This window comes from Carica papaya, chromosome 5 (assembly GCF_054855325.1).
Source record: "Carica papaya isolate Zhongbai chromosome 5, ASM5485532v1, whole genome shotgun sequence".
NCBI classification, from domain to species: Eukaryota; Viridiplantae; Streptophyta; class Magnoliopsida; order Brassicales; family Caricaceae; genus Carica; species Carica papaya.
In genome coordinates this window covers 40813145-40955248 of record NC_142313.1, presented here as the reverse complement: position 1 = coordinate 40955248, position 142104 = coordinate 40813145, and the positions used below count along the sequence as shown (strand labels likewise).

Genomic DNA, 142104 nt, shown 5'->3' with positions numbered 1-142104 from the left:
AGCGATCAAATGTTCCTTAAAGTCATCTCCTTTAAAAGTATCACCAGATTTGAGAAAAGAGAAAAGTTGAACCCGTAGTTCATCGGACCATTTGAGATTTTGGACAGGATTGGGGTATCCACCTACAAACTAGCATTACTTAAAGAGCTATTCAAAGTCCATAACGTCCTTCATGTGTTAATGTTACGCAAGTATAACCATGAACCCTCACATATCATATCTTACAATCCGCTTCTACTTCTGAAGGATTTATCTTATGAGAAGTTACTGGTTAGTATTTTGAACCAGAAGAATAGAGTGCTACGCAATAGATAAATTCCCTTTATCAAGGCCACCTAGGAGTTGGAATCAAATTTCAGGATTCGATATCCTCAATTGTTTGACTAGTGGAAGGGCAGCAATTTGAGAGACCAATTTTTTTTAAGGGGATGAGAGTTGTAACACCCCGAGCCCAAAATGTAAGCTCGGGATGACAAAATTTATTATAATAATAATTATGAAAATTGTTAGTTTTAATTTGTTTTATAGAAATTTTAAGTTATATGCATTTTGGATGCATTTGAAATAATTATTAAAAGTCAGGGCCAAACTGTATTTAAATAGAGGGTATATTTGAAAGGAAAATTAAAAAATATTGGCTAAATCATAAAAAAAGAAAAAGTGGTCATGTGGGACGGCCACATCAACAACACAACGAATCGTTGTGTGCCACATGATGGACACGCTAGCATGGTTACACGCAGTAAGCCACATAGACGATTCGTGTGCCAGGCCGATCGAACAGCTCAAGGCTTCTCTTGCGCGTATGAACAGTTGAGATCAATTTCCTGAATAGGTTTGATCAAATGATCCGCATTTCTCCAATCAGACTGTCTAGATCAGTTTTCCGTTTAGGTGCGATCAGACGACCTTCGCTGCTCCATGCCTCCCTACATGAACGACCCATATAAAAAATGATGAGGTATTTAAACCTCTCTACCTAGACTCTACAAAACGTTAGCCGTAAAAGATCACTGGAAAAGAAGAAGAAGGGCAGTCAGAAAGCGAACCACTCACCAGAGAAGAAGCTGGCCACCGTTGTCACCACACTAAAAACCCAAATCAACACCGGTAAGTGAAAATTTTCTCCTGTTCGTTATGTTTTTCTATTCTAAATTACCCAAATCACTTTTTGATGTAAGAAAAACCAAGGGGAAGCCAAAAACGAGGGGGGAAGCTCGGCTAAGCCACCGCACCTGAAACCAAAAAACCACTCTGGTGAGCTTGAACCCTTTTCTAGTTTCCTTTCGTTTTTCAACCCTAGACCACCCAACGTATTTTCGATGTAGGGTAACCGAAGGAAAGTCGCAATTACAAGGAAGAAGTGGTAGAACCGCGGTATCAAAAAACCAGAACCTCCGATAAGTTTTAATTTTTTTCCTTTTTCTACCAACGAAAGCCACCTAACCACGAATTACGCAAGTTTTCACCCAAAACTGACCTGATCGATAGGAGGAGCCGCCGTAAAAGGCATAACTAGCAGCGAAGCACGACAACACTACTGTGCTGGAACCCTAAACCGGCCCCCGGTGAGAATTTTGACCCTTTTTTATCGTTTTTTGCATACTTTCACGTTATTTGACATAAATTTTGATTTTAGCAAAAAAATCTAAAATATTCAGGAACTGAAAACCGCTGGGAAGCGTTGTAGAAAAGGCGGTATTTCAGACACCGACGCAGGATACGAATCTCTCACCCTTTCTCCCTATTACGATTAAATTAAAGTCAAATTAATAATAAATGAAAAATTATAAATGGTTGGCGATCACCTTGATTAAATAAAAAAAAAGTTGCTGATGGAGCCAGTGATCGGTCAGTTTATGATGTCCCTAGCTTTTTCGTGTTGTCTTATTGTTGTTATGTTACCTTATTTATTTATCATTACTTCGTTTTCATTTTAGTGTACTTTAATTTATCCTTATTTTTCTTGTTTATTCAGTTTACCTAAACTGTTTCCATTTTTATCTGTTATGTCAGTTCAAAGCTAATGCCTTAATTACATTTCTTGAATCATTGGGTTTTAATTCATTTTGCTTCATTAATTGATCGCTTCATTTCACTTATAATGTTGTTAGAACACATGGTATCCCTATTCTCTTATAATATCATATCTCATCCTTACTTACGACCTTACCTCTTAACAAGTATTAATGCATGAATTCCGTTTTCTTGTAATTACAAAATGTGAGTTTTACACGTTATTGGTGGTTAGATAGTAATAGAAAATTGTATGTGTAAAACAACTTTGTTAAATTAAAGGGGCTTACCGGGTGTCATATGAGAGGATGTACGGACTTGGTACATAGGGTAAATGCTAACATAGACATTATCCTCAATCGAACGGGGCTGAGAAGTCCCACATCGGAATGATTTGGGAATTATTTTGATTACGTTCATACTGGACGGAATATTGAAGTAGTTGTATATTTGGCACCCATTACTAGACGGGGTATGAGGATGGTTGTCTGATTAATTGAATAAGTGTTTGATCCACGTGTAGTGGGGACCCCTATGGACCCCCAGCGGCACTGGTATGTAAGTAAAAGTGATAAAGTTTAATTACTGTTGGTCTGTTAAAATGCGTAGTACTATTCTGATTCTTCTCTTCATAAATAACATTCAGAAACTTACAGATGAGTTAAAAAAATAATGTTTTTAGTTAAATAAATTTATTTTAAAAATGAGCTCCACTGGTTGTCTTATGATTTTTACAAACTTTTGATTTTCTGTATCAGTAGTAAGATGTTGATATTGTTACTGAGATAGTATAACTCACCCCTTTATTACTAATTATTTAAAATCATGACGACCAAGACCCATATCCTGAACATAAAGAAAAATAGGTAGAATGTTGCCTCTCTACTTTTTTAGTATCGAGTAGAGGTTGATTATATTAATTTTTCTTATTACGCATTTTCATTTATGTTCTTTAAGGGTATTCCCATAGTTTTATTGCGCGTCTTAATCAAAATGTGCAAGGAATGTAACCATAAACTCTGAACTGCTTTCATAAATTAATAAATTTCAGTATTATTTTATGTCTCGTATTTTAGGCCTTTACATTCTCAACCACATAGATTTTTCTTTTGTTAATCTCGAATGTATAGGTTTAATTCTATTTGTACTACTTCTGTGTTATTTTAGTTTATGCAAAATACATGTTAGAATGAGTATAAGAGTATAGAATTTTAGACTATCTAGTGTTTTTGAAGGTAAAAGAGGCTATGGGAGATGAAGAGATGCAAAAATAAAGATAAAAAGTTTAGTAATTGTTTGTTACTTAATTTTTCTTAATTTATTTAAATAAGTTAATAAAAAATTAAAACTATATACATAAGATAATGCATGCCACTTCAAACACCAAGCATGAGAAATCATAACAGTGTGCCTATGTCAACAAATATGTATGTATATATATATATATATATATATTCTTTGTGAGATATCATTTTTCCAAACTCATATATAATTTTTTGGCTGTTAAGCATTTCATTTTTTTTTTTTTTAAGTGAAAGCCTTTAAGGCCAACAAAAAGTTGGATGGTAGGCAAGAAGAAAAAAGCCAGGTATCTGCTATGATAATACAAATTTTTAATGGCAAAATTATCTTTTTTTATTATTTATACAATCTTTTTTTTTAGTTTATGTTTAAATTAATTTTTATATTTTTTAAAAAATATTTTAATTTATTTATTTTTTTCAGTTGGTCCCTAATATCAATAACATTTAATGTTGGTGACGGAAGAGAATGATCAGGGTATGTGTGTGTGGCCTGGTATAGGTCAAGAGGTGGCGAATGGTCGTCGATGTTGTTGACGGGAGAGAATGATTAGAGTGTGTGTGTGTGGCCGATAAGGGTCGGTGGGTGGATGATGGTCGCCGATGTTGGTGACGAAAACGAAGGAAAATAGTGTGCGTGCGTGGCCCAGTAGGGGTCGATAGGTGGTTAATGGTTGCCGATCTTGGTGGTGGGTGGTATCACTGGCATGCCTGGGGTGTCGTCGGGAGACGAAAACCCCGGGTAGGTGGGATTGTGGGATACAGGGGGGGACTGGGGTTCGGTAGTGAACTGTTGGTAGGAACTTGGGGTTTATATTGTTGCATCTCACACCTATATTTTGATTTGTACCGTACTGAGTTAAATGAACTCACTCTTTTTTCTTTACAAATGATGTAGGGACGGAGTCCGGATCGAAGTTGTTGGCGTCCGAACCTAATGTGTAGAGTAACAGGATAAAGATTTTCGTTTCCTTTGACCGAATAGAATGTGTATTGATGGTAGCATAGTCATTGAGTACGGTTGTATTGTGTGCGATGCCTTGTGTATGATTGTAAATTTACCTTGATCATTGAATAAGGGATTGTGATAGTGTTTTCTTGTGCTTAACCGATTGACTATGGAATTGACTGCTTTGTTAATTACGCTCAACATGAAAAGAAAAAAAAAACGGGACGTTACATTAACTAATTTAAATATTTTTTAAAATATAGAAAAAATTAATACAAAATTAAAATAGGGGTCAAATTTAATTTAATAAGTGAATGGATTTACTAATCTCTTTTTTTTTGTGTTAATCATGTTACCTTTCACGCAAATATAAACTTGGAAGGATATATATATATATATATATTAATTTAACAAAGTTGTTTATGATTATTAGAGTGGAGTTTTATATATCCTAATTATCACAAATTTATAATGAAAATTTATGTAAAAAGAGGTTAGAAATATAATTACGTATTAGAAGGGAGAAATTCATAAGAAAATTAGTTAATTTGGGTTTAAGGTGCATGAGCTTGTGTTAATTAGGCTTTGAGATCATCGATTCAGTGCCCCAAACAATTTAAGGAGGTAGTGTTAGATCTGTAACGTCAACCTCACTCCCTCTCTCTCTCTAACTCTTAATTAATTAATTAATTAATTATCCATTAATTTTATGAATTTGAATTAAAATTGAAATTATAAAAATAGAAATTCCGTTAACGTCATAACGTTTAAATGAATAAAAAATTACAAACAGAGCTCCTTTGAATTGAATCTGAGTGTCTGTCTGATCGTCGTCATCTTCCCTGTTCAACTCATTCTATAAAACGACAGCCATTGTTTCTAGAAGCACTTTACACTTTTACCGTTTTAGCCCACTTGCTTAGAACTTCCAAAATACTTTACAAAATATTCTTTTAGAAAAAAAAAATAAATAAATAAAAAACCAATCATACAAACCCTTAAAGCCTATAAAGCTAAATCACTCATATCTTGCGAAATCCATAAAGCAGACCTCTCTCAGTGCTCCTTCAAATCATTAGTCTCGTCTTCTTCGTCTTTACCTTTTTGCTTTTTCTTCATTCTCTTCTGAAACAGTATGGATCTAATCCCGGATCTCCCAAACGATATAGTTCGTGACTGCTTGATTCGCCTTCCTTACAAACAGTTCCCGGCGATCTCATCCGTTTGCAAAGGCTGGAGACTTGAGCTTCAGCTCCCAGAATTTTTCCGACGCAGAAAAGCTACTTCTCATAGCCAAAACCTCTTCGTTATGTCCCAAGCCCGAGTCGACCCGAACAGGAAACCGGGTGCCGCTAAACGGTACACTACGCCGGTTTATCGGGTCACGGTTCTGGAGCCCGAGACGGGAGAGTGGTGCGAGTTGCCTCCGGCTCCCGGGTTGTCTAACGGGTTTCCTTTGTTTTGCCAGTTTGCGGCTGTCGGGTTGGATGTCGTGGTGATGGGCGGGTTGGACCCGGAGACTTGGGAGACTAGTAACTCCGTTTTTATTTTCAACTTCGCGTCAGCCAAATGGCGACGTGGGGCCGACATGCCAGGTGTACGGCGGTTGTTGTTCGGTTGCGCGTCGGATCTGGATGGGACGGTGTACGTAGCGGGCGGACACGACGGTGATAAAAACGCGTTGAGATCGGCGATGAAGTATGACGTGGCGGAGGATCGGTGGAGTTTTTTGCCTGACATGGCAAGGGAGCGGGACGAGTGCAAAGCGATTTTCCAGCGTGGCAAGTTACAAGTGATCGGCGGGTACCGTACGGATCGGCAAGGGCAGTTCGAAGGAGATGCTGAAGCATTTGATGTGTCCACGTGGCAGTGGGATGCAGTGCATGACACGTTCTTAAAAGCCGGAACGTGTCCGAGGAGTTGCGTGGGAAGTGGTGAGGAGTTGTACATGTGTTGTGGGGATGACGTGGTGAGTCAGAAAGGTTCCACGTGGCAGAGTGTTGGCAAGGTGCCTGCTGAGGTGTGCAATGTTGCTTACGTGGAGAGTTGGAAAGAAGATAAGGTTGTGGTAATTGGGTGTGCAAGATTTGGGGAAGGGCACAAGACGTTTGTGTTTGATTTGAAGAGTTTGAGGTGGACAGAAGTGAAGGAAGATGATGAGTTTAGCGGACATGTTCAAGCGGGATGTCACATGGAGATTTAAATTTAAAACTTTGAGTGAAAATTGTATTACAAGTTTTGATGGGTTCTTTTTGCTTGTTAAATAAACTTTGTTTTTGGCATAATTAGAACAAAGTTTCATGAGTTTTTAAGTCTTAATTATGTCAAAACACATTTTACATAAATCCACATGTATAAATATATTCTTCAAGGTTAAAAATTAAAAGATGTTGTATATATGGTGTCCTCTCTTTCATGAAGCTAAAGAAACTCTATTAGGGTTTCTTACCATTTACTATTGTGTTCTTCGATTTTCTCATTTTGATTCTTCAAATTTTCATTTCTTTTGTGAGATTATTGCAAGATCTTGCGAATTAAATAATTGAAGCAATGATTTATTTTTTTTATTAATTTAAACTCGTATAACCAGCAATTTTTTTAAAATGAATCATCTTGTTTGGTACATTTTATTATATATTTTGAGTGAAATTAATTAAATATCTAAGTTTTCTTAATTGATCGATCGTTTAGCTTTTTATGGATTAAAGATAACTATATTAAAAATTACGTCGTATCATCATTGAGAAAAAAATTTTACTTTCATTTAATTTTTTTTTACATTAAAATAATTATTTAATAAATTTATAATCTTATTAATCAAATCACACATAAATACTAATCATAATATAATATTTTAACGAATATACATGAAAATATATAATATCGTATAGAAGAAATAAAGTGTTAATTATTCCGTTATATATTATTTTCGGTTACTCATATATTTTTTTTTCTTTTCTCACTTAGTTTTTTAAAATTTATAGTGTTGTAACATATATTTTAGTTAATAAACTCTATATATACTTGTACTTCTCCAATAACTTTCTAGTTAAAGATAGACAAAATGATTTTTACCATATTTAAGTCATGAAATTAATCCATTTATCTTAAGAAAAAATTAAGGTATGCTCAAGAATGAGTAGAGTAGTGACAAACTTTTTCAACAGCCTCTCATATGAAATTAACAAACTATATATATATATATACAAACATATTATTAATAATGAATTTTTATTAATTGAATTGTCATATAATGTAATTATATTAGCCGATTTATTTTATTTTTTCAAAAGTTAAACCCACATATTTCATGGTCTCAAAAATTGGAAAATTTAAAAAGTCAAAGCACACCATCCTTCCTCTTGCTATATATATATGTTTCTTAAACCCTTTGAAGAACTTCATCTGTTCAAAGTCTTTGTTCTTTTGCACACCGTTTTGACTGTCTTATAAAACATACATATACGTATATATATATATATAATATTTTTTGACTTATTCCTTGGGATAAATCAATTATTTATCAATTACCCATCTCAATTTTATAATTGTTTGATTTTATTCTTGGCCTTTTAAAGCATATATACTTAAAGGAACACAGTTATTGACCATATAACATAACAACATTAGTCTAAAAAGTTTAAGAACATTCTTTCAAAGAAAAATAAAAATATAAAAGAACATTCTAATTATTAAATTACCCACTTTTGAAATTCCAGCATTTTCATGTGTAGATTCTCTTCCAATAATTTGTTGAGATACTCTTCTTTTAATTTCAGTTTTATAATATATATATATATATAATCAATTATTTTTTAAGGATAAAAAATTATTATTATATAACATAAATGTACAACATTTTCCATGTTCTCAAGGTCGTTTATTAATTCATCATATAAATTAAAACTAATATTTTTTATACATTTTTTCATATCATAATATATGTATAATTATATGTTAAAAGATAGTACATAATAAATTTCAATTTTTTAAAAAAAAAGATAATTAAATTACAAAAATAATAATAATTATCGCGGAGAAAAATTAATTGGTTAAACAGCCAACTAAGTTCATTAAAAATACAGATACAAGTTTTTTGAAATTAATTAATTAGATTACTACATACAATTAAGTGGCGGCTGTATTAATAATAATCTTTACAAATTAATATTTAAAGGTCTAAAGACTTTATTTAGTTCATACAGTATATTTATAATAATAAAGATATACGTACGTATGTGTATGTATATGTGTATGCATATATATATACATATATATATTACCTTCTTTGGTGTACGTATTTATAATTATTCAAACTCGAATTGTTATAAAAAGAAATGATGACGCGTGAGAAGTTATTTATTCTTATGAAATTGAATTTTGAAAAGTCTTTTGTGTTTGATGTTTTTCTTCTCAACCTCCCAACATAATTAATACTTGGTAATATTCAACCTTTCTCTTTTGACGATAAACACTTAATTAATTATTACAAGACAAGAAATTAGAGAATCTAATAAGGAATAATAATTAAAATTTATAATTATTAATACATTTTTTGAGTAAATTATTAAATTAAAATTTGAAATTTAACACTGTTAGAATTTTTCAAGGATTAAAAAAAAATTAAATTTCCATTCGTTTCACTTTAAAATTAATAACTTAAAAGTGCATTTAAATAAATTTATATCAAATTCAATTTTTTTAAAAAATAATCTACTACTATATAAGAGATAAATATAAATCGAATCTCCTAAAAGATAAATTTTCACTAGTAACATGATATTTAAAAATAAACATGTTCTGAATCTAAATAAAGATGAATCTTATTTGAATTCAAATTAACAAATAAAATAAGTCATAATTTCTATGTTAATTGTGAAGGCTCAAAACCTTAAGAGAAACAATTTATTTTGTAAGGGCGGAATCAAATAATAATATCAGGATTTACATTTCTCACACAGTAAATTAGAGTGCCCAATAAGACTACGAAAATATCTATTTTACAACAGTTTATAAAACAAAAATGAAATAAATAGTTGAAAACAAATAAATAAACGTCCTATGATATTAACCTCCACTAGCAACTTTGATGTGGTATAAGATGTAGCGCCCAGGGAAAATTGAAGAAGAAAAAAAAAAAAACGTTTGTGCCACGTCAGCAGACCCAGTCAGCAGGCCTGGCCAACCAGGACCTGCCACGTGGCAAAACCACGTCGACCGGGGACAGGCCACGTTGGCGATCCGCGTGCGCGCGATCGGACGGCCTAGATCAATCGCGCGCACGGACGGTCCAGATTTAATCAAAAACGGACGGCCCAGATTAAAACAAAATGGACGGCTGAGATCAAAAGGCAAAAGGGTATAAATAAGACCCCCACACCAGACCCCAAACCCTAGCCGCCTGCCTTCGCCGGAGAAGACGAACCAGAAGCCGGTCGCCGCCACCCGCCGCCGCACCGGAGGGATTTCCGACCGCCGATCGAGGTAAATTTCATACCCCCGACTCGTTTTTCCACGTTGATTTCTCCAGTGGCCAAATCGGAGCCAAAATTCCGGCCAAACGGCCGGAAAACACGGCCGAAAGCCAGCGGCGCCGCCGCGCCCCTTCTCGGTTTTTGCCTCCGATGAGGCTCTTTCCGGCCTCCGTTTAATGCAATTTTTATATCACCGTGATCACCATTCTTTTCTCTATAGGTTGATCGGAGCCGAATCACCAAAACACGAACTTTACCGGAGAGCCGCCGCACCCGAGAGCACCGCCGCCGGTAAGCTTCGGGTTTTCGTAAATTTTTGGCCTCCCGAGGGCCGTAGGGTTGTTTTATCGCAAGAACCAATGCGAGTGTGGCCGAAAACGGCCAACCCGAGGCAAACCGCCGTCGCATGGTCAATCTCATCCGTCCGATCCCGTTTAAAGAAAGAATGCATCTGGATCGTTCGTGCACGCAAGATGCGATCTGGCCGTCGGATCACCCAGGCACGCGGATCACCCACGTGGAGCTAATGTCAGCGTGTCCATGTGACGCATTTTTACTCGTCGTGGTTGCTGACAGGGCCGTCCCACATGGTCAAACTTTCTAATTTTGTGATTTTACCATATATTTTCAAATTTTCTTTTAAAACACACTCCTTATTCACACTTTCTTCAATTTTTTACAAAATTGTTTTTAATTTCATAAATAATTTATTTTTTTTCAAAAATTTAATAAAAATTAAATTATTTAAATATATATTTTATAAATAGAAAAAATTTATTCCGGACTAAGTTCTCGAGTTTAAGTGTTACATTCATATTAAACAAACACTTATTATAATTTAGTATCTAATTTTTTATATCCGTTTTTAATTCATCGATAAAAATTAAAATATTTAAAATATGTTTAAAAGTTTAGATAATAATTAATTTTAAAATTTAAAATAATTAAAAAATTTAAAATTCTTGTAAATATTAGTTTTTTTTTATAGTTTGTTTAAATTTTCAAACATAATCTAAATATTTTAATTTTTATATTAAATAAATAAATAAATATTGAAAATTTGTCCCATACTTTTTTTATTTTTATTTTTATTTTTATGTAATTATATATATCATTTAGTACCTTTCATTAAACCAAATAACTTTACGTTGTGGGCTTCTTTTGTTTGTTATTATTTCTTTAAGCTACTATTATATTGTGGATAGAATATAACATGAAATCTTTCTTTGGTCCACCTTTTATAGAAAATCAATTCATGCCATTAATTAAATCAATATAATACCAACTTAACATAATCAACAAATACTATTATTTTTTCTAATAATTTTTTGATTAAGATTTTTTGGGAGAGTCAAGAACATACTAATTATAATCGCCCCTATGTTCCCCATTATCTTTAATATATAAATAATATTTGATTTATTGATAATGAAGTTCGCTAACGGGATTTATTAAATAAATAAAAATATCACACAAAATAAAATATTTGAAAAATAAAATGAAAATCGACAGGCATCTTGTTCTTGATCGGTGCTTTAACCATGGCCCCTCTATTGTTTCTAGAAGAAAGCCATGTGGTTACCCTACCCACTTGCTTACAACTCACAGAAACAAACGACTTTATCTCTTTTCAAATTCTATCAACTTCACAATAATTTTAAATAAACTTTAATTTTAAAAAAAAAAAAATCTTACGCCTATAAAGCCATCAATCCTTTGTTACTCTTCTCAAATCGTTCCTTCTCTTCTTCATTTCTTAATTTCCTGGATTTTCCTCTTTCTTCCATGGATATAATCCCGGATCTCCCTAACGATATTGCCCGAGACTGCTTGATTCGTCTTCCCTACAAGCAGTTCCCCACCATTGCATCCATTTGCAAAGCTTGGAGACTTGAGCTTCAACTCCCAGAATTTTCTCGCCGAAGAAAATCTACTGCTCATACCCAAAACCTTCTTATTTTCTCCCAAGCACGACTCGACCCGAATCGGAATTCGGGTCTGGCGAAAAGCTTCACCACGCCGGTTTATCGGGTCACGGTTCTGGAACCTGATACGGGTGACTGGTCCGAGTTGCCTCCGATACCCGACTTGCCTAACGGGTTGCCCATGTTTTGCCAGCTCGCTGCTGTCGGTTTGGAACTCGTGGTGATGGGCGGGTTAGACCCGGAGACTTGGGAGACTAGCGATTCCGTTTTTGTTTTCAACTTCGCGTCGGCCAAATGGCGGCGTGGGGCCGACATGCCAGGTGTACGGCGGTTACTGTTCGGTTGCGCGTCGGATCTGGATCGGACGGTGTACGTTGCGGGCGGACACGACGGGGACAAAAACGCGTTGAGATCGGCGATGAAGTATGACGTGGCGGAGGATCGGTGGAGTTTTTTGCCTGACATGGCGAGGGAGCGCGACGAGTGCAAAGCGGTTTTCCAGCGTGGCAAGTTGCGGGTAATCGGCGGGTATTGTACGGATCGGCAAGGGCAGTTCGAAGGAGATGCGGAAGCATTCGATGTGTCCACGTGGCGGTGGGACGAGGTGCAGGAGACATTCTTAAAAGGGAAGACGTGTCCGAGAGCTTGCGTGGGTAGTGGTGGGGGAGAGTTGTACGTGTGTTGTGGGGATGACGTGGTGATTCAGAAAGGTGCCGCGTGGCACAGTGTTGGAAAGGTGCCTGGTGAGGTGTCCAATGTTGCGTGTGTAGAAAGTTTGAAAGAAGATAGGATTTTGGTAATTGGGTCGGCGGAATTTGGGGGAAGCCATAAAATCTGTGTGTTGGATTTGAAGAGCTCGAAATGGACAAAAGTGAAGGAAGGCGATGGGTTTAGTGGACATGTTCAAGCGGGATGTCAGTTGGAGATTTAATGTTTTGAAATCAGTAAATGGGAAATTGAAATTTGGTGTAGGGTTTTTTGTGCTATGAAATATTAAAACGAGTATGCGATAAGTACTCTCTGACTTGTGTATATTACATAAAAAATTTCAACTTAATGGGTGAATAGGACGACGTTTATCTATCACCTTTACCTTTAAATTCTGATCACACAACTCATATATACGTACCCATATATATATATATATATTTATATATATTTATATATATCTGTGTGTGCATGGTGAGTCAAGCTTTGTCCTTTGCGTGGCCTTTACGTTTCAATTTGTCCTTTTTCTGGGATTGGCTTGTATGAATTATTTCATATATAACTTTCGAGATAAAATTTATCAGAGAATAAAGCTTAACATTATCCCCAATTATTTATTTTTATTCTAATGAGTTTTTTTTTTCTTTTTTTTTTTTAAAAAAGTTTTGCTATCGATAAAAATGTTTAAGAAATATTATAATTTATCATGTAAATTTATATACGTAAATTATTGTGTATTAAAAATTATTAAATTAATTTAGTCTGATAAAAAATAAATAATAAATAAATAATATAAATTTTATTTTTAAAATAACATATATGTGTACTTATAGATAAGTGATTATCGTATTCAAATTATATGTATATTTTTTTTTTTATTACAAAAAAAAAGAGTAAAAATTTCAAAACATCGAATATTAATTTAGAAGATTTATCGCATGACATGCGAATTTCTTTTGCTATAAATTCATGTACGTTTTAATTTTATATTTATTTATTTTTTATAAATTATGCTCTATTGGTCGTTTTTATTTTCTATCAACCTTTACTTCTGTGACAGTGAGATAGTGTGACATTTTTACTGAGATAGTATAACTCATTTCTTACTTAACCATTTCAGATCCCGAGTCTGTTTCGCAGGAAGACGGCGAATAGATGCCTAAAGATTTTATAATTTTCCTTATAGTATTCATTTTTACTATTTACTTTAGTTAACTTATTCTTTCATACGTTAATACGTTTTAGTTATTGTATAAAGAATGGTAATCATAATATTTTATTTCGCTTCCGCACTTAAAATTTTTATATACACGTTTTCTTTTAATTTTCGGAGCCATTACATTATAAATATACGATTACGGTATTCAAATTATATGTATGTTTTTTTTTTATTGTATCGTCTTATCATAAAAAAGAGAGTGTAAATACTCAAAAGCATCGAATATTGATTTAGAAGATTTATCGCATGACATACGAATTTTTTTCACTATAAATTCATAAACGTTTTAGTTTTATAGTTATTTATTTTTTATTTAATATGAATATGTTTTGATTATGTTATTCAACTTTTATATCTAATTTATTTTTAATTCCTACCCTTGCAACTTGATTTGATCCTCATCCATAATCATCCCTTTATTAGAAAAGAAAAAAAAAAGTGATAAATTTTTTCAATCTTTATCTTTTTAAAAACATATTGTGATAACATTAATAAATAAGTCTTGCTATTTGTCAAGCTAATAAATGATGAACACAAAGTCAACTTAAACTATTGAACATTTTTACCATTATTATTTCTTTATTTGTCAATTATTGTTCGTCTTATTGTTATTAGTAATTAATATTTTATCAAGTATCATGTATGATTCTTTTGTAATTATATGTGACCATCTTAATTTTTTATTACGATTATTGTCACAAGAATCAATAAATTAAAAGACCTAATTTAATATTTGATTGGATTTGCAAAAATATGTGATAGATACTTAGAGATATTGTAGAATAATCCAACTTTAATTTAATTATAAGAAAAACCCTTTTAAAGTTTTCAATTTCTGTATTTATTTGAGTTTATTCATAATTAAATATTTAATCTTTTAAAAATAATATGACGAATTAAAAAATATATATTCTACACATAATAGAATAACCATTCAATTGGCAAAATTTTCAGCAAGGAGTTTTGTTTCTATTAATATTGACAAACTTTATATCTTTAATTTTAAGTAATGAGTTTTTTATGTCGTTATTTCTATGTCCTTTTTGAAAAAAATACGGGATCCAATCTTAATTTTGTATCTAATATTTTCTCTTTAAAAAATTATATTATAATTAATGTGTAAGTATCGTATACTTATTGAAATGAACGAATTTTTATTAAAGAAGTTCACTAAAAATAACTTAAAATTCTAAATTCTAAATTCTAAATCAATTTTTATCTAAATCAGAATTTTTTTTCTCTATACGTTTGAGTTGAAATAATAACTAAGAAAATAGTGTTTATTCCAATCAGACTTAAATTCAAATTATTCGAAAACTTTTCTTTATTGGGTTTTGATTTGATTTATTAAACGAGTGCAAATAATAATACTTAATTGAATTGAAAATTCAATTGTAATACTATATAACTGAAAACTTGAAGTGAAGAGAGATTTTGTAATATTCAAGTCTGAAATTTGGTGTGAAATTAATTTTAAATTTTTTAAAATATATATATAATTTTTAAATTTATAAATTTTTATTTAATGTAAAATTATGAAAAAATAGTTGGATGATGAAATTGAAAACAATTTTGAAAAAAATGGGTGAAAATTTGAGTTCGGAGAGTGTTTTTGAAAGAAAAATCAGAAACTATGGGTCAAAACATAATTAAGAAAAAATATACTACGTAGGATCGCCCAATTAGCAATCCCGACGAACTGGAGTGCACCGCGTGGTAAGGCACACTGATTCGGTGCCATGAATGAGGCCACGTTGGCAATCCGCATGCTCGCGATCAGATGGTTTGGATCTGTTTCCTCATCAGTCACGATCGAACGGTTGCGATTAAACACGATGAACGGTTTAGATTCGTTCATTCTTTAAACGCGATTGTACGATCAAGATCAAATCACGATGAATGGTATAAATTTATTTTCTCTTTAAACGTGATCGGACGGTCGAGATCAAATACGATGAACAGTTCAAATTTAAGAGAGATAGATATAAATATCTCGCATCACATCGAACTCAAATCCTAGCCGTTAGCTCCCTACCGGAGAAGAAGAACCAGTCACAAGAGAAGGGAGCCGACCGCCACCCGCCGCTGCGCCGAAGCCACATTCGACTGCTAAAAAAAGTAAAAATTCTCTTATCCGCTTGAAATTTGATTTCAAACACTCCCAAATCGGAGCAAAAGAAACGGCGGATGAACCGGAAACCACGGGTAAAGCTCCGCAGTGCCGCCGCGGGCAAAATAAAAAATCGCCTTCGATAAGCTCCTTCTCGTTTCCCGTTTCGTGCGATTTTTCCACCATTGGGTTCATCATTCTATTTTCTACAGGTTGACCGAAGAAAAACACCAAGCTGCAAATGTGAGCTGGCGGAGCCGCCGCACCAAAAAATTCTGCCACCAATAAGTTTTTGTTTTTTAATTTTTTTCGGTCAATTGAGACCCCCTAACATGTTTTCTCGCAGAGATGGATATAAAACTGGTCAAAAACGGTCAGTTCGAGACAAATCGCCGCTGCGAGCAGTAGTGTCGTCACTTGAGCACGGTGGTGCCACCATGCCAGAATTTTGAAATTGGCCGGAAAAGGTTTTTAACATTAATTTTGGATTTTTTGAGGTATTTTTAAGTATGTGAAGTGTGTTTCAATCTCCGCAGAAAAATTTAGGAAACCCAGGGACCGTTAGTAGGCGCAGCTGAAAGTTTAGTATTTCGGACACCGATTCGGATAAAAATCCTTCACTTTATTCTCTGTTATGGAATTAAAGTTTAATTATCAATAACATGGTATTTTGCGTAATTTAAAAAATTTTGAGAATTAATTACATGTTACTAATGGAAACAGAACCGATTATTTATTATTGTTGTCCTGTTTAATCGATTGTTTGATTTTACAGCTTTAAATGCATGATAATATACTGAAATTGGTAAAATAATTGAGTTGTGTTTCCTTGATACATGTATTATTTGTCTTGTGTTGATTTACAGTTAAATTATGAAACTGAAAATTAAATATAAACGAAAAATTGATTAGTTAAGTGAATGAATAGATGGTAGCCTTACTGTATATCCTGAGGGATGATGGACGGATCAGGTACATAGGGAACCCTACCGTGAACGTCGCCTCATATCGGACGGGGTATGAGGACGACCTGCTTTACCCTCATATCGGATGGGGTATTGAGAGATGATATTTTTGGCGTTCATATTGGACGGGGTATGGGAACGACCCGTTTCACCCTCATACCGGACGGGGTATTGAGGGATGGTATTTTTGACGCTCATAACGGACAGGGTATGGAGACGACCGGTTAGTTAACAAGTTTGGATGTTGGTTCACGCGTAGTGGGACATCTCCATGGACTTCCATGGATACCAGTAGGCAAATAAAAAGGAAAAGTTGTTATTTTTACTTACTTGAATATGAAATTATGATGTTATTGAGCTATTATTTCTATAGGTCGGTTTTAAAAATCTCGCAATAATAAGTATGTAATAAATAATTTTACTTATGATAAATGAATTTACTTAAATTAAGAGGTTCATTTGTTATTTTTATGATTTTTACCAACATTCAGTTTCTGTATCAGTGAGTAGTGTGATATTCTTATTGGGTTAGTGTTGCTCACCCATTCATTAACTATTTCAGATCAAGAGGATTAGGATCCAAATTCCGATCAATAAGGGGGTTGTGAATAGTTTACCATCCGGACTCCTTCAAAAGCAAGTGAAGGTCGTCTTAGAATGCTTAGTTGTTTACTTTTCGTTTATTTCTTTAATTTTCGTTTGTTCCTTTAGAATGAATATTCTCGTAACCCTATTGGGTATTTTAAACTATTGCGTAAGAAATGTAAATCTTAACTGTATTATTTCGCTTCCGCATTCAATTTATGATTTTATTTTCTTTTAACTTTTGGGTTGTTACAGACTTGATATAGCATATTTGGGAATTATCATGAGTAGTTCTGTTCGATCTAGCTGTAGAATCTTAAGCTTCTTTAGATTTTTCATCTCAAATGGTAACTATTGTATATAAGTGAATGATAGATTAAGGTATTGCAGGTTTATCAATTCATAAATCTATGTGGATAGATTAGTAAAACCATCATTTTCTAGTAAGTTTAGGACTTGAAACAAGCCTTGTGGGAAAGTTTGAAGTATCTCTAAGTATCAAAGTTTGCAAATAAGAAGATTGGGTTTTTCAGTTTGAGAAAATTGAAATTAGGATCCTATGTTGCCATCTTGTTGACTCCGGTTTCGCGAATTCGTTGCCTTAATTCTCATCCTTCTCTCAATTTCCAGAAGCAGATAACTATAAGGCCATGTCATGGATCAAAATTTCCCACAAATCATCCAAGAAAATCACAAACTTTTTACTTCTCAAACCTTTCATGATCTGTGCAGCTCAATCTTCTTCATCACTGTTTCTCCAGATGTGATCAGGGATCTCCAATTTGCTGCAGATAACTTGTTGGATCTTTTCCAATTTCGCTGAATCCTCAGACACGTGAATACAGATTATCGGTGCATAATTGGCGATGGAGGTCCATTTGGCTTTGACTATTTCCTATATTGGGTGACAACATGGTTTCCATCCATCCAAACAACTAAGATCAGATTTCAGAGAGCTAAAATACAACAGGGTTTTTGTAGTGTTTATTTTTTTTCACTGTTGGATTAATTTACCAATCACAAGATACTTAATTTTCCATAACATTATTGTACTGCACTAATTAAGTAATTGTTTTGGGGGGAGTAAATTCTTGAACAAAATTAATTTATTATTATTTTTAGTAAAAATTTATATATTTTAAGCGATATATATACAACAATTATAACATATAACCTATCAATAATAATGCGATGAAATATAGTCTAACTGGAATACATAACCTCTTTGAAAAAAAAAAATTTTGAAGTTTATTACTATACTTACAATGAAGGTATATATATGAATGCAAGTGAATGTATGCCATATAGTATTTTGTTATATCTATATAACCAGATTAAAATTAGTTATATTGTTGTATGACAAATATAGAAAAAAAATAAAATAAAAAGATAAAGATTGTGATTTGGAGGTTAATTTATGGGAAGTAAAAGATGGTAGTAGATGAGAATGAGAATGAAAGATAGTTAAGTTGGGTGAATAACAAAAACCAGAGGGAGAAGCGGCTATTACCATGCTTAACCTTAAATCTCTCTCCCTCTCTCCTTTCTCTTCCTCTGCAATTTCCACTTTCCTTCCTCCATAGATTCATGCCTTTCTCCTTCTTGTTTTTCCAATGTAAGTCTATTGATTTTCCCTTTTGTTTGTTTTCCTCTTCTCTTTTATGTGCTTCATTGTATTTGTATATAGACTTTCATGTCATTTGCTCGCTTTTTCTCTGCAAAATTTTGGGATTGTTTCATATTTATGAAGTATAGAATTTATACGGATTGGATGAGGAGAATTGTATGATGATTAATGCATATAAACCCTATAATGCCCTTTTTGCATTTGGTTTTAAACTAGGAAATCCTATGATGCCATTGATGATTTTCACTCATTTAAAGTTTTTGCTCATTTGAATTATGAAAACCAGGGGTTTCTGTTTGCCGAAAACTCCCTACTCCTTATTATATGAGGAAGCATTGCATTTTAGATTGCAATGTATGTATGTTGCTGGTGAATTTATATGAATGAATATATATATATATATAACACGCACAAATTACTTGTTTTAACATGTCGAAAATATAGCCAGTAGCAACGTTTGATTGGCATGTTTGTTTGTTGATCCTTCATAATTTGTTATTGGGTTTCTGATTGGATGATTAGAAAACTTTCTTAAGATTGTTGTTTCTTTTTCAGCTATGTGTTTGCCTAAAGAGAAAATTATAAGGTGAAGTTCCAATTCTTAATATGAGCTTTGATGTTAGATGTCCTGATATTCTTGTTTGTCTCCATCAAAAACTTTAGATATCTTTTCTAGTAATCACTTCAAGCATTATTTTTATGCTTCATCATTGCTACTTGCCTTGTTTTTATGTTGCAGTGTTAACTTTTGTGTTATGAGATAATAAATGTAGGATCTTACAAGCTTAAATCAAGCTAGGCTGGAGATTTGGTGATGGAATCTGCACAAGAAAACAGAAATAGTAAGGGTTTGAGCACACAAAAAGTTGCCAGTTTGGGTGAAAATGATCAATCAAACCCAGAAAAGTTAAGCTCATCCTCATCATCTTCTTCCTTTAAAGATCCATTTGAATTCGACGTAGAAACGAGTAAGTCTATAGCAGGCACAACAAACCATGACAAAGATAACAGTGAAGATGACATTCCCGTCAGCTCTATGCCGAGGAATGGACAGTCTTCTGATGGAGAATCAGGGGCCCCATCATCAGCACCATCAGCACAAGTAATGGAGCGAACCAATGACTGTGCTACACCTGATGCATACCGGATACCGGACTATGTTTTTGCTAGAACTAAATCTACAGCACCAATGGAATGGAGTACTGCTTCCAATGAATCCTTGTTCAGCATTCATATGGGGAATATGAGTTTCACCAGAGATCATACTTTGTGGATGAAGTCTGGAGAGCTTGGAATGCCTGGTGATATTCAGTTCCCTGAACCACCTACTGAATTATCAAATAATCCACCCCCTCCGGAGAATAAACCAGTTGCCATTGATGCGGGTGAAAGAAGTCCAACATTGAATAATGGAGGGTTTGGCATAACCGAAGCAGAAGCCGCTGAAACAATGAGGGAGGTTATAAGGGAAAATGAAGAAGATTGTAGTAACGAAGGAAAAGTAATTGCTGCTAAGGAATCACACAATTCTCCAAGACTCTCACACCGTTCCGATGGGAGTGTTAGTGTTAGATCTTTTGCATTTCCAGTGTAAGCTCTTTCTCCGAATTCTGGATTTACATTGCTCATTGTATTTGTGTTTATGCTTATACATTCTTACTGTACTATTTCTTTTCTTCCTAAAATGCTTATCCAGTTTTAAACAGAATACTCAAGTGTTCTTCTTTCCTTGTTTATTTGCACAGATTGACATCGGATAATTTGGATAAAAGTGGCACACTTAGGGGAGGGGGAGGTGGAGATAAGCAAAAGAAGGCTGCACAACAGGCTACACAGCCTCAACTGGACTCCGAATCCCACAAATTACAGACGCAGAGTACTAAACAAAATGCTAATACACAGCAGAATAAGTGGCTATCCTGCTTCCCTTGTTGTCCATCTCGCTCTTGACTAGATATGATGCAGCTAACCATTGCATTTGCAGTTTTCCATGTGTAGTTTCTTCACTTACTGCCTCTGCAATAGCTAATTGTCTCCCATGTTAGTGGACTGTATCAACATTCTCAAATTTGTGATTTGAATTGTCTGTGAGGTTGGTCAGTCAGTCAGTCAGTCAGTCAGTCAGCTAGTTTTTTTAGCATTGATAGGGAAAGTGATTGGCTGGGAAATATTTTCTGCCATCCATTACACTGAAAATGTAGTTAGGGAAATACATAAATTACCAGTGGTTTATTTTATGTTGAAACTTCCCTTTTTCAGGAACTACACCATGGTTTTCCTTTCCGCAGTTCATTTGCTCTCATAATCTATTACCATACGTCATATTTGTTGGTTAGAAACCATTGCTGAAATTTTCATCAAGCTTGAAGGGAGTTTCTGGGAAGCAGAGAAGGGACTCTGGGTTTGGAGGAAGAAGCTTCAGGAATTTTGGGGAGATAGAACAGGGAGACTTGGAAGAGGGAGCTGCAGAAGTTGGTAGAAAGCCTTGTTTGGGTTGAAAGGTTGAAGAAAGGAAAGAAAAAGGACAGAGCTGTGAGAAAATAAAAGAAGGAAAAACAGAAAGGGAGGGAGAAGAAGAGACAGCGACGGATCTGGGCCTTGATCCAGATCTTTGGGGCCATCCCCATCTCCTTGAACGACTTTTGGTTTTCCCAGATGGAGGAATGGATTGAATTAAAAAGAAGGATTTCCTATGTTATCTGAGAAGCGTACTGGAAAACTTGGTGTGCTGGATTTGTAGCAGTGACTTCAATAATGTCACCAGTTGGTATTTAATTACGTAAGGACGAATCGTGTCCGTTGGTTTGTCAGAAAAAGGCGCCGCTTACTTCCTGTCAACCTCTGCTGCAATTCTTATTTAAATCCAACGGCTACCAGCTTTATCATCTCATTAATGCTTACCATATCACAGCAGAGAATCCTCTTAGCTACCTGCTACAGAATTCTCCTTTCTTTTTTTTTGGCATTTTACCACTAAATTATCAAAATAAAATATCTATAAAATACAGTAAAATAATCATTTAATTTTATAAATATAAGCAACTGTCTAATAAATCTTGGGTTGGCATGTTTTGTAAGACAAGATATATAATAGTATTTTAAAAAATAATATAATTTGAAAATGTTGCTTTAATTAATTGTTTAAGTTAATAAGATTAAATTAAAAAATTGTTTAAAAATAATATTTCTAACACTCCCAATAATTTTCTGAATTTACAATTTCATTTAATAAAATATTATCTAATATAAACGCCTCAGTTATATCATAAGATATTGGATGAATTATTTATTATTCAAGATATAAATTATTTGATATATTATAATAAAAATAAACCGATATAGTTTAAAAGTTGTACCAACTAAAATAAAATTTCACTTTAATAATGTTAATTATTTTTTAATCTACATTATAATAACAGAGATTTATTAAGAAAGAAAAATAAGTCAATAATAATTATTTCGAGCGTATATATATATATTTTTTAATTTTCGTCTTAAATACAAATTTTTAACATATATATTTTTTTTATCATTTCTCATATAATTCAAATAAAAAATTTACTTTTTTAACAATTTAATTTGTTAATTTAAATTGTGAAACTACATTGCAACATAACCTACATTTACATATTTGGCATTATAATTCATTGCAATATTTTTAAATTCAATTTTTTTAAAAAGAATTAGAGCATAAATTAATTAATTTTCATCCTTTAACTAGAGAAAAATTTCGTACCAAATTTTTATAAACAAGCCAAAAATACATACTAAGAAAATCGCCAAAAAAAGGAACAAATTAGTAGATATTAATCAATAATTATATAATAATTATTATATATAGCTAAATCCATATATTAGTTAAAGGGCATAATTATATTAAATTAACAAGCTAATTAGAAGAATAATTAAGAGGATAATATATCGTTACTAATCTCATTATCCCTATAAGCAGAATGCAGAGGAAAAAGAGGTAGTAGCTCGGGCTGAGCTCCTCTGGGTGTACTCGGCCGATTCGGATGCAAATAAAATCCTTTCTCCGCAATCGTCTTCATAATCTCCTCCTCTTCCATCTCCTCCTCCTGGGTCGGAGACCGTGGGCTGACGCGTCCCCAGAAGTCTAAATGCGAGACCGGAGAAGCCAGGAAGCCCGCGAGTTGGCCGCCGGCGAAGGCAAACGGATCGGCGGCGGGAGCAGGTGGGTGGTGATTAAAATTAGTGGTAGTGATGTGAAGTTTGTTGGCGCAGAGTCTGCGGTTGTGGAGATTGACTGGGTGGGAGGAAGCGCCGGTGAGTTTTTGGACGATGGTGCGGAAGTTGGAAGGGTCGGCTTGGACAAAGGTGGTGTTGGGTCCGGCAAAGTCAGGGTGGTGGTGGTCGTGGCGGTTCATGACGGCGTTTGTGGAAGACTGGTTGGTGTTGGAAGTGGAAGCCACGGAAGAGATGATGATGATGATGATGATGATGAGCTCTGAGCACGCATCAAATGGAGGCTTTTAATACAGACTCCACCAGAGAGAGGGAGAGAGAGGTTGAGTGGTTTGGTTAAGACGAGAATTTGGGACTTTATGTTATTTGCTATTTAAAGAGTAATTTATGGTCTTAAAAAAAAAAAGAAAAAGAAAGAAAGTAAGAAAGAAAGTGAAGTGTTTGGGAAAGGCTGGTTTCAGGATTCTGTTAATTCATTGGTGTAGACTAATGATAAGAGTCAAAGTGTTAATTACTTTTAGACTCTTCGTTTGACTTTTGTTATCACCTTATTTATTATTTTCATTGTTTTATTAAATTTTCTTTTTTTCTTCAACTTTAGTCAAATTGTTTAGTGTTATGCATCAAGTTATAATTTTCTATTCTTAATATACAGTTATTTATATATATATATATCATTAATTTTTGAAGAATAAAGTTATATAGAGGTCAAGCATTAGAGAATTGAATGAATAATACCAAAAAAAAATTATACACGTATGGAAATGATAAAATAAAAACATAACGAACCATATTGACATAAAGATATGTGAATTGTTAAATAAACTAAAAGATTTAGGGTATAGGGTCACAAAAATGCAAAAAAATTATAGTTATAACTTCTCGATACTAATAAAAGAGAAAGATGATATGAATGTTAGAAATAAAGTAAAAGTGTTTGACTAAAATATGAGGAGATTATAATAAAGTTCAGTTAATATTATATAAAAATAAAAGATTTACTATAAATATTATATTGCATTTGGTTAGAGGGAGAAAAGGATTTGTGAAGGAATACTAGTAAAATGTCATGTTATGTAACAAGCCGCATGAAAATAAGAATGAGGAGATAAGACATTAAGAAACAATAGAACCATAAGAAGTAGACTAAGAAAGAGGATAAGGATGTCATATGGGAATGTTAAAGATACTGAACTCGAGAATCAATAAATAGTATTGAAAGTGGAGCGACAACCCTAAAAATTTAGAAAGAAAAAATTTAATAAAATAAACAAATAACAATTAGTATGCAACTTGAGTTATACACAAATAACAATTAGGATTGTGTTTATCCAAAAATTGAAGTGCAAAGCTTTGGACCTGTAAAACTTTGTTAAGAGGTAATTTTTTTTTTTTAATTATAATCATAATTTGTTCAGCATAAAAATAAAAGAATATATAAGATTAAATTATACAAAACTGTGTAAAGATTTGTCTAGATTGCATATAGTTTATCTCATGTAAACAAGATTAAATAGTCAAAATTTGTTAAGGTTATCGTAAAAATTCTTTCACGTCATAAAATTAAACAAAAAAATTATAATTTATAAGTTATTATATATTTTACTTAGAGTATTAAATTTGAATATTAAATCTAAGTTAATGAATAAAATTGTTAATATTCTATTTAAATTAACAATAAAATTTATAGGTGAGTACTTAATCTAGAGATATATAAGTAAAAATCAAGATAATAAATTTTATATTCTCGGCAATTTAATTATTTTGTTTAATATAAATACGAAGACAAAACTAAAATTTTAGATTTAATCAAATTTAATTTAGAAATTTATTCAAAACACATCAAATTTTTTTTTTCAAAAAAAAAAAAAGAAAATTAGTAATTGTTAAAACATAAAATTATTTAACTTCATAATTAGAAATTTAACAATTAATTAATTAATTAATTTAATTATTTGTTTTAGTGGAATCCAGGAATGAATAGTGATGTAGATGGGGCCCAGGAATCATGATGAGTCGTTTTAAGTCAGCGGGAACAAGAAACGAGGAGAGCAGACGCGGAGACCCTTTTTTGTTTTTCTTTTAAGGAAAGCAAAAAGTCAGAACCTCATCCGTTGACTTCCGATTCTTCTCTCTATGTTTAAATTAAAAAATTAAAATTAAAATTTGAATTATTATTTTATATATATTTTAATTTATTTAAAAATAATAATATTTTTTTTCAAGAGAAAAAAAAAAAAAGAAAAAAAGAAAAAATTGGGTGGGGTTTTGTTTGTTTGCGTGAAGGATTGCAGTTTGACAAATTTGGTTTTGCTTGGCTGGGACGGTTTGCTTTTCCCTCTGACGCGTTTTATACATCTTTATCATCCTCCAGATTTCTATATTATAATATACATATATATATATATATGTGTATATATTGGAAAAACTATAAACATATATAAATATAATAACACATTAATTAATATAATATATATATTTTTTATGAAGACAGACAGTTTAAATTGAACCTACTGTATCTTATACAGAGATGTATAAATCTAATGATTCAACTATAAAATAATTGATATGTTTTATGCTTTAGTCATGATATTATATCTGAAATTAATTGTTAAAATTTTTATATTCTATTAAAAAATTATAAATTTAAATTTTATTTTATAAGTATATTATTTATAATATTTAATTTAATAAAATTTAAAATTTAACGTATTAGCGTGTTGGTTAAATTATAGCGATCAAATTAGATTTTGTTCAACGAGACACGGACGTAACCCGGATGAAAAGAACATTCTGTGACGACTAAATTTTTTTAGTAAGTCGAAAGGGTTTTCTTTTACGGGTTGGGCTTTTTGCTGTTTGAAAGAGGGGGGCCTGGTCCAAAAGGTTAAGGGTTTGGGTTTTGGGCCTCCTCTATTTTTTCTTTTGGAAAATAATAAGATATGTTTTAAATTTCATGTTTATTGAATTCTTAAATTTATTTATTTATTTAATTTTTATTTTTAAAATTGGAAATATTAAAATAGGAGAAAGAAAATCAGACTTACATTTTAGTTCATAAAAAAAAGGAAAAAAAAAATGCAAAAATTAAGTCTTAGATTTGTCCTTTCATTAATTAGTGTAATCATTTACGATCATTAAACCACGTTTTAACGAAGATAACATGAACGCGTAATCTAACTTTTTATTCACATACTTATAATCGGGATTGATATTTTTGACCTAAATCTGTCTGTGTGTCCGAATCCGATCTTTTTTTTTTTTTTGAAATAGTAAGTTAGTGTTGATGGATGGAGTTGAATATGTTTAAATATATACAAATACTTGTATATAGAGATGGTGAAACTCAACCCAAATCCGTGCAATTGGCATTTCAATTTATGGTAAGAAAGAGAAGTAACAAGTAATACCATTTCACCTATAAATAATGAATACGTACATCACCATATCTTATGTTGTCAATGCCGTACAAATACATTGATTTCACAAACCCTATCTTTAAATCCCACCACATCTTCACTGTAGCAATCTTGAATATCCTTCAACTTCACCATCTCCACCGACAGCTTTAGAACCAAAATATCTGCAATCATCTATTTCTGAATTTCAATATAATTATAATTAAATTTATCACTGTCAAAAAATATAATAGACCCAGTTAAAACTATCCACAAATTCACAAAACACTTGATGTAATTTACCCTGCTAGTTGAATATCAAGCAATCATCGCCCACTCAAAAATCAAAAACTCATCTGGTTCTTTGACAACCCAAGCTCATGCAAAGAGCTGTGACCTAAGGGCTTCCAAAAAAGAAAAGAAAAGAAAAAGAAACCCATATTAGCTTTTCTTCTGGATTAGTCTCCTATCGTTGTCAATCAATTGAATTGTCACAATAAGGAGTGAAAGAATCCAAATAATCTCACATCATCCACTTGCCTTTATTCACCTTATAATCAGAAAATTATGCCATCGTCAAGTTGTTAGCAACTCTGGGAGCTTCAATCACTGGTAAGACTGTTGAAAAAAAATGGCAGGAGCTGCTGAGATTCTGCTCTCAAAACGTGTTCAGGAAATGGTACTCAACGGCGAACAACCACCCGAGTTGTATATCAGCAGAGATGGCAGTGAAGGTGTGGATGTGTGCTCTGCGTCGACTCCCGTTCCTATTGTTGATATCAGTTTTTTCTCATCATCAGTGCCAAGCGACGTGCAAGGAGAAGAGCTGCAGAAGCTAAGATCGATACTTTCCACTTGGGGCTGTTTTCAGGTTCGAATTCTACAGGAAGATAGGGAGAACAAAATAAGATAATTTATTTGTGAGATCTATCGTTGTTTACTGTCCTGAGAGAGAAAATAACATACTGACAACATATTATTAATTAAGTAGAATCAATAGGACAGATAGAGACCAGAAAAGCAACGCTGTGATGAGTATTGAGAAAAATTTTAACAGACATCATAATTTTAAGTAATACTTTGTTGGAAATGAGAGGAAGAAGAATGAGATACTAATAAAAAGATTCAATTTTTAAATTTGTAGTCTTGTATCTATAAAATTTTAATATATGTATTTATATAAATACTAACACAACTCTTAAAATTTTAAATTCATGAACCATAATTAAGTTTAGTACAAGAACCACTTCAGAAAACTCAAAATACACGTATTGATTATCATATTCATAACTTAAAGTTAAGTTAATTCTCTTATAAATCAAAGAATTTAAATATGTTGAAATTTACAAATTATTATTTTCAACAATGAGAACCAGAGACTAGAGATTATAATTTGCTCTACAACACTTAAAGCAGAATGCTAAAAGTGCTTGTTGTGGGTTTATCAGGCAATAGGTCATGGGATTCCAACTTCATTCCTTGACGAGGTTCGCCAAGTCGGAAGGGAATTCTTCGAACAGCCAATGGGAGAGAAAAAAAAGTATGCCAAAGGAGTTAACGAGTTTGCAGGGTATGGCGCCGATCCTGTCCCTGAAGAAGGTCAGTTCCTTGACTGGTCAGATCGTCTGTTTCTTGATGTATACCCGGAGGATCTAAAACAAGCCATATACTGGCCCGAGAATCCTAAATCATTCAGGTGATCTCGTGTATTTTTTGCATTTTATCAACCCTAATATCTCCAGCTATCAATCATGACTTTCTGATTCCAATGATACAGAAAAATCTTAGAAGAGTACACAGTTAAGATAAGAAAGGTGACAGAAGTTATTTCCAGAGGCATGGCAAAATCATTGCAGCTACAAGAAAATTGCTTCCTGGATCATTTTGGTGAAAGAGCAACATTACAAGCAAGGTTTAACTACTACTCTTGTTGCCAGAGGCCCGAAGTTGTTCTTGGTTTAAAACCCCATTCTGATAGCTCAGGATACACCCTTATCCTACAAGATGATGTCCAAGGCCTTCAAATCCTGAAACACCAGCAATGGGTCACTGTTCCTACAATCTCTAATGCTATACTAGTCCTCATGGGTGATCAAATGCAGGTATGTAAATGCGTGATGGAATCTGAATTGGTTTTGTAAGATTTGTCTTTTATTGAGTCAAAAGAACTTGATGCTAGCAGATTATGACCAATGGAATATTCAAGAGTCCGGTGCATAGAGTTTTGAGTAATTCAACTAGGGAAAGGCTATCTGTTGCCATGTTTTACACGCCCGAACCAGACAAAGACATTGGACCCGAGGACAGCTTGATCAGGGAGGACAAACCAAGACTATTCAAGAAGGTGAGAAACTATGCTAGCACACACTTGGAGTACTATCAACGAGGCATGAGAGCAATTCATGTTGCTGAAATTTGAATATATACCATCTTAGTCTCTTGAGGTTTGTATAAAGATAACCAAGTGGAGTCTAATGGTAGACCAGTGCTTTTTGAGTGCTATTAGCATTTTATGCACCCATGAGGGGTTTCCTTCCTGTAATTCAGCATATGTTCCTAGTGCCGTTTAATACACTACTGTGAAGTTACATGTCAAAACAAACTGCCTTGCGATGATCCAGTTCCACTCCTTTTTTCTTCCTCCAACAAATTTTAAATTCAAACATGTGAAAACAGATCAAAACCCAACTCTTCATTGATGAACAGACAAGACTCCAACCAGGATAACAGAGACTCCTAACCTAGGGGAAATAAATCTTAATGTGCACCCACAAGGTGACACTTCATTGACTGTACAATTTTAAATCTACACGGCAGATTAAATGTTGTAAGAAAAAGCTGCAGTGGGTCTCCTTAATTCTGAAAAGGTCTTATCAGCTTTTATTGAGCACAAAGAAAGTAGTAAATTTAATTCAGATAAGGTATGTTTTGATTTAAGGGCAAAGTATATAACCCCTAGAATTTGGTACAATAAACAAAAATTACCCAAATTTTAAGCCTGAATATACAAATCATTATACAATTAATATATTTCCCTTTATTTAACATAAATTTATTAAATTAATAAAATCAATATAATAACCCCAATAATTTATTTAAATCATAAAAATGTATTAAATTAATTAATAATTTGATATTAATACATTATTTAGAACTAATTTTTTTTTTTTTTTTTTTTATCAAATTTCCTCCATGGCTTTAGCCTCTTCTTAGTACTAGTCACATTCATCACTAACATACAATAAATTTCTTTTTCTCCATTTTCAACAACCCACCATCCTCACCACCTCTTTAAATTATTTAATTTCTGCACACGGGAAGAAAGTGACTACCTTGGGAAGCACATACATAATACCAAAAAGAGTAAGCATCATCTGATTTCTCCAATCTTGTAAATCTACAAAATATGCAGATTTGATGAAATTGATCGGCAATTGAAGGAATGGAACTGAAATTCCATTGCAAGATTATGCAGGAAAACAGGATTCTAATTCCCTTACAAGAGATAAACAATTCATAAACAGTCCAAATCTGAATTTGCAGAAAAAATATGTATATATGATGTGAAAAGAGCCTATAAATGTCAAAGCCCGGCTAAGATAAACTGTATAGGTAATAATAATAAAAAATTTATCTATTGAAAATTTTTGCAAGAAATAAGAACAAGGAATGATTTGGAAGAGGTTGAGCGAATGGTAATGGCTGAAAACAAAGCAGAAGAGTTCTCTTATAAGCTGTAAATGTGATTTGCAGAGGTGAAGTTTATGATTTTACAAATGGTAATTTTACAAATGAGGTTTTCTATAGTAATTTTAAAGGTGAGATACTCATTTATGATTGTAATCACTAATATATTTTATTACATTATGATTACTGTATATGTGTAATCTATAACTAAAGAAACATATAAATTTTTAGTAAAAATAATATTTTAAATATGAGAATAAAATATTTGCAAAAATTTGTTTAAAGTAAGAATTTTTTTTTTTTTTAAAAAAAATTAGTGAATTTTGTATATTATAACAAAAAAACTCAAAGGAGTTTCTGTATTTTACAATTGATTTAATCCTGCTTAATTTTTTAAGCAGGAATTAACTCATTAAATATAAGATAACATTATAATATGAGCAGTATAATAATGACATTTAGTAAAACAAGTAATTGAGAATCGAAACAACTATACCTTTGTGTCTTCACATTCTACTTAAAACCCTTTTATTCTTCTAATCAATCTGCTGCACCATTTGAATGACTGAAAGTTATTAATAATAGTTTAAAAGATTTACACTTTTTGATTATAAAATTTTTTCATGAATAACCAATCGATTCAGCAACATCCTCAAATAATCTCCTGAATGGAATAAAAGAGATACCTCTGAAAAATTCTATGGCTACGACACCCACCATAAGAGCAGCCTCATGCCAGAATATCACCTCTCTTCTCTGGAAATCTCCATGGAAGGAGCTTCAACTGGAGTAGTACCATCTGTAAGAAGCTTCTGCTCCAGATACAACACAGGTTTCTCAACCGATCCCCCAAACAACTGATTCCTACAAACATTATGCAGATGCCCAAATAAATCCTTCTTAAGAGACTCAAAAGCCATATCCAACTTTTGCAGCTGCTCCAAAGCATTCTTATTATACATGAACAACCCATAGTACAAATCAAAGCTATCCCCTGCAGTATTCTCCACCAGATTCAACAATGTCTCGTACCCTTTAGTGTTAATCGGCGACGACTCTAATCCAAACTTCTCCAGCACCCGCCCCATGGTATGGGTCACGAATTGTGACCCAGCAGCGCACTTATCGTGTTCTGCGCAACTCATCTCCACCATTCTACAACCTTCTTTCTCGAAAATAGTCAGAAATTTATTGCATCTTCCTAGTCTATACGGGTCATTCCCTATACGAACTTTATCAAACACGAAAGGAAGACCAGCCCAGGAACCCTTACCACTCTCGGGCCCGAACATTGGATGGGTACAGAGAATGTCGAATTCTTCCGGCAGATATTTGACCATGACACTACGAGGGAACTCTTTGACGGAAAGTACATCCACGAAGAGAGTGTTTCGTCGGAGTCGTTGGAAGGGAAATTTACCGAGAACTTCCTCGATGGAGAGAATGGAAGTGGAGAGGAGAACGACTTCCGGGTGCTGCTCGCAGAGGTCGTTGAGGTCGTGGAAGAAGGTGAGACCGAGGTCGGCGGCGGCGAGAGAGTAGTCGGAGCGGGAGTGAGGGAGGATTGTGTGGCCATGACGTAGGATGGTTTTAGAGAGAAACTGGCCGAAGTTGCCGAAGCCGACGACGGCGATCTTGAGTGCATTGGATTTCAGGTACTGGGATTTGAATTGGGTCTCGTAATCAAAGGGCTGAGCAGCGTCGAGAGAGAGGATTCGAAGGCGTGGAGGAGGGTTTCGGATGGAAGGAATTGGCGGGGAATGGAGAGAAACAAAGGGAGAGAGAGATTGCAGAAATGGAGGGAAAGAAGATGGGAACTTCAGAGGCTTGGCGGAAGAAAAGGGTATCATGTTGGTTTGCTTACAGTGAGCGAGCAACAAGGAGCATGTAGAGGTTAATGGGTAGGATTATGGAGGGAGATACACACACACACACACATATATATATATACACACATATGAACTTTGGAGGCTGTAAATTAATAATTTTATTGAATAAATTGAATAAATAACAAGTATAAAGTAAAATACTTTCTTGACATATACAATCAATTTCCCTAATCTTTAATTTAAATTATTTGGAACTTCAAATACGATTCATTAGAAGGGAGAAAATAAATGATGTTACAAGACACTCTCTTATCATAATTGCATGGCTCCCTATATCTCATTCCTTAGTTTTATTTTTTATTTTTTATTTTTGATGGAAATGTACATTAAAAATATTAATATAAATACTTATAAAGAAATATATAGCTCATTTTATTTACCACCATGAAAATTGAGTTTTTTTTTTAAAAAAATTTAGCCTTAAATTATAATAAAAAGAAATTTAAAAGTAATTTTAGAATTTCAAAGTTTTATAATAAAGTGAAAATTATGAACTTATCATTTTTCTAAACATTTTTTTTATTTTTTGTTGGATAAGAAAGAAAAATTAAATGAAGAAAAATTTCGGTAAAAGAATAAAGACAAAGAAAATGTTGACTTATTTAATCAAAAAAAAATTTCATAATTAAAGATAGTGAAACTACATATACTTCTATAAGAACAAACTTAACCACCAACTTCCCTGATGTGTTTCTTCTTGCTACGTTTAGAAGATCTTGAAAAACAGACCACCATGGGTGGCAAAAGAGGGAGCAAATACCAGAGATTCCACTACCATGAGCTTGATGAGGATGTTGAGGGATGGGCCAGAGGTATCCTTGAGCGGGTGCCCAATGGTGTCACCAATAACAGCTGCTTTGTGCGACCTAGATCCCTTTAGACCAAGACTTCTCGCATGCTCCGAGGCACCAGCCTGATTAATAAAATCCAAATTGAAGTTATTTTAATAATCCATCTTTATATAATACTGTAAAGATATACAAGCATATGTACGGGCAAGAAATAATAAAAGGCAATGTAAGTTTGTTCTATACATTACTTACCTCAATATACTTTTTCGCATTATCCCATGCACCACCAGTATTTGATGCAGATATTGCAATCTGTTAAAACCTAGAGAGTAGTTAAAAAAACATGCATACTCAATCATCGTTTATACAGAGACTATTGTAACTAATAAATATATCGTCCTTTAATTGCCATTTTGATGCTAAAAAATTACCTACATATAAAAAACGAGAGAACTAGTAAGGATGCTAGACAAAGTCTCAACATCAAAGAAGATTCCAACTATAAGGGGAGTAAGCATGACAAGGACACTGGGTGGAATCATCTCCTTGATAGATGCATCGGTGGAAATTTTGACACAGGTAGCATAATCAAGCTTGACATGACCCTCCATGAGACCAGGAGTGCTGTTGAATTGGCCACGAACTGTTGGACTTTTTCTTATATGTGAGCTTAATGTGGGTATTGGTATACGTATCAGACTATCAATTTAATGAGTTTGTTTAAAAGTAATTAAATACGGCTAAACAATATTGAGTCTTAATGTATCGAGATTAAGTATGAGTTTATAATGTACAAATATTATTTTTATAATATTTTCGTTTTATGATGAGTGAAATTTTATCATTGGACTGCGTACTGTTGATAGCATATAAAGATCATTAAAGATATTTTATGACAATAAGTCTGCAATTATGTATTTCAACAATAACATGAGTTCAACGAAGTTAAAGCATATAAATATAAAGTTCTTCGTTGTTCAAAAAAGAGTTCAGAATAAACAGATATCAATAGAGCACATTGGAACAAATTCCATAATTATGGCTCCGCTTGCTAAGAGATTACCACCTAATGTCTTTCATGAGCACACTACTCATATGAGTATTGTATCTTTAGATGATGTATAGGTTTAGTGGGAGTCTTGTACCATAGGTGCATTTATTTTATAAGACATGTCATAAACTTTATACTTTGATTTTGATTTATGATTATATGGTTTCCTTTCAGTTATTATATTTTTTTCGTTTTTGTTTATATATATTATCTCTGATTTTTTTTACAGTTGATTTCACTAAAGTTAAGACAAGACCAGTTGGAAATATATATGATTAGATCACATAGCATGTAGTTTTCATATTGTACATCTATATTTGATCCATGTCGTTCGATTATATTGATATACGTGACCATTGATGAATTTAGCTATGTTAGCTGCAACGAAGATTACTTTAATCATATATTGTTATGATCGATAAACGAGATTGTTTGATAATACATTCAGGTATTGAGAGCACAGTTCTGAATACTATTACGATTATTTAACGCATAATTAATGTGTCATATAAAGCCCAAATAAGAGATTGCTGAATTTTTTTCTGACATGTGGACTTAATGTGAACTTGGCATGCGTATCAAACTATCAATTTAATGAACTCGATTAAAAATAATCAAATACGGTTAAACAGTATTGGAGCTTAATGCATTAGATTTAAGTATGAGTTTGTGATGTGCAAATACTATTTTTGTAATATTCTCGTTTTATGATAAGCGAAATGAGAATTACAAAAGTTTGTCAATATAAAAAGCAGTTATGTTCTTCAAATTACTAGATCATCATTTTATTTTTTTGAAATCATATCACTAGAAAAAACTAGTTTTTGAAATATTATGTTGATTTGGAAGTATTTACCGCAAGACACGAATAATTCTTCTGCGATGGATCTAGATACACTTTCGCTTACATTTCTTATTGGTTCAGCACGAGATTAAATGTTTAGATTTACAGATCTCTTGATTTAAAAAATATTTTTTATTCTAACACAAACCTCTTCAACCATCTAAAGCTGCACTTTTCCCACTCTTCACTATCATAACAGAAAATTAGTAAGGACGCACAACCCCAACAATTAAACCAACGAAGACCTTCGAGATTAATACATCAACAGTCGAATTAGCTCCATGGCTCACAAAAGCACCAAAGAAGCTAGTGCAGCAAATCCGATGGCAAATCCCTGATCACAAAAAAATTGGGGGATGCCTTATATGTGGCAGAGGATGAAGATAAAATAAATAAGCAAAAGATTGAAAATTATGGGCACAGGAAATAACAGTTCTTAGACAACCCTTTGCAAGTTTAAAAGACAAGCGTAAAAGTTATAAGAAATAATTAGAATAGCCTCCAACTAACTCAGAAGCAGTAAATATTGGGATTTACAGTGCATTTGGTACTCATTAAGTTCCTACTTATAACTTCCATATTACTCTCATGGCGCCTAACTAAAACATAACTTGTTATACTTGAGTTAGTACCACCACTCTTTAAATACCTTTAACAATGGGAATTGAATTCCTAATGCAAGCTGGGAGTTGAAATCCCACCATTAAAAAGAAAGATACTAGAAGTGGCGATGGGCTACTTAAACCACCACAAAATGTTCCAATAATGCACAAGTAGGAATCAAATTTCTATTGTCAAAGAATTCAAAATAATGATATAGTATAGCAAACACCATAAATGAAGTTCACCTTATGCATTTTGAAGTTGATATGAGAATTAGAACTAGAAACTGAATAACCAACCAAAACCTTAATGCTTCGACATTACATGATTAATGTTGAAATCCCTGGTTCATTACACGAGAAAGAAGCCAAACCAACTCAGACCTCTAAGCAACTAAAGGCATCTAAAGATTAAGTAAACCGATAAACATTCTAGGCGGATATTAAAAGGTACCTTTCAAATGGCTGCAGTGGTGTTCCCCGCAGCATCAAGGGCATCAGATCTTTCACGGATTCAGTGGTTCATGCCAGTCATCTCAGCAATGCTCCCAGCATTATCATTACTAGGACCATAGGCATCAATAGTCAAACTAGTGGCAAGTTGTGCTGAGCATTCCCAGGGCAGCCACAGCAATATCATACATTGAAGCAAAGGTAAAACTAATAAAAATCCTGACAGCATTGGCAAAAATTGGAATAATGACAAACTTGTAACCCAAAGCAAAATCAAATATAACATTGGTGGCAGCTCCTATTCTGCAGGAATCGGCAACATCTTGGACAGGGCTGCAAATTAAGAAAAAAAAACATGGTCAAGATGGAAATATTAGCCAATATGCTGTTGTGCAAAATAATTATTTTTCATACCTGTAGGCATTGCTAGTAGAATACTCCGTGACAAACCCAATGATTAGCCCAGCCCAAAGACCAACAGCAACACACAAAACCAGCTGCCTGCAAAACCATATCAAGCTCGCAGTTAGAGCAACACATTCCTTTTGTTCAAGAGAGTGATTAAAGCAGTACTTGGCAAAAGAAATGTGCATCTAACACAGCATGCCCAGCCAATGAAATGGGGTAATTGTCAATACACGGGTCACAACAAGAAACCAAAAACATAAACTACAAAATACTAATATAAAATAAAGCCTTATTTTTCTACTTTAGAAGCTCGATGTGTTTCCTAAGTTATTCTCCTATTAAGGTTTACGGAATTTCATAAACTACTTCTGCATATTTTTTTGTATAAGAAACTTACACAGGATGTATGTAGGAAGACACTCGACTCGAGAAAAAGTCAAATGAAGAAAATTAAGCTCGGACCAGAACACTAGTTTGTTAAACTTTCAAGGCCAAATACATTTAGCAGTTAACCATGTTTGAAATGCATTAATACTTCTGTTTAAAGCATGCATAGATCATTCTGCAGTTTTGGAACACTCCGGCAACTCTATTGTAGAAATACACCCCGATAGAGAAAAAGTTTGTCAAATTATAACATCATTAACATTTAATATCATTTTTGCCAATTTCTACAGAACCTTCACAGTGAGGAACATTTACCAAGACAGACAACATAATCAAGTTACCAGAAAATTATAACACTCTCATCTAATTAATTGGAGTACTTACGAGTAAACAATCAGCATACTTGATCACTAGCAATAGAGAACATAAATCTTACCAGGTCTTTACAACTTTCTGTGTCCCAAAATTGAAGATAGTGAAAGATAATGGCAAAGCAAGCCAACTAATGATAGCAATCCCCACAGTCATCAGGGCAATGGATATGGTTCAATTTCCTTTACAGCCTTTATCTCAAAGAAATCAATGGCAAAAAGTGTTGTAATCAAACAAACAAGTATTCCAACAGAACTGATGAGTAAAGGATAGCACATTGCAGTGAAATCATGGTTGATTCCAAAACAGGAGATGGAAGCAACAACAAGGGCAGCGCAGAATGATTCAGCATAAGACCCAAAAAGGTCAGAACCCATACCAACAATGTCCCCAACAGTATCACCATCATTATCAGCAATGACCTAAAAGCAATAGTTAAGCCAATTATTAGATGCCACAGGCGAAAGAAAAGGAGATCTACTGAATGTTCTCAGCTTAAGTTATATATAACATATTCAAATAACGTCATTGGCTTACAGCTGGGTTTCTTGGGTCATCTTCTGGAATGTTTCTCTCAACTTTCCTACAAGATCGGCACCAACATCAGCAGCTTTTGTATAAATTCCACCACCAACCCTACCAAACAGAGCCATCAAAGATCCCCCAAGACCATAGCCGGTAATAGCCTCAAAGAGGCCTTCCCAGTCATTGCCATAGTACAACTTAAAGAGATTGATGGCAATGTAAAGCACTAAAAGACCATTTGCAGCAAGGAGGAAACCCATGACGGCACCAGACCTAAATGCGGTAATGAAGGCTTTCCCCACACCCTTTCTTGCTTCCAATGTAGTCCTTGCATTGGCATATGTAGTAATTTTCATCCCAAGAAAACCAGAGACCACAGGGGTGAAAGCACCAAGCAAGAAGGACAAAGTGCTAAAGACTGCAGTACCAAGTGCAGGTTTGCACATCTTGGGGGCATCATAAGTGCAAGGCTGACTCTTTGTACTGAAGCTCTCCACAGAGCCCAGAAAAACAAAGATCAGAATAGCAAAAGCAATCATGAAGACCCCAACATATTGGTATTCCGTGAAAAGAAAGATGTTACTCCTGTAGAAAACCATAATTTATTTAGTATATAGATATTTTTCTCCCTTCTCAATAAAAGTTGTCAAAACAGCATACATCAATAATTTAATATAATTATATCTGAACCAGAATTAACACATAAAACATACTGCAGATCAATATACTTTACAATCTCTAATACTTGCAGCTATAAGAAGCCCCATAAAAATGTTTAAGCAATAAGAGCCAGAAAAGAAAGGGTATTGACATACTGCTTGTATAAGAAATGGGAAGTGCAGAAATAACTGATTTCTATCAAGTTTGTATAAAGAGAACCAAATAGAGTCTAATGGTACACTAGCATTTTATGCATCCATGAGGTTTCCTTTCTGTAATTCAGCATATATCCCTATTGCCATTTAATACACCAATATGAAATCATATGCCAAACCAAATCGCCTTGCAGTGATCCAGTCCCACTCCTTTTTCCTTCCTTCAAACATGTGAAAAAATATCAAAATTCAAGTCATTCCTAATTCCAGCATTTGATGAACAGACATGAATCTAATCAGGATAACAGAGACATCTAACCTAGGGAAAATAAATCTTTATGCACCCACAAAGTCAGACTTCATTGATTGTGCAATTTTAAATCTACACGGCAGATTAATGTTGTAAGAAAAAGCTGCCGTGGATCTCCTTAATTCTTAAAGGTCTTATCAGCTTTTATTGAACATAGAATGCAATAAATTTTACATTCTTAGTTCAGGTCAGGTATGCATGATTCAAGGGCAAAATATATAACCCCTAGAATTTGGTATAGTAAACAAAAATTACCTACTTTTTAAGACTGAATATACAAACCATTATACAACTAATATATTTCCCTTTTTTTAACAGAAATCTATTAAATTAATAAAACGGATATAATAACACTAACAATTTATTTAAATAATAAAAATATATTAAATTAAATAATAATTTGATATTAATACATTAAATAGAAATAATTTTTTTTTCTCAATTTTCCTCCATGGCTTTATCCTCTTAGTACTAGTCACATTCATCACTAACATACAAGAAATTTCTTTTTCTCCATTTTCAACAACCACTATTCTCACCACCTCTTTCAATTATTTAATTTCTGCACACAGAAAGAAAGTAACTATCTTGGGAAACACATACATAATACCAGAAAGAGTAAGCATGATTTGATTTTTCCAATTTTGCAAAATCTACAGATATGCAGATTTGATGAAATTGAGCTAACCCTAAAGAGAATTTGCAATTGAAGGAATGGGACTGAAATTCCATTACAAGATTCTGCAGGAAAACAAGATTCTAATTCCCTTACAGGAGACAAACAAGCCATTGCGTCAAAATTTTGAATTGCAGAAATATAAAACTTTTTCATGAGTGACAAATCGATTGAGCAACATCCTCAAATAATCTCCTGAATGGAATAAAAGAGATACCTCTGAAAAATTCTATGGCTACAACACCCACCATAAGAGCAGCCGCATGGCAGAATATCACCTCTCTTCTCTGCAAATCTCAATGGAAGGAGCTTCAACTGGAATAGTACCGTTTGTAAGAAGTTTCTGCTCCAGATACAACACTGGTTTCTCAACCGATGCCCCAAACAACTGATTCCTGTAAACATGATGCAGATGCCCAAATAAATCCTTCTTAAGAGACTCAAAAGCCATATCCAACTTCTGCAACTGCTCCAAAGCATTCTTATTATACATGAACAACCCATAGTACAAATCAAAGCTATCCCCTGCAGTATTCTTCACCAAATTCATCAATGTCTCGTACCCTTTGGTGTTAATGGGCGATGACTGCAATCCAAACTTCTCTAGCACCCGCCCCATGGTATGGGTCACGAATTGTGACCCAGCAGCGTACCTATCGTGCTCGGCGCAGCTCATCTCCACCATTCTACAACCTTCTTTCTCGAAAATACTCAGAAATTTGTTGCATCGGCTGACTCTATACGGATCATTCCCGACACGAACTTTATCGAAAACGAAAGGAAGACCAGCCCAGGAACCCTTACCACTCTCGGGGCCGAACATTGGGTGCGTACAGAGAATGTCGAATTCTTCCGGCAGATATTTGACCATGAGACTTCGAGGGAACTCTTTGACGGAAAGTACATCCACGAAGAGAGTGTTTCGTCGAAGTCGTTGGAAGGGAAACTTGGCGAGAACTTTCTCGGTGGAGAGAATGGAAGTGGAGAGGAGAACGACTTCTGGGTGCTGCTCGCAGAGGTCGTTGAGGTCGTGGAAGAAGGTGAGACCGAGGTCGGCAGCGGCGAGAGAGTAGTCTGAGCGGGAGTGAGGGAGGACTGTGTGGCCATGGCGAAGGATGGTTTTAGAGAGAAACTGGCCGAAGTTGCCGAAGCCGACGACGGCGATCTTGAGTGCATTTGATTTCAGGTACTGGGATTTGAATTGGGTTTCGTAATCAAAGGTCTGAGCAGCGTCGAGAGAGAGAATCCGGAGGCGTGAAGGAGGATTTCGGATGGAAGGAATTGGAGGGAAGCGGAAGGAAGCTGAGGGGGGTACAGAGTGTAGAAATGGAGGGAAAGAGGATGGGGGTTTCAGAGGCTTGGTGGAAGAGAAGGTTATCATATTGATTTGCTTAAGAGTCAGTGAGCAACAATGAGGACGTAGAGCTTAATGGGTAGGATTTATGGAGGGAGATACATACACATATATATACATATGCACTTTAAGACATTATAATTAACCTGCTAATTTGTACTAAAAACTTTTGAAAATGAAATAGTTGTCGTACCTTACCATAAATATATCGATTTAATAATTTAGTTATCTGCACTCGCTCAGCCCAACTCCTTCCTACCTTATTTATATATATATAATTAATTTTAATTTTAATTCTAATTAAATTTTGATTAATAAATGTTTAATGTCGTCACGTACCCATTCAACCCTACTGATACATAAAAACAGGAAAAAGAGTATATAATCAATTTCATTAATCTTTAATTTAAATTAATTAAAACTTGAAATACGAATTCATTAGGGTGGTGGGGGAAAAGTGATGTAATTGCATGGGATCCTTTGTTTCTATAAGGTTTATTAAGACATGATTTTTATTGCTTTGTTTCAAGAAATGTAGGTTAAAAATATTAATATAAATACTTAAAACGTTTCTATAGAGAAATATATAAGTACTTTAAAACATTTCTATCATTTTATTAACCACCATGAAAATTGAGTTTTTTCTTAACTTTTTACCTTATATTATAATAAAAAGAAATTTAAAAGTAACTTTAGATTTTCGAAGATTTATAATAAAGTAAAAAGTGAGAAGTGATCACCGGTAAACGATAACTGTAACTATAATAGTTATAAGGTAACAAAACTCCTTATCAATTAAGTTTTGACCCGTACGAAAGGCGTAACAATCTGGGCATTGTTTCAGAGAGAGACTTTGTGAAATAGACATGTATGTGAAGATGCAAATTACTCGCACCTAGACATAAAGACCCTATGAAGCTTCACTGTTCCCTACAATTGACTTTGGGCTTTTCCTGCACAGCTTAGGTGGAAGGCGAATAATGCCTCATTTCAGGAAGGTTCGAGCCATTAATGAGATATCACTCTAAAAGAGTTAGAGTTCTAACCTTGTATCACGACCTACGGGTCAAGGAACAGTCTTAGGTAGACAATTTCTATGGGGCATAGGCCTCCCAAAAAGTAACAGAGGCATGCAAAGGTTTCCTCGAGCCAAACGAGAATTGGGTTCTCGAGTGTAAAGGCATAAAGGAGCTTGACTGCAAGACCCACCCGTCGAGTAAGGACATATATCGGTCTAAATGATCTGATGGTGCTGAGTACATGGGTCGTCGCTCAATGGATAAAACTTACTTTAGGGATAACAGACTGATTTTTCCCAAGAATTCACATTGACGGAAAGGTTTGGCACCTCAATGTCAGCTCTTCGTCACATGTAGCTGTAATATGTTCTAAAGATTGGGTTGTTCGCCCATGATATGTGAGTTGGGTTTATAACATCATGAGACGATTCAATCCATATCCGGTATGGGCGTTAGAGTATTGAGATGACCTTTCCCTAAAGCAAGAGGATTGCAAATGACACATTTCTAGTGTACTAAATATCGTGCCCATGGTACACACTGGGTAGCCAATTGCGGAGCAGGTAACTGCTGGAAGCATCTAAATAATAAGCCCACTCTGATATGAATGTTCTTTTATTTTTATTTCCCTATAGCCTCTGGTAGCATAATTGAGCTATAAAAGTCTGAAACTTAAATGGAAATAAATTTATAAATTAAATATAGAAGTGAAATAATAAAGTTAGAGTTTACATTCCTTACACAATAATTTAAAATACCCAATAGGGATATGAGAATGTCGTTTCTAAAAGAACAAACGAAAATTAAATAAATAAACAAAAAATAAATAATCGAGCATCCTATGACGACCTTCACTAGCTTTTGAAGGGAGTCCGAATAATGAACTATTCACAACCCTCTTGTTGATCGAGATTTAGATCTTGGTCCTCTTGATCTAAAATAGTTAATGAAAGGGTGAGCTACAGTAACTCAGTAAGAATATCACAACAATCACAGATACGAAAAATTGAAGATTGGTAAAAATCAAAAAAACGATCAATGAAACCCTTAATTTAATGTAAATTCATTTACTATAAAGTAATCCATTTATTCCATAATTACGTAACAAGTTTTTTCTAAAAATAACCTATGGCGACTCATATCCATACGCCTTTTATTTTCACATATAAAATAACGAGAGATGATCACTTTTCATTTTTTTCCCTCTTACCGGTACCTCTGGGGGTTCATAGGGATGTCCTCCTCCTTGTGAACCCAATATCTAATTAAACAATTAACCGGTCATCCTCATACCCCATTTGGTTATAGGTGTCAAATATTCTACCACCTCAATACCTCGTCCGGTATGAGGGTAACCATATCTCCCAAACCTTACTGGTAAGGAACTTTCCAACCTCGTCCAATTGAGGTAACGTTCACAATAGGGCTCCCTATGTATCGGACCCGTTCACCTTTTCCTGGGTATCTAGTAAGTTTTTTCCATATAGATTTCTATTAGTATAACAATCAACCACACAATACCAATAGCTCATTTTATATTTACAGTTCATTTAAACAAGTAATATAATTTAACATAGCTAAATAACCAATAAACGAAGTACCAACAAACAATATAGGAGAACCAAATAACTAAATTACCAAAAACTAGTTACGTATAGTTTAATAGTAAATAAATATAGGCAATATAGGAAAATAAACAGAAAATTGAAACGATCATGAACTAACTGGTTCCAGTTTCACTAATGACCTGTAATTATTTTTAGGGTTCTCTAATTTTTCATAAAAATACATAATTATCGATTATTAAATCTCAATTTACTATAACAAAGAAAATGGTGAGGGATCCTTACCCGGATCGATGTTTCGGGACGCTGCACTATTTACTACACTTCCTAACGGGTACCAGATTTCTTGAATTATCCCTACAAAATACAAAACACTTATCACGTACCTAAAAATACCCTATAAATCCAGAATTGGTGTCTAAAACTCATTTCGGCAAATTTTGGAGTTCCAGCACTGCAGCGCTGCCATGCTCCAACGCCGGCTCTGCCGCCGACTGTAGCAATTCACCTCGGTCTAGCCGGTTTTGGCCGTATTCCTGCAAAAAAATATATTAAGGGCCTTGATTGGCCGAAAAATCACAAAAAACTGAACTTCCCAACGAGGGATAGGGAGGAGGGGGAGGCCTCCGGGTGCGGTGGCTCTGCCAACTCTCCTTTGCAGTTGAGGTTCTTTCTTCGGTTAACCTATATAAAAGAGGACGATGAACACAATGATCAAAAAATTACGTGAAACGGGAATCGAAAAAGGGCTCATCGGAGGGGTTTTGGGACTTTGGCTGCCGCGACTCTGTCGGGCTTCGCCCGCAGTTTCTGGGTCACCCGCCATTCCTTTTGTTCCTATTTGCCATGGGGGTACTTGGAATCAAATTTCAAGTTGGTAGAAAAAATTTTACCTCCTTTAGCGGTCGGCGGTCGCCTGGCACAGCGGCGGTTAGCGACTCATTCTTCGGCGTCTGATTTTTCTTCTTTGGCAAGCTGACAGTTAGGGTTTGAATTTTCGTGTGATGCGAGGTATTTATACTTATCCCATTTTGATCTGGACCGTCCATCGCGATCGATTTTGACCATCCGATCACACTTAAAGGGAGAACAAATTCGGGTTGTCTACGTGCGATGATCGATCTCAGGCCCTCCGATCGCGGGGTATACAGATTGCTCGCGTGGTACCGACATCAGCGTGCCTCGTCATGCAGCATACTCTGTTTCATCGAGGTTACTGACTAGGCAGTCCTACGTTGTACAACTTTTTCTGTTTGTACTCTGACCCCCTATTTCTAATTTTTCTTTAAAAAACGTCATCCGAACTCAAATTCTCATCCTTTTTTTCTAAAATTATGTTCGATTTCATCCCTAACCTATTTTTTTCATAAATTCAAGAAAAATTAAAATAACTTAGTTTAATAAATAAATTTTTTATATATTTGAAATGTTAAAATTGATTTCAGCCCAAATTCTGGGTCTGGGTATTATAACTCTCCTCCTCTTAAAAGAAATTTGATCCCTCAAATTTGTCTCCCTCTCACTTAATCAAATAATTTAGGATACATGGCTTTGAAGTGTGATTCTAGCTCCCATGTGGCCTCTTTCTATGTGTAATTCTGCTATAGGACCTTAATGAAGAGAATTTTTCTGTTACGGAGTACTCTGCTCTTTCGATCTACAATGCTCACTTATACCTCCTCATAGGATAAATTCTCCTGGAGTGAAAGAGGTTCGTGGGCCAAGATGTGTGAGAGGTCCGAGTTGTATTTGCGTAGCATGGACACATGAAACACATTATAGATATTTGATAACTTTGGAGGTAGTGTCAGTCTGTAGGCAGCGACACCAATTCTATCTAAGATCTCAAATGACCCAATGAACTGGGGATTTAGTTTTCTTTTCTTATCAAACTTACTGATTCCCTTAAAAGATGTGACATTAAGGAACATTCGATCACTTTTCTCAAATTTTAAATCCCTCCTTCCGGTGTCCACATAGCTCTTTTGCCTGCTCTGAGCCGTCTGGATATTCTTTCTGATCTTAACTATTTTGACTATAGTCTCCTCTATAAGATCTGGGTCGAACAATTTTCTATCACCCACCTCTTCCCAACAGATCAGCGATCTGCATGGGTGGCCATACAACACCTCGTACGGAGTCATGTCGATACTTGTCTGGTAGCTGTTATTATATGTGAACTCTATTAAGGATAAATGATCATCCTAATAGCTCCCGAAATCAAGAACATAAGCTCAGAGCATATCCTCCAGTGTGTGAATCGTCCTTTCTGATTGTCCATCGGTCTGAGGGTAGAATGTGGTACTAAGAGATAATTTTATTCCCATGACTTGCTGAAAACTAAACCAAAACCAGGAAGTGAACCTTGGGTCTCTGTCAGATACTACTGTCATTGATACTCCATGTAATCTAACTATCTCCCAGACATACATTCTTGTTAACTTGTCCAATGGGTCATTCATCTTGATGATCAAGAAGTGAGAAGACTTGGTAAGCTGATCAACAATTATCAAAATGGCATCATGTCCCGAATGTGTCCTAGGAAATCCTATCACAAAATCTATTGTGATGTGTTTCCACTTCCACTCCGAGATCGGTAATAGTTGAATTTTGATATATTTTAGTGTTTTCGGGATGCATGATAAATTTTGAGCTACGAGCCTCTGTCATGATGTTCTTTTTTAGTTCACTGTCTCCTGGAACACATATAATGTCTTGAAATCTAAGTAATCCATTGGCAAAGACTTGAAATTCTGAATTTACTTTATGTTCTGCGTCCTTCCTAAGAGCTATTAGGGTGGAATCGGTGGATTGGGTTTCCTTTATTCTCTAGATCAACTCAAGTTAAACAATCAGGTGAGCTAAGCATGTAACTCTCTTCAAGTCCTGAAATCGTATCTGTTGTGCGGCCCCTATTACCTTATATTCTAAAACCATTATGTGAGCTAACATACCTGCACTTTTTTTACAGAGTGCGTCAGCTTCCACATTACCCTTACTTTATAAAATATTGCAATCGTAGTCCTTGTGAAGTTCTATCCAACATCTTTGACGCACGTTGAGATCTTTCTGAGTGAATATGTGTTTTAAACTCATATGGTCGGTAGTCTCTCCATATAAGTAGTGGCGCTAAGTCCTCAAGGCATAGATAATAGCGACAAGTTCTAAGTTGTGGGTTGGATAGTTTTTCTCATGACTCTTCAACTGTTTGTACTTATAAGTTATGACTTTTTTATATTGTATCAGAACACAACCCAACCCCAAATAAGAGGCATCAATATAAACTGTATATCCACTTGTCCCACTTGGCAAGGCCAACACAAGTGCAATAGTCAATCACTTCTTTAATTCTAAAAAACTCATTTCACAGTTCTTGTTTCACTCAAACTTGACACTCTTTTTTATGAGTCGGGTCAAAGGAGCAGTTTAGCTAAAAAATCCTTCTACAAACTTACGGTAATAACCTGTCATTCCCAGAAAGTTACGAATCTCCTTGATCGATGTCAATTTCTTTTAACCAAACACTGCCTTAACTTTTTTGGAGTTCACTGACACTCCATCCCTTAATATGATGTGCACTAAGAAGGTAGTATGTTTGAGTCAGAACCCACACTTACTCAACTTTGCATATAACTTCTTTTCTCTAAAAGCCTGCAAAATCTGAGTCAGATGGTGAGTGTATTCCTCTATACTTTTTGAATATATTATGATATCATCGATAAATACAATAACGAACTGATTCAGGAATTGTCTAAAAATCATTTTTATCAAATGCATAAAGATGACTGGCGCGTTAGTTAGTCCAAATGGCATGATAAAGAACTCATAGTATCCGTATTTAATTCGGAAAACTATTTTAGGAATGTCCTCTACCTTGATCTTTACCTGATGGTAACCTGAACGCATGTCTGTTTTTGAGAAGACTTCGGCACGCTGCAACTGGTCAAAAAGGTCATCGATCTTGGGGAAGGGGTATTTATTCTTTATCATGACCATGTTCAATCTCCTGTAATCAATACATAACCTTAACGTTTCATCCTTCTTCCTTATAAATGTGACTCCAACACCCCAATGGGACACACTATGTCAGATGAACCCACTATCCTATAATTCACTAATATGTTTCCTCAGCTCTTCCATCTCAACATGACTCATGCGGTAAGGGGCAATTGAGATAGGCTGGGTGCCTGACTGGAGATCTATGGTGATTTCAAATTCTCTTTCCATTGACAATCTAGGTAGTTCATAAGGAAATACATCTGGAAAGTTTCAAACTACCAGAACCTCTTGAATGCAAATTTCTTTCTTAGGTTTACCTATTTGTAGAAAATAACCGAGTTAAAATACTTTGTAATAGGAAAATTTTCATGAGGGAATAATATTTAAAATTTTTATTAATTTGTAAATGACTCTTCATTAGGATGGTTGAATACAAATTTTTTGTAAAAATAACCTACAGTGGCGTGATACACTGCTAGCCAGTTCATTCCTAGGATTACATCAAAGTCCTCCGTGTCAATCTCTATTAGGTCCACACTCAATTTTCTATCTGTTATATCTATGATACGAGCTCTATATATAACCTCCCATATTAGTGTCACACTCTTAGGAATAAACACAAATAATACAGAATCAAGTCTTTTAGGTAATACACTCAAGTTTGATATAAAAGTATATGAGACAAATGAATGTGAGGCACCAATATCAATCAAAATATGTACAAGGTGATTATAAATAGTGTACGTACCCTGTATCACGTATGAGTTGGTTTTAGCATCCTATTAAGTGAGGTTGTAAACTTTGCCCTGGATAGGAGGTCTGACCTGGTTCTGATTTCGCGGGCACTCTCTCACGTAGTGTTGGGAACTCCCACATATGCGGTAAGTATTATTGAGATGATAACAGTGTCGGTCCCCATGATCCTTGCCACAATGCTGGCAAGTCATACCGTGTCTTATTACCAAAGTTTGAGGAGGAACCTAAGTCATTGGTCTACGTCTCTTATTTTGCTGAATCAGTGGAGTGGGTGCTGGTTTGCAGTGTGAAACCAGGGGTCTGGGGTTCGCCACTACTAGAGGAAAAATACGAAAGTTCCTCTTCACTAGTTGTGCATTGGCCAGAACGGCTGAATAAGTACTGAACTCGAACACGTACAGTTGCAGTTTAATTTCTGAACAGAGGCCCCACTCGAACTTCTTTACCTTTATGCCTTCATCCATCATGATCTTAGGGGAATACTAGCTCAACTCTAGTAACCTTTGGGCATACTCTGACATAGTCGTATCACTTTGGACTAAGTATGCAAACTCTATTTCGTTCAGATTTCGGAGGTATTCTAGGAGGTACTCTATATTGAAGGCCATCAATAATTGTTCCCAAGTGATTGGAACGAGCAGGGTGGCCTGTTTGAGCTGCCACAAGCAATCTGCCTCTCCCACAAACATGTAGGTAGCAAGTACAACTTTATACTCAGGAACCACCCTAAGAGTAGTGAAAACCTTCTTTGTCTCAACTAACCAGTACTCGGCCTCTTCGAAAGAGGATGTCCCTACAAAAGTAGATGAGTTTAGTCTTTTATATATTTTAGTATAGTATGTGTCCATCATTGGTGGAATTGAGTCCCGTGGAAGAGGGACTGGATTGTGCTGGGGAGGAACCGGATGGTCCTGTGGTGGTACTGGATGATACAGTGGAGGCACTGGATTGCATTGTGGTGGTACCGAGTGATGCAGTAGGGGTACCAGATTATACTGTGGTGGTGTCGGATGGTACTGTGGAGGAATAGGGTTGTACCGAGGTAGCTTTGGATCCTCCCACTGCAAGGGTGGCTCAAACTGTGGTAGTGAGGGAGGGTCAGGTAGCTCCCTCATTTCCTCCCGAGCCTGCTGGGCAGCGATGAGTCTCTCTAACATCTCAAAGAGTCGGTCAACATCCTCTCAAAGTGAACTCTCCCAAGTTACTCAGTTTAGTAGGGGTCTTGCTCTCCTCATCTATATGTACTTACATTTCACAAGGAATAGGTGAGTGATAATTCATTTTTGGTGTTTCCTTAGGTCTTTGTGTAAGGAATAGTTATGAGAAATATGGTTCTGATACTAACCGTAAAAGTTTAGAACTTAAATGAAAATAAATTCATAAATAAAATGTGAAAGCGAAATAATAGAGTTAGAGTTTACATTCCTTACACAATAATTTAGAATGCCCAATAGGATTATGAGAATGTCACTTCTAAAAGAATAAACAGAAATTAAAGAAATAAACGAAAAATAAATAACTGAGCATCCTATGACGACCTTCACTAGCTTTTGAATGGAGTCTGGGTAGTGAACTATTCACAACCCTCTTGTTAATTGGGATCTGGATCTTGATACTCTTGATCTAAAATAGTTAATGAAAGGGTGAGCTATACTAACCTAATAAGAATATCATACCAATCACATATATAAAAAACTGAAGAGTGGTAAAAATAAAAAAAAAAATGACCAATAGAGCCCTTAATTTAATGTAAATTCACTTATTATAAAGAAAGTCATTTATTCCATATTTACGTAACAAATTTTTTCCAAAGATAACCTACGAAGACCCGTATCCATATACATTTTATTTTCACATAAAAGATAACGATCACTTTTTATTTTTTTTCCTGTTTACCAGTACATCTGGGGGTCTATAGGGATGTCCTCTTACTTGTGAACCCAAACCAATATTTAATTAAACAATTAACTAGTCATCCCCATACCATGTCCAATAATGGACACCAAATATTCCAGCACCTCGATACTCCATTCGGTATAAAGGTGAACCATATCTCTTAAACCTTACTAGTAAGGGACTTCCTAACCTTGTCCGACTGAGGTAATGTTCATGATAGGGCTCCCTATGTACCGAACCCGTCTGTCCTTTCCTGGGTACCCTGTAAGTCTTTCTTTTCTTTATAGATTTTCATTAGCATAATAATCAACTACGCGACACTAATAGTTCATTTTATACTCATAGTTTATTTAAACAAGTAATATAGTTTAACATAGCCAAATAACCAATAACTAGAGTACCAACAAACAATATAGGGGAATTAAATAACCAAATTACCAAAAAGACCCTAAAAATAATCAATTCAGTTACGCACAGTATAACAGTAAACAAATATAGGCAATACAAGAAAATAAATAGGAAATCAAAACGATCGTGAACTAATATGTTCTGTCTCCACTAGTGACTTGTAATTATTTTTAGAGTTCTCTAATTTTTTATAAAAATACACAATTATCAATTATTAAATCTCAATTTACCGTAATGGAGAAAAGTGTAAGGGATCCTTACCTGAATCAATATTTTGAGATGTCACACTGTCTACTACACTTCCTAACGGGTACCGGGTTTCTTGAATTATCTATGCGGAATGCAAAACACTTGTTATGTATCTAAAAATACCTTAAAAATTTAAAATTGGTCTCCAAATCTCTTTCCAACAAAAGTTCGTCTGGGCCTAGCTAGTTTTGGCCGTATCAATGCAAAAAAACATGTTAAGTGCTTCGGTTGGCCCAAAAATTACAGAAAATCGAACTTACCAGGGGAAGGGGGGTCTTCAGGTGCGGCAACTCCATCGGTTCTCCTTCGCGGCTGAGGTACTTTATTCAGCTAACATGCACAAAAGAGGACGGTGAACATAATGATCGAAAAATTATGCGAAACAGCAATCGGGAAGGGCTTATTGGAGGGGTTTTAGGACTTTGGCCACGGCGGCTCCGCCGGGCTTCGCTTACGGTTTTTGGCTCATTCGTCATCCATTTTCCTCTGATTTGGCCATGGGGGTGCTTGGAATCAAATTCTGAGCAAGTAGAAAATTTTTTTACCTTTTTTTGGCGTTCGATGGTCGCTCCGGCGTGACAGCAATCGACAGTCAATCTCTTTCTCCAGTGTCTAATTTTTCTTCTTCGGCAGGGGCTGACGGCTAGGGTTTGGGTTTCCGTGTGATACAAGGTATTTATATCCATCCCGCTTTGATTTGGGCAATCCATAACGATCGATATTGACCATCTGATCGCGTTTAAAGGAAAAATAAATCTGGTCCGTCCATCGTGATTTAATCTCGACCGTCCGATCGTACTTAAAGGAAAAATAAATCTGGACCATCCATCATAATTTGATCTCGACCGTTCAATTGTGCTTAAAGGAGGAATAAATTCAGTTGTCCATGCACGCGAGATCGATCTTGGGTTGTCCAATCGTGGGACACGCGGATCGCCCGCGTGGCATCCTGCGAGGCACCAATGTCAACGTGCCTTGCCATGCAGTGTACTCTGGTTCGTTGAGGTTGCTGACTGGGCGGTCTTACGTGACACAACTTTTTCTATTTGCACTATGACTCCCTATTTCTAATTTTTTTTGAAAACATCATCCGAACTCAAATTTTCATCTCTTTTTTCTAAAATTATTTTCGATTTCATCCCTATCCTATTTTTTTCATAAATTCAACAAAAATTAAAATAAATTAGTTTAATAAATAAATTTTTTTATATATTTGAAATGTTAAAATTGATCTCAGACCAAATTCTGAACCTAGGTATTACAGAGGTCGTCGCTCAACAGATAAAACTTACTATAGGGATAACATACTGATTTTTTCCAAGAACTCACATCAACGAAAAAGTTTGGCACCTCGATGTCGGCTCTTCATCACATGTGGCTGTAATATATTTTAAGGATTGGGTTGTTCGCCCCATGATATGTGAGTTGGGTTTATAACGTCATAAGACAATGCAATCCATATCCGGTATGGACGTTAGAGTATTGAGAGGACCTTTCCCTAGAGCAAGAGGATTGCAAATGACACATTTCTGGTGTACCAAATATCGTGCCCATGGTACATGCTGGGTGGCCAAGTGCGGAGTATATAACTTCTGGAAGCATTTAAGTAGTAAGCCCACTCCAAGGTGAATGTTCTTTTATTTTGATTTCCTTATAACCTCTGGTAGCACAACTGAGCTACTAATGGGTTCTCTACCCCCGCGGGGATGAAGTAATAGAAGTTTTGAAAATTTAAGAGAAGGCCACAGCGAAACAAGCTATTTATAATTATGATAGGTGTCAAGTAAAAGTGCAGTGATGTATGTATGCAGTTAAGGCATCCTAAGACCGATAGACTTGAATCCTGTTCCTACATGACACAATCAATTCAATCAGGCACTCATCATCTATTTTCATTGTTAAACTCTTTGACAACACAAAAAAATTATTGTTCAACTCTTTAACAATATGAAAAAACCAAAAGCTCTAGCCTCTTTCTCTATATATCCAAGAGATAAAAGGGTGGAGGCTTTTGGTATCCCTTCAAGTCAAGAATTGGGGGCTAACAATCACTAGCCAATATGTTTTTCTAGCATACATTTCTTCGTTTATGGTTCGATATTATGGTCTCTTAGGCATAGAGGAACAACACCAATACATCCCGAACTTGGTGGTTAAACTCTACTGTGGTGATGATATTGTAGGTGAGGTCCTACGAAAAAATAGCTCGACATTAAGATGATAAAAAGTTTTAACACCTCTCATTTTTATTACTTTTTCAATATGAAAAAACAAAGAAAAAAATAAAAAATGAAAAGGTCATTCTATTCAAAACCCCAATTATGAAATCCCTTCTCTCCCACTTCACACCTTGAAACGCACCGTTCTTAAAAAAAAAAAAAGATGCTTCACATCTTCTTAACCCGAAATAACTGGGGAGATGAAATGTTCCTTTTTTAGGGTACTCATGGGAATAGATCTAATAGAGATGAGGTGTGGCTTGCAATTCAAAGGACTAGGGCACGTTGCTACAAACCATGGTATTGAGGGTTTGAATCCCTCCTAGCCCACAACTAGCCTAAAAGGGAAGGACCTTTCTCTCTGGGGGTAGGAAAATCGTGATCGAGATAGGGGATTCAAAGTTATTGAATTTGGGGGTGAGTCTTTTGTTGAAATTGAGTGACCTTATTTTTTATTTTATTTCAATTTTAAATTTATTAAAAATGGTTCTTTGTCCTATAGTATTAATATTACCGACCTGAATCAACATATTATTTTTTATGCCCCGTATCATTTCCTCAACCAAGCTTGGGCATAATAACAAAGCAAGTACAAGTATTAGTAGCGTAGCAAAAGTGCATTTATCAAATTAATTTGTTTGCTCGCAGTAATTGTGACCTCTTAGGAGAATTGATGATTGCATCTTTGATGCACTTGTCAGTACTAAACATCTCTCGGCTCTTTTGTTGGATAAGAAAAAACTTTTATGAAGAAAAATTCTAGTAATAGAATAAAGACAAAGAAGATGTTGACTTATTTGCACTTGGCTAAGCAAACACGAATGCTTCATTTATTTCGTTTCCTACTTATGTTCTTTTTATAATAATATTTTGCTCTTCTATCATGTATTTTCTTTATATGAATTATAAAATAAAAAGCTCAAAGCTCTCACTATATTCAAACCTGATATGTTCTTATAAATTATAAACACGAATCTCTCCTAAACGTAAAGCAATTTATAATTTTTTTTAATTTTTTAAATCTTAATAGGTTTATCAATTATCCACCCCGATAATTATATTACAATAACATAAAAAATGATTATATTTATATATTTATATTTATGTTTTTAATATATACATATATACCAGTTCAAATTTGGACTAAATTTGATTAGAACTTGCAGCCGAAACCTAAACCTATTATTTAACAAAGAATTCTGCATTAGATCGAGTTCATGCAAATCGATTTAAGCAGGTTTAAATAAAAAATATCATACCTTCTTATGAAGCTAGCCCTAAAAATACGAATTCACACACAACTCATATTTGAAGAGGATAGAAATTTATTAATACGCGGCCTGCCCCACGAAAAAAATTTCCTACTTACCACTTTATTTTCAAAGTCTTTATAAACTTATTTAAGAGGTAGAAACATTAAACCAAATAAAATGCCAATTGGAACAATTACCATATAAATCTAACTTTTACCTCCGTGTAAATAACCTCATAATTTATGAGATTACTCTTCCACGGACAAAATTCCGTATATATATATACATATATCATGTACTTTTTATTATTCATTTTATAACCGTGTGCAAAGGCGTAGTAAAGTTAATTATAACAAAACCTAATAGACTAAAGCTATAATTAATAATCCATGCGAATTTTATTTACACAAAAAAGTCTGAATAAAAATATCATATCCTTAAAACATCAGAGTTTACAAAATCGTCTTCTTGCCACTTTCAAAGAGTGTCTAGCAAAGAAATTGAATGACATCAAACAATAAAAGCAATCAAAATCCTCTCTCGCTCAAATGGGAAAAGATAAAGAGTTACAAGATTCAAAATTCAGGCTGTTCTTAAAAGGAAATACAATACACAACATCTTAGTCCTCGTTCTGACCAATTTTATAATCATCCATCCAGCCCATCAAAAATAGTATTCTCTAAACTAAGAAAACTAATTTGACCCAAAAAAAAACCCCCCAAAAAATGGGGAATGGAAGATGTAGAGATTAAGCTTGTGATGAAACTACAGATACTTCTACAAGGACAAACTTAACCACCAGCTTCCCTGATGTGCTTCTTCTCGCTACGCTTGGAAGATCTTGAAAAGCAGACCACCATGGGTGGCAAAAAAGGGAGCAAATACCAGAGATTCCACTGCCATAAGCTTGATGAGGATGTTGAGGGATGGGCCAGAGGTATCCTTGAGCGGGTCCCCAATGGTGTCACCAATAACAGCCGCTTTGTGCGGCTCAGACCCCTTTGGACCAAGACTTCTCGCATGCTCCGAGGCACCAGCCTGATTAATAAAATCCAAACCAAAGTTATTTTAATAATCCATCTTTATATGATACTGTAAAGATATACAAGCTCATGTCCGGGCAAGAGATAATGGAAGGCAATGTAAGTTTGTTCTACACATTACTTACCTCAATATACTTTTTTGCATTATCCCATGCACCACCAGTATTTGATGCAGATATTGCAATCTGTTAAAAACCCAGAGAGTAGTCAAAAAACATGCACACTCAATCAACATCCGTACAGAGACTATAGTAACTAGTGAATAAATCGTCCTTTAATTGCCATTTTGATGCTCAAAAATTACCTGCACACCGGAAACGAGAGAACCAGCAAGGACGCCAGACAGAGTCTCAACACCAAAGAAGGTTCCAACTATAAGGGGAGTAAGCATGACAAGGGCACCAGGTGGAATCATCTCCTTGATAGATGCATCGGTGGAAATTTTGACACAGGTAGCATAATCAGGCTTGGCATGACCCTCCATGAGACCAGGAATGCTGTTGAACTGCCTACGAACCTCTTCAACCATCTTCAGAGCTGCACTTCCCACACTCTTCATTGTCATAGCAGAGAACCAGTAAGGAAGCATGGCACCAACAATCAAACCAATGAAGACCTTCGGGGTTAAGACATCAACAGTCGAAATAGCAGCACGGCTCACAAAAGCACCAAAGAGAGCCAAAGAAACTAGTGCGGCAGATCCAATGGCAAATCCCTGATCACAAAAAAAGTGGAGGGTTCAATAATGCCTTATATTTGGTAGAGGATGAAGATAAAAAATAAATAAGCAAAAGATTGAAAACTATGAGCACAGGAAATAGCAGTTTTCAGACAGTCCTTTGCAAGCTTAAAAGACAAGCGTAAGAGTAAGAAGAAATAATCAGAATAGCCTCCAACTAAATCAGAAACAATAAAAATTGGGATTTACAGTGCATTTGGTAGGAATTCTCATTAAGTTCCTATCTATAACTGCCATATTATTCTTACTGTGCATAACTAAAACGTAACTTACTATACTTAAGTCATTACCACCAGTCCTTAAATATCTTAACAATGGGAATTGAATTCCTAATTCAAGCTGGGAGTTGAATTCCCACCATTAAAAAGAAATACTAGAAATGGCAGTGGGATAACTAAACCACCACAAATGATGTTCCCATTATACATAAGTAGGGATTGATTTTCATTGTCAAAGAATTCAAGGTAATAATATAGTATAGCAACCACTACAAATGAAGTTCATATTATGCAAATTAAAACTAATATGAGAACTAGAATTAAAAAATTGAATGACCAACCAAAACCTTAATGCTTCTGATGTTACATGATTAATGTTGAAATCCCTGGTTCATTTCACGAGGAAAAAGCCACACCAATTCTAGACCTCTAGAGCAAACAAAGGCATCTAAAGAATTAAGTGAAGCCACATACATTCTTGGGAGGATATTAAAAGGTACCTTTCCAATGGCTGCAGTGGTGTTCCCAGCAGCATCAAGAGCATCAGTTCTTTCACGGATTCGGTGGCTCATGCCAGCCATCTCAGCAATGCCCCCAGCATTATCACTAATAGGACCATAGGCGTCAATGGCCAAACCAGTGGCAATTGTGCTGAGCATTCCCAGGGCAGCCACAGCAATACCATACATTGAAGCAAAGGTAAAACTAACAAAAATGCTGACAGCAATGGCAAAAATTGGAATAATGACAGACTTGTAACCCAAAGCAAGACCAAATATAACATTGGTGGCAGCTCCTGTTCTGCAGGAATCGGCAACATCTTGGACAGGGCTGCAAATTAAGAAAAAGAACATGATCAAGATGGAAACATCAGCCGAAATGCTGCTGTGCAAAATAATTATTTTTCATACCTGTAGGCATTGCTAGTATAATACTCTGTGACAAACCCAATGATTAGCCCAGCCCAAAGACCAACAGCAACACACAAAAACAGCTGCCTGCAAAACCATATCAAGCTCGCAGTTAGAGCAACACTTTTCCTGTTGTTCAAGAGAGTGACTAAAGCAGTACTTGGTGAAAGAACGGTGCATCTAATACAGCATGCCCAAACAATGAAATGAGATAATTGTCGATGCACGAGTCACAACAAGAAACCAAAAACATAAACTACAAAATATTAAATAAAGCCTTGTTTTTCTACTTTAGAAGCTCAATGTGTTTCCTAAGTTATTCTCCTATTAAAGTTTATGGTATTTCATAAGCAAGTTCTGTGGATTTTGTTGTATAAGAAACTTACACAGGATGTATGTGGGAAGAAACTGGACTCGAGAAAAAAGACAAATGAAGAAAATTAAACTGGGACCAGAACACTAGTTTGTTAATTTTCAAGGCCAATTACATTTAGCAGTTAACCATGTTTTGAAATGCGTTTCTGTTTAAAGCATGCATAGATCGTCTTGCAGTTTCGAACAATTGGCAACTCTATTGTAGAAATACACCCAGATAGAGAAAAAAAATCGTCAATTATAACATCATTAACATTTAAGATAATTTTTTGCCAATTTCTACAGAACCTTCATAGCGAGGAACATTTACAAAGACAGACAACAAAGTACATCAAGTTACCAGAAAATATAACATGCTCATCTAATTAATTGGAGTACTTAAGAGTAAACAATCAACACACTTGATTACTAGCAATAGAGAACATAAATCTTACCAGTTCTTTACAAGCTTCTGTGTCCCAAAATTGAAGATTGTGAAAGATGATGGCAAAGCAAGCCAACTAATGATAGCAACCCCCACTGTCATCAGGACCGTGGATATGATAAGTTGCTTTTTCAGTGCTGGTTCAATTTCCTTTACAGCCTTGATCTCGAAGAAATCAGTGGCAAAAAGTGTTGTAATCAAACAAACAAGAATTCCAACAGAACTGATGAGTAAAGGATAACACATTGCAGTGAAATCATGGTTGATTCCGAAGGAGGAGATGGAAGCAACAACAAGGGCAGCACAGGATGATTCAGCATAGGAGCCAAAAAGGTCAGAACCCATACCAGCAATGTCCCCAACATTATCACCAACATTATCAGCAATGACCTAAAAGGTAACAGTTAAGCCAATTATTAGATGCAATAGGAAAAAAAGGAGATCTACTGAATGTTCTCAGCCTAAGTTATATATAATATATTCAGATAATGTCATTGGCTTACAGCTGGGTTTCTTGGGTCATCTTCTGGAATGTTTCTCTCAACCTTTCCTACAAGATCGGCACCAACATCAGCAGCTTTTGTATAAATTCCACCACCAACCCTACCAAACAGAGCCATTGAAGATCCCCCAAGACCATAGCCGGTAATAGCCTCAAAGAGGCCTTCCCAGTCATCGCCATAGTACAACTTAAAGAGATTAATGGCGATGTAAAGCACTAAAAGACCATTTGCAGCAAGGAGGAAACCCATCACAGCACCAGACCTAAATGCGGTAATGAAGGCTTTCCCCACACCCTTTCTTGCCTCCAATGTAGTTCTTGCATTGGCATATGTAGCAATTTTCATCCCAAGAAAACCAGAGAGCACAGAGGTGAAAGCACCAAGCAAGAAGGACAAAGTGCTAAAGACTGCAGTACCAAGTGCAGGTTTGCACATCTTGTGGGCATCATAAGTGCAAGGCTGACTCTTTGTACTGAAACCCTCAACAGAACCCAGAAAAACAAAGATCAGAATTGCAAAAGCAACCATGAAGACCCCAACATATTGGTATTCCGTGAAAAGAAAGGATGTTGCTCCTGTAGACAACCATAATTTATTTAGTATATAGGTATTTTTCTCCCTTCTCAATAAAAGTTAATGAATTAACCATGTAAAGAAAAAAGACTCAAATAGAGAAATCAATAATTATGTGGTTGAAAAGGCATCCTGGTGCCAAAACAGCATACATCAATAATTCAATATAATTATATTTGAACTAGAATTAACACATAAAACATACTGCAGATCAATATATTTTACAATCTGTTATACTTGCTAGCTATAAAAAGCCCCATAAAAATGTTTAAGGAATAAGAGCCAGAAAAGAAAGGGTACTTCATATACTGCCCATGTACGAAATGGGAGCTCATAACAAACTATGTTATTGTTATGGAAGCATGTACAATTATAAGAGGGATGTTTCTATACCAATTCATTTTCTTAACCTTTGAAATGGAAATATGAAAAAGCCACATTGCAAACAATATGCTTTAATTCAAGTTTCTAAGTTTGAATTTCTCTTTTTGGTATCAATCGCTAGGCCATAAAATGAGGCCTACATAATTCTGATCCCAATGCCAGTCTTAGCAAAGCACAATATTTGATATCAATCGCTAGCCCGAGTGTATGCAGATAAGCCATTTGTTATCAATACCCAAATAACATAGTTAGACTTTATTTTTATAGAAATAATAAAATTGAACTGATAATATCAGCACAGCTAGCATATCTTACTTGAATAAAGACCACATCAAACGTAAAGTTTCAACTCTTTGTAATTGTCATAACATAAACAGTTGACAAGACAACATAAAGGTCCAAAAGCATAAAATATCTTAATCAGAAAATAAATATAAAAATTATAAATAAAAACAGAATGCCCAGAAAGCGTTAATCTACGTTCCAAAACGATGCTTCGCAATGTGGTCTTTGGTAAACCTAGAAGATTACATCATCCATGTGCAACACACGTGACCATTGCACTATTAACAATAAGACATGTAAAGCCAAATAATCTTTAATTAGATAAGACAAGGAAACACTGTAACTGCCTTTAGTATTCAAAGTCCAAACCTACACCACCCAGATAATAATTATCGTTTCCCCCACAATTATTACTCTAAACATCCAAAACAAAATTAGTAAAAATAAGAACAGTAACTTTGAAAAAAAAAAAAGAAAAGAAAAAAAACCAGATCTAGCAGCAGAAGAAGCTCATTTCTGCTACGAGAAAATCCAACATTAACATTAAACCTCCATTAAGGAGGCTAAGTAGGGCTGCTCAACCGAGCATCTTAAACTAGGTGATCCAAACTTTTACCTAATTCTTAATAGAGTGTAGTAAAAAATGTAAAAGTTAATTCGAACGTCAATTTTTTACCTCGAAGATTTGAATAGGTACTTTTAAATACGTGACTAGGCAAAAGCTCGATTAGACATGAATAAATTAAAACAAGAGAAAAAAAATACAGATTCAAATTTCTCTTCTTCTAATATTGTTTAGGTTCAAAGTAAAAAGGCTGCGAAAGCTCAAATGATCCAAATCTCTCACATACGAATTCTACAGAGGCTAAAAATAAATTTAAGTTGCAATTAGTTCAAAATATCATCCAATCTGGCCAACTCAAAATTCCATACAAGCACAACTAAAACGCTACGGACACACAAAAAGCTATTTGCAGTAAAAAAAAAGTAAAAGAAGAAGTCTCCAGATCTAAATTAAAAGCTGAAAGATCTGGATTGAAATTTTTGAACCTCACCTTCAGAAATGGCATTCTGTATCTCAGCGCACTTAGTCACAACACTGTGGTCATTAACTCCTTCCTCCTCTTCGATGAGGTAGTCGTTGTAGCCGTTCTTGCTGTTGTTGGACGATGTGCTGCGGTCAGGAGTGAGCTTCACTCGCGAGACCAAGAACCACTGCACCAGCGAGAAGGCGATCCCTACCACGGCGCATATTGGGATCAAGATCTCCGTAGCAAGCTCCGACAGCAGCGCCATCCTCTTCCGTCGCCGGAACCCTAGAAAACTCCGGGTGTCGGCACCCCAGAAAACGCCTGGCCTACAGAGAGAGAGAAAGAGAGAGAGAGAGTTGAGGAAGGAATGAAGTCGTGAAGTGAGGGTGGCAGATGATTTTATATTATCAAGGCGCAAAATGTTTGGGAGTGCACAGTCTGAAAAACACAATTTTACACTCGTTACATATTTACTATTTTGCCCTTACTATAATCAAATAAAAAATCTGGTTGGTTGGATATAGAGGGAATTTCAAGTTGAGCGCGTATTTTAAACGCATTAATATCCAAGTTAAGTTCTTAACATTATACACTAAAAAAACTTCCAATTTATAAATCATTAGAATATAATATATACGTGAATGCCAGTTTTACCTGTACGTATTTTTTGGAGTTCTGTTAAGATTCAAATATTATCATGAGGAGCTTTACTCCAATTTATTTATTTACTTTATTATTAAATTTTAACTTTATACTAAAATAATTATAATGTTTTTTTAATTTAATAATACAATTACAACCATATTCTTTCTAATTTACTTAAATTATAAAACATTAGATCTAACAAATTTAATAACATTAATTTAAAATAAAATATTATTTAAAAAAAGTAAATAATTAAAATATTAAAAGCAAAGATGACGTATATAACGTAAATTTTTATGAACGATAAACACGTGTTTGTTATTTTATAAACCGTCATAATCAAACAGTAATTAGAAGGTACTTAAGTTTAAACACGTAAGGGAGTTAGGTTTAACATTATTTAAAATAAAAAATTATGGGCGCCTAATGGAATTTACAAGTGTATGATGTGGTAGTTATGCCCATAATTATGTGACAAGTAGATTTTTAGTTTAATTTGTATTAATATTTAACTTTTTAATTATCAATCCGTTTCATTTTTTTACCTTTTTTTTTTTGGTAAAAATTATTAATATAATATATATTGTTTGGGGATATAATTAATAATAATATTTATTATTTTTAAAATAAATATAAAAATTGGCTTTTTTTTTTAGTAAAAATAAGTAGTTTTTAATTATATTTTTAACTATTAAAAATATTATTTTAAAATAATCGCACATTGTAATAATTTTAATTTGCACCACCATATTTTCGAAAATTACATAAAGCTCCCCCGTATTGACGACTGCAGCCGAAAGCAGGGAATCATAGCCGGGACGAGGCTTTTGCAGTTTGAGCATGTAAGGGGGAGGATTTCGAGAGGCCGATGACGTCACGTATATAGAATGGCGTGCAACCTTTTACACCGCGATAATTCTCATTTTTCTTATTTTTCAAAATCCTTTCCCTTTAATTTAGGAATTTATTTATTATATATTTTCCAGTAATATTTGAATTTTTAATTTTCTTTTATTTCGTACGCTAAATTTTATTATTATTATTATATAATTAAATTTGTAATTTCGAAAATTTATATTAAATTTATTCCTTTCGGTTTCTTTGGTTTTTATATAATTTACCATACATAATATATGACTTCAGATTAAAAAAAGTCAAAGAACGTGAATGGTTGACTGCGTCTGCCATTGACAACTGACCTGCTGGTTTTGATGCAGTGACTTCAAATCTCTCACGCGTGACACGAGATCAGGAATTTTCTCACAGCATTATTATTATTATTATTTGGGTATAAAAATTAATTAATTTAATTAAAAAATTGAAATAAATTTAATGTAAAAATTTATTCAAATTAAAACTGTTCTGCGGGTTTTTATGGTTTGCTTTATCTTGAAGGCGAAGTGAGGCAGTGGGCTCGCCTCTCAAAGTTGGCAGGCATCCAAGAAAGGTGGGACCCACAAGGTGTGTGTAAGTTTGATTGGAGACTTCATTACACCGCAAAGGACAGTGACAAAAGCCACCTCCATTCTCCACATTTTTTTTAATTTAAGAAAAAATTAATTAATAAATATAAAAAAAATACTAAAAATCATAAGAAAAAAACATATTTATTTCTCGGTGTACTGATTACTCGACGAATAAGACCTTCCATTAATTCTTTAAAAATTATCATTTGCACCCTCTTAAAAAATTTTAAAACATCGTTGGAGAAGATATTGTCGAACTCTCTTTTCATAAGATGTGTATTATTCGGAGGTGAGTTCTGTATTGCATTGTCAATTTTTTCTTTGTATCTTAAAAAAAAACATAAAGGAAACTATATATATATATATTCTCTATCTCTCTTTTAATTTAGAAAAACATTGATGGGCTGAGCTCAAATTGGGTTCATGAGATGGGCCAGAAAACATTGTAAAATTAGCCCCATGAACCAATACTTGTAAAAAGAGTTGTCTAATTTTTCAATAATAATTTATTTTAAGATGAAATAATATTTTATGTAATTACGTAAAAAAAAAAAGCATTTGATAATGGTTTGAGTGGACAATATAAGTTAATACTAATTTTTAACTAATATAAATAATATATTTGGTCAATATTTAATATGCTAAAAAAAAAACATAAGTAACCATATGATTATTACACCCATATTTAATCAATGTTATTGTACGTATTTATAATTATACACTCATAAACGTACTTATTATAGTTTTTTATACATGACTTGCACAGTTTTGAGGTGTATAATAGATGAACATTTGATTTTAAAAAATAAAAACTCATGAAAAGAACAAACAAGAATCGAATAAGAATTTTAGTTGAATATAAAAGTTCATTAGGATTGAATTGTGATGCTGTATGTTTGTTGGCCAACTATGGATATAAGTAACTAAGATAAGATGGCTTTAAAATGCTGTGAGATATTGGTTCCTATTAAACCCATTCAAGTCATTATTTTACTTTGTCCCTGTAAACAAAATTAAGAGGGGGTACATGTGGATAAAAACAGTGTGATATTTAATTTTCTTTTTCTAAGAAAAAATTCTTTTAATGATATGGTGTAATACCCGGGACCGAAAATGGGGTTTGGAATTTTTTTTATTATTATAAAAAATTATATAAATAATTAATTCGATTTATTTTAAGTTAATTTTATTGAAATTTTGAAATAAATAAATAAATTAAGGACAAAATTAAAAATAAATTTAGAAAAAATTGGCGAAATTTTGAATTTGGAGAGTGTTTTTGAAAGAAAATTTGAAAAAAGAGAGTTAAAATACAAAAAAAAAGAAAGTTTTGGCCACATAGGACAGCCCAGTCAGCAGTCTCAGCAAACCAAAACACGCTGCGTGTCAACCCCGCTGACATCGGCATCACGTGAGCGATCCGTGTGCCCAGCGATCCGACGGTTCAAATTTAATCTCGCTCCCGTAAACGATCGAAATATGTTCCCTCTTTAAACACAATTAAACGGTCATATTTAATCCGATCGTGCGCCCTAGATTCATTCTCCGAATAGGATAGATTCAACGGACGAGAGAGGGTCACGCGTACCTGAATGGACGGCCCAAATCGACATGGAGTAAATATTTAAGCATTGCGTTCTAGGAAACCCTAACCCTAGTCGCACATGCCCTCGCCGGAGAAGAAGAACAAGACGCCAGATAAAGAGGCCGACCACCAGCTGCCGCCGCAACAGAGCCATCATCGACTGCCAAAAAAGGTAAAAAGTTTTCTTTCCCACTCGAACTTCGATTTCAAGTCTCCATATGGCTATATTGGAGCAAAAGAGATAGTGGATTAACCGAAAACCACAGGCAAAGCCCAGTGGGGCCGCTGCGACCAAAACCCTAAAACTCCTCCGATGAGCCCCTTCTCGTTTCTGGATTCACACGATTCTTTGACCATTGTGTTCACCGTCTCTTTCTATGCGATTTAGCTGAAGAAGAAACTCCAGCCGCGAAGGAGAATCGGCAGAGTCACCGCACCCGGAGACCCCCTCCTCCGCTGGTAGATTTGATTTTTTAATTTTTCTGGCTAACCAAAGCTTCCTAACGTATTTTTTTACATGGATACGTGCAAAATCAGCTAAAATTGACCAAAACCGGTAAGCCAAGGCGAACTGGCGCTGTGTCGAAATCCTAAAATTGGCTATAAAGAATTTTCAACATCAATTTTAGATTTTTGGAGTATTTTTAGGTACGTGATGAGTATTTTAATTTCTACATAATAAATTGAGAAAATCTGGGCCCTATCAGGAGGCGTAGTGAGTAGTACGACGTTTCAAAATACCGATTCGGTTAATAATCTCTCACTCTATTCTCTGTTACGGTAAATTGAAGATTAATAATCGATAATTGTATGTTTTGTAAAAATTAAAAAAACTCCAAAAATAATTACAGGTCACTAGTGGAGGTAGAACCGGTTAGTTCATATTTGTCATGATTCCTTGTTTATTTTTCTGTACTGCTTAAATTAGTTACTATTATATTGTGCGCATTAAATTGATAGTTTTGATGGTTTTCTCAATTATTTAGTTTATTTGGTTCCTCTTGTATTGCTTATTTAGTTATCTGGTTACTTGGTTATTCGATTATGTTAAACTATATCGCTCGCTTAGATACCGTTTAAATTAATCTATGAATATGTAATGAGATGTTGGTATGTGTTTGATGGTTGTTTTGACAATGAGAATCTATATAAATGAAAGCCTACTGGGTATTTTGGGAAATGATGGACGGACCCGGTACATACAGAACCCTTATGTGTACATTACCTCAGTCGGACGGGGCTAAGAAGTCCCATACTAAAAGGATTTTGGGATATATGGCTCACCCTCATATCAGACAGAGTATCGAGGCGATCGTGTTTTTGGTGCCGATTATCAGACGGGTATAGGAACGGCCGAGTTAATTATCAAATATTGATACTGGGTCTACGAGTAGAAGGATATCCTTATGGACCCCCAAAAGTCCCAGTAAGTAGGTTAAAATGAATAATTACTGATCTTATGCACAAAAATAAAATATCACTTGGTTATTTGTCTTCATAGGTTATTTTCGGAAAAACTTCTAACTGTATTTATGGAGTAAAATGTTTTAGAATTAAATGTATTTATTTAAATCAAGGGTTTCATTAGTTGTTTTGTGATTTTTACCAACCTTCAGTTTTCCATTTTAGTGATTAGTGTGATATTCTTATTAGGTTAGTGTAGTTTATCATTTTATTAACCATTTTATATCAAGAAGACTAAGATATAGATCTCAATTAGTAAGATGGTTGTGAGTAATTCATCTCCCGGACTCTCTTCAAACACTAGTGAAGGTTAACTCCTATGATATATATTTATTTGTTTTTAATTACCATTTGTCTTTTTTATGAACCAATGTAGAAGTGACATTTTATATAGCTCTATTGGACATTCCGATTTACTGTGTAAGAAAAGTAAATTCTAACATTATTATTTGCTTCAGCATTTAAAATATAAATTTATTTTCTTTGAGTTTCGGACCTTTACATATAGTATTAAGACTGATTGATCCATTGTATTAAAATATATGTATCGATTTTGATGAAATTATATAATTAATCTATACTAACATTGTTTTAAGTTAATTTTTGAAAAATACTTGTAATAAACATAAAAAAAATAAAGCGTTTATAAAGGTATCTTACCCATAAAAGTCAATTTGGTACAAGAAAAAATTGAATACGTGCAATATGTGGTGAACATGAAGAGATAATGAATCATTTCTTCAAAGAATGCATCTTTGGTATGGAAGTTTTGCCACTTATAAGTACTGAGTAATTTGTTTGTACCTCATTCTAAAGTTCATGCATCATTTATGATGACCTTGTAAGGGATATACTTGATTTAAAATTAATGAACCAATTCAAACAAGTAAGTTGAATTGTTATTCTTAGTTATGATCTTACAGAAGACATTTAAATGATATAGAAAAGAGTAAAAACTTTCAAGATGGGGACCATGCTTATGTGGATGCAAGAAATAGAAACATGTTATACATAAATATGGGTCTTACCACAAGAAGGTACGCACAAATTAATTTTGATATGTTGATTCATAACTAGGGATGGATAGGCTTGGGGATGATATATCGGGATTGGCATGATAGATTGGCCTTTACAGGTATGAGACGTATACCCACCCTTTAATCTATTTGATATAACTAATACTTTAATATTGAGATATGAGTTTGAGACTGTAATTACAAAAGGACTATAAGATACCGTTAAAATGTGAATGTTTAATCTTATTTAAAAAGCCAAGCTTGTGGGCTACTAGAATGCAATTTATTAGTTAAAAGATATACGAGAGTTATCACAATATTTTTGTTCTTTTTCAATTATTTAAATATATATATATATATATATATATATATATTATAATAAAGTAGTGCATAATCTAGTAAATGAAACATTGTTGATTCATAATAGAAATCTAATTGCTAATGAACCACATAATTTCTTGGCTCCCATGTTTGAGTAGGGAGATGTGTATTTATCCTGATCTATATGTTTTCTTAATTTTTTTTATAAAATAAATTAATATTTATGACCTAAAGATGTCAGTGACTATAATTTACTCTCGGTTACAACTATTAACTTAAATTTTTAACAACTCAAATATATTTATAAAATGTTAACTTTTCATAAACGCTTCTGAAGTAATAACTTTTTACCATCAATAAGCAGTAATGTTTTATGTCTTCAACTACTTAAATAGTTAACTTCGAATTTTACTATGTTTAATTTGGGTATTTATATATATTTTTAACACATTATTTATTTTCACAAATTGCTATAGAGTGTTTACGGCTTATTATTATAGTATAAAAGGTGTAACATGTTTTATGTTTAATAATTTCTTGACTTTCTAAGAGATTTTTTTTTTTTTATTGTATTAGATTAATTAATTATTAACTATTTATGTAATTATTTTTTTAAAACAGAAATAAAATATGAGTTGAATTCCAGTGGATAATCTTGTTAATCAAAATGTTATAAATTATAGTTTATAAGAAAAAATATTAATAACTTTAGTGTTAGTTGCCAATATTGAAGTCATTAAAAATAAAAACTAAAAAATAAATGTATATATATTTATTTAAAATTATTTTAAATGCTGCTCTTAAAATATTAGTTATATATTTAAATAAAACTTATTATAAGATATGTAATCATGTATAGATATATGTTTCAAATAATTTTAAATTTAAATTTGAATTCTATTCAACAAATAAATAAGTAAAAGTTAAAAAATTTAAATGGCCAAATAACAGATGAAATTGGATGGCGCGGCGACACAATCTGTTAATTAAACAGGCCAACTACTTTTTTCCAAGTCAACTTCAATCAGCGAACAAAAACGCTCCACGTGGCAATTTAGGCAATCAGTACTTACCTCAACATGCCGAGAAACCCCGAGATCATGACGTCACCATACGAAAATACAAAATTCCGCTTTAAAATATTTTCCCTCAACCAAATTCGTGCCACGTGGCAGCATTTGTCTTATATTTCCACGATCAATAAATATAATAATTATATATTATTGAATGAAATAATAAATCAAATCATGCATATCTAATAATTAATTAAATAATATAAATTTTTATTTAGAAAATAAATGATTTCAAACTTATCCCATTAAAAAATTTAAATTGTTTATGAAAAGATTTATTATGATTTGATAAATTTTCTGCTTTTCTTAATCTAGAAGAAGAAAAAATATATTATATAAAATGGAATCCGATTCCTTATCCAGAAAAATTAATTAACGGAAATCTTGTATTGTTTTTTTTTTTAAAATTGGGAATTTTTATTATAATATTTATGATACTTAAAAAGGATTTGGATTTATTATTATTTTTTGTTATTTTTAGGTTGTCAAAATCGAAATCTTAATCCAAGAAATTTTGATAATTATGAAGTTAATAATCTCGTATTATCCTAATTAAAAGCAAATGATGTTTGGATAAATGTGTCGACGTTTCCAAGAAAATTTTACCAACGATTTTGGTTTCTTCTGCATTCTCATCGTATAAAACTCCGTTCTTTCTCCCTTATTCAATACAGCCTCTCTTTCCTCCATAATCATCGAAGTTTCAGAAAAATGTCAAAAGAAGAAGAGGCGTACGTTGGATCCATTGACCAAGGCACCACCAGTACCAGATTCATCATCTATGACCGCCATGCCCGTCCTATTGGATCTCACCAGGTCGAGTTCACTCAGTTCTATCCCGAAGCCGGGTACTCTTCATCTCTGAACGAATCTAAGTTACTTACTTCGAATTATTACACGGAACGATCGATTTACTTGATTTTCCCCTCGATTCAAATTGATCTATGTATGTACAAATGAGAAGCGGAATACATGCTTATGGTTTCGTCTTTTGTTTTTATGTAGATGGGTGGAACATGATCCGATGGAGATATTGGAGAGCGTGAGGGTGTGTATGGCAAAGGCTCTGGACAAGGCAACAGCTGATGGCCACAACGTGGATGGTGCATTGAAGGCGATTGGATTGACCAATCAGAGGGAGACAACTCTTCTTTGGAGCAAATCAACTGGGGTTCCTCTTTACAAAGCTATTGTTTGGATGGATGCTCGTACCAGTTCTATTTGCAGGTAAACTATTCCTTTCTCTTCAGAACTACATGTTGTTCTTTCTGTTTCCAGTTTCGATCAGTTGTAAGTCAGCTTTCGAGTTTCTATTTTCGATTTCTGTGAGTTGGGTATTCCTGCTTTTTCTTTCCTTTTTTCTTTTTTAAGTATATGGTCGAATTATTATTACTTTCTCAAATTTAGCGTTATTGGCTTTGCTGCGGTTTTTGTTTTCTTTATAAATTTTCTCCAACTTTTCTTGTTATTTGTTGCTTTGGTTCTGATTTGGGTCGGATTCTTTTTATAACTTTAATTTGATGCAGATGATTTCCAAAAATATGGCTTTCACTTCTTCCTTAATTTGGGGATTTGATTTGATATCCTTTTTGGATTTTTATCAGAATGGAAAGGGTTTTTTAAGCTGGAATTTGTCAATTTCGGTGGCATTTGGCTTTATTATGCATTTGTAGCCTAGGAAACTATTGCTAATGAGTGGCAATTTCCATTTTAGGAAACTGGAGAAAGAATTACCTGGAGGGAGAACCCATTTCGTAGAGACCTGTGGTTTGCCAATTAGCACTTATTTTAGTGCAGTGAAGCTTCTATGGCTGATGGAAAATGTGGATGATGTCAAAGAAGCTATCAAGAAGGGAGATGCTCTGTTTGGAACTGTAGACACATGGTTGATCTGGAATTTAACTGGCGGTATAAACAATGGATTGCATGTTACGGATGTTTCTAATGCATCAAGGACGATGCTTATGAATCTTAAAACTCTAGACTGGGACAAAACTACGTTAAACACCTTAGGGATATCGGTGGAAATCTTGCCTAAAATTGTTAGCAATTCAGAAGTAATTGGAAAAATAAGTAAAGGTTGGCCAATTACTGATGTACCCATTTCAGGATGCCTTGGTGACCAACATGCTGCAATGTTGGGTCAATCTTGCAGAAAAGGTGAGGCGAAAAGCACATATGGAACTGGTGCCTTCATCCTTCTAAACATAGGTGAAGAGATAATTCTGTCAAAGCATGGACTCCTCAGTACATTAGCCTTTAAGCTTGGTCCAAAAGCACCAACAAACTATGCTCTCGAGGGATCCATTGCTATTGCCGGAGCTGCAGTTCAGTGGTTGAGGGATAGTCTTGGGATAATAAGTAGTGCAAGTGACATTGAGGAATTAGCATCCCAGGTTGAGAACACAGGTGGGGTATATTTTGTACCTGCTTTTAATGGATTATTTGCTCCCTGGTGGCGTGATGATGCTCGTGGAGTTTGTATTGGAATCACAAGATTTACGAACAAAGCTCATATTGCTCGAGCTGTGCTTGAGAGCATGTGTTTTCAAGTGAAGGATGTCTTGGACTCCATGCACAAAGATGCTGGGGAGAAGGGGGAGGTTAAAAATGCTCAAGGGGAATTTTTGTTAAGAGTGGATGGTGGTGCTACTGTTAACAACCTCTTAATGCAGACTCAGGTTTGGCCTTCTAGGACTGTTCAAATTCTGCAATTCAACCATTTAACTTTCTTTTATAGTTATTCTTATTGCCTTTTGAAGTTCTTATTGTCTGGCTGTTCTATTATTCTTTATACTTAAGCAGTATATGCTTGTTTTCTGATTGTTGTTTTTTTTCTCTGGTTTTATCCTGCCAAAGCGTATGCTAGTTGAGTGATCTTGCATGGACAATGAAATGTTTCATCTGATGCTTCCTCATACTTCATCGAGGATTTCTCATTTTACAAAATTTTCAGGAGTATTTTGATTACATGTTTCTCTGATTTTGTGTTTTGAATAAGAATACTTAGACATTCTTTCTTCTGGTGCGTCTCTTGTTGCACATGAAGGGTTATGCTCTGCTACCTTTATTTTCTGATAATTATTATTTATAACAATATTTGAGAATGAAATTGAAATTTTGCAAAAAATCATCATGTTCTTGTAATTTACAAGTAGCACGGTCGGTTCCCTTATTCAGCATGTTTTTTAGTACCTGTAACCTTCCAGAAAGTTTAGAACTTCCTTATATTCACTGGTCCTTGACACGTGATGGTAATGTGAGTTCTAATCTTATCATGTGCGATGTCCTTCCGATATTACAATATTGTTCTGTAGTCTCTGAAACAATTTCCAATACTTTTTAGTATGAATTTGAGTTGTTATCTCTCAATTGCATCTTTGTCAACTGTGTGGATGGTCTGTAAAGGTATAGTTACCTGTTGATTTTTCTTCTTAGATAGTTTTTTTTTTCTCTTCTGTCTTCATGACACTGTTAATTTCTTGCCCGAGTTCAGGTGGCAGTGCTATGTGATTCCATACACACACATATATATTCAAAGATTCGTCATCTTGTAAATGGGTTTTAAGTGGCAATCATTTTGTTGTAATCTCCTAAAAATATCTGCTAGTCGTTGTGCATTAGTTTTGTGAATATTTCTTCTGAACCTCTAGATTGCACCAACAATTGTCCTAGTATTCTAATTTACAGTGGGATTTTGTTGCTTGTTTCTCTAGTAGAAACCAATCTAAACATTACATTCCCCTCGATAGGTAGAATCTCTAATTATGCAGGACATGTTTTATAACTGTGAAATCTAGGCTGATATATTGGGAAGCCCAGTTGTGAGACCGGCTGACACTGAGACAACAGCTCTCGGAGCTGCATATGCTGCTGGTTTAGCCGTCGGAATATGGACAGAGAAGGAGATATTTAACTCGGAGGAAAAATCTAAGACATCTACTTCATTCCATCCTGTACTAGAGGAGGAACTGAGGAAGAAGAAGGTGGAGTCTTGGTGCAAGGCTGTTGAAAGAACTTTTGGCTTGGCTGACCTTTCTCTTTGAACAAATGTAATCACGTTCCTGCTTCTTTCTGTAATTTTTTCTTGGCTGTCCAAATACCCTTTATTTATTGAAATGAATAATGATTAGTAATTGTAAATTTTTGACTTTGCAACCATGATGATTAAAATTTTGAGAACTTAAATTTCTTAATCTACCAACTCATTTGTCTGGATCCAAGGAATTGTCTCTGTTGTTTAATTGTATTTCATTCACTTGCTCATGTCAAGGGTAGATTTGTTTCTTGATGAATTTACCCATCATTACTATCTTCGAATTGCTTCCTCTCCCTTGTCCCACACACGCGCTCGCGCGCACATAAATAGTGTGTCGGAGTAATCTATTCATAAATTACGGACAATTATAAATATAATATTTAATATGATTTGATAATATATTTATATTTACGAATAAGATTGAACTCTAAAATAAAAAAATTATAAAATTTTTTTTTTATAATTTTTTTCAAAATATATATTAAATATTTTATAAAAAAATATAAAATCTTTAAAATATTTTTAAAATTTAAATGTCATTTTATTTTAATAAAAAATTTTAATTATATTTATTACTAAAGAGTACGTGCCCAAAACTTAATGAAACATAAATTTAATTCTGACCAAGCTAGTAATTATGACCAATCTAATCATTAATGCACATTAATATTATTATATTAATTTTATTTTTATATTTAAAAATTATTTAATTTATATATATTAAAAATTTTAAATAAAAAATTATTATATATATTCATATTAAATATAAAGTAAATTTAAAAATGTTAATGTACCTCAGTTTTTTTATTTTTACTACCTAGTTAATAATAAATTACGGTTTTAAGGAAAATAAAGTCAAATTAAAATAGAGAAAAACAACAATAACTTGACGTCAGAATAATAAAATTGAATTAAAAATAATTAGAGAGATTAAAGAGAGTTTTAAGAAAACGAGAAGTTGGAAATACGTCAATAGGGTTTAAATTCCGGATGAAACATGAAATTCGATCTTCCCAAGTCTCACGCACAGACAAAGCCACAGCCTCGCTTTTTGAATTTGTCGATGATGGCAATGTAATCATCTGCCTTTATATGCGTCTTCCCTGTACGACCTTCCGTCTTCACTTCTCTAATCCAATTCTCAGTTCCAGTTCCAGTTCCAGGTTTCTTTCTACTCGGACGTAATCTCTTTAGTGTCTGCTTGAGTGCTAATTCTTTACCATGGCAAACTCGAGATCCTATACGATTTTTTGTTTTGGTTATTTCTTCAATTTTCCATAATTTCTCAGGAATCCTGATTGGGAATAAGTGAATTTCTTCCAATTAATCTGATTGCTGGATGTTTCCGTTATTTTGGCCTATTCGTTGATGATTTTTAATTTCGTTGCTTGTTTAGAATTTCTAGACCTTATAGTGAAAGGAAAATGGGGAGTGCTTCATCAGTGCTTACTCAATATGATATTGAAGAGGTTCAACGACACTGCGATAATCTATGTAGGTTTTCTCGCCTTTATCTTTTCCCTTGATGTGCTTTTGGTGTATTTTTGTGTTCTTGTGTATCTCTCAATTTCATGTGCCTTGGCTCTTAAAAATATAATAATTTAAAAAAATTGATGTGGCCCGGCAATGAAATTCAGTTTCCCAGCAAGAAATTGTGTCATTATATCAAAGATTTTGCCAACTAGATCGAAATGCCAAGGGATTTATATCTGCTGATGAGTTCTTATCTGTGCCGGAGTTTGCTATGAATCCGCTCTCTCAGGTATTTTTGTTTGACATTTAATACATGAAGTTCATACTCCATTCCATGTATAGCTTGTTGGGCTTTTACCCGGTCAAGCACCGGCAGGTTGACAAATGACAACTAAAACTGCTCTAATATTTCAGAGGCTGCTTAAAATGGTTGATGGTTTGAACTTTAAAGACTTTTTATCTTTCTTGTCTGCATTTAGTTCTAAAGCAAGCATGCAGCAGAAAATTGGACGTGAGTAACTACATTTGCTCTATCCTCTTTTTATGGTTGTTGGTGTTACTAGATTCATTCTGTGGTTTTCCATGGAAGTGAAATCTGGTAGTAAAGAAGAAAATGCCCTAACCTAATGTTTCTTTTGATTTGCCTCAGTTATTTTTAAAGTGTATGACACTGACTGTAATGGGAAGGTTTCCTTTGACGACATAATGGAAGTGCTGCGTGATTTGTCAGGTTCTTTCATGTCTGATAAGCAAAGAGAGGTATTCTCTAGAGTCAATACCTTTTTCCAGTTTGCATTTAATCCTACCACTTAAAAAAAATTAACATTCTACACCACTTAATCATTGATGAAATTATTTATGTAGTTGAATCACCTATGTACTTTGTCTGAATGGGCTTTTTAAAGAAGGATATGTTTCGAAAGTCCGCTTAAATCTTTAGTTAATGCTCCAAAAATTGTGAAATTCCATTACTGCTAGAAAGCTTGTGAAGTTTGGATACAAAATATGGAGAAGTGTCTAAGCTTCTAGAATTGTATTTTTCTAGGCTATTTAGTTGTGACCTTCTTTGGTTACTAAAGGAGTCAAGCCCCTTTCGATCTGAGCTTGTGATTTTGAAAAACATGGGAGAACTTGCTTACTTCTGGAAAGTTAGTGATTAGTTGAACTAATTGTTGCTTTTTGCACTAGAGATTCGAATATATTTGTTTAGGTATGGACATTGTGTTTAGTCCAAATTTCAATTATATGGAATAGAAATAGGAAGAAAATACAAATGAAATAGAAATTTGGATGAAAATAACATGGTATTCCATGTCCTATTCAAGTTACAAGTGGGAATAAAAATTATCACTGTGGAATTGAAGATATGTTGGAGTTGATTTTATTATATACCAAATATGTAAATTTTGACGAACTTCTAGATATCAAACAGCTTATATGTAAAATAAATAGGAATAAAACAGGGTTGAACTAAAAGCAACATAACATTGTTGACATGTGCGTTGTCTTGTCAAAAATGTCCAAGATGGTAACTTAAATTGTTTCAAATAAACTTTCCTGCTTTGCATTCTGAACAGATCTCAGTAAAAAGGGATCAACAGTAATAATCAAAATGAAGGAATGGCAGTGAGGATGCTCTATTTAGAATATGTACCCTTGAATTATCAATTTTTTGCGATATTTGGTGTATGCACTGAATATTTGAAAGACATTTTTAACTACTAAGTGGAATATTCTTAACTATTTATTCTTCAATATTTGGCATACAAAAAATTAAGTTGGTGTACAGGGAACCTCAATTTATGTGCAAAAGCATTTGACTTTCAAATGTCTGTATTCAATCGGTGACTAGTATCTTCTGGGTAGTTTTTAGTTCCTTCGTGCTTTGAAAAATCTCTTAGTATGTTATTCCTGATTTTTATTCTCATTCTAAAACTATGTCAAATTGTGACTGATAAAAATCAGAAAGTCTCTTATTACATTTCAATATTGCCATTTTAGATGTCTGCTCAGAACCAATAAACAACTGTCTGATAAGATTATTTTTAGGTTCAATTTGATTAAATGTTCTGCATTCCCTTCAGTTAAGGTAGAATTATAATGTTTATTCTTTCTTCCCCTTCCTTTTGTTTATTTTTAATCTCATATCATTCACTATAAATTTTGACTGCTGAATAGCATCAGTTCTTGGTGGCACTTGCACTTTGAAGAAAAATAAATTTTCCATATGACCTTACAACTTATGTTCTTCAAATTGCAGGAAGTCTTGAGCCAAGTTCTGAGAGAAGCAGGTTACACGAGAGATTCTTACTTAATGCTGGATAACTTCATTAAGGTGCTTTTTACTTTATAGTTTTTTTTTAATAGGTGTTTGGTTTGTTGATATTGTATAGAAATAATTAGTTTTGCAAATGAAAAAGGGCAAATATTGGCATTTAAAGAGAGGACTAGGAATGCTTCCTGAAGTGCTACCCAGCCTGTGAAAACCAGAGTGTAAAAGGTGGCAAACTCTTCCTTAATTAGGTTATGATGATCCAAGGTTGAGATAAAATAAGAAGATTTCTCCTAGTCTGCGCATTAGTTATTTTCCCTGTTGTTAAGTTCAAGGAATTCAAAATGGCTTTGCCTAGCTTGATAGATGTTTTTTCTTTTCATTTGGGTTAACACAGTTTCCTATTTGAATATGAACCAGGTTTTTGGCAATTCTGACCTAAAAATGGACGTTGAAGTTCCAGTTGACTAATCTGTTGTCTTAATTTGATGTGAGTTTGTGGTGATGGCGTGAAGATTCGGGGAAGTGCACCTATTATGGAATTGTTCATCTCCTGTTAGAAATACACACTTGTATAATTCCTCTATCCTATTGGCTGTGAATGATGAAGGACGAGCAATCTGTACATGCGAATAAGCATAAGTGCCTGTAAATGATTTCACTTGCTCTGTTGAATGTGGCTTTGCTGTTAATAACTTAATTCCTTTGTACTCAGATTCACAGATGTTGCATCTGTTTGATTTATGCAATTTTTGTCACGAGCAATTTCAGACAGAAGAATTCTGCATTTGCTGGGAGTTATCGGGGTATGATGTTGAGAGTACAGAGCATCAATCTTCTTTGTTGTCAAAGATCTATTTTGTTAAATGTTTTCTATTAGATGACTCTTTTTTTTAGAAAAAATTTTTGCGGGCTCGAATGAGTTATAAGTTCTGTGTGTATTTTATTAGATATAAGAATTTTTATCAAAAAGTTATATTAAAAAAAATCCCAATGTGCTTATTCAAAATTTGAACTTGGTTAAGGCTTCAGTTTGATTTCACAGACAAAAAAAGAAATGGAATAACTAGTGATGAAAAGGAATGAAAATTAATGTTAGAAGTATGTTCTGTATCTATCATAACAATTAAAGTAATTAGTTTGCACCTGTCCAAAGAGAAGAAAAGAAAAAGAGGTGGAAAAAGAAAAGAATTTCTTTTGAAAAAGGATTATATCATTATACAGTATATTGCAAGTGAACAGAGAAGGGTGAAGGGTAAGCACTTTTGCATTTATATCAGTTGCAGTAAGTTTGAGGCTGCTACTGTCGTGCTTCCGAGGTATGATAAATTCTGTATTTTCAACTGTTAGGTTACTTTTAGTCGGGTAGCATGACGGATTACAAATCTGATAGAACTTTTTTTATATATATAAAAAAAAAAGTACTATTGTTCGGATGTAGGATAGAATTTTTTGCAAGTTGAGACTTCTGAATGGAATATCTGAATTCTCTGCCTGAGTAATGCCGAAATCTGCCTCCTTAAGCATGTCAGCTTACTGATTTCAGTTTTCTTAAGCTTCCTCTTTAAGCAATCTCAGTAAGACAAGTTAAGAGTCGAAGAGGGTTTACCTGCAACTGCCTGGAAATTTCTCATTTCCAATAAAATCTCTGCCTTCAATAATTTCTCTTTTATCTTCACAGTCTGATGTATACACTCGATACTTTTTCTTCTTTGAAGACAAGCAAAGAAGAGAAATTTCTAAAAATGTTTTCTGTCCCAGAAACTGTGTCAAGAAAGCAACCATTATTTTTAGACTATGATTAGCCATCATTCTATCTTTTGTTTCCTTCTTTTCCTGCAATACTTAAAAAGCTTCTCAGTGTCATGACTTCTCTTTGCAAAATCTCTGTGAACAGATCAAATGGGAGGCCAATTTCCAAACATACTTGCTGTTGAATCTTTTTACTCGAAAAAGATTGAAGAAATTCTACACACTAAGGAGATGGAAATTGCCTCACTTGAATTACAACTTTCAAAGTTGAAGAATTTCCAGCTTGCAGGTAGCCATAATAAGCATATAAGCCACGATGGGTCCAGATTACTGACTGAAATATCATATGATTTTACTCATGGGCACACGGAGAAGGAAGGAACGAGAAGAAGAGAAAGGAAAATGCATCAATCCGTGTTGAAAGGAAAGAAGCTGCTAACATATTCAAGTTCAGATGAGCTTGTGAAGAAACTGGCTGTGAATTGCTCAAGCAGTAAGGTGTTCAGTGATTCTCCTAAGGGTAAGAAAGCTTTGCAGCCTTGCGTAGCCAGACAATTAGATGAGCGATTGAAGATTCTTGAAGAAGAAAATGAAGTCATAAAGAAAGCGTTTTTTGAAACTGAAGAGGAAAGAAAAAAGCTGGTGAATGACATATATCAGCAGTTTCAGACAATATTCAAAGACGAGGGACGGAGGCTTGATGGTGCGTAATTTCTTTCATCATCAATAATTGTTTTTTACTGGCGTTTTCCTAATATGGAAGACTCTGTAAAAACAATTCATGTTCATTCTGAACCTGGTTTTGATTTCGTCTTATAAGCCAATTAGATTTGATCACATTAGCAAAATGCGCTGCTTGTGCTCAGAAAATTATCTTACATTCATCTACTTCTCTCTATTTCTCATTTAATTCTGCTAAAAGTACTTGCTAGTCATTTTGGGACATTTGATTTGGATTTTTATTTAGTTTATCAATCATAAAGTTTTGGGTTTGGTTAAAAAGTTGATAAGATCTAATATAAACACACAGCAAAATTTTATAATCTGTAACAAAATTGTTTCGATAAGAAATGAAAGGTAACATACTCTTTCATGGTTAGTCAGCCAAACAAAAGAACAATGTTGGGTTTAATTTACTTTTGCAAATGAACTTACAAACATATTTCATAAATCAAAATACAAAAAAAAAATATTTATATTTAGCTAGTTTGATGTGGAAGTAAGCTACATAGGGTATTCAGGAGGTATTTTGATTGATTTATATATTTTTAAAGAAAATCAGCTTAGTTAATAAGCTAAAAGACACCAAGGATACTATATGTATTTTCTCTGTTTTTCCTTGATATGGCAGGGGAGAGATTACCAGACAGTATAAATGATTTGATTCCTAATATCAAGCAAATAGGAAAGATTGAAAAGTTTTATACACTGATCATTTTGGTATCCATGGATATATTCCTATTCAACAAAATTGATAACAGAATCTTTAGAGAACTTTCTGCTCAAACATTAAGAGTTAAGAACAAGTTTTGTTGATCTTTCAATTTTACAAACCAGACAGAACTGCGTACCAAACAGCTTATCCAAACCAGTTACATGAGAAGTTACATCAAATTTCACCTCTATAGGCTCCAGATCCGATTATAAGTTACATTAAATTTCACCTCTATAGCCTCCAGATCCAAAATAATCTCGTCTAGAACTTGCAATTGCCATACTCTTTTGATGTTCCAGTTTAGGACAATCACGGATACGATGTCCAAGCCCACCGCAATAAGCACAACCTTTCACTCCACTTGCATTGGTGATTGCATCCACATCTTCCATTGGATCATTAAGCTCTGCCAATACAGGGGGAATCCTTTGTTTTGCCTCTTGCAACAAGTGTTTTAAGTCGAGTAGCGTTGTCTCACTTTGGTTCTTGTTTATAAATGTGGTGGCTATTCCTGTCTTACCACATCTACCAGTTCTTCCAATTCTGTGGACATAATTCTCAATTTCTGCGGGCATATCATAATTGATAACATGTTGAATATCTGGAAAATCCAATCCCTTTGAGGCAACATCAGTTGCAACCAAGACATCTTTCTTCCCAGCTTTAAAGGATGAAATTGCGTACTCTCTCTCTTCTTGATCCTTGCCTCCATGAATGGCCACAGCCTCAACTCCTTTCAAGAGTAGATATTCATGGATATCATCCACATCAGCCTTGTTCTCACAAAATATCAAAACAGGAGGTGGAGTTTTCTGAAGGCACTCAAGAAGGTATACTATCTTTGCCTCTTGCTTGACATACTCAACTTCTTGAATTACATCAAGATTTGCAGCCCCGGCTCTTCCCACATTAACTACTACTGGCTTCACCAAGGCACTTCTTGCAAAGTTCTGAATTTTTGTGGGCATAGTAGCAGAAAACAGAAGAGTTTGCCTCTGAGCTTTGAAGTGGTCAAATACTTCCCTTATGTCATCTTCAAAGCCCAGATCAACTAACCTATCCGCCTCATCCAATGTCAAGTACCTTGAAAAGAAACGGGTGATTGTGAAAATTATATGAATATGTAAAAGAGGCAAAACAAATATATAATGCTATGAAGTACACCAGTTCTGTAAAGGAAGGCGATTACATCTTTTTTCTTGTATCAAATTCCATTAATAATTATGTGTACAAGCCAGAAAATGTCCAACAAAAGAAGACAAAAAAGTAAAGAGACATGTCTAGCTGATGTAGTAGAAAAACAAAGGAGACAAAAGAAGAAGCTAATCAGTCATCATTACATGATTCTAAATACTTTAGAACCCCGTAATACCTTTAGGAGATATTTAATATTTCCTAAAGAACTAAATACACTTAATAACACAAACAATCATAACATAATTACATGAACATTTCTTAATATTGTTATCCATCAATTGAAGGTCTTCCTATTAATGCCTTATACACAGTTCCTGAGAATATAACATCGAAATCCAAACATAATCTTTTGAAGGAAAAAAATGTTAGTATACCAAGGGGTAGATCAAAAAGCAAGTATGTACGCAGCACCGAAGTTTGTCATCAAAGCTCTTGATCAATGATAGATATGAATTTCGTCATAGAACAAAAAGTAACAGTTTGTTGTCAGTTCTAAATGTCAAGAGAACAAATCTAGCAGAGTATGCTAAGTGGCTTAGCATAATAAAATAGTCAAACTTAGTTGTGCTCACCTGCAATTGTCCAAATTCATCTTCTTTTTTGCTAGCATATCCTTCAACCTTCCAGGAGTTGCCACAACAATATGCACACCTCTCTTTACAACTTCCAATTGTGATCGCATATCCACTCCCCCAATACAAAGCAAAGGCCTCAACTCAAGATATCCTTCCTTTCTCATTGAAGCCAAAAACTGCTCCACCACTTCATAGGTCTGCCTAGCAAGCTCCCTAGACGGGCAAACAATTAAACCAAAAGGACCTTCGCCTGGGACAATAGGCATCATCATCTCCTCCTGCAATGCTATCATGATTAATGGAAGAACAAACACCAATGTCTTGCCTGAACCTGTAAATGCAATCCCAATCATATCTCTGCCAGATAAAATAACAGGGAGGCCTTGCACTTGAATTGGAGTTGGCTGCACAATCCCTTTTTCCTTGAGCTTATCCAAAATAGATTTGGGAAACTTCATATCCTTAAAATTTTTTATTGGTGGAGGAATCTCATCACCCTCAACAATAATATGCCATTGCTTACGAATCAAATCACGCTCTTTCTTGGACATTCTTCGTATGTGCAATGGAGGCTTCCAACCTGTCAACAAAGGCTCTTTATATGTTATTCCTTTTGCTAATTCACGAACAGACATGAGAGTTTTCCTGTCAGATAAGTGCTCGATCATCTCTTTCTCTTGCTGTACGATCTGCTCGGTCGGGCTGATTTCAGGAATTTCACGCTTCAGCTGAGATGCCTTAACAAGCAAGCTGGGTTTGGCCTCTGCGAGTTTGGCTTTCTCAGATTCATCCTCTAACACACTAGACTTCCCTTTACGCTGGAGTATCTTCTGTGCTTCTATTGCTCGGCGCTTTGCAACAGGGACATACTCAACGTAGTCATCATCTTCTTCCATGGTTTAATTTACTGCACTTTAATCACTGTGACAACCCAATAAACTAGTAAATAACCAAAACAATTATTGATATACATGTAAAAGGTTTAAACCATCCTCAATAAAAGAGACAAAGTAATAAATCCAAGAAAGCTCAGCATAAAAGAATAAAAGCTTCTTTTGAACCCAAGACTTCAACAGGCTTCGACATATATACAAGTCACCACACACTAATTCAATACCAATGAGTAATAAATTTGAACAGTTTTAAGTGACCTTGGTGAGTCATAGTGCTCTCCAAAAAATGATGATATCAATTTTCGGAAATTGGAGGGCCAATGCTTATGCTTTTGGCAGCAGGACTAAATACCAAAAATTAGCACTAGTCATAAAATACAAAGATTTGGTAAAACAAATGGTACAGAGATGAGAAGATATAATTCACTTGTCCTGTTTCAAATTAATTACTAATTGAGATCTATTTTACATGCATTTATTAGTGTTTGGAAATGTGTGAATCTGACATTCACCGCTAATGGAAATAAAATTTAATGATTACAAATACATTGGGATAGGAAAATAAATACACAAAAAGTAATTATCTGAAAAGACAAATGATCTCACATTTTTTGCTCTTTGGTGCTAACTCTCACTTGCTCAAATCGTTACTCCCTTGAGATTCCATTCAATTAATGGCTCCAAATCAAAAGACATGTCATGCAACATAGTTCGCATAGAGTCATAAAAATGGTCAAGCAGTATGAGCTATATCAAAAAATTTCGGGGGCCATCCACATTACTGATGAATACTCAAACTAACAAATATTATCAATGAAATAATCCTATCTCAATGACGCCCAATCATAATCATGTTTATTTTAGTATTCTACTTATTTAGTTGCGCAAGTATCAAGGGGTCATTCTGCATATTGGTTCAAGTTAAGATTTCCCCCAAAAAAATCCAATCAATCATGAATTAAAATGTTCAAGATACATAAAAAAAAACAGGGAAACATAGGCTTTCAACACAAAAAGTCAAGCACAAATTACCAGCTTTACGATGGAACAGTTAATCATTAACCTGACTACATTTTGATCCACTTGCAGTCATGTTATACAAAAACATAAGACATCCAAATTCTTTTAAATCAAGTAAACAATACACCTGTTTCACCATCTAAATCCTACAGGAAAAGGAAAAGAAACTGCAGCTTAATTCTTAGATGAGTCATTGCCCAATTACGTACGAACTTCGAGCTCAAGCATGACTCCTTTCTATCCTATCTTTATCCTTGCAGCCAGACTTGATTCAATCCTGCATTTCTACCGGCCCTAGAACTAGAACAGACCAAATCCTTCCCACAGTCGGCAGAAAGCATTGTCATGCAATAGTAAGAGAATAGTTATACCAAACCTAGCTTGGAAGAAATAGACAGGCCAAACTGATGCTCACTTCAAGTTAATCTGCCTGTTATTTTTTTTATCTCCCAAGACAAATTTGCACTTCTAATACGTGGGTAGGGAAAAGATATTGGAAATTTAATCAAGGGAAAGAAAAAGACATATTCCATCATCTAAATCTTGTCGAGAAAAGAAAGCTATCACTTGAACGGCTGATGTCACAACAAAAGGCGAAGCGAGAGGACTGCGCAAAAATATTTAAAATTTTAAACTTTATGGAGTCACCATTGAGTGATCCTACTGAAGGCGAGATCAAAAGCCAAATAGTACCTTAGTTCAATTCACAGATTAAGGTCCAAAATACTATAAGGTAGGAAAGGGTGAAACATCTATCCTGCAATGTAGACTAATTTCTCCAATGTGTTTTGCATGTATTTTATTTATTTCTAAACTAAAAGGTAGGCATGCGGCAATGACATTTATCTAGGAAAACTTTCACTAATTATAATAGAAAGCGAAAGAAAATAAATAAATAAGAAAGTAAACAAAGCAGAATATAAGTGAAAATTCCACATCATTCTCTGCTTAGTCAAGTCTTCCACCTTCATGTTTGGAGAATTTTCATGATTTATAATCGAAGGCCAACGGGCTAAGGAAATTATCCATTTACTGGCGATTCATAAGCAGTGGCTTGGTTAAGGAGACCCACCGGAGCCGTAGCAAAAGCGAGTCTTCATACGGCAATTGTCACTGCTTATGGACCCGAACTTGGGTGATCTATCCATGACCAGGATGAAACTTGGGTGAAACTAAGTGGAGATCCAAATTGACTAAGGTTGAAGAATCAACGGATGAGTTGTGGCTGGAGGTGAAATGCCACTTGAACCCAGAGCTAGCTAGTTCTCCCTAAAATGCGTTGAGGTGCAACAGTTGATTGGATATTTAGGGGTAAAATACTGTTTCGGTGCAGGCCGCAAGAGCAATACCAAATCGAGGCAAACTCTGAATACTAGATATGACCTCAAAATAACAGGGGTCAAGGTCGGCCAGTGAGACGATGAGGGATAAGCTTCATCGTTGAGAGAAAAACAACCCGGATCACCAAATAAGGCTCCTAAATGACTGCTCGGTGATAAAAGAAATAGGGGTGCAAAGACAACCAGTAGGTTTGCCTAGAAGCAGCCACCCTTGAAAGAGCGTGTAACAGTTCACTGATCTAGCGCTCTTGCGCCGAAGATGAACGGAACTAAGCGATCTACTGAAGCTGTGGGATGTAAAAATGCATCGTTAGGGGAGCGTTCCGCCTTAGGGGGAAGCAACCGCGTGAGCATTTTCTTTTTCTAATTTTTTGTGAATTTCATTTTTACGTTATCATATTTTCTCATTTTTTGTATATTATTATGCAAAAACATACAAGAAGCCAGGCATAAAGATTAAACATATAGGAAAAAAAATGCCATTTCAAACAATAAATAACAAAAAAGACTTCAAAATAATCACATTTTCACCAACTCTGCAAACAAAAATATGATGTATAGGCATTAAGGAATAAACAAGCAGATAGTAGTCTATGGAACTACGCTGCAAATGCTACAAAGCAAGCCTATATAGAAAGGAAAACCAGAGGCATTTATGAGAGAAATAACGTAGTTTTTCTTTGACCTCAACAGCAAGTGTTAAACAGCATGGATAAATCTAATATTTTGCCATTTTATTTGCTTTATTATATAGCAAACACGAACAACATGAGCAATATGGACACAGTACTAAAATGCAAATGAGAAAAAGCCTACATTGGGGTAGCTTAGAACTTAAACTTCAGACATTAGACAGAAATCAAACGTGATAAACATTCAAATCTGAATCATATATTTGCCAGCATAGCATATTCATTTTATACTCAGATTCGAAGTGTTGAATTGCATACATAGTCAGCTAATTTCCAGATACTCAGTATGCGGCTACTCTGGAAAGAAAGGAAGAGCTCGACTAAAATCCGCTGAAATTACCCAAAAAAGAAAAAAAGAAAAGAGAAGGGACTCGGGTTGTACCTGAGCCTCGTCTAACTTCTCCTCCAACCTCTATTTCTACCCGAAACACCACTTCCAAGTCGTCTTCTTGCTCCTGAAATCCCTAAGCCCCAAGTCTCTCCTTATTCTCCCTGATCGTTCCTACCGTTTTCTGCTCTCTTTTGGATTTTTTGTTTCCTTAACCTCGGAAGCTCTCTCAACTCCCCAAAAAATCCCCTAACCTCTGTCTTGGGCCTCGCCTTTTATGGCCGAAAAAGCTCCCACCACGTGCCCCGAATCAACTCTTCTCTCCTCTCAAGCCAAGAGTAGGTCTCATCTCCATCAGCTCTTCGAAGTTCCGATTACCTCTTTCTTTCAAGTTTAGCTTTTTCCTCCTTGGTGTCGTGCTTCTATCTCTTTGGCTTCCCTTTCTCTGCCTCCGCGTCTCTCTGCCCGAAGATCTACTCCTCCGCAGCTTTTCCTATCTCGTTACTTCTGTGCTTCTGTTCCTTTTTTTTTTTTTTTTTGTTCTCTAAAAAAAGGAGAGAAGATAATGGCGAAACCTAAACGATGTCGTTCCGGGCGTTCAGGGATAATCTACCGGACTCCTCTCTGCTCGGACTGTGCTTGATAGCTTGGGAGTGGGTTTTGTTTACTTTTGTTTTGGGCTAAAACTGAGCTGGGATTTTAGGCTGGCAAATCGGGCTTAGCTGATTGAGGGCCCACAAAGGGGAAGAATAATGATGATGATGATGATGATGATGATGATGTAATTCTAATATTTCAAGATCAAGGAATAAGAACTTAATCAAACAAAATTATAATATTACACATAAGACCACTATATGTGTGATTATAAAGTAGTACTATCTTGATATTTATTCCGATAAAAATATATACGTGTATTTACTTAATTCTATATTTATATATAAAATTTAAAACAACACGTTTGTTATTTTAAATTATTCATATGAATAAAAAATAAAAATAGAATAAGTAAAAATACGGAGATAACAATAATTATCAAATATATTTTGTTTCCCGATCTTAAATTTTTTTTTTTTTTTTGAAAAAAAGATGCCAATAAGATCGTATAATACAATAAATAAATTAATGCAAAGAAAATGAAAATACTAAATTAAACGAGACAATGATTTCAACAAAACAATAAAGTATAAATGAGTTAAAAAAAAGACAATAGTTTTTAAAAACTACTTACAGGAGAGACATATTGCAATTTTATTTTTACTACAAAAGAGAGATTTACACAGGTTTATATATGTATACATGTATATTTGTATAGATATATATATTAATTAAAGTCATATAAAAAAAAATTAAAGTCTCGTGCTTTTCATGCTCTTCCCCACCATTGACTTGACTCCTTTTTTTTTTTTTTAATTTTTTAATTAGATCACTAATTATTAAGAGATTAGTACCTCATACTTTTGTACAATAACTTATAGCATTATAAAATTATCTTGAAAAGTAATTTATTTCACAAAATAGGTTTGGGAAAGTATATATTTATTTATTAATTATTGATTTTTATTCGCATGAAATAAATAGGAGTAAACAAATAATTTGCTACTATATCTATGTTTCGTGGAAGTATGCATAAAATTTTTATCTATAATTGTTACCAAACTATTTTTTTCTTTATTATGAAATATAATTTTTTTTTAAAAAAATGAGGTCATTGAATATAATTCTTTACCAAATAAGGTACAAAATGTTAAGTTGATTATAAATTTAAAAAATAAAAATATATATACACAAATATATATATATATATATATAATTAAAGTCCAATTAAGGAACATCAAAGTCTATTGCTTTCCATCGACTTGACTCCTCATTAGCAACTTTGAATTGTAGTAGGTTATAACTTTTTTTTAAATATTTTAAATATTTAGTCTATTAGTTTAGTTGTAGAAAAATTTGTCCAAATTAATATGTTTAAATCTATTCTAATTTTTTTTTTCTATATTTATTTAAAGTAAAAAATACGTCAAAAATCTGAATTAATTATATGTAATTTTAATTGTAATTTTTACTAGTTTTTTTTTTTTTTATTAATACTAAATTAGTAATTGAATCAGCCTGAATGGATGATTGTGATTCTTTGTTGTTGATCTAACGGTCATAATTAGAGGAGCATGCATTGCATATACGTTAATACTGGAGGTAGATCAGCACTGCGTCTTCCATTTTGATTTGTTACAGAAGGAAAAAACGAAATGAGGTCGTGGTTGACGGTAGCAAACTGGGTGGTGATGCTACTGCTGATTCAACTCCATGGAGGCCTGTGTTGTTGGGAAGAAGAGAGATTAGGCCTTTTAGATATCAAGGCCTTCGTCAAATCAAATGGTGTAGATGCCATTGATCTTCTTCCTTCATGGCTTGATGACGATCACAGTGACTGCTGCAACTGGGAGCGAGTCACCTGCAACTCAACCACAGACCGAGTCACTCAACTATGGCTTGACAATCTCAACGAGGAATACGTATACAGCGACATTTGGTTTCTAAATTTTTCCATCTTCTTGCCCTTTAAACACCTCATGAGTCTGAATTTGTCCCATAACAATTTGTTCGGTTCGATCGAGGGTGAAGGTATGCATGTATTCACTTCCTTGAAGTAAGTATGCATTTTATCTGATATCTCCTGTTAAATTATAATACAAACTATATGTATATATATATATATATATTATAACAATTTAAGAATTACTATCAACAAAAAAAGTGATCTAATGGTTAAAATTTGTATATTTTAAAATTGATTGTGATCGATATATAATGTTTGATTTAATGAAACCTATAATCCCAACTTAATTTGAGTTAAGATTGGTATTACCCAATCTATTATGTTTTTGTACGAAAAAATATTTCAAAAGTTCTTTTAATTGAAAGAATCAAAACGCGCTAAGCATATGTTTGTTTTTTTTTTTGTTTTCTATTTGATAAGATATATTATAACTGTAATTATAATTAAATATATTTGTTCTATTTTATTTTTGAATTTATGAAATAAATTATATGTAGAAAATTTCACCACAACTTAAATTATATATTTATTAGAATTTATTTCATAATTTAAGCTACGTTTGAAAGGTTTCTTAATGGATAATGACATGTCCTGACATCTTTGATGATATTTTAATGGTAAGAATTTTGAGAAGGACGTTCTGATTTTCTGAGCAGAGTTGTCGGCATTGGAGAATTTGGAGGAGTTGGATCTAAGTCGGAATCATTTCAATGGTTCTCTTCTGCCACAAGGTAATACACAGACAGTGAGAGTTGTCAACAGTCACTCTGACATCTGCACATACTCAATCTGTATACATATATATATATATATATCTTCTACGACATCTCAACATGGTTTCGAAATATTCACAGATCCCTTGAGCTTTTCCAGATTTAGGAAACTAAAGCAGCTGGATCTGAGTCATAACCATTTTGGAAAAGAAATCTTCAGATACCTGAATCATCTGCTCTTACATCTCTATCCTTGAAGTTTAATTTCATGGGAGGACAACTTTCTAGCCATGGTAGGTATATCAATACATTTCTGTTGTTTACCTTTATTTCTTGTCTAGTTGTTGAGGGAGTAGTTTAAAAAAGTGATGATTAATTTCTGTTGAGTTTACTAGCAGACAATATGTTGCCAACTCCATTAAAACACAAGAAAGCAAGATTGCCGGATGGTTAATGGCTCTAAGAAAAGGTGTTTGGCAGTTTATTTCAATGAGGGTGATACCAAAGTTAATTATAGGTTAGAGTACTCTATGAGACAATCAAAAAAAATTTTATATATCCTTATTCTACATGGTTGTATATTTATATTTTTTTAACTTCAAACATTTTCCGAGCTTCATTTAAACTACGAAGCAATCATTTTATTACCGTTGGCTGTTTTCGAATTTATAATAAACTAAGAAGCAACCATTTTCTTTCTGCATTCTACATTGTCCGTAAATATATATATGTCTTTTCCTCTCGATTCCTGATGATATATCTTTTATATCCTACGAAAAACATTGTTCTCTGATGCAGAATTCAAAAACCTCAGCAATTTGGAGATGCTTTATTTGAATGGAAATGGCTTTAATGGACCCCTGCCAATTCTAGGCGAGTGAGATATTTTTTCTTCCTAAACTTTCTTGAAAAATTTTGTGTATTTATTGACAACATGTTTTCCTTTTGGTAGATATGATAACCTACAAAAACTTGAAGGTGTTAGATTTCGACGACAATCATTTCAGTGGGAACATTCCTCCAGAAATTGGAGAACTATCTTCTCTTAAGGTTTTTTCTGTGTATAGTAACGAACTTAACGACTCTCTACCTATCCCGGGTAAGTATCAATTAGCATTATTTCGGTGGGAACAATTATGTTACTAACGCAGTAACATGTAGTTAGAGAAAGTTGCTAATAAGGTTTTTAGAAGATGTGATTAAATTGAGTTCTCTCTGCAGGTTTATGTTCACTGAAGCATCTTGAAGAATTAGATCTTAGCTGGAATATATTTCAGGGGAGCCTTCCAACATGCCTGAATAATTTAACATCCCTTAAGCTTTTAGATCTAACTCAAAACCAATTTACAGGAAGCATTCCTTCTTCTTTAATAGCGGGTCTCGCATCCCTTGAGTACATAGATCTAAGTCATAACCATTTTGAGGGCTTGTTTTCATTCAGCTCATTCGCTAATCACTCAAACCTTGAGGTGGTTCAATTGGTAAGTGATAATAGCAAATTCGAGGTTGGAACCGAAGATCCAGATTGGGTTCCTTCATTTCAGTTAAGGGTCCTTGTGCTGTCTAATTGCAACCTGAATAAGCTCACTGGTCAGGTACCTACATTCCTCTTCAACCAGTTCAACTTGCTCATGGTTGACCTATCTCACAATAATTTGACAGGAAGCTTCCCTAGTTGGTTTCTCCAGAATAATATTGGACTACAACGTTTATATCTAAGAAATAATTCTTTCACCGATCAACTTCAGCTATGGCATGTTCATTCTATAATTTACTTGGATATCTCAAGCAATGACTTGAATGGACGACTTCAAGAAAATATTGGGAAGCTTGTTCCACACTTATTATATCTTAATCTGTCAAATAATGCTTTTGAAGGCAGTCTTCCATCTTCAGTTGGTGACTTGAATGAATTGGAAGGATTAGATTTGTCCAATAATAATTTTACAGGAGAAGTCCCCAAGGAATTGATCATAAATTGCACAAGGATCTGTGTTCTAAACTTAAGTAACAATAAGTTCTATGGTGAAATATTTTCTTCTCACTTTAACTTGACTTCGATTACGTCTTTACATTTGAACAACAATTTCTTCAATGGAACTTTGTCAAATGCAGTATTACAATGTCCAAGTTTGAAGGTATTCGATGTTGGCAAGAATTGCATGTCAGGTAAAATTTCGAGATGGTTGGATAATATAACAAACTTGGATATCCTTTTACTAAATGATAATTTTTTTGAAGGTGAAATTCCATGCAAACTGGGTAGAAATAAATTCAGAGGTACACTTGGGTTGGTAGACCTATCTCACAACTCTCTTTCAGGGTCTTTACCTTCATGTTTAAGATTAGAAATGGTACAACGTATAAATTTACAAGGAAACAATCTCAGTGGACAATTACCCAAAGGTCTTCTTAACTCTTCCACACTGTTGATGCTGAACATTAGAGATAATGGCTTTGTCGGCAGCATTCCTGACATAATTACAGTTCCGAACTTGCGGGTTATGCTGTTAGGAGGAAATTACTTGAGTGGTACAATTCCTAAAGCTTTATGTCAATTAAGAAAGATAAGCTTCATAGATCTATCCCGCAACTTTTTAAGTGGGTCAATTCTTCATTGCTTCAACAATATCGCATTCGGAAATCTAGTGACTGATGATCGTATCTTTAAACTTCAAGGTATTATAGGCGATTTTTGGCATTTTTCATATTACAAATTCAAAAGCCTATCGTATGATGTGCTTCGCCATCAAGTTGTTAGCCCGTATACTTCATATTATTTACAAGATGAAGTTGAGTTTATTACGAAAAATAGGTCCAATTCCTACGAGGGAGACATCCTCAATTACATGTCAGCATTGGATTTGTCTTACAACAACTTAACAGGTGACATCCCTGAGGAACTAGGATTGCTGTCTCAGATTCATGCACTGAATTTGTCTCACAATCAACTCACTGGTTCTATTCCTACAACATTCTCAAACCTTAATAAGATAGAGAGCTTGGATCTTTCCCACAATAACTTGATTGGAGAAATCCCTTCAGAGTTGAACAAACTTCACTTTTTGGGAGCATTTACTGTCGCGTATAACAATTTGTCGGGAAAAATTCCTAATGGTCCAGGACAATTAGGGACATTTGAAAAAAGAAGCTTCGAAGGAAATAAATTTTTATGTGGATTTCCATTGGAGAAGAAGTGTGGAAGTAAAAATCATTGGAATCACGTAACCATATCTTCGTCGGATCAAAGCGGAGAAAAATGGCTAGAGAATGATTGGTTGGTCTTCTTTGCAAGCTTCTCAGTAGCTTTTATTATATTTTTCTCTGGAGTTATTTCTGTTCTTTATATTAATCCTTATTGGCAACATAGATTTTACGAGTGTATTTATTCATATTATTATTTTGTTTGTGATACTTTTTACAAGTTCTTTTGTGTACTTGTATGATAGCAGATTGCGAACACTAGCTACCGATGTTGATGGTTTAGTTTTTCCCATAACTCTTGATATCTTTGTTTCTGTTTTTTGAATTACTGTATTCGGAGAACAAAAATAAAATTATATTTTACAGTTCAAAACTTTCTTCAAATTCTCAATATCATTTCTAAATTTTATTGAACTTGTTTGTGTGCCAAAATTCTTCCATGCAATTTTTTATGGATGTTATATGTATTTACTGTTGCAAATATTAGGTGAATAAAATGTTTATTATATATATATATATATATATATATATATATATATACGGTGCAAATTGCCTCCTGCCTGCAGCAAGAAGTATAATTCACAAAAAGAAAAAGAAAAAACAAGAAAAAAGAAAAGGAATGATTGTCACTTTCCTTCCATGTTTTCTCCTTCTCTGCGATTTTCCCTCTATTACTTTCTCCTTCACTTTCCTGCTTGCCAAACAAGTATCAAGATTCCACATTGTATCAGATGATGATCAATATGTAACAGTAAATGGTATTCCTTGCTGGTTGTTACAAAAAAGAGACTGACTCGTGTGATTCCGATTTACAGCGGATGCGAAAACTGTGTTATCTTTTCTGAAATCTTTCTGAGGCCAAAATTAAAGAAGTTTACGACAAAATTAATATCCATCCACCGTCAATTCTCAGAAAAATTATATGTTAATTTTCTTCCGTAAAAAATTTATTCTTAAGAATTTTGAATTTTTCTTTTTTTTAAAAAGTATGGAAACGTAATTTGTAAAGTTATTTTTCAACCGCGTCCGAATAGAATTTGCTATAAAGCAACACAGTTTTCACACATAAAAAGATTGTTGATATAATTTATATAATGTGATATATAATAATATAGTTTTATATAAAATATTTCCTAATAATTTAAAATATGTATAGAAAAAGTGTGTGATGTTATTATTGTAATACCTCATGAATAAACACCACAGTCCAAAATTTTTTAGGCAGTGATTGTCTTTCCCATGGATGTCGCATTTCGTGACAAATGAGATTATGAAAACTTGTATTTGGGTTTGGATTTTTTTTTGAGTGACAAATGCTCTTATTTGTAGGGAGAAAATTACATGTATAAGTATTAAGGTATGTACCAAAAGACTATAGAAGATGTTTTTGCATTCTCTTCGTAAAAATAAATATATGTACGTAAGTCTCAATCGTAGAATCTTCTTTCTTACTGAATTCGTGAATTCCGTCTTAATTCATACTCTCTTTCAAATTAAAATTGAGAAAGTACATAATAAAGACATAAATTTAAAAAGAAGATTTACTCCTAACTAATGATAAATAGAGATGGGTATAGAATTCGTAGGAGTTATATTTATCTCTTTTTTATATTTATTTCAATTAAAAATTATATATTTCTCGCATTTTATATTAGAAATAAGAAAGTATACATACATACATACACATATATGTATATATATATTGAAGTGGAAATAAGGAACATCAAAAGTCTATATTGCCTTCCATGTACTTGACTCCTCCATTGACTTAATCTATTCTAATTTTTCTATATAAACCAAACCATAATAGTTCGATTCACATTGAATTTTTTTGTTTGTTCTGCTAAGATGAGTCAGTTTCATGTTTAAAGTAAAATATACGTCTAAATTTGAATTGATTATGCATAATGTATTCTTTAATTTTAATTAAAACTATATAATATATTTTTTTAAAATTTAATGTATTCTTTAATCCAACCATTTGTTATTTGTAGCTGTTCCTACAAAATATGATTATTTGAAAATAACTGGCTTAAATTTAAGTCCTTTTTCCTTAAGTTTTAAAAAAATAGTTATTCTACTATGTCTAAGTAATTACTACTTTATTATTTTACTTTATCATTACGTAATTATATAATTATGTAAATTATGATTAAAAGTACTTAGACATACACACACACACACACACATATATATATATATATATGTATGTATATAATCATTGTCCCACTAAAAAGAAAATGTAAGTCTATTGATTGGTTACCGTGTAGACTCCTCCATGGACTTAACCCCTCCATTGACTTGAATCCTAATTAGTGACCATGGAAATATATACATTTGAAAAGAACCAAACTTTGAAAAATGGTGAATCTACTCAAAAGTAAAAAAATAGGTGGGACATAAATGAGTTTTCTCAACTAAATTTAAAACAAATAGAATAATTAAGATATATATATATAGCAATATTTAAAACATATAGGATAGATTATTAAGAGACATTCACACTGGTAGTCAAGATGAAAACTCTGTGAATCTTGTTATCAGTAGTTGTCTACTTTGTCTAGTGATTACAATAGTTTTAATATAAAAAATGTCTTATTGCATAAATACTTAGAAGAAAAAATTTACGTGAATATCTCGCCAGGCTTTAATAGAGAAATAGGAAGAAATAAGATAAACTAATAAAGTAGACTCAAACAGTTACTAAAAACATGGTTTGACAGATTCATAAAGGTGATGATAGTTATGAGATTTAAGTACGCTCAAGGAAATTAAATTTTGTTCATCAAACACTAAAAAATAAGGGGAATTACAAATATCCCAGTATATGTTAGTGATAATTTCACAATAAAAAATGATGATAATGAATAGTTAATACTAAAATAATATCTAACAAAAGATTTGGAGATCAAGAAACTAGGTAAGTTTAAATATTTTCTGAAAACTGAAGTTGATCGCTCTAAATATGAGATTTTTATTTTTTAATAAAAATACAATCGTGATCTGTTAAAAGATGTTGACAAGTTAGCATGGAAACCATATGGTACACCTATTGATCATAATCACAAATTAGGATTGACAAAGAAAGATATACTAATAAACAAAAAAATACATAAGAGATTAGTTGGGAGGTTGATCTACATATCCTACACGAGACTGGACATCGCTTATGCAATAAAAGTTATAAGTAAATTCATATATGATTCAATAGAAGTACACCTACAAACAATCTCCATAGTACTACAATACTTAAAAGGAAAAAATTATGGTAAAAAAGAATAACAAATTGCTTTTAGAAGTCTATATTGATGGAGATTATGTAAGATATGTTATAAATAGAAGATGTAGTATATACTGTTGTACCTTTCTTGGCATTATCGTAGAGCGGATTACTTAGTTTTATTTTTATTAACCCATTTAGAAAAAAGAATAATTACTCTAAGATGTGAAATGGTTATCTTAATATTTCAATTTATGTTAGATAAATGATTGTATTATTTTACTTTGTTATTGCATGATTATAAATTATTTATAATACCCGGCCTCAAAAATCGCACTAGAATAATCTTTTTTATTTATAAAAATTCTGTAAATAATTAATCTAATTTTATTTTATTTTAATTTTATTTAAATTATTGAGAAAAAATAAAATAAGGATGAAATTGAAAATAATTTTGAGAAAAATATGTGAAATTTTGAATAAATGAGGTGTTTTTTAAAGAAAACTCGAAAACAGAAGGTAAAATCGCAAAAAGAAAAAATTCGGCTACATAGGACGGCCTAGTCAGTAACCAATGCAAAACAGAGCACGTCGTGTAACAAAACACGCTGACATCGGTGCCACGCGGGAGATCATGCAGGCGATACGCATGCCTTACGATTTGACGATCCCGATCACGTCCTGCGCACACGGATGATTCAGATGTATTTTTTCTTTAGACGCGATTGAACAGACGAGATCAATTGCAATGAACGGCCCAGATTCGTCCATGCAATATGCCTAAATGGACAACGATCAGATGACTCTCCTCGCTCTACATCGACCTGAACGGACGGCTCAAATCGACATGGGATGGGTATTTAAATATTGCATCATAGGAGAACCTAATCCTAGCCGTCCAGCCCTCGCCGGAGAATAAGAACCAGATGCCGGAGAAGGAGATCCCCAGCCGCCGCTGCACTAGAGCCACCACTGACCATCAAAAAAGGTAAAATTTTCTCATTTGTGCTCGGAATTCAATTTCGAGCCTTCATATGGCCATATCAGAGTAAAAAGAACGACTGGTGAACCGAAAACTGCAAGTAAAGCCCGATGGAGTCGCCGTGACCAAAATCTTAAATCCTCTCTGATGATCCCCTTCCTGTTTTCTGCTTCACATAATTTTTCGACCATTGTATTCACCATCCTTTTCTGTGCATGTTAGCCGAAGAAGAAACCTCACCCGTGAAGAAGAAGCAGTGGAGTTGCCGCACCTGGAGACCTCTCCTGCAGGAATGTTCGATTTTTTTTTTATTTTTTTGGGGGTATTTTTAGGTATGTAACGATTATTTTAATTTTTGCAAAGAAAATTCAAGAAATCTGGGACCTGTTAGTAGACGTAATAGATAGTACGACGTTTCGAAATACCAATCGGGGTATGAATCCCTCACCTTTTTCTCTGTTACGGTAAATTGATGTTTAATAATCAATAATTCTGTATTTTGTGAAAATTAGAAAAACTCTAACAATAATTATAAGTCACTAATGGAGTCGGAACTGATCAATGTACGATTGTCCTAGTTTACTGTTTATTTCTTCCTGTGTTGTTTAAGATGTTTACTGTTTATTATGTGCATTAAATTGCTAGTTTAAAATTGTGTTCTCGGTTACTTTGTTTATTTAGTTTTTCTTGTACTGTTTATTTGGTTATCTGGTTACTTAGTTATTCGATTATGTTAAATTGTATCGTTTGCTTAGAAATCGTTTAAATTAATATGTGAATATGTAATGAGACGCTGATATGCAATTGGTAGTTATTTGGACGATGATAATCTATATATATGGAAGCTTACTAGGTACCCTAGGAAATGGTGGATAGACCTGGTACATAGAGAACCTTACTATGGACATTATCTCAGTCGTACGGGGCTAAGAAGTCCCATACCGGAAGGGTTTTAAATATATGGTTCACCTTATACTGGACGGGATATCGAGTTGATGGTATTTGGCGCCCATTACCGGACAGAGTATGAGGATGGCCGGATAAATTGACAAATCTAAATATTGAGTTCATGAGTAAAAAAATTCCTATGGACCCCCAGGAGTCCTAATAAACAGGTAAAAAGGGAGAATGACTGATTTTACTCACTTATACATGAAATTATAAATGTTATATGAGTGTGATTTAGTTACTTGTTTTCATAGATTAACTTTTGAAAAATTTGTAACACTAAGTATGAAATAAATGTTTTAATGTTAAAGGTATTTACTTAAATTAAGGGCTCAATTAGTTGTTCTGTGATTTTTACAAACTTTTATTTTCCGTATTAGTGATTAACATAACATTCTTACTAGATTAGTGTAATTCACTCTTCTATTAACCAGTTTAAATCAAGATGACCAAAATCCATATCTCGATCAGTAAGAAGGTTGTGAGTAGTTTACCTCCTAGATCCCTTCAAGAGTTAGTGGAAGTCAACCCATAGAATATTTATATATTTATTTTAAGTCATTTATTTGTTTCTTTTTTAAAAGCCGCTGTAGTAGAGATATTCTCGTAATTCTATTGGATATTCTAATTTACTGTATAAAGAATATAAACCCTAATTATTATCTGATTCTGTATTTGAAATACAAATTCATATCCTTTGATATTCCGGACTTTTACATTATCAGTAAAAAAATACTAGTAAATATATATTAACTATAAATATATGTAAATAATCAAAATTTGAAAAACTAAATTGTTCAAAATATGTTATGAATGGTGAATCAAAGATATTATTGAAAAAGTAAATTTATTATATAAAGACATATATCAAATATTACAAGGCAATAATGAAAATGATAATATTAACCTAAATACCTAGATTATGTTATACAATTACCTCGTTAAATCAGTTAATTATAATCTTTTCTGAAAATTATACTAAAATTAACAAATATATTCAGTATATATATATATATATATATATATTGTCCCACTAGAAAGAAAATATAAGTCTATTGATTGCATTCCGTGTAGTCTCCTGCATGGACTTGAATCCTAATTAGTGACCGACTTTAAATTATGATTTTTAATGCTTCTTTAGGATTTTAAAACTGTTAATATATTAAACAATGCATGGAAATTTGTACTCAAATCGGTTTGCTCATAACCAAACTAAGATATCTCATTTTTTGTTTGCTATGTCGAGGCATGTTGTTCAAAAGTTAAAAACTTGATCGTAGTATATAATACATTTTAAAATTGATATATATATATAATATATATTTCTAATTTAGTAAAAATATGTAATATGTTTTAATTTCTGTTAACAAAATATATTCGATGTATGTTTTAATTTTAATTATATATAACATGTAAATAATTGTCTATTTTATTTATTTTTCATCAAAAAATTTATGTGTAACACCCTAATTTATTATTATTATTTTTTATTTTAATTTTTTGTAATTTTTTTATATGAATATAATGATTTATTATGTAATAATATATGATTTTAAATTAGTTTAATTTAATTAAATAGAAATAAAAATAAAAATAATAAAAATAGATAAAATTATTTTTGGAATTTAATTGAAAATAATTTTTGAAAAAAGGGGTGAAAATTCGAGTTCTAGGAGTATTTTTGAAAAGAAATTTGAAAATAGGGGGGTCAAAATGCAATTTAAAAAAATTACGCCACGTCAGCAACCCGGTCAACAGTCCCGACCAACCAGGACATGCCGCGTGGCAGAAACGCTGACGTGAGAGGCCACGCGGAAGGGAGCCGCGTGGACGATCCGCGTACACGCGATCGAACGACTAAAATCCGTTCCCGCGCGCACAGACGACCCAGATCAAAGGCGCGTGCGAATGGCCCATATTGCAGGCGTACGGACGGTCCAGATTGAATCGCACATGAACGACCCAGATTAATTTCCTATTTAATCGCGATCGGACGGTCCAGATTAAATCATGATGGACGGCTCAGATTAAAAATAGAATGTTATAAATAATCTCATCCACACCCAAACCCTAACTCTAGCCGCCAGAGCTCTCGCCGGAGAAGACAGCCTAGCCACCGGGGAACCGACTGCCGCCACCCGCCGCCGCACCGGAGCACTTTTCGGCCGCCAAACGAGGTAAAAATTCTCCACTTGACTTGGATTTCGATTCTAAACCCACCTGTAGCCAAATCGGAGCCAAAACACTGGCCAATTGGGGGAAAACACTGCCGAAGCCCAGCGGCGCCGCCGCGAGTTTTTTCAATTTTTGCCTCCGATGAGGCCCTTCCCGATTCCCGTTCAATGTAATTTTTCCACCATTATGACCTACCGTTCCTTCCTCTATAGGTTGACCGAAGCAAAACACCAAACCGCGACTCGAGCTGGAGGAGCCGCCGCACTAGAAAGCCCCGCCGCCGGTAAGTCTCGATTTTCTGTATTTTTTCGGCCCACCGAGGGCCTTATGTGCGTTTTCTCGCAAGGATTGGTGCTAGTTTGGCTGAATTCGGCCAGAAACGGCCGAAAACAGCCAACCCGATGTGGATTGCCGCCGCCGTTGCCGGAGCATGGCTGAGCCACAGTGACGGAATTCTGAAATTGGTCGAGTAGGCCCTGGGTCTGATTTTGAGTTATTTGGGGACATGTGCAGGTACCGTAAGTGCATTTCAGTTCCCAGAAAAAAATTCAGGAAATCTAGGGACTGCCCGAAAGTGCAGTGAAAAATCGGTTTTAAACTTCGAATCAAGTAAGGATCCCTCACCCTATTTCCTATCGTGGAATTAAAGTTCGATTAAATGGAAATATCGTATTTTTGCAATTGATAGATATGTATAATTAATTAAGGTTACTAATGGAGCCCGAATCTGATATATTTTTCGGTCAGTTCCTGTTTTATTTATTTTATAGTTTTAAATGCGTGATGGTATGTGGCTTATTTATTCTATAGTTTCATATGCATGAATCACTGTTTACTTCACTGCTGCTTGATTTCGTGGATTTAATGTATGCTTGCCTTGTTGAATGCACGTTACTTGTTTAAATATTCATGTTTGATTGGGTAATGGAGACTATGAATAATTAGGAATGGGATTGAATTGATAATTGGATATGATGAAAGCCTCACTAGATATCCTGGGAGATGGTGGACGGACCGGGTCCATAGGGAGCCCTACCAGGAATGTTTTCTCATACCGAACGGGGTATAGAGACTTTAAATGTTTTGGTGCTCATACCAGACGGGGTATGGGGATGGCCCGCTTCACCCTCATATCGGACGGGGTATTGAAGTTCATCATTTTGGCGCCCATACCGGACGAGGTATGGGGACGGCCCTGGAATTAAGTTGTTAAAGTGAATGGTTCACGTGTAGAGTAGACCCCTATGGATCCCTATGGATACTGGTAGGCTGATAAAAGAGAAAAATTATCATTTGATGATTGAAATATAAAAGTATGACATGTGCTATGTTACAGAGTGTGTATGATTTCATGATATCTATGATCTTATTATTTTTTAAGGGTCGTTTTCATGAATCTCACCGAGGTAAGTGAACAGTAAAGGGTTTTATTATTGATAAATGAATTTGTTAAAAATTGTGCTCCATTGGTTGTTTTTTTTTTTTCTACCAACCTTTACTTCTGTGACAGTGATATAGTATGACATCTTTACTGGGCTAGTGTAATTCATTCCTTACTTAATCATTTCAGATCATGAGAACTTGGTTCTCGAGCCCATTCCGCAGGAAGACGGCTAGTAGATGCCTAAATATTTTATAATTTTCCTTATAGTATTCATTTTTAGTATTTTCTTTAGTTAACTTATTCTTTCATATGTTTAGTACGTTTTGGTCATTGTGTAAGGAATGTTAACCATAATCTTTTATTTCGCTTATGCACTTAGAATTTTTATATACATTTTCTTTTTAATTTTCGGGGCCGTTACATTATGTATATAGGTTCGTAACATTTAATAGAACACATGTCAATATAAAAAAAATCACTTAAATATAATATTATAATTTTAAATGAAGAAATCTATACTCTTTAATAAATTTTATTCAACTTTTATTATCGAAATTTAAAAAAATCTAAAAAATAGATCAACTTTCATAGGTGGCTTACCACCCTCTTGTCGCTCGCACCACAAGACCGGTCACCTCCACCACTAGTCGGCCTTCACAGTTTGCACTAAAAGCAGCCGCAGCTCATTGTAGTCGCCACCTAACTTAGGTGCACCTCTTAGTTCAACCAAAACTAACCGCTACTTCCTGCAACCACTAGTCACCAATTATAAGCCATGGCTCTTGTGGCATTCCTCTCTATCCAGTTGTGCATTCAACAACTGTACACAACTCTCTTTGTTGTGTTTATCATGTTCATATGTAAACAACTTCACACAACTACGTGTTCTAGGTAAAATCCTTCAAGTAATTTTTTCATTTTCGATAATTAATTACCATTCAATTCTTAAAAGATGTTGCAGATAATATCTCAAAATATTAGAGTATATTCCCATATAGGAATTTCACCTACGAGTTTCAATCAATTCAGGTTATACAATGTTTTAAAATAAAAAATTATTTGAGGTGATCTCAATTAATTCATCCTAAAAGGGAAAAAGAAGTTCAACCATTATCTAAGTACCAGATCTTAGAGACCTTATATTCGATGCCCGAGATGAAGAGGATTTCATGATCATGACATGACTCTGATTCTCAACTGCAGACATATTAATTGAATGTGTAGACAATCTAATATTGCAAACTCTTACTTGCAAGCTGGAAATTGACAACATCTATTTTTCAGCTTGAGATGAAGTGGTAAAGAGGAAATAAATTAAGGTATTAAAGATAAAGTAAATTAGGACATTAAAGAAGAAATGAATCAGGATTTTAAAGAGAAAGTAAATCAGAATATAAGAGAAAAAGTAAATTAGGGTGTTAGAGATGAAGTAAATCAAGTTTAATGATATAAAGATAAAATTACATCTTTTTGTAATTAATTATAATTAAATTTTTTTTTACGTAATAAAAAATCTGTATATATAACACTATAATATTCAATAGTAATGACATGAATTAAAAAAAAAATTATTCTTAACACATAATTTGTGTTAGGTCAGGTTTAATCGAAAATTTAATCGGACTAGTTCTAACACGAATAATATTTTCGATTAAATTTTCTATTGTGGTTAAAATCATACAAATTATTATTATTATTATTGTAGAGTGGATTACTTAGTGTTACCTTTATTAACCCATTTAAAAGAAAAGAATAATTACTCTAAGATGTTAAAAGGTTGTCTTATTATTTTAATATATGTTAGATGAATGACTGTATTGTTTTACTCTATTATTACATAATTATTATAAATTATCAGTAAAAAAATACTAGTCAATATATATTACCTATAAATATATGTAAATACATCAAATTTTAAAAAACAAAATTGTGCAAAATTTGTTATGAATGGTGAATCAAAGAAATTTATGGAAAGGTAAATTTTATTATATAAAGACATATATCTAATATTAAAAGGCAATAATGAAAATTATATATACAATGAACTTGTTAAATCAGTTAATTAAATAATCTTTTCTGAAAACTCTACTAAAATTAAATTAAATACAAAAAATTAAATTCGGTATATTTATTTTAGAAAATAATTATATTTGCGTAAATAGCACATTAGTTAAAAATTATGTATAAAGTATAAATAATTACTGCATAATATTATAAGTTATTTTGAAAAATTGAAAGAATGGATGACTGTGATTGTTCGTTGCTGATCCAACGGTCATAATTAGAGCAGCATGCATTATATATACGTTAATAATGGAGGTAGATCAGCACTGCATCTTCCATTTTGATTTCTCACAGAATGAAAATCAAAATGAGGTCGTGGTTGACGGTAGTAAACTGGGTGGTGATGGTACTGTTGATTCAACTCCATGGAGGCCTGTGTTGTTGGGAAGAAGAGAGATTAGGTCTTTTAGATTTCAAGGCCTTCTTCAAATCAAACAGTGAAGATGCCATCGATCTTCTTCCTTCATGGCTTGATGACGATTACAGTGACTGCTGCAACTGGGAGCGAGTCACCTGCAACTCAACCACAGACCGAGTCACTCAACTATGGCTTGACAATCTCAATAACAACAGTCTCAGTGACTACTATTACATTCACTATCAACCTGAAAATATTTTGTTTCTAAATTTTTCCATCTTCTTGCCCTTTAAACATCTGATAAGTCTGAATTTGTCCATGAACAATTTATTTGGTTCGATTGGAAATGCAGGTATGTATATGTTTACTTCATTAAAAGTAAATTTTCATTATTCAATCATATGTATATGTACACATGCATAAAACACGCTAAGGGTTTAAGGGTTTTTTTTTGTTATTTATTAAGATAATATATTTGTTCTATTTTATGTTTAAATTGATGAAATAGATTATGTATAAAAAAAAATTTACCATAATTTAAATTATATATTTATTAAATTTATTTTCATAATTTAAGTTATGTTTGAAATAAATAGAGAGATTTATTTCAAGATGTCCCCAGAATTCTTGATGATATTTCAACATGGTTTCCAAATATACACAGAGTTTCCCAAGCTTGTTCCAGTTTAGGAAGCTAAAGCATCTGGATTTTAAGTGCTAACAATTTTGATTAGAATTTTCAGCACCGGAGAATTTGGAGTTGTTGGATCTAAGTTGGAATCGATTCAATTCTTCTCTTTTGCCACAAGGTAAATAAATTGTCAACAAGCACTCTGCCATTTGCACATACACAATCTGTGCATATACATACATACATTCACATGTGCACACATATCCCGAGCTAAAATGAAAACATGGTTTCCAATCTGTGTATACATATACGTACGTGCACCCATACATATACACACTCACACACACACAATCTGGATACATATATATCTTTTATGACATTTCAACATGGTTTCCAAATATTCACAGATCCCTCGAGCTTTTCCAGATTTAGGAAACTAAAGCACCTGGATTTAAGTTATAACTCTTTTGACAATGGAATCTTGAGATACTTGAATCATCTCCCTGCTATTACATCTCTATCCTTGGCGTCTAATAACATGGGAGGACCACTTTCTAGCCATGGTAGGTGTATCTAACTTATTTCTGTTGTTTATCTTTGTTTCTTGTATACTTCTCGAGGGAGTAGTTTAAAAAAGTGATGATTAATTTCTATTGAGTTTACTAGAAGACAGCCTTTGTCTAGTTCTTGAGTGTGATAGTAGAGTTAAATATACTTTATGAGACAATTAAAAATCTTACATGTTCTTATTCTACATCGTCATATATTTAACCTTTTCTTTTTTAGTTTCAATCAACTTCTTGGCTTCATCGAAGCTAAGAGGCAATCATTTAATTACCATACCATTTACGTTTCTTGAGGGGAATATCTTTTCCTCTTGATTCCTAATAATATATCTTTTGTTTTCCTTTGAAAATATTATCACTCTATTACAGATTTCAAAAACCTCAGCAATTTGGAGAAGCTTTATTTGACCGGAAATAACTTTAACGGATCCCTTCCAATTCTAGGCAAGTGAGATAATTTTTTCTTTCTGAACTTTCCTGACAATTTTGTGAGTTGTTGACAATATATTTTCCTTTTGGTAGATATGGTAACCTACAAAAACTTAAAGGAGTTAGATTTGAGCAGCAATCTATTTAGTGGGAACATTCCTCCAGAAATTGGAGCACTATCTTCTCTTAAGGTTTTTTCTGTGCATGATAACGAACTTAACGACTCTCTACCTATCCCGGGTAAGTATCAATTATCAATTATGGGCATTCTTGAGACTTTTTTCCGCTTTAGTTTCATAATGGCCATGGGTGAAAATTTTACTAATGAAAAGTTACTAGTTATGTTTGTTGGTTATGATATATTTATTCTCTCTTTTGAACAACAAAGAAACTAATGCAATAGCTAGTAGTTAGAGAAAATTGCTAATAGGATTTTTAGAAGATGTGATTAAATTGAATTATTTCTGCAGGTTTATGTGCACTGAAGCATCTTGAAGAATTAGATCTTAGTTGGAATAGATTTCAGGGGAGCCTTCCAACATGCCTAAAAAATTTGACATCCCTTAAGATTTTAGATCTATCTCAAAACCAATTTACAGGGAGCATTTCTTCTTCTTTAGTACCGGGCCTTGCATATCTTGAGTACATAGATCTAAGTCATAATTGTTTTGAGGGCTTGTTCTCATTCAGCTCATTCGCTAATCACTCCAAGCTTGAGGTGGTTCAATTTCTAAGTGATAATAGCAAATTCGAGGTTGAAACTGAAGATCCAGATTGGTTTCCTTCTTTTCAGTTAAAGGTTCTTGTGCTATCTAATTGCAACCTGAATAAGCTCACTGGTCATGTGCCTACATTCCTCTTGAACCAATCCAACTTGCTCATGGTTGACTTGTCTCACAATAATTTGGGAGGAAGCTTCCCTAGTTGGTTTCTTCAGAATAATATTGGGCTGAAAGCTTTGTATCTAACAAATAATTCTTTCACCGGTCAACTTCAGCTATGGCATGTTCATCATATAATTTACTTGGATATCTCAGGCAATGACTTGAATGGACGACTTCAAGAAAACATTGGGAACCTTCTTCCACACATATTGCATCTTAATATGTCCAACAATGCTTTTGAAGGCAGTCTTCCATCTTCAATTGGTTACTTGAATGAATTGGAAGGATTGGATTTGTCCAATAATAATTTTGTAGGAGAAGTCCCCAAGGAATTGATGGTAAATTGCACCAGGATCTATGTTCTAAACTTAAGTAACAATAAGTTCTACGGTGAGATATTTTCTTCTCACTTGAACTTAACTTCGATAACATCATTACATTTGAACAACAATTTGTTCAGTGGAACTTTTTCAAATGCAATATTACAATGTCCAGATATAAAGTTATTAGATGTTGGCAACAATTACATGTCAGGAGAAATTTCGAGATGGATGGATAATATAACAAGCTTGGATATCTTTTTACTAAATAATAATTTTTTTGAAGGTGAAATTCCATGCAATATGGGTAGAAATAAATTCAAAGGTACACTTCGACTAGTAGACCTATCTCACAACTCTTTGTCAGGGTCTTTACCTTCATGCTTAAGACTAGAAATGGTAGAGCGTATAAATTTACAAGGAAACAATCTCAGTGGACGATTACCTAAAAGTCTTCTCAACTCATCGACATTGTTGATGCTGAACATTAGAGATAATGGCTTTATTGGCAGCATTCCTGACATAATTACAGTTCCGAACTTGCGGATTATGTTGTTTGGAAAAAATTACTTGAGTGGTACAATTCCTAAAGCTCTATGCCAATTAGAAAAGATAAGCTTCATGGACCTATCCCACAACTTTTTAAGTGGGTCAATTCCTCATTGCTTCGACAATATCTCATTCGGAAGTTTAGTAACTAATGATCATATCTTCAAATTTCAAAGAGTTATAACCAATTTTTGGCATTTTTCATTTTACAAATACAAAAGCCAATTGTATAAGGTACTTCACCATCAAGTTCTTACCCCATATAGATCATATAATTTGCAAGATGAAGTTGAGTTTATTGCGAAAAATAGGAACAATTCCTACGAGGGAGACATTCTCAATTACATGTCAGCATTGGATTTGTCCTACAACAACTTAACAGGTAACATCCCAGGAGAACTAGGAATGATGTCTGGGATTCATGCACTGAATTTGTCTCACAATCAACTCACAGGCTCAATTCCCATAACATTCTTAAACCTTAAGAAGATAGAGAGTTTGGACCTTTCCCACAATAACTTGATTGGAAAAATTCCTTCAGAGTTGAACAAACTTCACTTTTTGGGAGTATTTAGCGCTGCGTATAACAATTTGTCGGGAAAAATTCCTGATGATCGAGGACAATTGGGGACATTTGCAAAAAGCAGCTTCGAAGGTAATAAATTTTTATGTGGATATCCATTGGAGAAGTGCCAAGGGGAAGATGATTGGAATAAGAAAACCATACCTTCATCAGATCAAAGTGAAGAAAAATGGCTGGAGATTGATTGGCTGATCTTTTTTGCTAGTTTTTCAATGGCTTTTGTTATATTTTTCTTTGGAGTTGTTTCTGTTCTTCATATTAATCTCTATTGGCAGTATAGATTTCATGAATGTATTTATTCATGCTATTATTTTGTTTATGATACTTTTTATAAGCTTTTTAGGTCTGTATGGTAATAGATTGTTGATGGTTTACTCTGTTTGTGACTCTTTTTGAATATCTGCATCTGTAGAAACAAAAATAAGATGCCAGAAATAAGAATTTTAACAATCCAGTCCAAGTCGGCAAGAAGAAATATAAATTTTTAAATGGTAATTTTATGTAATTTACTCTTCTAAAAATTCAGTCTTCAAAACTTGTTTTTACAGGATTAAAAAAAAAAAAATTTACTGATTCACAGATAAAAAAATGGGAATGACTCGTCAACAAAAGAAAAAGACTGATTGTCACTTTCCCTTCTGTCGATTTATCTTTTCTTTCACTCTCCTGCTTGCCAAACAGATGCCAAGATCCCACATTGTATCAGGTCTCCTTCACTGGTTGTTATTGACTTTGTGTGATTCCGATTTATAATGGATGCGAAAACTGTCTTATCCTTTCTGAAATCTTTTTGAGGCCAAAATTAAAGAAATTCACTGTAAATTAATATCCATCCACCGTCAATCCCAAAAAAAAAAAAAAAACCAATGCCTAAATGGAAGTAGAAGTGAAGCTCCGTCTCCCCGACTCCGATTCCCACCAGAGACTCTCAGATCTTCTCTCTCCCTTCCACAGAAAAACTCTAATCCAAGATAACTTTTTCTTTGACGACGCCGACTCCAATCTCTCCTCGAACCTCGCCGTCCTCCGTCTCCGCTTCTACGACCTCGATGCCCGCTGCGTCCTCTCCCTCAAAGCCAAGCCCGTGATCTCTCGCGGGATCAGCCGCGTCGAAGAGCTCGAGGAACCCGTTTGTCCCCAGAATGCGCGCGCCTGTCTAGCGGACCCGCGTCTTCTATGGGTCTCATTCGGCGAAACCAAGATCATGAAGCGGGTGAGTGAGGAGTTCGGGGTGCGTGCCGGGACAGGATTCCAATATTTAGGAAGGTTCGGAAATGTGCGGGGAGTGTACCGGTGGAGAGAGCTGACTCTGGAGCTTGACGAGACTATATATGAATTCGGGACGAGTTATGAGATTGAGTGTGAAACTAGGGATCCGGAAAGAGATGGAGCACTGATTGAAGATTTTTTGAGGGAGAATGGTATTGATTTTCAATATTCTGACATGAACAAATTTGCAGTGCTTCGAGCTGGGAAGCTGCCTAAATGAGATTGCGACTGCTGCTCATTGCAAAAATGGGTAATGTTCTCTTTGTTCAGTAACATCTATTTGTAGTTGGGAATTGTTAGAATCTGATTCATTTGGTGCTGCTACATATGAAGTTTCCATTAACATGGAAAAACACCAGTGTTTTTTTTCCTCCAACCTCTGCTGTTCTAATCTGGAAGATGGAGTTGTTCGGATTTTTGAAAGCTGTAGATAAACAGCATGAATTATTTTGTGATTATGATTATGTAAATGGGAAAGGTCTTGTATCCAGATAAGGAGTCATGATGATGCTTTTCTGGAAGCTTTTGGTTTCTCTAAAAACTTCAAACTAATTCTAGTGTTATAACAGCTCTTATCAAAATGGGCATTGAATGACAAATCTTACTGCCAGCTGATTGTAATAGCAATGATACTGCTGGGTTATCCATAAGGTACCCCCAAATGCCTGGAAATTGAAGTACTTCTGTTCCATAATTGAATCTGGGTGGATGATTTCCTAGCATAATGAATTGCTTAGTATGGTTCATGACCAGGTAGACACTAGACAACACCCAGGTCTAATGTTCTTGAAATGTTGTAAACTGTTCATCTAGTAGGAAACAAGATTATACATCCAAATACTGTGTTTGTAAAGCCTTTTCTTTTAAGTCAGTTTAGGAAACCAAAAAAAAAAGAAAAAAGGAAAGGATGTTGATATCTTAGTTTTTACCTCTGGTTTCCAGTCTCTGTTCTTCATTATGTACTGTCATATTAAGCACCATCTTCAGTCTCGGCATCAGTATCAGAATCATCATCATCCTCAGAATCGTTTCCTTCTCCAGACTCACTGTTTATCATATGCGTCATCATTTAAATCGCTACAATCTTGATATTCTCCATTTTTAGCATCCCCACTACAATCTTGATATTCTCCATTTTTAGCATCCCCAGGTTCAGAATCATCACTGCTCTCAGCAACATACTCCTTTTCTCCAGTTAAGTCAGCTAACAGAAACCTGCAATGAAGTCATTTACCCGTATTCCATTACAATTTCAATTTTTGAAATATTTACTGGGTAATGAGACTGTGGAAAAAAAATAAATATTTTAACCTATACCTACATTCTGCTGCAGTTGAATTCAAAGAACGTTTTGATACTTCCAGGATTGGAACCAATAAACAGAAAAGAGAAAGCATCAATGAGAAACTGCAGAATCACTAAAATCATTAGTCATCTAACCAAGTTTCCTTTTTTTTCTCTACTCAAAATTTATATATTCATTAATTATGTAATACAACCAAATGAAAAACGTATCTCATTCACATTCCAGTTGATGACAAAAACCTCTACTTATAACATGGCATGTGTTTACAACCAATTTGGGTCGCTTGAACAGTTTAAGTAAAACACTGATTTCTCTTTAGACTCGAAAATTTCAAGGTATTAAACGTGAACTACAACATGATTCACCATAAAAGCTGCATACTGCCAATTACAATGAACCAATTTTCAGGTTATAGATATAGAATGGAGTCAGTGTAAATCTTTCTGATATTTATCACAGTAAGCAGGCTTTAAAACCCTTATCTAATTCCTCTTGATCCAGGTTCTTTCCAATGAAAACAATCTTGTTTACTCTCGGCTCGCCTGGACCCCATAACCGATCAGGTGATCCTTGGAATATGTCATGAACTCCCTGCCCCATGGAAACAAAAAAATCAGTTTAAAACGAATACTGGGAACAGAACCAAATGTTCCAAGTGAAATAAACTGCCTTCAATTACCAACACAAAAAGTTACGAGGATGTTACACTCCCCTCATTTTCTAAGAATGTTATACACCTATGAACTCATTAATTGGGTATAAAGCCAATATAAATATTTTTTTAAAGAATATTCTCAAAGTGTTTGAATAATACAAGATTATAAGCTCTATTAGATTATTTACACATTGGAAAAGATACAGTCTATGAATTGTCAGTTTTATCAAAATGATTACAAAAAAAATTCAATAATTTTAACTATAATAATATAGTTTGTCATAAATTTAATTATCTATACTTTTTTTATACAGACTAATATAAACTTATAGCAAAACATAATTTTCAAATCAATTTTTTTTTTTAATTTTACATTAATACTCATTATTTACTTTGCATTAATTATCATGTTAATGATATTTCTATAACGATATATTATTTAAAAACACTAAAAAATCATTAATTATTAATTAACTAATAGGTCATTCGGTTTACACCGGAGTAAAAGAACGAAAATGGGAAAAAACGAGGCACTATGATTTGAAAAAGAATTTGTCAACTACAATATTTTTTCAGAGAGCTTATAGCCTCTACACAAAAGTGGGGGTCAATAGCTTTCTCAAAAAACATTATAAAAGCTTATAAACTGTCCGACTTATAAAGTTCAGTTCTTTACCAAACATGTAAAAAAAATTTAGAACCCTATTAAAGTGCTTATATACTTTTTTTGACCAAAAAATAAGTCAAGTCAAACATCCTCTACCAGTGACCTTTATGCATCTTTGTAAATATTCTGGAGTAACATAGTGGATAATGCATTGAAGAAATTTGACAGAGCAAAAACACACATGAAAGACAACTTCTAATTTTTGCTTTTTCCATTTAAGGATTTGTACATTAGGCATACTTCTAAAACAATTTCATTAATCCTTGAGAAGAATTGGCGAATATTAAGACCTTCTTCAGTTAAATTAAACTACTTTCTAACTTTTATTTGTTTATACATAAAAATATAGTAGCTGTTGGAAACGGAAACAAATTTAAATAGTAGTAAACATATGGCATGAGTTTGAAATAAATAAAATGTTATTTTCAAAACCCATATCATATTCCAGACCTTGTTTCTGTTTTCAACAAATACACAACTTTTGTTAACAACAATGTGTGAATCTAGAAAATGAAAATTGAAAAATATTCCATATACCAGATATCTTATGACTACTAAATTGACTGACACAATTATCCAGCACAGGTCCTTTGTTATGATTATGGAATCATTTTATTCCAATTTAGCTATCCCATTATGATTATTGAAGGTCAATTGTAAGGAAGAAGATTTCAGCAAATAAAACATTTTAGTCGGTCCACGTCAAATAATATACTTTGCTTAATTAATGATTCATAACTCAAAAGCCTAGTTTACCTGGAAGACAAATCTCTCATCCATGCCCTGAACTGAGAGAAGACCCTTCATTCTATATATATCCTCGCTACGTTCCAACAATAAAGTACCAAGCCATATGTTTGCCTGAATTCAGACAGGAAATTGGACAAATTTCAGACTTTGGTAGTTAGTAGGCAAATAAACCACCAAAAAACAAAATTCATGCTTCAAGTAGCTCTAAAGAAGAATCGCGTTACATAAATTTTTTTAAGAAAATTACAAAAGGCATTCATTTCCTTAGCTTTATTATAAATTCATTTTTTTAGACTATATCAGACAAATTGATATGTCTGCAGTATTCACCGAAATCCATGGCAATCATGAAAAGCACAAACAGAAAAATTTAAAGCAAACCTTCTCAAGATCTAAGCTCCCTTCACAAACTATGCTGACAGAAGAAACACCAGGATCATGAGTGTGATCATGAGAATGATGATGATCATCATGATGTTCTGCATATACCAGAAGCAGTAATTATTATATATACAAAATCTTAAAAATTTTATATATCATAAATATATCAAAAACTCAAATATATTAGAAACACAAACACAGAACTGAGAAAATCACAAACCACAACATCTAGAATGGGAGAGAATCAAATGAGAAATAATTAGAGTGATGAGCAGTTTTGGTGGTAACTTCAGTCATTTAGACAACAAGAACGCCAAAACTGTTGAGTACTTGTTTAATTCAGAAAACATTTTCAATTTCCTGTCTTCTATCTCCCTCTCTCTGTTTCCATTTCAACATAAATTGTAAATAATGTCTAAATGGTGGAACTATAAAACAAATTTTCAGAACTAAAAGTAGCTCATCGAAACTGTGTTGTTGCGTTTGTTTTCCACTGATAAACAAGACTCTGATATGGAAAATAACCATGCATTTGGTATAAGCAAAATAATTTCCAATTTCATTTCATAGACGTATCCATACACACACACACACACATATATATATTTGAATACATGCACATATGTATACCAGTATATAACATGTATGTACTTGTGTGTGTGTCTCTCTCTCTCTCTCTTTAGTTACACAAGCATATAACATGTACTTGTGTGTGTGTCTCTCTCTCTCTCTCTTTAGTTACACAAGCATATATATATTTGAATACATGCACATATGTATACCAGTATATAACATGTATGTACTTGTGTGTGTCTCTCTCTCTCTCTCTCTTTAGTTACACAAGCATATAACAGTAGCCTTCGGTGGCACCACAAAAGTGAGTCCTGCATTTGCTGATTAAGAAAAAGAAGAAAAAACTTAATTTTTTTTTTGGCTGGACGAAACAGAAAAGTTGAAACAGCATAAAAAGTCATAATTTGAGGAACTATTTAGTTCTGCCACCAGCGGACTAAATTGTTACATGTTGGGAACTTATATTTTTTTTTTTTACTTTCTGATATCTCGCACACATTTTACATCAAATTTCCAAGTTAACCTGATTCTCAAGCAAAATAAATCTCCTAGAATATGATTTAAAATAAATCTCACATTTTTGGATTAGGTAAATATAATCATTATGTTACAGTAATATTATTTATTATATTATTGTTTTCGTGTGAATAATTTATTCATATTCATAACTTAATATTTTTGATAAATTTATTAGTAACTAACTGAAAGATTAATTAAAAAACTGTTATCATTTTAACTAAAATAAATTAATAAATCTATATATTGTATACAATATTTTACTAATTTAGTGCATTATATAATAATTTATTGTTTAATAATTACAAAACAAATCAACAACTAAAATTGAACAAACAAATGAGAATATTTTAGTAATTATCAACTGTTTCACTCAGTTCATTGGTTACCAAACAGAAAGTAGAACAGATTTGTCAAGTCCAAAGACATACACCAAGAGGAACAAAATATCTTCTCTGGTTCCGTAAAATCCTACTTAATTCTATCCTATTCGGTTCTTTCTAACCACCAAGTACCAAATATGTATATGTATTTATTTATAGTGTTTGTCTGTATCTATTTATCTACTAATGTGTGTAACTAGAAAATTGTGTAAATATATATGTATCTAATACTTACGTATAAACAGAAAACAATTTTTTAGTAGCCACTGAAGGCAGTTTTTTACTACTTTCAAAGTCATACAATATATTTATTTATTTTCAATACAACCCATGTTCTTTCTACAATCATTCTAAAAGAATGAAAACATAATAGTTTACATATGAAACCTTATACAGCTTAAGATTTTCAATTTCACAAGAAAAGGAAAAGAAATTTTTTTCAAGTAATTTGCATCCTTGAAACCTCACCTTCAATTAATCAAAAAGACCAAAAAAAATAGCGAATCTTGTTTCTTTTTTTTTTTCAGCACAATATTTCCCAGAATTTCTTCTTTCAGAAGACACCTTTGTTCTTTTACAGCTAAGAGCAAGCCTTGTTGTTATGCAATTACTGCTTTGAAATCTCCCAAACAGGAAAAAGAATAATTTAAAGAAATAAAAAGCCTAGAGAGGAATGCAAAGAAAATTTTGGCTAAAAACTGTCAGATTAAATTTTTTGCCTCTTTCCACCACCTTTTATGCAACCCATAAAGTATTATCAAAATCACTCTTGGAAGATAAGCAATTGCTCTCCAAAACAAAATGAGCTTAAAATGCCCAACCAAAAGAAAAGAAAAGTTTCAGATATCCAACAATGATTAATTCATCAAATCTCAGATCTTCACAGTTGATAAACTTTAGAACTCAGCTAAGAAGTCTAACATAAAAATCGACAACGAAATCCTAATAGTCTCTATGGAGCTTCTGTATCTGTAGAGTCCTCTGAGTGATTTAACGTTTAGAGTGTTTGTTGCACTGGCCAACCATGCCGGTGGGACAGCGGAATTTTTTTATTGTTGAGCAGAAATCTTTTGATGGAGCGGAAGAGGGTAGGGGCATTAGAGTTTTCGAAAACGGTAGGAGCTCTCGGAGGTCTATTTTTCTCCAGAAAGAAGACGTTGAATGGTTCTTAAATAGTCTCAGAGAGTTCAGATGAGAGAAAGGAGAGTTGGTCTGGAGTAGGCTCCAAAGAAATTGTTGGAGAACGCTGCGCTTGGTTCTAAATTGCAATAAGTGTGGTAGATTCCTGGCGTTATCGAAAGGTAAAGATGACTCAAGAGGGAGGTCCAATATGTTAGTTTTCCCTGAGGGGGATTGGGCTGAAGGGTGGTGGAAATTAATAGATGCTCTCCATGAAATTGCTGGGGTGAAAATGATTCCCCCAGCGTGGCTGAGGAAAAAAAGAAATATGACTGATTGGGAATCCTTTCCCCAGACGGTGCGAAGCGCTGTGGTATTTAAGTGCCCTAGATGCAGTCTTGAGCTGGTGGAAAAAGAGAAGGTATCATTCGCTGAAATCCTCAGTCGACCAGGTGGGGAGGTGAGTCGGGTAAGGTAGGAAGGGAAGGCGGATCATAGTGGGTTGGGTAGAAGAGATTTGAAATTTGAAATTCAGGAGAGTGGGGGTCATGTGACGAGGATAGGGTGGGTGAATGAAAAGGGAAGGATGTACAATGGGCCGAATGAGCGGGGGAAAAAAGATAAGCTCTCGTGGGCTGAAAAAAGGAAAGTGGGTGAATGATCCTGGGCCGAGTAAGGTTGCGAGTAAAAAAAGGATGAGGAAGATTTGGCAGCCTAAACGGGCCAAGTTCGGATCGCCTAGAATTCCGAGTCTAGCAGGTCAGTATAAAGGGGTTAAATCGGGTGAAGTTATGGATAAATCTTTAGAGACCCCGACTCTGTTGGTGAGGGTTAGGGTTGGAGGGGAAGTGGATGGGTCAAGTTCCGTTGACACGACGAAGGTGGGCGGCGCTGGGGTCGAAGATGGTTTGGGTTCGCTCCAATCAGGTGTTTTTGTTTCTAGGTACTCTGTGGTTTATTCGGAGGGAGGAATCGATGGGGCCGATGGGATTGAGACTGATAAAGAGGAAGGGGAGAGTACGGTTAGGAGAAGTAGTGAGTTGGTTGTGGTTGAGTCAAGGTTGGTGGATGATTGTGGGGAGGTGGCTCTTGATGCGTCTCCCTTACAAAGCGACATACTCAACTGCAAGCTAGTGCATATGGCTGACCAAGGAGCGAGAAGAAATGTACTCGGGCTGGGTGCAGAGAAATTTTGTCAAGGTGAGTAAAATGTTTGGACTATCTTTTGAGGGCCTTGAGCATAGAGTGTTGAGTCTGTTGGCTAAACTGGAGTTAAGGTTCCTGGAAGCGGAAAGAGAGAGGGAAAAAAATAAAGAGATGAGTAGTAGAAATGGGGAAGGGAGAGTAGAGAATTGAAAATATTGGAGTGGTCTTTAAATTATGAAGCTAAAAAATCGGCAGGAGGGGAGAAGGGAGGTAAGCTAAGCAAAAAATAATGATGGTAGGGAAAATCATTTCATGGAATGTGAGGGGAATAAATGATCGTAAAAAGCAAAGGATTATTAAAGGCTGCATGGGAAGATGGAAGCTTAACTTGATCTGCCTACAAGAGACCAAGTTGGGGGAGATAAGTATGTAGGTAATTAGCAATCTGTAGCATGGCAGTAAGGTGGACTGGGTCTATACACCTGCTGATGGGCTTGCGGGGGGTATCCTTGTAATGTGGGATAAAGAAAAACTAGTTTGCAGAGGGGTGGAGACCTATCGATTTTGTTTGAGAATCGGGGGGATGGGAAGAAATGAGCTTTCTCTGGAGTACACTGTAGAGGTAACAGAGGCTACAAGAGGAACTGAGTAGTTGTAAAATAAGATGGGGTGAGAACTGGTGATGGGGGGGACTTCAACATGGTTTTCAATATGCATGAGAGGTCGAGAGGGGGTACCAGTAGTAGGGAAGTAGAGGAGTTAAGGGACATGGTGGATTACCTGGAAGTGGTGGATCTTCCGCTAGGGGGAGGCGGGTGGACGTGGTCAAACTCGAGGATTACCCCATCATGGTCAAGAATTGACCCTTTTTTATCTCTAACGGGTTGTTAATGCAGCTTGCAGGTTTGAGGCAAAAAGTGTTGTCCCAGCCAGTTTCAGACCACTTCCCTATTTGCCTTGTGCCTGAAGGCATCATTTGGGGCCCCATCCCTTTTAGCTTGAGAACAAATTGTTGAAGGTGACGAGTTTAAGACCTTTGGTGGAAAAATGTTGGAAAGAGGCGGCTGTTGAGGGGACTGCTAGTTTCAAATTTGCCTACAAGCTGATATATTTGAAGAACACTATCAAATGTTGGGCCAGGCAGGAGGAGGGCAGATTGGAGAGGGTTATCAAGGAATATTTTGTGGAGTTGGATGACTTAGATAATAAGGAGATGTGGGGGTCGTTAGGTGAGCATGGTAAGTCTAGAAGGGAGGAAATTAAAAAGGAGATGGCCTCTACTATGAACTTGGAGGCGATCTCATGGAAACAAAAAGCTAGAGAGAAATGGCTGAAAGACGATGATAGAAACACTAAATACTTCCAATGTCTAGCTAATTTCAGAAGGAAAAATAATTATGTTGAGATGTTGTGCTAACAAGTACTAGTCCCATTTATATCAAAGACATTATGCAGTGCATTCAATAATTATTTGAGCATTTTCTAAGTAGTTTAATTATAGATAAATAGCTTGTTGAATGCGATCAGAAGCTTGTACCTTACCTTTTTACACATTATGCTCGTAGTTCTCAGGAGTTAACATTCTCATGCAAAGCACCAGAAAAATCAGGCAGCTGTAAGATTACTATAAAAATTTTCTTTCTTTTTTTTCTGCTAAATAGAAAAGGAACAACAGGAACTAGTGAAGTAGCTACTTCTCCCAGACATTAGTATTAGAGTTCTCTCTCTAAGAGAAATCCATTATGAAATGTTCCAGTTGAGCTACAGATATTCCTCTTTGAACGAGGCTAGCCCTTCAGTTCTATCAAAGCCCTAGAATGGTCAATTAGATAAAGGGCTGCTCCAAATATAAGGATTTTAGTAGCAGAATGTTATATGTGCTTTCCACACTTAGAAACTGAAAAAAAAAAAAAAAAAAGAAAAGTCGCAGAAAGTGCTTGGGAATATTAAGTTCAACCATGACCACAGAAAAAGTGTGATGAAGAAGAAAGCCAACATTGACAGATTCTGTTGTCTCAAGAATAAGATAAAAGATTAAAAAAACAATTATAATAGGAGCATTAAAATGGAAACTTAGCATGCAAAATAGTAAGGAATAAACAGAGAATCTTTTATTCAAATGCAAGACATGTGATCAACAAGTACCAAAAATTGAAGATTCTCATGTTGCATTTCAACTATATGTTCTTTCAATTTATGCAACAGTATAGTGGCAAATAAAGTTACCATGCTTGTGATCATGCTCATCATGATGATGATGGTGGTGATCATGACCGTGGCTCTTGTGAGCTTCTTTAGCACCTTCGGCGTTGACAGCACTCTCAATTCTGGGAAGATTTCATCAAATGTCAGCCAAAAGTAAATTCATACACATTCAAGAAGATGGATGACCAAGAAGCACACAGCTAAATGGAAGCATTCCAGCATATCTAAAATATCAGGCATCACCATTATTTCAGGAAACAGATAGCATAGTGAAGAGAATATAAACCAAAAGGACAGAAACCAAAAATTTCTTAAGCATAATAAATCACTTGCATAATCTAATCTGAAAACAACAATAAGAATCTAAATTACACCACATAGACCCAGTGGTAAATATGGCCAGATTCTTTTCATTCTCCTTTCTTTCCATCTCTATGGTCAACAGACTCAATGACCAGCCAAAGACAGCAAGAAGTTATTTTACCCAATAAGTGAAAGTAAATCCGACTTATATTGATAGGACCATTAGACCCTGAATCTGGTTAGAGAGAAATCAAGGGCTTACGTTTAAGGTAGTGAAGAAGAAGAGAAAATTAGAAGAAGAGAAGAATAATAGGAGAGAAGAGAGTAGAGAAAAGATAGAGAATGGTTGCTGATTCTGTTCTGAAATTTTAAGTAAAACATTTCTTGTTTTCTCATTTTTCCTTCCAATGCCTTTTCTACCATCCCTTACTCATAACCAAAAGCTATAAAAGAAAAGTAAAGCAAATCTGCAGCAAAGTAGAGAAAAGAAAACAAATCTGCCAGAGGCAGGACAACCCTAGGACCATATTTGTACCTAATCTAGGATTAACTAAATAATCATTAATTAATCTAATTGTGGCTGGTTACTGCTGGGTTGCTGGTCCTGACAATCCCTTCCCCTTCAAAATCTTCCTTGTCCTCAAGGATCATATTAGCCTTAAGCTAAAGAGCAATTGAAGATATGTTGAGCCATCATATGAGAGATGCTGAGCAAACCACCCCCATTCTGACCTACACACTTCATTATACTCCAGTTAACAAGTTTGAGCAACAATAATTTATCTATGTTACTAAACATATAGCCAAACATCCTTCAAAAGAGCTCCATTGTTGTTGAAACCAGAACTTAATTGACTTTTAGAAAGATAATCACCATCCACAAATAGAGTCCGGATTCTAATTGAATTTTCAAAGGAGCTCAATGTTGACGGCTTCACTGAAGTGCTGTAGTGATGCCATCCCTTGATCTTTTGGTGCTAATACATAACTTTAGAAGACATTGGAAAATATTTTCGTTGAGGAATTTTAACAAGCAGTTGATACTTATTCTTCAAATGCCCTTCATTCCCAGCAAGCTTTACATGCTTGGACCCTTCATTAATTTTCATTTCATCAAGTTTCTCAACCATCACAGGTTCCACAATATTTCCGCTCTTATCTCATTATCAATTGTAGGAGGAAACATTGAACCCTCAATGTTTCCAACAAGAGGAAAATTTTCAGTAGGACTAACTAGTGCAAAAGCTGAAGAAGATGGATGACTCTTCCACGTGGTAGGAGAGAAAGTATTGCTGCACAATCTTTTTCATGCTTCGTTGAATCCCTGTTCACATCAACAAAAGCACACCTGTAGTTTTGCCACCAAAGTTCGTCACTCTCTCTAGTCTTGTTTAGATCTGTCCTGAACTTTTGGAGTATCCGTTCTAATTTGAGCATGTGGGTGGTAATCGATCATGATGAACTTTAAAGTAGATTGCAGAGACAAAGAAAAAAGAAGAAAGAGGCTTTACTGTTTGAAACGTAGAGGGAGCTACAAACAGGGAAAAACGAGAGGAGAAGAAGAGAGTCGCAATAGAGAGGACAAAAGCAGAGAAGATTAGAGGAAGGAGCATGGAAGAAGAAGCAATAGCCACCAAGGATAATTGGCTCTGATACCATTTCTTAGGATGTTCAGAGCCTGAATCTGGTTACAGAGAAATTTAGGACTTACATCTCGAGTAGAGAAAGAAGAAGAGAGAAAGAGAAGAAGAGAAGGATAATAGCAGAGAAGAGAATAGAGAAAAGATAGAGAATGGTTACTGATTCTGTTATGAAATTTAGGTAAAATGTTCATTCTTTTTTTTTTTTTGAAATAAAAAATTTAGGTAAAAAATGTTTCTTCTTCTCATTTTGCTTTCCACTGCCTTTTCTACCATCACTTACTCATATAACCATATCATGGAACCACTTCTCCCAAAATCTGTCTGATATGGAGACTCTGGACATGTCAGTTTTATTGGACCTTTTAGGACTCTATCATACCATTCTCACAACCTGATGTTTGACTATGGAACTTGGAATCTTCCAGCTTTTTTATCTATAAATCCCTCTTTGGCTACCTCCGAAGCCCTCATCAATCCCTCATCGACCCCTCTCTGCCCCTTCTAATAACATATTTTTTTTGCCCGCCAGATACATATTGCCAAGGATTTCTAGAAGGTTCCTGTTCCCCCCCCAAGGCGAAGCTCTTTGTTTGGACTGCTACTCACCAAAAGTTGAACACAAATGACTTGCTCCAGATTCGCCATCCTCATCAGGCTCTTTCTCCTGATATTTGTTTTATATGCTTTAAAGGTGGTGAAACTCATGATCATTTGTTTCTTTACTGTGATGTAGCTTGGAAACTGTGGACAGATGTTTTCAAGATATTTATTATGGTCTGGGTGTTGGCCCCTACAGTAGAAAGCTTTCTCTCTACTCAATTGAGTGGGCATGGGCTGACGAGGGATGCTAAGCCCTTGCGGAAGGGAGTATTGTTTGCTGGTCTATGGTGTATTTGGCTCGCTCGTAACTCAAGAGTCTTTAATAACATACGCACTCCATACTCCAAGTTATGAGATAGGGTGATTTTTTTGACTTCCTTATGGACTAAAAGACATGACTGCTACCAGGATTTTAGCATCTCGGGTCTTCAATGCAATTGGAATATCTTGACTTCCTTATTCATGATCGTTAGCTTTTTATGTTGTCTGTTTCTGGTGCTTTTGATTAGATTTACTTTTTTTATATTTCATTCTTTAGGGAGGATTCTCGTTCTCCTACCTTGTATTTTCTTCTCTTCATCTTAATAATTTTTTTTATTAAAATAAACCATGGGTGGTCATCAGATTGCATAACAAGTTCATGTAATCTGATTCTTCCCTCATCCCCAAAAAAAAAAAAAAATCAAACGTGAACAAAATGGAAAACAAAGACCAAGACAGAATGGTTCACTTCTCATGTTGATTACAGCAGTCAACTTATTTTCAAACAAGCATGGATTTCAGAAAACTATATGACAGAGAAGATACTGCCCAAGCTATCCAATAAGTATCATTATCCAGAAGATCTTACCAAAGATAATTAATTACTTCCCAATATCCATTTGAGTATAAGTGAAAAATATAGTAGTAAATGGAACATAAGAGCATTCAAGCACCCAATTAGCCTTTATCAGCAAGAAAATGGAATAAAATAATGATTGTAGGTGGGAGAATTTTCCTATATTAACCTAGCCTATATAGTCACTAGAGTAATATACGTGGAGTTTTTATCAGGCCAGAATACACAGAATATGAAATTATGCAAGCAGTAAAGAGAAGCTTAACTAGTAGCCCATTCAAAACAGTGACGTAGTACAGACAGACATATAAGTAAACATTTTCATAAACCAAAAACAGAAGCATCCCAAATCAACATTAATATAAAACAATTGCTTCTTCAGTAAGAAATGAAGCTAATTAAGACTGAAAAAAAAAAGGAGTAGAAACTAACCTCTCTAAATCAAAGCCTCCAATTCCAAGAACATAATCCAAGTCAACTTTCCCAAACTCTGTCCGCTTCATATAAGCCATACGATTAATGTTCTGAAAACAAATCTCAACTTCAATACGATATAACCAAAATAAATTAAATCAAATAAGAACATTAGAGATGTTTTGATGACGAAAAGGGTAGCCACATAAGTAGTTTCTGACCCTTATCCGCTGCACCAAAGAAGCAATTTCAGGCTCACCAACAAGATCAATCTGCAATGATATAAAAAAGTATTTCAATTCAGTTTGGTACTACCACAACAAGACAACACATCCCCCCTTACAAATCTAGGAAGATTTTCCAATGATTGTAATATTATCGGTAACAACAGCATAAGTAACATAAAATAAAATCTTCTAGTTGAGATGATCATAAACAAACTGTTTCACTTCTATGATATCCATCTATTTCTCATCCAAATAATCAGTGAATTCAGTAGCACAAGTCGCAATAATAAAAGTGAGTCAGATGATGCAAGGAGCAAGGAAAATGCAGGTAACAAAATGTGGAAATATGTAGATAACAAAACATATCCCCAAAAATAAGTCCAATGCAAAAATTAGAAATATAAACATGCAGATACCTTATTCAATATAATGCGGTCTGCATAAGCAATTTGTTCCACTGCCTCATTGACTACTCCTTTCGGTTTAACTTCATCGAGGTGAAAACCAGCATGTTTTGCGTCAACTAAAGTTACAACACCGTCCAACTTGACATCACTGAAAATTTCTTCTTCTGCATAAAATGTCTGAATGATTGGGGCGGGATTTGCCAATCCTTTCACCAGACAAGTAGTGAAGAATTAGCATCTCTCATCCAGAACTCTGAATAACTGAATGAATAGGATAATCAATGAAGAAATACCTGTAGTCTCTATTACAATATGGTCAAATTTCCCCTTCCTCGTTCTGACCAATTCTGAGATCATCCTCACAAGATCACCTCTAACTGTACAGCATAGACAGCCATTGTTAAGCATAATTATGTCCTCAGCTCCAGCAGCTTTGGCAGCAACTAGAGAGCCATCAATGTCTACTTCACCATACTGCAATTTAAATAAAAGCATTAACTACCAATCACTCACACCAAGATGTCAAATATAATCCTCGTGACCCATTTAGAAAACTTCTACCAGAAAATATTGCAAGATTTATCAGATATTAAAGATTATAATTAAGTGAATGCCCTAATGGTCCTTCGCTTCATTTCTCACTTAATTGCTATTCAAGTTTTAGATCAAATATTCATATTAGCCACTATATGCATGATGAAAACATAAAACTCTCGTATTCATATCCCCACCCTTACCATGAATTATTTAGGTGGGAAATTCAACTACTGCTTCTCAAAATAGCAATTGAACTAGTCATCAAGATGAGGGAAGTAACTAAACCACAAAAAATCATCTTGTAATTATGCATATAGCTTTTTTTTGGCATAAATAATTATGCATATAGCATCAAGAATATAAACATTCAAAAGTGGTAATTGCCTAGCAATTAAACGGAAAATGAACCAAGTGGGACCTAACTTCTTTAACTATTTATAGCCATCATAATGCGGAGGATTTGGATAAAATAACAAAGACAATGTTTAACCTCACTTCATACCTCATTCTCAATCACAGCTATCCGCTTCCCATGATTTTCTGTCAGAATATGGTTGAGCAACGTCGTCTGTTTAGCACAAGACAGCGGCATATAACTACACCAACCACTACTTTCAGATTGTATACGCACTCAGATGGAACGATTTTTACAGAAGATGCAAAGAAGGATAAAAAAAAATGCTGGCAGCAGAACTAAGTCGTTCTTAATGAAATTTGAAATTTTTCGGAAATCGCATTCCCAGATATCAAAAGAATTCGTGTCAAACAATGATTAAGAAAAACATATGATTCGAATTTATTTATCCCAAAAAGCTTCTTCCAAAATAACCCCAACGTCCCTGTTCGTATCTCAATCAACCAAAATCACAATTATCGCATTACCCATACTCACACATATTAAGCTTCAGCTTTAGCTACACATACACCTGTCTAACACTTACCTTGCCAGAACCTAGAAACCCAGTAATTATGGTGGCGGGAATCCGGTTATCAGATGGAATCTTAGTGGAAACATTGGACTCCTCACTCTGCGGCGTCGTGGCAGCGGTGGCGGAGACTGAAAAGAAGCGGCTGCGTTGGCTGCGCTTAGTTGACTTAATGGAGAATGCTCCGGAGTGAAAGAACGGCGGCGTTTGGGAGAAAAAAGACAGGGTCCTGTGACGGGCTTTAGGTGTGGATAAGAGAGGGAAAATCGTGGTGCAGCGAGAAGAGAAGGTGAAGAAACTTGTAGCTACATCCAGTCTCGACAGCGTCGCCATTTCTATGGAGGTTTTTGAGGGTTTTTCAGGGTTTATGGATTTACTAGACGAGGGAGGAGAACATAGCAGTAGCAGGAGGGTTATAGATACTTGAAATGGAGATGAGATTTTTGTTTTCGCCCTTCTGGTTCGGAAGGCTTCTGCGTTTCAATAATTTAAAAAAAAAAATTAAATTAAATTAAATAATTTATATGAAATTAAATAGTATGAAAAATTAAAATATTATGTAAATACAAATTTTATTAATTAAAACAGTTAAATGATTTTTTAATAATAATAAGTTTTATTATTAAAAATTAATATCATAGTTTATATTTATTTTAACAGAAGCTAAATTTTTTATAAGACTTAATTCATCATAGTTTGTGAATTAATTTTATACTATAAGATTTTTTTTTGGACCCAAAAATCAAAGGCAGTCTTTTTGTCTATAGTAAGTGTATAATAATCATATGATAAGTACACTTATTTTATTAATAAGATCTAAACTTTATATTAAATGATGTTAATATTATTAAGGTGTTAATTGTGAAGTTTGTCAATTCCACATGTTAAATTTCGAAACATAACCCAAATGATTAATATAAAATAGTTTTAAGTAATTTCTACCATTAAAACTTATGATTAGTTAGTGTCACTACATAAGACTTACATGAGAATACATAAGAATACATATAGTAATTTGAGGTTACACCCACGGAGAATATATGTATATATATATATATATATTATCAGAAGAGGGAAATGTATTATAAAGTGATTAGAGATAGAAGGATGATGAAGGTGGTGAAACAATGGAGATTTTGAAGAGAGATTGAGGCTTGTTGATGAGCTGAAACTTGCAGATATCTCCTTGCTGAAGAGAATTGTATTTGGCAAATGCAGTCCAACCAGCAGATAATATATATGCACTTGGATAGTGTAATAGCTTCACAACCCACCATTTGCTCTCACCCTCACCCATCCTTACTCTCACACTCCTTTCATCTCCCTTCATGTGTTTCCTCACAAATTCTTTTGGTATCACCTGCACCATCCACATCCACATCCACTACATATATAAACATATATTTTTACATACATACCTAGCTAAACTACTATCATATACTAGTATATTAGCATGTACAGTGAAATTAAGTGTGTTGATTTGTTGTTACCAGCTTAAATGGAAGGTTGGTACATTCTTTTTTCTATAAAAATTGTAAGTTTGAGTTGAGTTGTATTTTTATTGTATTGTGATTTATATATATATATATATATTATCTATATTTTTTATTAAAATGGGTTTGGCATGGACATACAACTGAGCCTTTGTACTGTATGACCACTTCGAAAAACGGAGTTTCAGTACTGCTAAAGTCCCTTCCGGCACTGATCATCTTCTTCTTCTCTTGATCAAACCCTACATGGAAAACAACGTAGAAGTTTATTGATGATGATGATGATGATAATTAATTCACGTGCATGCCGAAAGCTCTGAAATTCATTCCCAAGCAAGAAAATTTTATTGATCACCTGAGAAAATGGTAACATTTAGACAATGTTTGGAGCTTCTGATCAGCTCAAAATCACAAATATCACCAGCTCTTAAATTGTTGTCTTCCACAAATTCTCTCCAACTACGATGAAAAATGGCTTTTGGTTTACCGTTACAGTTTTCCAGTCGATAATGAACCAACCAACTTCTTTTATTCATCATAAGAACAACTTCTCCACGTTCCTGCTTGAAATGATTCTTGCAGAACTTGTATGGTACGTTCTGCAGTACATACATATATATATATATATATAAACAAACTAAGTTAAGCTAATTACTTATTGATGGAATTTAATTAGTTGGTTTTATTTAATTAATCAAGATATTACAAGTATAAACAGAGGAGCAACATATGTTGGTCGCATGTAAACACTGAAAGAAGGATTCTTCTGATCATCATCATCATCATCATCATCCGAGTTCAGGCCTCTCTTATGATCTCCACCTGCTGTCTCAACATCATGATCAATATATATATATATATATAATAGTTTATGATATATATACATACATATATACAGACATATATATAAACATATATATAACCCTTTGGGAGCTATATTAAAGCACTACGTAGCATGTGTATTATGTTTAATTAATTAAAGACCTGATATCCCAAGGTGAGTTTTGGACGTGGAAATGGCGGTTCTCATCATCTTGGAGGGCCTAGGAGATGACATTAATGGAGATACTGTGCGTTTAATGGGTTTCATGAACTGATGATCAACAGAAGATTGATGTTGATGTTGATGTTGATGTTGATGATGATTTTGTTCAAGTATTGTTGGAGGAGAAGAAGGATACTGAATCTCAGTTGCAGTAACATCAAAAATAAGAACATGGAAAGCTTCATTTCCGTGGTATCTAAAAACCAGAAAGTGACCATAGCTTAAAGAATAATGGCGTGCAAATTCTTCCCATCCATTTTCCAGCCAAAAATCATTTTCACCATATTTTTTCAACTCGACTCGCCATTCTCGACCGTCTGCCACATTAAGCACTGCAACTTTTGGCATCTCTTCTCCAATCCCCATTGCAAACTTAGTTGGTATTTTCTGCTAATCACTCAGGATTAATGAATAATGGAAATCAGACATAATATATGATGAAATATATGTATACACATATATATATATATAAGGAGTGTTATGAGGGGTGAAGAACGGTTAATTACTTACAACGTTGGTATTTTGGTGAAGAATGACCTTGAAGAAATGTTTACCCTTGTTCATGGCTGTCCTGCATTCATTCATGACCAAGTGCTTTGAATATATGCATGTACGTATGTGTATATATATATGTATATGTATGTGTAGTGGACGGTTATAAGTAAAAATGAGAAAGTTTGTTATTTGCAACTGAGTATAGAATCAAAGTGTAAGTGCGTGTCTGGTGATCGACCTACAAGATCAGAATTACATGTATATATGTATATACTTTGTTGACCGGTCAATATATATATATAAAGTTTGCTGGAACATATATATGTTGTGAGTGTACCATCACTTCCTGCAACCAATCAAACCGATCCCTTTAAATATCTTATTCTTCTTTTTTTTATTATAATATTTTTATAATTATAATTTTAAAATAAATTTTTTTATAATTATAATATGCCATTTTATTTTAAGAAAAACTATGGAGAAGTAAAAGACTAATCATAAGCTATATACTCACTTTTTAAAAATAAATTTGAAAAAATTATATAATCATAAATGGAATAATTTGAATATAGTTTGTAACAATAAAAGTGAATTAAGAATATCTTACAAGCATAAATTATAATATATTGTATCATAGTTTTTTCTTACCATATCTTAATTTTTAGTGGAAATTGCATAACGAATGAAGTGTGCTTAAAAATATGTATTATTAAGAGTTTATATAATCAATTATATTTTTATACTTAAAAAATTTAAGTTAATAACTATTATATATGTATATATGTTATCATATCAATTTTATTTCATATTTAAAATTTAATTAATGCATAATTTGTTGTTAGACTAGATTTAAATTATGTTTTTATATTTAAAAGAAATTAAATTATATTTTTATGTCAAAAATTTAAATAAATAATTATTATATATTATTATATTAATTTTATTTTAATATTTACAAATTATTTAATACGTTTAGTACCTAATTTACAATTAGTTAAAATTAATTTATATTTTAAATAATTTATTATATAAAAATTTAAAAAGCATAGATGATTTATAAAAAAATTAACATATTGACAATTTCTTGCTTTTGTACTTTATAATAGGGATTATTAAAGAAAGTTTATGTTTATGTTTATGTTTATGTCGTGGGGTGGAGGTCTAAAATAGTAACGTATTTATGTTTTTATTCAAGAAAATAAGAATTTAGATTAAACTCAATCCGAAGACATTAGATACAGTTGAAAGGAAGGAAGAGCGAAGTATCTCCCAGTTTGCACGGTGGAGAAGAATGTATTTTTAAAGCTTTTGATAAAATAGCATGAGAAAACACCTCTTTCTCGCCATATACATGGAGCTTTAACACTCGGAAAACTTCTGGAACTGCTAGTAATCTGGCACTCAAATCCAATTTTTAGCTTGTCTTCTTCTTCTTCCTCTTCTCTCTCTCTCTCTCTCTCTGTATATATATATATATATATATTTCTCTCTGTTCACTTCTCCAAAACAAATATGGTTGAATTTACCTTGGTTCAACAAACTCGAGATGCACTCCAAAGTTAGGCGGCCCGTTGAAATTGTTCATTTATTAATACATGCGTATGAACTATGCACACCTTACTTGACGACATTATTTCTCAGCTTTGATCTTCCAAATTTATAACCATCTTCTGTTTTTTTTTTTTCATTCACAATCTTTCTAAAACCATTCATTTACAAACATGTATCTCATTAGAAGAGAAACCCAAAAAGGATTTGCTTCTTCACATGAAGTCGAAAGAACAAGACGACAGAAAGCTTTTAAGTTGGTAAAACATCAAGGGTTGAAATTGAAATCAATTAAAGATTTAATATTAGACTACCACACTGCAAGTAGATATGTAAAACAGAATTCCTATTCAACAATTGAAAGAAACCATTAAGGTGAAGAAGGAAAAAAAAAAAAAAAAAAAAAAAAAAAAAAAAAGGAAAAGAAAACATAAAAATTTTCCTTTATAATTTCTTTCTAAAGGGAGAAACAAGAAAGAAATATTTTACTGTCGATGTCCCTACGGCATTTACCTTACATAGTATCAGATCCAACATGTCAAATCTACATCTTTGCAGCTTGTTCTTCAAGTAAATTACATATCAACCTCAACTGCAAAATACATCACAAACACAATTAAGAAGAAAAATATTTAAGAACAGCAAACATAATGAAATAAAATATCAATAACAATAATACTTTAAAGAAGATACCGTTAATTAACTTTAAAACTCACACTAAAATTGTGTTCAATTTTAACAAATAAATTTATTAAATAATCAAACTCACAAATTAGAAAGACTAAGATAAATATAGATAAACTTAATTCAAGCATTTTCATCAATTTCTGATCCTGCATAGAATAAAATATTTTATTTTCCAAAATATTATGTATTGCAACTGGTTGTATCGTTTATAGTAACCAGTTTTAATGGGTCTTGGCCGCTTTACACATTCTTAACCAATTTACAGGTTTTGACTGGTACTCTACTTGATAAGAAACTTTATCTGTACCATACAAGCCATGACAAACAGTATATGCTAACTGACTCTGAACATTACAGAAATAGAAGTGCACTTAAGAAGGAAATTTCTGCTCTACTGGTGCGACTTTTTTGGATGACCCACCTTCATTGGTGAATGTTAAATAATGTGATTATTTTAAATTATTATTGTAATTTAAAAAAATTAGTACCTTTTACCGTAAACTTTACACTTGGAAATAACATTCATTATAGATTGAAAGATCAAGAGCTTAATCCTAATTGAAAATTCAAAGACCTAAATTGCTACTGCAAAACTTAATAGAGATCCAGCATTTTCATTTTCTGGATGAATATTAGTAGCTTGGTTTAACAGATCATCAGATGTAGATGACCATCAAACTAACTGTGCAGGTGCAGGTGCAGGTATAAAAACCATCCTTAACGAAATCGGGCAGAGAGACCAATATGAGAGCAAGACATACCTAAATTAGGAATGGGCCAGCAAGCATGTAAAAGAACTTGTATTCTGGCAACCACTTCATTATCTCTGGGCTTGATCTGAGCCTGAAGCTCCAACTGGAGGTGTAGCAGGCACGCTGCTTGTTGATCCATTCTCAGCAGGTGGAGGAACACCCCATTTGCCTTCAGATTCAAGGGGCTCAAAGACATGAACTCCACCGTCTGAGAGCCCCAACGCAAACTGATTCGGTTCTTGTGGATGTGCAGCAATCACAAGAGGGTGAACGGTAGAATTACTGCATAAAAGGAAAATAATTTTTTCAGCTGTGCCTACAACAAACATAGGATATACAAGGAGCCACAAAGAACCATGACCACGTAGAGACAGTGATTGCAAGATGAATATCATGAATCGAATTCGATTCCTATTCTTTTTCCAAGAAAATTTAACTTTGGCAAAACATTACTAGCTTAAAGCTGAAGCAGCCAAGTTGTGCTGTCACAAGTCAACAGGATTAAAATCACAGCCAAGATGGGGTGCCTGCCCTGGTCTGTTGGTCCTCCACTCACCCCTTGGGGTGGGTGCAGAGAAAAATTTTGCTTCTGCCTCCTCTGCCAGCTTATGTACAATAAATTACATCATTAAAAGAAAACATGACCAATGCTTGAAGCATTTGTGATACAGAGAACATTTTCACTCTATTTGGAGAAAATGTAGAAAGAAGTATCAATATCTTCATCGAGAGAAATAGAAGGATTTCATATTGACAATTACAGTTAACTTCAATACGAGAATTACGATGGAGGACAGATTAATCATCTTCATTAGCGAATAACACTATTTTTTCCAACACTAATTTATTATGAAATTATTTTCTACCATGCAACTGCTGTTGAGCTCTTCAAATCTGGGAATTCTTAGTCTTGTACAATTTGAACTGATTGGTGACCGTAAAAGGTCATTATCAATTTTTTTTATAAAAAAAAAAGCTCGAAGCCATGTCAGGAACTTGGTGAACAAACTTTTAAGTTAAAACATATGAAATTGTCAGGTTTCCAGCAAACCAAAATGAAACCAAGCTTTTAAAACCTAAATACTACATCAAGGATATCTAGAAATAACATAGAAATCACGCATGTAACAGTAAACTGTATTTAACCCACAAAAACTCCCACTAGTAAAGACAGATATGGAAATTAATTTCAATATATAGCTAGGTTAAGCAGCTCAGGGAACTAACTACCTGACACTAGCAGGCAGATAAGCAGAAGGGTTGATAGTACAACGCAGTCGGAGGTTTAGAGCACTGAAAACAGAGACAGTTGCATCCATAAAGCTGGCATAAACCAGCTGGCTATCACATGAGAATGTTGCATGAGTAATTGGAGCAGATGATTCACGTGGACCCCACTAAAACAGCAAAAGAGAATATTAAAAATAATAAAAAAAATTAAACTGTCAACTCCACACCAAAATGGACTTGGAGAACAACATACCTGCTTTAGGCATTCTAGCTTTGTAGTTTCGTATATGGCAAGTTGAGTCTCGTGTACGACGAGGAAGTGAATCTGGTCTTGATGAAATTGCACACGTGTATCTGACTGTGTAGTTGTTGTCCTCCCAGATGGAAGCTGCAAGGATCTAGTTTTTTGTTTCTCCCATCCATCCGTATTCCATACACAGAGCTGTTTAAAGAAAAAGAACAGATAAGCACCATAATAAGTGAAGCATAAGCAGAAATTTGATTATAGCCTAATGCCAAAAGAGCATTTATTGCATTGAACGTTTTCCTTAGGTACTTGGAAATTTCTGGACTATTTTAATGAAATCTGAACAAAGAAACAACAGATTTGGGGTTGGGGAAAGAAAAGGGAATTGCTTTGTCACCTTGGGTCATCAAAATAATCATCAATTTTACAATATAATAGCTACGAAAGGATGAGAAGTGAAGAAGTTTATGAAAAAGCAAAAATAAATGTAACTTGTTAAAAGAAACAAATTGGTAATATAGTATGTATGTACATACATTCTTTCTAAGAATATATTTACTAGCTAGATAATTCTGTTACAACAATCAATGCCACCACCTATTTGAATGTTTTACCTGAGCATCGGCCCCTGATGAAACTAGCACATTCTGTGCATGAGAGAAAGCAAGGCCAGTTATTCTTTTAGAATGTCCTTTGAGCTTGCTTTTAACCTGCATCAGCAAAAAATATCAGCATGTAAGATCTGTTACGTCTCAAACTGATAATGGTGCATGTACAGAAGGGAACGGTAATAGGGATTGGATTGCGAATGTGACGAGAAATCTCAATGATTGAGAGGTTAAAGAGTATCAGGCCATGCTACAAGCTCTTGTCTAATATACAGTTGAATGATTCCAGTGATCAGATCGTGTGGAAGCTGAAGAAGCATGAAGAATTAACTGTCAAGTCCTTTTACCATCACTTGATTAGACGAGAAGAAAAGGTTTTGAGTCAGTTCCTGGTCAGCCAGATTTGGAAGGTGAAGGCTTCTCCAAAAATAGTTTTTTTGCTCGGGAAGCGGGAAGAGAATGCATCTTGGCAATAGATAAGTTGATGAGAAAAGGAAGAACTACAGTGAATGGGTGCTATTGTGCAAGAAAGCTGCTGAATCTTGTAGTCATATTCTTCTATTGTACCTGATGGTTTATAACATTTAGACTATGATCTATGGCCTTCTGGGACTTCATTGGGTCATTCCGGGTCAGTGAGAGATGAGCTTTGAGCTTGGGAGAGGATATGTAAAAAGAAAAATTATATGAAATTTATTCCTTTCACTATTTTCGAGTGGTGTGAAAAGAGAGTAATGCTAGAGCATTTGAGGGGATAAGTGGGAGAAGTCTAAAGTTAGGGATAGATAGTTACACATTTTTGAATCTTCAATTTTGGATCATGAAATTTATAAGTTGGAGGATTTTAGAAATATCATTGATACACTAACTGATTTGTAAATTTCTTGTACAGGGGCGGCCCCTTGGTGCTTTTTACTTGATATGTTTATCCTTTTTATCTCAAAAAGAAAAATCCCCATAAACTACATTATACCTCATCTACACGGACATTATATATCTGTATTGTGGAGTCATCCATGCCAATAGCAATAATATTGTTATCTTGAGGATGAAATGCAAGAAATGTTGCTGCTGGTGGTGGTGGCATAAAGGTGGCCATTGTCTGCAATTGCACAAGAGATTGAACTTAGCCAGGTGGAAAAAGAACGAAAAGCAAACATTAAAAAACCAGGATTTCAAAGGTTACCTTAAAAGTCATCATATTAAATAAAGAAATCTTTCCACCAGATGCTGACATAACATATGAATCATTTTTGGACAAAGCAAAGCAGGGCACAGCCTCTTCAGGATTTGTGTCCGTAACATCATTAGTCATCAGAATACCACTAGATGGTTGCCAAAGTTGAGGTGACACGTTGGCTGTCGCCTATACCCAATGAAGTACCAACTTTGAGAATAAAATAAATTATTTTCCATATTTTCAACAGAAAGCAGCTGTTCCTTTAGAAACTAAACTGTTCTTATACCTTGCCAGTTGCATTTCGTTCACTCCGTTGCCATTTCCATAATAGATGAATAGCATTTGATGCCAGAGCCAATATGGCATTACCGGAATTTGTGAAAATTAACCTTGATATCTGTAATGATCAATGCATTGATGAGAACATACTCACTCTAAGCAGGTGGAAGCCAAATAGAAAAATAAAATAAAGACAGACATCTAAAGTTCAAATTTTCATAAAATATGGTAGTACCACCTCAATATTTCAAAAACAAAATGGTACTACCACCCAAAGCTCAACTAGATCATAATTCAATATAGACAAAATTCAAGAATTTGCACAGCTACAATCAAATAAACTTTATAAATGCAAATGAAGTTTATATTTATGAAGTAAACAGCCAAAATCAGTCAAGAATCAGCAAATGCCTCAATCCAGAAGAAGTCATGCCATCTCAAGGGAGAGCTCTTTGGAGAACTATATCTACTAAATGATAAGACTAAATACATTACATGCACTTTTAAGAATGAGTTCCTTTTTTTCCCTTTCTTATAGTTAAAAATTTATTCTCTTTACATAAATGCAGCCACATTAAAAGGGTGTCAGGCTCCTTATATATGTACTCAGTCAAGGTGTCTGGTAGAGAGTCGTTTTTAGGGTTTAGATATTTTCCGTCTCTGCTCTCTCTCTCTCTCCCCTTCTTCTTTCTTCTGCTAAAAACCCTAAGGACGACTCTCCACCAGACTCCTTGACTGATAACATGTCTAAGGACCTGACCTGACAAAGGGGTTGCAGTTTAATGCAAATTACTCCAGTTAGGCCAATATCTTACTAACTTCAGAGAAGTAGTAGTCAACATCAAAACAAACTAATTCAGCCCTTGAACCAGTCCATCATGTTGGCTTCTTTAATTAATTAGTTCTAACTCTAGATCACGCTTCCTGCTTCCCTTTACAAGATTTATAGAAGATCCATAGAATATCTAACTATCTCAACATTTTCACCCAACATAAACCAGAGTTAATTGCAAAATACACAATGATTTCCTGGTAGGTCCATCTCCCAAAATTTTGGTTGATTAATTACTATCTTAAAAGCTAGGGAGTATATTTACAGAAAGCTACATGTTCACCTCATCTTCCAAGAGCCATATTCTGAAACGTAATTTCAGATTGGATACAGTCCTTAAAGTTAGGCAAGAATATTATTCAATGTATCAGGATGACAACACTCAGTTTCCCATGCCATTCTTTCTTTCCATGTATGAATAGACAACTATGGAGGTCACTAAGTTTTGAATTAGATAAAATTAACGTCTGAATGGAAATTATGACAAGAAAATCATCTGGGAAAAGGCGTAAGTTGTGTTTATCACTTCACCATTATGTCAATGCCAAACTTACTACTAAAGTTTTCTTAGAGCCCAATATTAAGTCTTAGACACTAGGACGTTGATCTTCCTATGAGAACTACATATGGCACACAGCCCATATTCCCTTTGTTATAAGAAATCAAGCTTTCCAAGTGATTTAGATTTTCACATCTTAAAATAAGGAGCCACTTGGTTTTTGCATCACCTAATGTGAAAAGGATTGAACACTTAAAAAATCTCGCATAAAAAATCTCATCTAAGGTTGGACGGAAGCTGCCACAAGTCATTTGCATAAAATAAAGGATCATGAAGCACACAAAAAATCAGTAAATGATAAAATATATTGTCATAAAACAGTCAAATAGTTGAAGTTCTGTAACAGAAATATTCAATCAATTATTATGACCGAATTCATCAAGAACCATCTGACACAATAATTGTTAATACCTTGGTCACTCTCAAATTTTCAGGAAGCCTTAAGGACCGACATTGAGATGGTTCATTGATTTCTGTGAGCTTCCAAATTTTCGATTTATCATTGGACTCCTCAGTGATTCTAGGTTTCACATCTCCCAAACTTCGAGCATCTCCATTCTGTAAATGTTTTGTCCTTGTCAGTCGAATACAAAGGAACAACTTACAGCCGTCCAGCACCATGTTCCACTCACATAGAGATATAATAAATAATGCGAAAATAAAACAAAATGAAACAAAAATGAAACTTTGGAAATAAACTACAGACCATTCCAGGGATAGATACCACAGAAGCAGCTCTATCTGCTAGTCCAGCACTAGTAGCAACAGCTGCAGCTGCAGCTGCAGCAGCAGCTGCTGAAATTGGATTTATCACAGGCTGCATGAGATGACACATATCAGGCTACCATTAATAAAGCTGAACAGGTAATTGTATTAAAACAATCGCAATACCTTTGACGATTCACATGCTCTTGATGCATCATAAGAAAGATTCTCAAATGTGCGTAACAATCGCATACCATCTGAGTTTGCCAAAATCTTGATCACATTGTCATTGGCAGAAACAGCCAAGAGAGATCCATCCTTGTTAAAGCGGATACGGGGGCTTGCCTGAAATTTAGAAAACAAAAGAATGAACAATTATCAACTCCTAAAAGTCTTCCCAACAATAAACTTGGAGAAGAAAAAACATACTGGGAGGCCTCCATCAGCATCAATCGTTGTCAGAAGTTGAACATTGTCCATATCCCAAAACTTAATTGCAAAATCATCACCAGCAGCCAAAAACCTGTTCTTAGTTGTATCAAACTGTACAACACCCAGTGAACGTTTGCGGAATCCTTGATAAGTTCTTTTCACAGCTCCTTCACTTTCATTCCATTCAACAATATGTGACTCGCCCTCTTTACTTGTACCACATGAAAATAGCCTGCACCATCCACCCAGAAGGCCAAATGTCAATATCCGCCAAATAACAAACAAATGGAATCACTAAAAGGGGACATGATATCTACCTAGTACCGTCAGCACTGTAAGCCATTGTTGTGCACCAGCGACCAGGAGCATCGTAATCAACTCTAGATCCCAAATTGTCATACAACCATGCTTTTATTTTTCCATCAAGTGCTGTTGAAAAGATAAACTGAAGACAGAAAAGCGAAAAGAAACAATATCAGAAAAAAGAACAGACAAAGAAAAGCATTAGAGCATGCCAATCATAAGCATGACAAGCTCAAAGTCTGCAACCCAATGAGCTGCAATGATTACAAACATGGATTTGCAACCTGAATGTTTTCCTTGTAGTGAGGGCAGACAGAATAGACTGGAGCTTCATGACCTTCAAATGTATACTGTCTCGCACCAGTAGCAGCATCCCACACCTAAAATCATGAAATAAAATGTACCAAAGAAATGAACCTTTTCCCCCCAAAGAGGTTTGAGAATCAGAAAAACAAACAAATAATATGAGAAAGCAACCTTGATGGTCTTGTCATCACCACAAGTTATCACGCAAAGTTGCTTGTTTGGAGTTGAGAATGCTAGATCATTTACTCCTCCCACATGAGCATCAATCTAGACCAGAAATTTAAGGTCCCTATTAATACAATGTCAAAAGCTAAGTCTAATCAGGTATTCTTATATTAATTATCTTACAATACCTCTAGGTGCTGCCGCACATCATCACCCCTATGATAAGAATAAATTTGAACTATGTGTCTTGAGTATGCAACTCCTGCAATTGGAAGAGAAGAGACACATTGATTACAACTGATTCCTTATCAATGGTAACAATAAAGGAACTCCATGTGTTTAAGCTTACCAAACAAGGAACCATCAGGGCTCCAAATTACGCGGTTGACAAATACACCAGGATCTTTTACCAGAGAAGCCTGAATTCCACACACAAAGGTTTGATTCTCAGAACCCTAATACTGAAAGCTCTAAGTATTAAGCACTAAGCATCCAGAATAACAGTAACTGGTACCACCAATAAGGTAAGGAGGGATGCACCTGCAGAGGCATTGAACATGCACTAAGATCCCAAACTTTGAAGTTCTTTAGAACCAGGCGTTCCCTAGAACCAACTTCCCACAAGGCTATATCCCCAACATTGGTGCCAACTGCGTTATTGTGACAAAAACAATCAGCAGTCTATTTGAATTTTTGAACTGCCAGAACCTAAGAGTTTTAACAGATCAAAAATATATCACACAGCAATTTTTTCTAAGAAAAGACCTAGGAGTAAAGTCTGTTGAAGAGGATGAAAATCCATGCTCATAGGAGATGAACCCTGGTTCAAAATGCGAACTACAGTTTTTGGCAAGTCATCAGGTGCATTAAATGCCTGACTGTGGCTATGGCCTGGAAATGTCACTGGCAACACATTAACAGGCAGATTTACCTGCATAATAGACAACTTTTAATTTCTTCTGTAACAGTGTATAGAAAGATAATTACAGATGCAGCTTATGAAAACTATGTCATAATCAGTGTAACAGAAGAACACAGACTGATGCCAGCAGTATATTTGGATAGGCTAGTGCAGAGAGAGCAAAGCCAGACAACCTCATCTGAAATCCCCATGGGCCTGGTTCTTTTTGCAACATGATCTGAGTCGCCAGATGGATAATCTACAGAAGGATTTGTAGGTGGAGTCCTTGGATGTTTCAAAGCAGCTAATGCAACATATGAAAATTAGAAATAGAATTACCCATGAGATATAATCACAGCAAAGGTAAACCAAATGGTCTCTGTCAACATAAAGGAAGATCGTACCTGGAATTGATGGTGCACCAAGAGCAATAGCTCCCCCTCCAGAAACTGCTGGGTGAGTAACAGTGGAAGGATTAGACATCCAACCCGCAAGGGGTGTTGGAACTGGTGCAGGAGTAGGTTGGAATGGCTGATGAAGTAAAAACACAAGTAAGCAAATTATAAGAAACTAGGAAACAAACTTAATAACAAAATCAAAAAGGTTTGAAACCCACCCCATGGGCACCTAAAGGAGGGAAACCCCCAGCTTTTGGCAATGATCCAAGCAGTGGATTGTTTGCAGGTGATGGTGCTCTTGCACCATTTGGTTGCCCACATGAATGATCCACAAATAGAGTTTTGATATCTGGATTTGGGCGTGGGTTCTTACACAATTGATGCTGCCAATTCAAGCTGTAACTGATATTAGAAAACAAAAATCCTTCCACACAAAACTACCGCAACTTATAAAAGCAACCGCCATTATGTTATAAATGAAATGCGAAGTGCATGTTCTGTCAATGAAGACCAAAAAGAAATGGTCAGCGTTTTAGTAAGATTTGATGAAACCATTCTGTTCCTACAACCTTTACGTTGAAACCCAGATTGCATGCTGAAGAACTCATTACAAAAGGTTCTCAAAAAATGATATCGCCATTGCCAGAGAATACACAGCCTTACAATGCATTGAGACTAGCAACCAACCAACAAATTTGAATAAAATGATATGGCAAGATAGAAGTGTTACCTCTGGTTGATAAGAGTCCTTAGCCTTGAATTTTTAAGATTAGGAAATTGCAATTTATCACGGAATAACGGATTCGCTTCAATAAGTTTCTTGAGCTCAACCAACATTATTGCTCTTGCGGATTTAGTATCTCCATATTTTGACAACTGTTCATTCTCCCTAAAGTAGAACAACTTACATTCAATATTCATGATAATTTTAGTTATATCTTGATTGACCAAATTTCTTACCTAAAATTCTCCAACGTCAAAAGCTGAGTGATTTCCTTGAAAAGCTCCTCGTTAAATGTGGCAAATACCTTTAAATCCTTTACTAGTATTTCTACAGCTTTCGATCGATCATGCCTGTTAATGATACAACACTCGCATTCTTATCAGTTCTTCTTTGCCAGGGAGTAAACAGTAAACTACCATGACAGTTACAACTGAAAAATCCATAAAAATTAGAAATGATCACTTACTTATCCAATGCCTCAAGATACTTTTGCTTCCTAATCTCAAAAAAGATTTTCATTGAATAACGATTGTCGTCCACTTTTGTGAAACCGGAGAGGTACCTTTCAACCTCGTCCCAATTGCCATTATGCACTTCATCCTCAAAATATTTCATATTGAAGAAAAACCCTGATTCCTGTTCGAGCCTATTTTTGAAAAAAGAAAAAAGGGAATTAGCGGGCAAATCACTGAGTAATTTTTTTTTAAATAACACTATGTTAAAATTAGCCCCAAAGAAAACTCGTCGCAGGAAGAGGTGGGCCTACTTGTGAACAGTTTCTTTGAACTTTTCTTCATCAAGAAACTGTAAGATCAAGAACACCAGCTCTCTACTGAGAGACGACATCGTTCTACCCCGTCTTCGATCCCAAATGCAGAAAACCACCAAATATATAACTAGATCTACAAAATTATTAAAAAAATACACAAAATTTAAGAAAAAAATCAGTTAAAAGTACAATTAAACTTGAAATGAGAAAAAATAACAGAAATTCTTCGAACTCTACCTGTAACCAGATCAGTAAACAATCTTAGACAATATCCCAAAAAACACCATTTCTGTACACGATTATTATATGTATTGAGAATACGCAGAACAGATAAACTTAAATCGGGCTGAAAAGGTTGAAATTTAGGGTTTTGGTTTTTAGGGATCAAAGAGAAAAGCAAAAGCAGCTTTATACCATGTAGGATTCGCAGATGCAAAAGCAAAGGAGCTACACGAAAATTTTTTAAATAAAAAAAAAAAGCAGGTCAAGCATAAAAGAGCGGAAAAAATAATAAGAGAAAAATAAAAATTTTAAAGTAATGATTCTATAATAACATAAAGAGAGAGATTTCTAAGAAGCTTACCTTGTAACTGAAACAAAGAACCGATCAATTTCAGATGACGAGATAGAGAGCTAACCGAAGCTTTCTCTCTACGTAGAACAAGTTTTCTCTTTCTAGAAACGAAAGAGAAGAAGAATTGTTTCCCTCTCTCTCTCCCTCCCGAGCTGCCTCTCTCTCTCTCTCTTTCTCTCTGTGTAAAACAAACTTTCTCTCTCTATATAATATATATATATACGAACATTAAAACTTGCAGAAATGGCGATTTATATAAGAAGAGGAGACAGATAAAAGGGATGATAACTTCTTCCGCTTATCACTGAGAGGTTGAGGAAGTCTATGATAAGCTATTTTGATAAGCTACTCTACTTATTATAAGTTCTTGACGATGTGGGTCCTACTTAGCCGGCTCCATTTTTTGTCGAGTTTATCGGCGCGGAATCTCTAGCTGCCAGCTGTCTTACTCGAAGAACTATTCATGTACAACGGCACCATTGGCAAATGCGTTTCCTGACCGTTGATTGAATCGTGAAGTCCAGATAAGTAACAAGGGAAGGCGATCCAACGGCTATTAAGAATCGTACGAGAAAACTTCGAGTAGCGTGTAAAAGCTATTAACTCGATGCTCTCTCCTCTCAGATCCCCCGAGAAACGACAAGCTTTTATCGGATGGGTCCAGTGAATTTTACCCTCAGATTTTACAAGATATTACATAAAATGCCATTGGACCAGTTTGTGGAGATGCGGTGTATATTATTATTATATCACGTGATACAGTGGTTATTTACTTATCGTCACGACTCTGACTCACGAGATGGTTTTATGGCTTGTAATTGAAAGAAAAAAATGAAATTCTCGCGGTAATGGGATTATTTTCTCGCGAGGAAATGAGGAGAACAAAACGCATTAAGCTATTATGAAATTATTGAAGCAATAATTAATTAAAGATAAAGATTTGATTAAAGAACAATTAATATTGGTAAGTGGGAATTTCTCGAATATATATATATATATATATATTGGTAAAGTGGGAATCCAATATAATTGCTGAAGTGCTCATTAAAATTTGAAATTTAGACTGGAAATATTGAGGATTATTCTGCTTTTATTACTTACCCACTTTTAATTTATATCATTACGCCCATAGAATATATATATATATATGTAATAATAAATGTATAGGTATGGAGTCTGGATATGTACGTACGTACAAATCTATGCCCATTGACGTATACATATAAATTGTCTTTGTTTGTGTTCATTATGCAAATATTTATATGGGTATGTACGCATGCGTTTAGTATATGTTTGTTTTTATCTATTAATTACGTATACAACTTCAATAATCATATGATTAAGTTAAATCAAATAATATAATATATGGTTTTAGTAATAATTATTACTAATTTATATAATAAATTAAATCATTGAGTTTTTGCTAATATTTTCTTTGGTGTTATTACAATATCTAAAATATTAATTTTATGCTATGTTTTGATTAATTTCTTTACAAACGAATTTTAACAGAATATTGAGATATTATAACATTAATTACTTTTATATCTCACTAATAGAAATGATTTTGCATAAAGTGAACAGAATAATCTAATCATTTAATGAAAATGTTTGTAATATAAAAATCAATAAATGATTAACCATAAAATTATACGGTGGTCATAATTAATTATAAAATAAAAATGACAAATATATATATATATATATATATATACTCTAATTAAATATTTGCTAGATGTGCTCAATGGGTACATTGTGTTGCAAACCCTTTTTCAATAGGTGATTTACATAATAATTTTATGAATAAATAAATACTCAATTCAATTCTTAAAATATAGTCAATCCTATATTTTTACAAATTACTTGTCAAATTTTTTAAATTTATTATAAAGCCTAAAGGAGAAGAAAATTCATACATGTCTTCCCGAATTAAACTCATTTATAAGTAATGTTCGTTTAATATAATTAGTTATAATCCTGTCACTGTTAAAAGTATTATTAAAATAATTATTCAATAAAAAAATTATAATACATTTGATCTAATAATCTTAAAAACTGTCTGTCACTTTGAAAATTAAAAATTACTTATTTGATAAAAATAAATGATCAAAAAATGTATAAATTTTGAAATCTTTTTAAGAAGAAAAATTAGAAACTGATTTTTGCGAACAAATAATAAAATCTATTGATTTTTTGAGAATGAAAGTTTCTTCGAGGTTACAACATTAACAAGGAGCAGATGTTTGGTGTTATGTAATACTGCAGGTTCTAGCGAGGAGGCTCTTTGAAAATAATGTGGAGAGTTGGGATTTTTTATTAACCAAAAGCAAAGGCATCAACAAGGAGTTAT

At 34.1% G+C, this 142104-nt stretch overlaps 15 protein-coding genes and 2 pseudogenes across 31 annotated transcripts; 10 read left to right on the top strand and 7 right to left on the bottom strand.

Annotated features, from left to right (window-relative positions):
* The first annotated feature begins 5287 nt into the window (after positions 1–5287).
* LOC110820995 (F-box/kelch-repeat protein At1g15670-like) lies at positions 5288–6663 on the top strand. The gene has a single exon (XM_022050643.2). It carries the CDS (start codon positions 5402–5404, stop codon positions 6467–6469), a length of 1068 nt encoding a protein of 355 aa, XP_021906335.1. The 5' UTR covers positions 5288–5401; the 3' UTR covers positions 6470–6663.
* A 4780-nt stretch (positions 6664–11443) lies between these two features.
* Positions 11444–12636, top strand: LOC110821149 (F-box/kelch-repeat protein At1g80440-like). The gene has a single exon (XM_088221002.1). It carries the CDS (start codon positions 11526–11528, stop codon positions 12594–12596), a length of 1071 nt encoding a protein of 356 aa, XP_088077128.1. The 5' UTR covers positions 11444–11525; the 3' UTR covers positions 12597–12636.
* A 6033-nt stretch (positions 12637–18669) lies between these two features.
* LOC110821111 (homeobox-like protein) lies at positions 18670–21943 on the top strand. Of its 3 annotated transcripts, none has more exons than XR_015819469.1 (4): positions 18670–18867; positions 19653–20469; positions 20625–20919; positions 21139–21941. XR_015819469.1 is itself a non-coding variant. In XM_088221001.1 (4 exons), exons 3-4 carry the CDS (start codon positions 19694–19696, stop codon positions 20827–20829), a joined length of 981 nt encoding a protein of 326 aa, XP_088077127.1. In that variant the 5' UTR covers positions 18670–18867; positions 19435–19465; positions 19653–19693; the 3' UTR covers positions 20830–21943. The 3 variants fall into 3 exon arrangements, 2 of the variants coding, with proteins under 2 accessions (XP_088077127.1, XP_088077126.1); XM_088221001.1 differs by adding an exon at positions 19435–19465 and having other exon boundaries at positions 20625–21943; XM_088221000.1 differs by having other exon boundaries at positions 20625–21943.
* Positions 21944–22655: 712 nt separating this feature from the next.
* On the bottom strand, positions 22656–23444 carry LOC148266099 (VQ motif-containing protein). Its single transcript, XM_088220004.1, has one exon. It carries the CDS (start codon positions 23265–23267, stop codon positions 22785–22787), a length of 483 nt encoding a protein of 160 aa, XP_088076130.1. The 5' UTR covers positions 23268–23444; the 3' UTR covers positions 22656–22784.
* Positions 23445–26431: 2987 nt separating this feature from the next.
* LOC110821148 (uncharacterized) lies at positions 26432–40674 on the bottom strand (annotated as a pseudogene). The gene is made up of 15 exons (XR_015819373.1): positions 39857–40674; positions 39511–39774; positions 37505–38077; positions 37032–37389; positions 36215–36301; positions 35802–36133; positions 34903–35079; positions 33282–33493; positions 33103–33162; positions 32792–32972; positions 30857–32199; positions 30667–30735; positions 29816–29880; positions 26787–27363; positions 26432–26668 (listed from the first exon to the last, which is right to left on the bottom strand). The product of XR_015819373.1 is annotated as an uncharacterized LOC110821148 (transcript).
* On the top strand, positions 27115–29099 carry LOC110821170 (jasmonate-induced oxygenase 4-like). Its single transcript, XM_022050899.2, has 4 exons — positions 27115–27354; positions 27932–28179; positions 28261–28585; positions 28666–29099. The coding sequence occupies exons 1-4, from the start codon at positions 27115–27117 to the stop codon at positions 28900–28902; spliced, it is 1050 nt and encodes a 349-aa protein (XP_021906591.1). The 3' UTR covers positions 28903–29099.
* A 13855-nt stretch (positions 40675–54529) lies between the features above and the next one.
* LOC110821062 (pyrophosphate-energized vacuolar membrane proton pump) lies at positions 54530–60886 on the bottom strand. Its single transcript, XM_022050760.2, is given in 9 exon segments — positions 54530–54891; positions 54893–55050; positions 55181–55240; positions 55360–55770; positions 56513–56843; positions 56924–57010; positions 57733–58112; positions 58226–58800; positions 60523–60886. Coding segments are annotated over 9 exon segments (2331 nt in total). The 5' UTR covers positions 60764–60886; the 3' UTR covers positions 54530–54803.
* Positions 60887–68634: 7748 nt separating this feature from the next.
* Positions 68635–72286, top strand: NHO1 (Actin-like ATPase superfamily protein). The gene is made up of 4 exons (XM_022050848.2): positions 68635–68916; positions 69074–69295; positions 69783–70749; positions 71869–72286. The coding sequence occupies exons 1-4, from the start codon at positions 68780–68782 to the stop codon at positions 72112–72114; spliced, it is 1572 nt and encodes a 523-aa protein (XP_021906540.1). The 5' UTR covers positions 68635–68779; the 3' UTR covers positions 72115–72286.
* A 768-nt stretch (positions 72287–73054) lies between these two features.
* LOC110821098 (uncharacterized) lies at positions 73055–76566 on the top strand. Of its 5 annotated transcripts, none has more exons than XM_088220999.1 (8): positions 73055–73264; positions 73504–73601; positions 73793–73869; positions 73995–74091; positions 74230–74339; positions 75841–75915; positions 76001–76080; positions 76273–76566. In XM_088220999.1, exons 1-7 carry the CDS (start codon positions 73098–73100, stop codon positions 76061–76063), a joined length of 687 nt encoding a protein of 228 aa, XP_088077125.1. In that variant the 5' UTR covers positions 73055–73097; the 3' UTR covers positions 76064–76080; positions 76273–76566. The 5 variants fall into 5 exon arrangements, with proteins under 5 accessions (XP_088077125.1, XP_021906521.1, XP_021906519.1 ...); XM_022050829.2 differs by having other exon boundaries at positions 73057–73270; XM_022050827.2 differs by having other exon boundaries at positions 73062–73264; positions 73745–73869.
* Positions 76567–79089: 2523 nt separating this feature from the next.
* LOC110821042 (DEAD-box protein abstrakt) lies at positions 79090–85675 on the bottom strand. 2 transcript variants are annotated; one of them, XM_022050740.2, is made up of 3 exons: positions 85139–85675; positions 80809–81732; positions 79090–80122 (listed from the first exon to the last, which is right to left on the bottom strand). In XM_022050740.2, the coding sequence occupies exons 2-3, from the start codon at positions 81705–81707 to the stop codon at positions 79258–79260; spliced, it is 1764 nt and encodes a 587-aa protein (XP_021906432.1). In that variant the 5' UTR covers positions 81708–81732; positions 85139–85675; the 3' UTR covers positions 79090–79257. The 2 variants fall into 2 exon arrangements, with proteins under 2 accessions (XP_021906432.1, XP_088077124.1); XM_088220998.1 differs by lacking the exon at positions 85139–85675 and adding an exon at positions 82311–83809.
* A 1572-nt stretch (positions 85676–87247) lies between these two features.
* LOC110821144 (receptor-like protein 14) lies at positions 87248–91996 on the top strand. Of its 4 annotated transcripts, none has more exons than XM_088220991.1 (6): positions 87248–87712; positions 88304–88378; positions 88521–88653; positions 89159–89233; positions 89313–89459; positions 89582–91996. In XM_088220991.1, exons 3-6 carry the CDS (start codon positions 88629–88631, stop codon positions 91804–91806), a joined length of 2472 nt encoding a protein of 823 aa, XP_088077117.1. In that variant the 5' UTR covers positions 87248–87712; positions 88304–88378; positions 88521–88628; the 3' UTR covers positions 91807–91996. The 4 variants fall into 4 exon arrangements, with proteins under 4 accessions (XP_088077117.1, XP_088077116.1, XP_088077118.1 ...); XM_088220990.1 differs by having other exon boundaries at positions 88502–88653; XM_088220992.1 differs by lacking the exons at positions 87248–87712; positions 88304–88378; positions 88521–88653 and adding an exon at positions 88662–88877 and having other exon boundaries at positions 89582–90529; positions 90602–91996.
* RPP27 (resistance to peronospora parasitica protein) lies at positions 87337–88617 on the top strand. Its single transcript, XM_022050876.2, has 3 exons — positions 87337–87712; positions 88304–88378; positions 88502–88617. Exons 1-3 carry the CDS (start codon positions 87337–87339, stop codon positions 88615–88617), a joined length of 567 nt encoding a protein of 188 aa, XP_021906568.1.
* A 10619-nt stretch (positions 91997–102615) lies between the features above and the next one.
* Positions 102616–107575, top strand: LOC110821143 (cuscuta receptor 1-like). 2 transcript variants are annotated; one of them, XM_088220989.1, is made up of 6 exons: positions 102616–103047; positions 103439–103504; positions 103734–103889; positions 104262–104336; positions 104415–104561; positions 104792–107575. In XM_088220989.1, the coding sequence occupies exons 1-6, from the start codon at positions 102633–102635 to the stop codon at positions 107011–107013; spliced, it is 3081 nt and encodes a 1026-aa protein (XP_088077115.1). In that variant the 5' UTR covers positions 102616–102632; the 3' UTR covers positions 107014–107575. The 2 variants fall into 2 exon arrangements, with proteins under 2 accessions (XP_088077115.1, XP_088077114.1); XM_088220988.1 differs by having other exon boundaries at positions 103430–103504.
* LOC110821016 (triphosphate tunnel metalloenzyme 3 pseudogene) lies at positions 107532–108536 on the top strand (annotated as a pseudogene).
* An 893-nt stretch (positions 108537–109429) lies between these two features.
* PTAC17 (plastid transcriptionally active 17) lies at positions 109430–123855 on the bottom strand. Its single transcript, XM_022050688.2, has 10 exons — positions 123538–123855; positions 123099–123164; positions 122353–122533; positions 122069–122265; positions 121647–121697; positions 121444–121535; positions 117649–117749; positions 111686–111783; positions 111311–111415; positions 109430–109823 (listed from the first exon to the last, which is right to left on the bottom strand). The coding sequence occupies exons 1-10, from the start codon at positions 123853–123855 to the stop codon at positions 109686–109688; spliced, it is 1347 nt and encodes a 448-aa protein (XP_021906380.1). The 3' UTR covers positions 109430–109685.
* LOC110821142 (B3 domain-containing transcription factor VRN1-like) lies at positions 123769–126805 on the bottom strand. Of its 5 annotated transcripts, none has more exons than XM_088220996.1 (6): positions 126571–126804; positions 126000–126450; positions 125722–125840; positions 125371–125614; positions 125157–125257; positions 123769–123995 (listed from the first exon to the last, which is right to left on the bottom strand). In XM_088220996.1, the coding sequence occupies exons 1-6, from the start codon at positions 126643–126645 to the stop codon at positions 123936–123938; spliced, it is 1050 nt and encodes a 349-aa protein (XP_088077122.1). In that variant the 5' UTR covers positions 126646–126804; the 3' UTR covers positions 123769–123935. The 5 variants fall into 5 exon arrangements, with proteins under 5 accessions (XP_088077122.1, XP_088077123.1, XP_088077119.1 ...); XM_088220997.1 differs by having other exon boundaries at positions 123769–123992; XM_088220993.1 differs by lacking the exon at positions 123769–123995 and adding an exon at positions 124434–124882 and having other exon boundaries at positions 126571–126805.
* Positions 126806–128375: 1570 nt separating this feature from the next.
* Positions 128376–139968, bottom strand: LOC110821141 (TOPLESS-related 1). The gene is made up of 27 exons (XM_088220987.1): positions 139764–139968; positions 139178–139313; positions 138878–139057; positions 138648–138761; positions 138418–138576; positions 137906–138083; positions 137694–137820; positions 137484–137593; positions 137154–137319; positions 136929–137038; positions 136738–136807; positions 136577–136650; positions 136395–136490; positions 136202–136297; positions 135932–136059; positions 135612–135846; positions 135369–135527; positions 135184–135294; positions 134889–135035; positions 133094–133204; positions 132814–132993; positions 132601–132729; positions 131634–131729; positions 131026–131214; positions 130773–130939; positions 129552–129824; positions 128376–128695 (listed from the first exon to the last, which is right to left on the bottom strand). Exons 2-26 carry the CDS (start codon positions 139255–139257, stop codon positions 129611–129613), a joined length of 3426 nt encoding a protein of 1141 aa, XP_088077113.1. The 5' UTR covers positions 139258–139313; positions 139764–139968; the 3' UTR covers positions 128376–128695; positions 129552–129610.
* Between the last annotated feature and the right edge of the window lie 2136 nt (positions 139969–142104).

Excerpts from the sequence above, each read along its gene's own strand:
- LOC110821143 (XM_088220988.1), top strand. The coding sequence starts at position 102,633 with ATGAAAATCAAAATGAGGTCGTGGTTGACGGTAGTAAACTGGGTGGTG. Across the intron at positions 103,505-103,733 it reads TTCTTCTCTTTTGCCACAAG|ATCCCTCGAGCTTTTCCAGA; the intron begins GTAAATAAATTG and ends AAATATTCACAG. Across the intron at positions 103,890-104,261 it reads AGGACCACTTTCTAGCCATG|ATTTCAAAAACCTCAGCAAT; the intron begins GTAGGTGTATCT and ends ACTCTATTACAG.
- LOC110821111 (XM_088221000.1), top strand. The coding sequence starts at position 19,694 with ATGGAATCTGCACAAGAAAACAGAAATAGTAAGGGTTTGAGCACACAA. Across the intron at positions 20,470-20,624 it reads AGATCTTTTGCATTTCCAGT|ATTGACATCGGATAATTTGG; the intron begins GTAAGCTCTTTC and ends TTATTTGCACAG.
- LOC148266099 (XM_088220004.1), bottom strand. The coding sequence starts at position 23,267 with ATGAACCGCCACGACCACCACCACCCTGACTTTGCCGGACCCAACACC.
- LOC110821098 (XM_022050826.2), top strand. The coding sequence starts at position 73,098 with ATGAAACATGAAATTCGATCTTCCCAAGTCTCACGCACAGACAAAGCC. Across the intron at positions 73,870-73,994 it reads CTATGAATCCGCTCTCTCAG|AGGCTGCTTAAAATGGTTGA; the intron begins GTATTTTTGTTT and ends CTAATATTTCAG. Across the intron at positions 75,916-76,000 it reads TGCTGGATAACTTCATTAAG|GGCAAATATTGGCATTTAAA; the intron begins GTGCTTTTTACT and ends CAAATGAAAAAG.
- NHO1 (XM_022050848.2), top strand. The coding sequence starts at position 68,780 with ATGTCAAAAGAAGAAGAGGCGTACGTTGGATCCATTGACCAAGGCACC. Across the intron at positions 68,917-69,073 it reads CAGTTCTATCCCGAAGCCGG|ATGGGTGGAACATGATCCGA; the intron begins GTACTCTTCATC and ends GTTTTTATGTAG. Across the intron at positions 70,750-71,868 it reads ACCTCTTAATGCAGACTCAG|GCTGATATATTGGGAAGCCC; the intron begins GTTTGGCCTTCT and ends TGTGAAATCTAG.
- PTAC17 (XM_022050688.2), bottom strand. The coding sequence starts at position 123,855 with ATGGCGACGCTGTCGAGACTGGATGTAGCTACAAGTTTCTTCACCTTC. Across the intron at positions 123,165-123,537 it reads GGTTTCTAGGTTCTGGCAAG|ACGACGTTGCTCAACCATAT; the intron begins GTAAGTGTTAGA and ends TGTGCTAAACAG. Across the intron at positions 122,534-123,098 it reads TAGCTGTGATTGAGAATGAG|TATGGTGAAGTAGACATTGA; the intron begins GTATGAAGTGAG and ends TTTAAATTGCAG.
- LOC110820995 (XM_022050643.2), top strand. The coding sequence starts at position 5,402 with ATGGATCTAATCCCGGATCTCCCAAACGATATAGTTCGTGACTGCTTG.
- LOC110821170 (XM_022050899.2), top strand. The coding sequence starts at position 27,115 with ATGGCAGGAGCTGCTGAGATTCTGCTCTCAAAACGTGTTCAGGAAATG. Across the intron at positions 27,355-27,931 it reads CCACTTGGGGCTGTTTTCAG|GCAATAGGTCATGGGATTCC; the intron begins GTTCGAATTCTA and ends TGGGTTTATCAG. Across the intron at positions 28,586-28,665 it reads TCATGGGTGATCAAATGCAG|ATTATGACCAATGGAATATT; the intron begins GTATGTAAATGC and ends TGATGCTAGCAG.
- LOC110821144 (XM_022050875.2), top strand. The coding sequence starts at position 88,814 with ATGGCTCTAAGAAAAGGTGTTTGGCAGTTTATTTCAATGAGGGTGATA. Across the intron at positions 89,234-89,312 it reads TGGACCCCTGCCAATTCTAG|ATATGATAACCTACAAAAAC; the intron begins GCGAGTGAGATA and ends TCCTTTTGGTAG. Across the intron at positions 89,460-89,581 it reads CGACTCTCTACCTATCCCGG|GTTTATGTTCACTGAAGCAT; the intron begins GTAAGTATCAAT and ends TTCTCTCTGCAG.
- LOC110821142 (XM_088220993.1), bottom strand. The coding sequence starts at position 126,645 with ATGAATGAATGCAGGACAGCCATGAACAAGGGTAAACATTTCTTCAAG. Across the intron at positions 125,615-125,721 it reads TTGCTCCTCTGTTTATACTT|AACGTACCATACAAGTTCTG; the intron begins GTAATATCTTGA and ends TATGTACTGCAG. Across the intron at positions 124,883-125,156 it reads TACAGTACAAAGGCTCAGTT|GTGATACCAAAAGAATTTGT; the intron begins GTATGTCCATGC and ends TGGATGGTGCAG.
- LOC110821042 (XM_022050740.2), bottom strand. The coding sequence starts at position 81,707 with ATGGAAGAAGATGATGACTACGTTGAGTATGTCCCTGTTGCAAAGCGC. Across the intron at positions 80,123-80,808 it reads ATGAATTTGGACAATTGCAG|GTACTTGACATTGGATGAGG; the intron begins GTGAGCACAACT and ends TTTCTTTTCAAG.
- LOC110821141 (XM_088220987.1), bottom strand. The coding sequence starts at position 139,257 with ATGTCGTCTCTCAGTAGAGAGCTGGTGTTCTTGATCTTACAGTTTCTT. Across the intron at positions 138,577-138,647 it reads TTGACGTTGGAGAATTTTAG|GGAGAATGAACAGTTGTCAA; the intron begins GTAAGAAATTTG and ends GTTCTACTTTAG. Across the intron at positions 135,847-135,931 it reads TACAGTGCTGACGGTACTAG|GCTATTTTCATGTGGTACAA; the intron begins GTAGATATCATG and ends TGGATGGTGCAG.
- RPP27 (XM_022050876.2), top strand. The coding sequence starts at position 87,337 with ATGAGGTCGTGGTTGACGGTAGCAAACTGGGTGGTGATGCTACTGCTG. Across the intron at positions 87,713-88,303 it reads CGGTTCGATCGAGGGTGAAG|AGTTGTCGGCATTGGAGAAT; the intron begins GTATGCATGTAT and ends TTTTCTGAGCAG. Across the intron at positions 88,379-88,501 it reads TGGTTCTCTTCTGCCACAAG|ATCCCTTGAGCTTTTCCAGA; the intron begins GTAATACACAGA and ends AAATATTCACAG.
- LOC110821149 (XM_088221002.1), top strand. The coding sequence starts at position 11,526 with ATGGATATAATCCCGGATCTCCCTAACGATATTGCCCGAGACTGCTTG.